The following is a 135,113-nucleotide window of genomic DNA, read 5'->3' as shown; positions in this document are numbered from 1 at the left end:
AAGTACAGCGCCTACCACACTGGGGCCCTGATCTCAGCCAGGGTCTTGCCCGTCATACAAATAACTAAGGTGTAAGCTTCATCAGAGCCAATGGGGGTAACACCGAATACACCAAGATTGAATTTAGCCCTCGGACTTTGGCAGCATGGATGGTCCCTGGGTTCCTGTGCAGACAGAATGACTGTGTGCAGTCTCTGAAAGGGTGAGGGATGAATGAATATGGTTATCCCCAACTTGTAGCTGGGGGCTCTGAAGTACAGAGAGATTAACTGACACCCCTGAGACCATAAAAGAGCCAGGGTCACACCCAAGTCACCTTGCTGCCAACACTATGCTTTGCCCATTGGACTAGGCTACCTTTGATTTTGCATGTGTTTCCTTTTCCCCAGTTGAGTGCCAGGTTCCTCCCTCTTCTGGCATGCACACGGCTCCTAAGGAAACTGCCAGCATCCACAGCCCCTTTGGAATTTCAGACATCTTGCTCTGCTATGGATCGGCCAATCAGAGATGCCAAAGCACAGGCCAAGTTCTTCAAAAGGGCCCAGGATGTTCCAGGCTCGCCACTGATAAAACCAAATCGGGTTTGAAATTTGCTGTTTTATTTGACTGTGGAAAAAATGGGCATATTTCAACCTTTTTCCAACACGGTACCTTGGCTCAGCCCCAAGGTGATTATCCAGATTATAGGGCAATCTGCAGCCCAAGGTGAGACAGCTAACCTGCCCTTCTTCTGACAGCATAGAGACATTGTCTTAGAACCATCACCCAAAGGCAAGGGTCTGCAGCCTGGAGCTCCAGGGCCACATGCAGCTCTTTAAGGATTTCTTTGTGGCTCCCAACACTATAATTGCAAAGTCAAAACAAAACAAAACATAGTAACCCTCCTGATTACTTTTGATAAATGGTGAATGCCTAAAAGCCCAACAATGAACAATTCATATCTAAACACCAAACAACATGTGATCTGGAAATGTTGGATAACTCCCTCATTAATATGTGCAGTGCACTGTGGAATGTGATACTGTAGCTGTGTTTGGAGCATGTTGCTAATGAAGTCTTGATTTTGAAAAGAAAAAGGCAGCTTGCGGCATGCTTGCTGCAAAGGGCAACATACATTATAAGAAAAAAACCTGAACTTAAACTTGAAGTAAAATTGGCAGAATTAAAGTGGGTTTGAGAGTGAAAGTCAGGAAGACAGTGGTACAAACACCCATGTAAATTGTGAGGAAATGGAATATGTAAAAATTTGTGAATTCCTTGCACCAAACATATATCACACTGTACATCATTCTGTGCCCTGTTCTTAAAATAAGGGTTACAAAAGTACAGTTTGACGTTGTTTATTAAGGACTTTCTCATATTCACATGCATTGTGGCTTTTGAAGTATTGAGTTTTTTAACCAAATTGGAAAAAATGGCTCTTCTTGCCATTTTGGTTGTGGATCCATGACCCAAAAGAATGGAGCTGCCATTAAAATGAAGCATCAGTGCCATCTATTGGTGAAATACACTTCTGGCAGCTAAGCTAAATGTTCTATAACCTTCACCCCAGGGGTGTTTTGTAAGATTCCCTGGCAAGCCACATAGCCACACAGAGAGAAAGAGAGAGAGTGAAAACACGTTAAAGGTACCGACCGGGCTCCTGGCACTTGTTGAGCTTTTCTCAGCTATAATTGTAGTCTCCGATGCCAAGTGATATTTTTTAATATCTCACCGTGCACACTCTGTGTGCAATTAGTACCTTATATAAATACTGCATAATGAACATGCAGTATGAGACACTGCAAACATCTTATCTAACACACCACACCTGGCTTCACAGGGGGAACAGGGTACAGCTCTCTCCTGGCCTTGCACTTTAATAGCTGGTACATTTATACAACACATGTGGCAGGAGGAAGGTTTCATCAGGAGCAGCCTGAACTAGGTGACTTGTCCTCCCCAATACAGCTCTGTTATGGCCCAGAGACTACAGAGTGTTATGCCCCTGCTTAACTTAAACATTTTGTGAATAAAACACCGCACTGATGACAGGTGGTCTAACTGGCAAAAGAGACCAGAACACTATTGTAGAATAAAATGTTCTATGGGAGCTATTGCAGAATGTGTCCACCTAATCCACAGTAGCTCCTGCACTTTAATTTCTCGTTCTACTTTAGTTCACAATAGTTTCCTTGTATAGCTAAGCCCTTACTTCAAGGCTGCCCAGAGCCTGTTAGAGCCAGGTATCAAATACTCCAGTACCACCCTCAATTCCCCATACAACCCTATGAAGAGGGGGATGCAGTGGAGTGTCAGGCAGGGATGTTCTCCATGGGACTCACTGCCTTTTTGGTCTCGTAAAGGGGCCTTAGAGTAAGAGAACTAGGCCCTAGAGTTTAATACCAATTGTAGTTTTCAGACTGCAAAGTCTTAAGAGAAGGGAGCCACATTTCAAGAAAGATGTGGAGAAATTGGAGAAGGTTCAGAGAAGAGCAATGAGAATGATTAAAGGGCTCGAGAACATGAGCCATGAGGGATGACTGAAAGAACTGGGCTTGTTTAATTTAGAAAACAGGAGACTGAGAAGGGACATGATAACAGTTTCCTAGTACCTAAAAGTGTTACAAGGAGGGAAAAGAGAAGTTACTTACCGTAGTAACGATGGTTCTTCGAGATGTGTCCCCGTGGGTGCTCCACGATAGGTGTCGGGCTCGCCCGGCGCCGCAGATTGGATCTTTCCAACAGTTTCTGCCAGACCGCGCATGCACTGGCGCGCGCCGCTCCCCTGCGCGCTCCCGGCCACGTGCGCGATCCGGTCCTAGCCAGTTCCTTGACCAACCGCCTCGGATGCTCCTGAAAAACACCAAATACAGATCCGAAGCGGGGAGGATGGGCGGGTGGTGGAGCACCCACGGGGACACATCTCGAAGAACCATCTTTACTACGGAGAGTAACTTCTCTTTCTTCCTCGAGTGTCCCCGTGGGTGCTCCACGATAGGTGACTACCCAGCAGTAACCCAAGAAAGGAGGTGGGTAATCGGGTTATGTGCAGCTTGCCCCCGAAAAGACCGCTGTCGAGAGGCGGGTATCCTCTTGGAATACCTGGTGTAGGGCATAATGCTTGGCGAAGGTGTCATAGGATGACCAGGTCGCCGCTCTGCAGATGTCTTTTAGCGCGATGCCCTTGAAAAAGGCTGTTGATGCCGCCACCGCCTGGGTGGAATGAGCCCTAGGCGGGGCCAGTAAAGGAGACTTTTGAAGTTCATAGCACATCTTTATGCAGGACACAATGTGCTTTGAGATTCTCTGTGAAGAGAGACCCTCTCATTTTGACCTGGGAGCGAGAGAGACTAAGAGTCTGTCCGTTTTCCGGAAGGACTTAGTTCTGTCTATGTAGAAGGCCAACGCCCTCCTCACGTCCAGGAGGTGCAGGCGTGCCTCCTTGCCAGAGCTGTGAGGCTTCGGGTAAAACGAGGGTAAGACTATAGGTTCATTAAGATGGAACTCTGAAGAAACTTTCGGAACAAAGGCTGGGTGCAGCTGTAAGGTTACCGCCTCCTTTGAGAATACTGTGCAGGGCGGCGTTGCCATAACTACTGCGAGCTCACTCACCCTGTGAGCTGATGTGATTGCAAGAAGGAAGGTTGTCTTTATCGTAAGGAGATGGAGGGAAACCGTGGCTAAGGGTTCAAAGGGTGGTCCCGTTAGCGCGCTGAGCACCAGGTCCAAGCTCCACGATGGTGGAAGCGGTTTCCGAGGGGGGTACAGGTTTACCAGCCCCTTGAGGAACCTGGTAACAATAGGATGGGCAAACACCATGGGCCCTTCCTCTTCATGCCGAAAAGCCGATATAGCGGTGAGATGGACCTTCAACGAGGAGAGGGAGAGCCCGCCTCTCTTGAGGTCCAGTAAGTATTCTAGTATGACAGGTATAGGCACTTCAAGGGGAGCTAACTGCTTGGTGGAACACCATGCAGTGAATCGAGTCCATTTCTGTTTGTAGGTCTTCCTGGTGGAGATCCTTCAGCTACTTTCCAGGACTTGTTGTACTCCCTCCGTACATGTACTTTCTAGGGAGCTGAGCCATGGATTAACCATGCTTGTAGGCGCAGGCCTCGGGGGTGTGGATGCACTATGGACCCCTGGGCCTGTGTGAGCAGGGCCTGCGTGAGCAGGTCCGGCGCTACCGGAAGGGGAAGCGGTGGACGATCTGACATGCGGAGAAGCAAGGGGAACCATTGCTGTCGATCCCATGTGGGGACCACTAGGATCATGTGGGCTCTCTCCCTCTTGGCATTCTGCAGCACCTTGTGGATGAGCACTGTGGGGGGGGAACGCATAAAGCAGTGGGCCCTTCCACGAAATCACGAACGCGTCCCCCAAGGACCCCCGCCCCAGTCCTGCCCTGGAGCAGTATTGGGGACACTTCTTGTTGTGCTGAGTGGCAAACAGGTCTATCTGGGGAAACCCCCATGCATGAAAAATCGGTCGTGGCAGATCGGAGCGGATCTGCCACTCGTGTGTGAGTGCGAAGTGCCTGCTCAGCTGGTCTGCCTTCACGTTTTGAGCGCCTGGTAAGTAACGAGGCTTTCAACGTTATATTGTTGGCGATGCACCAGTTCCACAGCCGGACTGCTTCTGCACATAAGGCACGGGATCGAGCTCCGCCTTGTCGATTTATATAAAACATGGTGGAGATATTGTCTGTATTGATCCCGACTACCTTGCCTTGTATGTGGTCTTGAAAGTGTTTGCAGGCGTTGAACACCGCTCTGAGCTCCAGTATATTTATATGCAGTGACTCTTCCGTAGGGGACCACAGTCCTTGTGTCACCTTTTCGCCAATATGTGCTCCCCACCCTATGTGGGAGGCGTCGGTGGTGAAAAAAATAGAGATTTGTGTTTGGTGAAAGGGTACCCCTGTTAGCATGTTCTTGGGGTTTACCCACCCTTGCAGGGATCTGCGCACCTCTGTCATGGGCGACACCACCCTGCGGATGGTATGGGATGCCGGCTTGTAAACGCTCGCCAGCCAATGTTGTAGGTTGCGCACATGCAATCTGGTGTTCTGTACCATGAACGTTGCCGCTGCCATGTGGCCGAGCAGCTGCAAGCACGTTAAAACCGGCACCGTGGGGCTGTATGTAATGACTTGTACCAGGGAACCGATGGTGCGAAAGCGAGCATCGGGTAGATAAACCCTTGCTGTGGTAGAATTTATGCGTGCCCCTATGAACTCTATGTCCTGTGTGGGGTCGATCTTTGACTTCGCAAGGTTGATGACCAGGCCCAGAGAAGAAAACGTGTTTGCTGTTACGCGTATCATGCGTAGTACCTCCGCCTTCGAGGCCCCTTTCAGTAGGCAGTCGTCCAGATATGGGAATATAAATACCCCCTGTCTGTGCAGGTAGGCTGACACCACTGCCAGGGTTTTGGTAAAGACTCTGGGGGCCGAGGAGAGGCTGAACGGCAGAACCTTGTATTGGAAATGTTCTTTGCCGACCATAAACCGGAGAAAACATCTGTGAGCCGGGTGGATCGTTATATGAAAATACGCATCTTGTAAGTCGAGGGCTGCAAACCAATCTCCATCGTCCAGTGCCGTGAGTATAGAGGCAACTGTGATCATCCAAAAGCCTTGTTTGCGCAAGTACCGGTTGAGGCCTCAAAGATCTAAGATGGGCCTCCAGCCTCCTGTTTTCTTCTCTGTGAGGAAGTATCGTGAATAAAACCCTTTCCCCTGGAGTCGCTCCAGCACTCTTTCCACCGCCCCTATAAGCATCAGGTGGTCCACCTTGTGCTTGAGTTTCGCCTCGTGGGAGGCATCCCTGAGATGAGGCCTGGGCGGAGGTCTTGGCGGTGGGAGCGACTGAAAGGGGATCACGTAACCCGTGGCTATGATCTCTAGTACCCACTTGTCTGTGGTGATCTTTTGCCATTGTGAGTGGAACGGTCGGAGGCGATGATGGAACATTAATTGTGGATGACATTGCGCGATGGTAGTAATAGTGCAGCCCTTGACCTGTCCGTCAAACTTGTTGCCTTTGGGCCTGCCCCGAGGATGCACGGCCTTGTTGGGAATGTCGCCTAGGAGTTCTATACTGTTGTTGCTGTTGATGCCGCCCTTGGTCGTAGCCCCGTTGGTACTGAGCACGCTGAGGTTGGTACGGGTATCGCCTTTGTTGAAGGTAATACTTTTTCCTTCTGTATGGAGGGGTATAAATACCCAGGGTTCTGAGTGTGGCTCTTGAGTCTTTACTGGAATGAAGGACCGAATCAGTTGACTCTGCAAACAACTTCTGCGTGTCGAAAGGGAGATCGACAATTTTTGCCTGCAGATCCCTCGGGATACCCGATGTCTGGAGCCAGGATTCCCTGGGCATGACCACTGCCGTAGCCGTTGAGCGTGCCGCCATGTCCGCTACATCTAGGGCGATCTGGACTCCCGTCCTTGAAGCTGCATAGCCCTCTTGCACGATGGCCTTCAGCACCGGCTTCTTATCTTCTGGAAGTGAATCCATGAGAGAAGTAAGCCTGGAGTAATTGTCGAAATTGTGGTTCGCTAGATGTGCTGCATAATTAGCCATTCTCAGCAGCGGGGTGGAGGAGGAGTATACCTTTCTGCCAAACAGCTCTAGTTTCTTGGCATCTCTATCCGTTCCCCCAGCTTTGTACTGGGAAGTCTTCGATCTCTGCTGAGACGATTCTACCACCAGAGAATTTGGTTGTGGGTGACTAAACAGGAACTCCATGCCCTTCACCGGGACAAAGTATTTCTTATCCGCCCTCTTGTTTATAGCTGGAGCGGAAGCCGGGGTCTGCCATATGGTAGTAGCAGACTCCATGATTGCTTCGTCAAGCGGGATAGCGATTTTGGACGAGGCCGGAGGCCTCAGGTTTTTGAGGAGCTTGTGGTGCTTCTCCTGCACCTCTGCTGTTTGGATGCCTTGCGTGAAAGCCACCCTTTTAAACAGCTCCTGAAACTGTTTGAGGTAGTTCGGGGGGGCAACATCCCCGGGGGCCGTAGCCTCGTCGAGGGAGGACAAGGAGGAACCACTAGGGTAGACCTCCCTTGAACTCTCAGGGTCTTGCTGCCGGTGGTACTCCCTCTCACTGGAGGCTTGCGAGGGAAAATCTCGGGGTTCCAAAATCAGTTCCCCTTGAGACAGCTGTGTTTCCGTCCCCGTCCGTGAGTGCCCACAGGGGTACTGGGCGGTTGAGGGGGACCTGCCCCTGGGTGTATGCCTGTGGTGTCTATGCCCAGCGTGATAAGGATGACCGTGGCAGCACGGGCATGGTTCCTGGGATGGAGACCTGGACCACTCGAGGTGCATACCCCCGATGTCTGGGGGAGCGAGATCATCTGGATGACTGAGACAATGGTGAAACTGGTTGGTGGTAGTACTCCAGAGGGTCAAATCCCAGAAAGGGCGAGGGTGGCCCGAGCCATGGTGATGCTGGTTGGAGGAATGGAGAAGGAGGCTCTGGGTAGGCTGGGGGAGACCCATGTCTCCTGGTTGGTGTATGCAGCATAAGGGGAGGACTTGTTGAGAGCAGCCCTGCAGCCCTGTCCAGAGAAGGGCTGCGGTGCCGGGTTTTCGCTGCTGCCTTTCCCCTCCCCTGCGGGGCTGGCTCTGCCCCTCCTCGTGCCAGGGATCTCGGCCCCGCTATTGGCGCTGCGCTCGGCACACTCATCTGCGGTGCCGCGCGGGTGGTCTCCTCCGGTGCCTGCAGGCTATGTGCCTGTTGGCCCTGCACCTAATACATTGACTATGCCCATCAGAGGCCGGCATAGTTTCGCGGCACGACTCACACTTCTTGAATCCTGAAGAGGACATTGCGGTGAGTCTTTGAGCTGTTAATAGGGTACTTAGCACCTTCTCTGTGCCTGTTCCCCTCTCACGGACTCCAGCCTGCTGTAGCAGGAGGCCTACTGGCCTTCACGTCCCCGGGTTGCCTCCGCTCCTCCTTCTCGTTACTAAGACTTTCTACTTTTATATATATATATATATATATATTATTTTTTTTTTTTTGCAATAAAGAAACAAACAATTTAACTAAGAACTCTGAAAAGAAACTCTAAAACTCTAAATATGCTGACTCTGGCCGCAGCCTGAGCAGATTCCGTCTGCAGCCGATGGCGGTTAAGAAGGAACTGGCGGGGACCGGATCGCGCACGTGTCCAGGAGCGTGCAGGGGAGTGGTGCGCACCGGTGCATGCGCGGTCCGGCAGAAACTGCTGGAAAGATCCGATCTGCGGTGCCGGGGTGAGCCTGACACCTATCGTGGAGCACCCACGGGGACACTCGAGGAAGAAAAATTGTTCTCCTTGGCCTCTGATGATAGGACAAGAAGCAATGGACTTAAACTGCAGCACAAGAGGTTTTGGATGGACATTAGGAAAAAGGTGCTTGGGCCTGCCGTGAGGGCCAGGGACTGGACTTGATGACCTCGCCAGGTCCCTTCCAATTCTAGTGTTCTACAATTCTATGATTCCATATTTTGTCATGTATTTATACAGCACCTAGCACAATGCGGTCTTGATTCATTGTGTCAGGTATCGGAGGGGTAGCCGTGTTAGTCTGGATCTGTAACAGCATGCTCAAAACTTTGCTGTTAGTCTATAAGGTGCCACAGGACCCTTCATTGTGGATTCATGGTGTGTCCATAGGCTCTACCACAATGCAAATAAATAGTTCTAACGTGAAGAAACACCCTTCTCACAAAATGAAGCAGGTACTCTCCACATTTGGCATAGTGGTTTGCTTGTTTTACAGTGAAAAGTTTATTTTAAATTTACTTGGCTCAGCAAAGGGGGAAGAAGGATGTGTTGCTAAAATGGGTTTCAGACAAACAAATGTGTAAAAGCCAGGCTCACTGAAGTTTTAGTTAAACCAAAGAACACAGCTTCAATTATCGGTTCCCTATAACATATACAACAAGATCTTTAACAGACACCACAAACAGTGGGAAGTAAGATCAAAAATATTCCTCTAAATTCTATTTTTGGTGGAAAAATAACACAACGTTATAGTATGGGGATAAAGGGTCTCATTGGCTCTCTCAATGCATTGCAAGCAGTTGCGGTTTACTCCACACACATCACTTTTAAACATTGTGGTTTAGTTAAATTTAGGTGTGGAGGGATTTGATGTTTTTATTGGCAAGTGTCAATTTCACCATACACACAAATGGATGAAAACATAGTTCCATGGAGCAAAAACAAAATATACTGAGGCAAAGTAAGGATAACGCTGCCTGGCAATTTGAGGTTTACTTTATAAAACTTTACGTTTGAACAACAGCGGCTGCCATGAAATAGTTTTGCCTCCCTACCCACTGTCTGGTCCTTCCATAGTGCTGTGCAACTGTGAACATTTCAACTGATACAAATCAAAATAAATGCTGGAAAATAAACAGCTGCTATGTGTCACTGTTGTTATAAAACCACTTGCTTAGTTATGGGCTTTTTTTTTTCAGATTAACATGAAATCCTCAACAGAAAAGACATTACATAGCGTTCTTGACTTCCGCCACAGCATTCACTTCTAACGTAGGACATGTGGCAGAAGTCTGGCCTGAAGACCAATAGTCAGTATATGCATCTTATGCTCAGCTGAGGCCCTGCTCGAGGTCAGTGGGATTCTTTGGGAATACTTTCTGTGCCGCCTAGAGGATTATGGCTTCAGTGTGTCTTTGCTTTATGCAACCATGAGGCTGGCCCCTGCCCCACTGATGCTGGATAATCCATCAACATCTACTCCTAGATCCCATAGTGCAGGAGGGGCTCTTCTGGGAGCTACACAGTGGGAAGCGCAGCAGGTTGTGCCATGGCTCTGTACCTCCATCTCCAGGCCAGCAGAGTCCCTTTGTCCCACAGTGCAACAGGGCTAAAGACAAAGGATGCAGAGCCCTCTGGCTGCCCTTCCCATCCATGGGACTGTGCAGCTCTCCCCCCGGCTTTAATTCCAGCTGTGGCTAAATTCTGCCCAAATCCACTCTTACGTGTGAACAAACGTCACTGTCATGGGGAATGTGTTGGTAGGCCAGGGCCCTTCATTTGCCTTGTCAGCACATTTCAAAGGCTGCTCACGCTCAGCACGCTGTCTGAATCTATTACTAATGGTGAGCAGTGTCAGGTTTCCTGGGCTGAGGCATTGGCATGTCAGTACTGACTTTATCTGGGAGCCAGTGCTGTATGTGTCCAACTTCCTCAGATCTCCAGCATCCCAATAGTGTCCATCAGTGTTCCCAGTAAGCTGAAGGCTTGGGCAGCCACCCAGGAGAGATTCAGGTGCTACTCAGCTGATTAGCAGAGCACCCACAGCTGGTAGCCTGTGTTTCTATTGGTGGTGCACATCCACACATGCCTTGGTGCACATACTATTTATTCCACCCATGGATGGAAAAAATTAGGGGGAACCCTAGTGCACAGTGGAGTTACTGGATCATAGGAAGTGCAGAATGCTGTCAACATTGCACTACCATTCATTGTTTGGCCTGGGAGCCCCTATTCCAGACCAGAGCCCCACAGTGGTAGGTGTCCCAACCCAGTATGTGCACTCAGATTCTCATTGTACAAGGAAGGAGCAAAATCATTCACTAGCTTTGCTTTCATTCAGAAAATCCTCTACAGAAAATGACAGATTCCCACCCTACATGTCAATGATGAGTGTGAACACAGCTAATTCCATTATTTCCATGCCCCTGGATTACTGGGGCAAGACTCATGCATTTGGTTGAAATCAGAATGATTTCTTCAGTGATTTGCAAACAAGAGGAAATATATTTAAAATTGATTGAAGGGCCAATGAGTAAACCCAGGCTTGAATCCAGCTGAAGCCACTGGGGGTTAGGTACCTCCTTAGGGCTAATGAGAAGCTCCAGCATTTTGCTGGATAAAGAGGCTTCACTGAATTGGGGCCTGACTATGTAAACACATGCAGAACCTTTTGCTCTTGCAAAACTTCACTGGCCATGATGATTTTGGGAATGGAAGTGAGTCTTGCACTTATTATTTATTGCCCCTATCTCCTAGAACTGGGAGGGACCTTCAGAGGTCATCGAGTCCAGACCCCTGCCCTCACAGCAGAACCTATCAGCATCCCTGCCAGATTGTTTTGTTTAAAATGTGTTTGCCTCAGATACCCTCCTGAAAGATTGAACTCACAACCCTGAGCTTCTTCTTCGAGTGGTCCCTGTGGGTGCTCCACAATAGGTGTCGGGCTCGCCCAGCGCCGCAGATGGGAAATCTTCCAGCAGTTTCTCCTGGATCGTGCATGCGCCGGCGTGCGCCACCCCCCTGCGCACCCCCGGCCGCGTGCACGAGCCGGTCCCCGCCAGTTCCTTCTCAATCGCCATCGGCTGCAGACGGAATCCACTCAGGCTAAGGCCAGAGCCAGATTACTTAGTGGTTTTGTTCGACGTGTGATTTGTTGTTTTGGGTTATTTAAAAAAAAAAAAAAAAAGGAGAGAGAAGGCAAAGACAAAGAGAATATCAGCAAAAAAAAGGGAAAAAGAGAGGAGCGGAGAAGAGAAGAGCGGACGTGAAGGCCATTTAGGCCGCCCGCTGCCCCGCAGGCCGGTGATCACTATTTGGGGTGGAAAGGCACGGATTAAGTGCTAAGTACCCTATTAACAATAAAGGACTCACCGCAATGGCCTCTTCAGGTTTTAAAAAGCGGGAGTCATGCCGTGAAGCTATGCCGGCCTCCGTGGGGCATAGCGAAGGCATCCGACGCCTGGGGGAATTACAGCTTACCCAGATGCGTTCTCACTGTGCTAAGCTCACAGCCAGGGCCAGGAAGGACAGAGCGATGAGGCATAAAATGCTCTCTGACCCCCTCAGTGCAGAAACGGAGGAAACTCTCCCTGGCTCGATCCTTGCCGTGCGTTTGCAGCGAGCAGGACGAGCGGAGCACACAGCCACCAGCCGCATACTCGGGCAAGCGGCAGTGCACATGGCAGAGGCTGAGCCTCCGGTAAAACAACAACCGGCACGCGCGGTGCCTACAGCGTGAGCCAGGCAAGCGGCAGAACCGGAGGCACAGACCCCCGCGGCACCAGCGGTGCAGGGCTGCCAGGCATGGAGCCTGCAGGCACCGGAGGGGGATACCCACGCGGCACCGCAGCTGACGGTGCCGAGCACGGCGCTGACAGCGGGGCCGAGATCCCCAGCATGGGAGGGTGCGGTGCCGGCCCCGCAACAGAGGGGCAAGGCAACATCAAAAACCCGGCACCGCAGTCCATCTCTGGACAGGGCTGCGCTGCTGTTAGCACCAAGCCCTCCCCCTGAGATTCACACGCCGCACCGAAGGCCTGTGTCTCCACCGGCCCATCCGAAAAAAAAAAAACTCCTTCTCCGTTTCTCCAACCAATGTCACCATGGCTTGGGCCACCTTCACCATTTCTGGGATTGGATCCCCTGGCGTACTATCACAAGCCAGTTTCACCTCTATCTGTGTCGTCGCGGAGGTCTCGCTCTCCCAGACATCGGGGGTACACACCCCGTGAGTGGTCCAGGTCTCCATCCCCGGACCTTTGCCCATGCTGCTATGGTCGTCCTTATCATGCTGCATGCAGACAAACCACAGGCCTGCACCCAGGGGCAGGTCCCCCCCCGGGGATGTCTCTCCCCTCGATGCCCTTAAACACTTTCAGGAGCCGTTTAGACGGGTGGCTTTCACGCAAGACATTCAAATGGCAGAGGGGCAGGAGAAACATCACAAACTCCCGAAAAATTTGAGACCCCTGGCTTCATCCAAAATTGCTATTCTGCTGGACAAGGCCATTCTGGAGTCAGCCACTACTATATGGCAGACTCCGGCCTCTGTTCCGTCTACGAACAAGAGAGCGGATAAGAAATACTTCGTCCCGGCAAAGGGCATGGAGTTCCTCTTCAGTCACCCACAACCAAATTCTTTGGTGGTCGGGTCGTCCCAGCAGAGGTCAAAGGCTTCTCAGTACAAATCGGGGGATCAGACACAGATGCTAAGAAGCTAGAGCTGTTTGGCAGGAAGGTATATTCCTCTCCTATGGGCCTCTCTATTGAGAATGGCAAATTATGGGCACACCTAGCAAACCATAATTTTGATAATTACTCCGGGCTTACTCCCCTCATGGATTCACTCCCGGAAGACAAAAAGCCGCTGTTAAAGGCGATTGTTCAAGAGGGCTACGCAGCATCGCAGACGGGAGTCCAGATTGCCCTGGACGTGGCAGACACGGTGGCACGTTCAACGGCTACAGCAGTGGTCATGCGTAGAGAATCCTGGCCCTAGACGTCGGGTATATCGAGGGACCTACAGACGAAGATCGTGGACCTTCCCTTTGATACACAAAAGCTGTTTTGCAGACTCAACCGACTCGGTCCCTCACTCCAGTAAGGACTCGAGAGCTACACTTAGAACCTCGGGCATTTATACTCCCCCATACAGGAGGGAAAAATTTTATCCTCAGCAAAGACGCTACGTTTACAACCACAGCGTGCTCAATATCAACGGGGCTATGGCCACGGGCGCTGTCAATAGCGGCAACAGTACAGAACCCTAGGTGACGTTCTCAACAAAGCCGTACGCCCTCGGGTCAGGCCTCAAAGGCAACAAGTTTGATGGGTATGTCGGGGGCTGCACTATCTCTACCCTCGCTCAATGCTACTCTCATCTCATGTTCCATCATCGCCTCAGACCGTTCCACTCCCAATGGCAAAAGATCACCACAGACACATGGGTGCTGGAGATCATAGCCACAGTTATGCGATCCCCTCCCAGTCACTTCCACTGACGAAGCCTCCCACCAGGCCTCACCTCAGGGGCGCTACCACGAGGCGAGGCTCAAGCAGAAGGTGACTCACCTTATGTTCACAAGGGCGGTGGAAAGAGTGCCGGAATAATTCCAGGGGAAGGTTTTTATTCCTGGTACCTCCTATTGGAGAAGAAAACAGGAGACTGGAGGCCCATCTTAGATCTTCGGGGCCTCAACCGTTACTTGTGCAAGCAACGTTTTCGGATGATCACAGTTGCCTTGATACTCCCGGCACTGGACGATGGAGACTGGGTTGCAGCACTCGACTTACGAGATGCTTACTTTCATATAACAATCCACCTGGCACACAGACGCTTCCTCCGCTTCACGGTCGGCCAGGAGCGCTTCCAGCACAGGGTTCTTCCGTTTGGCCTCTCCTCGGCCCCCAGAGTCTTTACCAAAACCCTGGCAGTGGTGTCAGCCTACCTGCACAGACAGGGGGTGTTTATTTCTCCCATATCTGGGCGACTGCCTGCTAAAAGGGACCTCGAAGGCAGAGGTCTCATGCATGATACGCGTCACAGCGGACACGTTTCTTCGCTGGGCCTAGTCATTAACCTCGCAAAGTCAAAGTCCGAACCCACACAACATATAGAGTTCTTAGGGGCACGCATAACCTCTATCACAGCAAGGGTGTACCTACCCGATGCCCGCTTCCACGGAATCAGTTTGCTGGTGCAAGTCATTACATACAGCCCCACGGTGCCGATCTTACCGTGCCTACAGCTGCTGGGCCATATGGCAGCAGTGACGTTTCTGGTACAGAATGCCAGGTTGCACATGTCAAGCCCGTAGCATTGGCTGGCGAGCGTTTACAAACCGCCATCCCGCACTGTCCACAGGGTGGTGTCGCCCACAACAGAGGTGCGCAGATCCCTGGCGTGGTGGGAAAACCCCGAGAATCTGCTCGTGGGGGTGCCTTTTCACCAACCACAAATTTCTATTTTTCTTACTACCGACGCCTCCCACATGGGATGGGGAGCGCACATCGGCGACAAGGTAGCGCAAGGGCTATGGTCCCCTACGGAACAGGCACTGCACATATCCATACTGGAGCTCAGAGCAGTGTTCAACGCCTGCAAACATTTTCGAGATTACCTACATGGCAAAGTAGTCAGGATTCAATACCGACAATACCTCCACTATGTTCTACATCAATCGATAAGGAGGAGCACGATCCCGTGCCCTATGTGCGGAAGCACTCCGATTGTGGAATCGGTGCATCGCCAACAACATAACGTTGAAAGCCTCGTACTTGCCGGGAGCTCACAATGTGAATGAAGATCAGCTGAGCAGGTGCTTCACAATCACGCACGAATGGCAGATCTGCTCCAATCTGCTACAGCGCATTTTTCGTACATGGGGGTTCCCCCAGATCGATCTGTTTGCCACCCAGTACAAAAAAAAAAAAGTGTCCCCAGCACTGCTCCAGGGCAGGAGTGGGGTGGGGGTCCCTGAGGGACGCATTCATGTTTTCATGGAAGGGCTCCCTACCTTACGCGTTTCCCCCGCAGCGCTTATCCGCAAGGTCTTGCACATAGCCAGAAGGGAGAGAGCTCGCATGATACTCATAGTCCCGCTTGGGATCGGCAGCAATGGTTTCCCTTGCTTCTGCGCATGTCGGACCGCCCACCTCTCCCTCTACCGGTGGCGCCGGCCTTACTCCCGCAGGCTCAAGGGTCCATAGTGCACCCGCACCCTTAAGGTCTACACCCACAAGCATGGCTAATCCATGGCTCAGCTCCTTAAAGAGCACATGTACGGAGGGAGCACAACAAGTCCTGGAATGTAGCCGAAGGACCTCCACCAGGAGGACTTACAAGCACAAATGGACTCGTTTCACAGCCTGGTGTTCCGCCAAGCAGTTAGCTCCCCTTGACGTCACTATACCTGTAATACTAGAATACTTACTGGACCTCAAGAGAGGTGGGCTTTCTCTATCCTCGCTAAAGGTCCACCTCGCCGCTATATCAGCCTTTTCGGCATACAGAGGAAGGGCCCATGGTATTCGTCCATCCTATTGTTACCAGGTTCTAGAAGGGGCTGGTAAACCTGTACCCCCCTCGGAAACCGCTTCCACCATCGTGGAATTTGGACTTGGTGCTCAGCACGCTATCGGGTCCACCTTTTCAACCATTAGCCACAGTTCCCATATGTCTCCTTACAATAAAAACAACCTTCCTCCTTGCAACTACATCAGCCCGCAGGGTGAGTGAGCTCATGGCAGTGATGACAACGCCGCACTGCACAGTATTCTCAAAGGAGACGGTAACCTTAAGGCTGCACCCAGCCTTTGTTCCAAAAGTCTCTCCGGAGTCCAATCTTAACGAGCCAATAGTTTTACCCTCGTTTTTACCCGAAGCCTCACAGCTCCGGCACGGAGGCACGCCTGCATCTCCTAGATGTGAGGAGGGCGTTGGCCTTCTACATAGACAGAACTAAGTCCTTTTGGAAAACAGACAGGCTTCTAGTCTCTCTCGCTCCTGGGTCAAAAGGAGAAGGTCTCTGTTCCCAGAGAATCTCAAAGCACATTGTGTCCTGTATAAAAATGTGCTTCGAACTTGGAAAGACTCCTTTGCTGGCCCCGCCCAGGGCTCACTCCACCAGGGCGGTGGCGGCGTCAACAGCCTTCTTCAAGGGCATCGCGTTAACAGACATCTGTAGAGTGGCGACCTGGTCATCCTATGACACCTTCGCCAAGCATTATGCCCTGCCTCGGGTATTCTGAGAGGATACCCGTCTGTCGACAGCAGTCCTCTCGGGGGCAAGCTGCACATAAACTGATTACCCACCTCCTTACTTGGGGTACTGCTGGGTAGTCACCTATTGTGGAGCACCCACAGGGACCACTCGAAGAAGAAAGAGAAGTTACTCACCTGTAGTAACGATGGTTCTTCGAGATGTGTCCCCGTGGGTGCTCCACCACCTGCCCATCCTCCCCGCTTCGGATCTCTGTCTAGTGTTTTTCAGGAGCATCCGAGGCGGTTGGTCAACAAACTGGCGGGGACCGGATCATGCACGCGGCCGGGGGCGCGCAGGGGGGTGGCACGCGCCGGCGCATGCGCGATCCAGGAGAAACTGCTGGAAGATTTCCAATCTGCAGCGCCGGGTGAGCCCGACACCTATTGTGGAGCACCCACGGGGACACATCTCGAAGAACCATCGTTACTACAGGTGAGTAACTTCTCTTTAGCAAGCCAAGGGGCAAACCCCTGGGTTTTCCACCCCCCCTCAGACTACAGGCTGTGGCTATGCCTCAACCCCATGATTTGGGAAACTCAATAGTTAAGGCCTCTCAACATCCGCTCTAGAAAGGTTAGCTGTTTACTGAGGCCTTCATTTAATACCCAGCTTTTCTACAGTGCTTTGGAAAGAAAGTGAATATCATTATCCCCTTTGGGCAGATTGGCAAACTGAGGCAGAGAGAGGCTCACGACTCCTCCGGCAGACTGGGATTGAACCCGCAGCAAACGAGTCACAACCCAGAGCTCCAGCCACTGGGCAGCACTATCTCATTCATCAGTGTACTTAATCGTGTGTTACAATGTCTGAGTGGCCTCGAAGTCACACAAGTGCTCTGCTGAATCTGGCCCTTAGCAAACAAGGACTGGTGGAAAAGAATGAAGATAGCAACTCAAAAAGCCACGTTATATAAGCCTTCTGGGTGGTGTGTAGGAAAGGAGAACAAGCAAAACCAGCAGGGCCAGAGTTACTTAAGTCCCATCTTGTTTACATATGTTTACTCACATTTATATAACATTTGTGTTGTTGCAGGAGGCTCTCCTCAGGAGTGATATGTGGGCCATGGGCCTGTCAGTGGGCCAAGCCTCTCACCAGCCACACCCTGCCTCAGCCAAGGAGTTTCTGTCTTTAGCTGAGGTTATCCCTCAAAGAGAAACCGTCTGAACTGCCTGCAGCCCAAGCCTTCGTGGCTGCCCCTCCACAGGCCCTCTGTCGCTCCTGCTGCTGACAGCTTCCCAGAGTCCCCAAGCCCCGGTTCTAGGGAGTCAACACAGGAGTGAGCACCATCCCAGCAAGGCTCTCCTGCCCCAGGACCCAGCCTGTCTCAGTCCCGCCTCCTCCAGCTGTCCAACAGTAGCCCTTTATAAGCCCAGCAGTAGCCCAGATTAGGCTGACCTGAGGCACTGTAGTCAGTCTACCCACAGGCAGCAGCTACAGTAAACCTTCAAGTTGCACTTAACTCACGTTAATGAGAGTTAAGCAAAACTCAAAGCCGTTCTGCGGCTGTCAGCCCACCAGGATCCCCCATCTGGGGGAAGCCAGGCAGGTAGACAGCTGCCACTGCTGGTGGAAACCAGGGAGATGTGGCACCTGGTTCCCAGAACGGCAGGGAGCCCAGGGGAGCTGGTAACCAGGCGGCAGCCTGGTTTTCATCTCCTCTGGGCATGCAGGAGCTGGGAAACTGATCACCCACCATGTGCTGGTCAGTTTCCCAAGTCCCTCAAGCAGTGGGGAAATGGCAACCTAGCAGCAGCCTGGTTCCTGGCTCCCCTGTGCTGTCAGAAACTGACCAGCCATGTGTTTTTCCCCATGAGGGCTGCAGCCACAAAGCACCCACAGGGTCCCTGACAAAGCTGGACCAGGGTTGTTGCCAGACCAGAGAATCCTGGATTACAGCAGTTCAGCCTGTATTTGCAGGCAGTTCCCCTCAGCAATCATACACCCACCCCTCTATTATTTCCTTTCACCTGTAATAAACACCCCAGAGTTTTACAAAGAAGTTGAGCTGTGTTCCTACTCATTTTTTCCATCCATGGGCAGAATAAATTTTGTTATGTGCACCAAGGCATGTATGGATGTGCACCACCAATAGAAACACAGGCTGCCTGCTATGGGTGCTCTGCTAATCAGCTGGGTGGCACCTGAACTCTGCTGGGCAGCCACCCAAGCGCTCAGCTTCCAGGGAATACTGGAGTAGAGCGAGATGGCCCCAAAGCTGACAGCTGGGTATAGAGAGACAGCTGGGTACCTCTGGACAGAATGCGGGTGATGGACTGTTCCCCCTTTATGGGACAAAACCAAGTTGGAGGAGATTGGCTGCTGCAGGTGGTTCAGGGAGTGGGGCGGTCAGGGAGTGGGGGAGGCAGACATCAGGGACAGGGATGATTTAGGACGAGCATCTAAACATTGGAATATTTATCTGAGCCACATTTCAACCTTATGTGGGTTTGACTTCTTGGTGTGTATGAGGAAATGGAGCTTATTTCTAGCATCCTCCTCCTCCTCACAGCCTTGCAATGCCAGCAGGGGGCAGATGCTTTGGAGGGGAAAAAGAGAGCAGCCTGGGATTCCCTGTCTCTGAAGGGTGGAATACGCCAAGTTAACAGGCCGCAAATCAAAAAACTTGTCAGCCAAAGCACCTTGCCTGGGTCCCTGCTCCAGATTTTAGGCAGCTGAACACCTGTGGAGTTTGGGTTTCCCTTTACATATACAAGCCATCCTTGCTTGGGTGGGAGAAAGCGAGGTCATTTTGCTTTACTCACACCCATCAATGGTGCCCCTGAAACCTGCTGTATTCTAGGGCGTATCTGCAGCTGCTGCTCCACCGCCTAGTTTAACTCTGTCACTCACTGACAGCATGTCTTCGGCTCTCCACTTGCAGTGACCAGCCAGCACAAGGTTCTGTTCAATGATGCTCGAGCCATATGCTGGAAACATTGATAGGGGAGATCTAAGTCTGCCCCTATGTTACAGGTATGAGGACCAGATAGAATCTTGCCTGGTCTCCCTCTCTGCTTGAGAGAACACAGTGCTAGGCCCCAGGTAAATGTCTTTTTGGGGTGCAAGGCAGGGTCTGCCTCATGGTAGGCAAACATGGGGTATTTGATGATTTAGTACTTTTGAAGGTCTCTCAGCTCAAGGTTCATACCTTCTAGCTTAGACACAGCCTGCAGACTGAGAAGGGGCCACAGACCCCAAGCTGCAAACCACCAACCTCTAAGAGCAGCAGAAAACGATCCAGGATGTCATCCATATTTTTTGCTCTGAGTTCCAACCTCTGTGTTATGACTCACTGTAAACTCTGTTTAATTAGATAGGCCATTTCCCCCTCTGGCTATGAAATCACCAAGTCTTTGTTATTGTCTGAGCTGAACAATAAGAGACACCAGAACTCTCTTCTGGTAGCTGAAGAGTGTCTCAGACTGTGACATTTCTACTGCTTTTTTAGCCCCCTGAATGTCAATCATACCTCCCCCCCCGCCCTCCACAAATATGTTGCTCTCCCCTCCCCCACCAATAGATCTTTTTAAGGTGTGGGGCAGGGAGAGGTAGAATTTAGGGAGGACTTTAACATGAATCCCTAAATTATACTTTTTTTTGTTAAATACCAACAATTAGACACCCTCCCCCCAGTTTTCCTCCACTTAATTGTGTCCAAGGCTCATTTTTGTCAACTTTGCTAGGAGTGTTTGATATAGGGTGCGGCCACACTAGCCCCTCCTTTTGGGAGGGCTATGGTAATATGGCACTTCAGAATATGCTAATGAGGCACTTCCAGGAATATGCAGCACCTCATTAGCATAATGGTGGCCGCGCAAGCTTCGAAACTGCCGGTTTGGTTTTGGGAAGAAGGGGCTTTTGAAATCTGGGGGGGGTCCTTTCGAAAGGCCCCATCTACACCAGTGGCGTTCATTTCGAAAGTGGCACTTTCGAAACATGCCCAGTTGCCATTATGGTAATGAGTTCCTGAATTTTCATGGCAGTGTCTCATTAGCATCTGCCAAAGTAGCTCATTAGCATACCCCTTTCACAAGGTCGGGGCTAGTGTAGCCACGGCCATACAGTTTAACAAACTGTCCGCTTCCTACAGTTCCTGGTTTGATTTCTGAATTTGGTCTTTTGGAAGCACGTAGATTTCGAAAACTTAACACTACATTTTGTAAATCCAGAGACATGAAGACAGATTTGTCCCCTTTCCTGAAAAACCCAGGAAAGCCCCATGTTCTGTTCCAGAGGTTTCGCTGGGAGAAGTTTCACAAGGACAAGATTCTGATGGAGCCACCGCTGGTGGGGAAAAAGGAAGAACAAGTGGGTTCTCCTTAAAAGGTGCTGCTCTGGTGCGTTATGAAAGCCAGCCTGCTGGGTCGAGACCTGGCTGAAGAAAGCCATGAGTCACATGTACAACCAGGGTTCACCTGAAGTCTAAAGTACAAGAAACATGCAAATGAAGTGGGCATAAAAGCAAAACTACAAATGAAAAGGAGCTGGAACCTATGGCTGCAGGATTTGCAGTGTGTTGCTCATGTATATGCAGTCTTCAGAAGTCTGGGGCTTCTGCACTGGCCACCTCCAACATTGCTAGCCACAGACTCCCAGGTGGGTACTTAGGGTTTTAGGAGGGACACACGAGCAGCCTGGCTTGTCCACACACGGCATTTGGGGCCTCCATTAATGTCTGGTGCCCTTCACCCATGTGCTGATGTGGCTGTTAAGACGAGAGTTGGGAGACAGCGACATGTTGGAGGTATTTTTTCATGCCACCTCAAGCAAATGACGTCTCCAATCTCCATCTGAAAATGTTGATTTTCCATGAAATTTCCATCCCATTAATACCTCCTCCCTGCTGAAGCATGCAAAGCATAAGAAGCCACCTGCACCTGGAATTCTGCACCAAGGCAGATGTGGGAGAAAAGCCACTATTGGGACGTCTCCTTTGTATGCAGATGGGAGGCGGAGGGAAGAATGGAGGAACAGAGGTCTCAGGGTCAGTCTGTGACACCCCCATGGTGAGCACTTCCTTATCAATGGGGCCTGGATGAAATCAGTGAGGCCTCTGGGGTGTGTCAAGGCCCACCAACGGGAGTGAACCTTGGAAATTCTAGCATCTCCTGGGCCAAATTCACCACAGCAACTCCATTGACTTGGATAGGCTACTCTAGATTTACAGCAGAGTGAATTAAGAGCCTCAAATGCACACACACTGTGGACCACATGCATGCATTATGTGATGGAGATGCTCCACCATATGCTGGGGACCAGGCTACTCCTGTCAGGCCCTGGCTCATGGGATCACAGAGTGACTTAAATATGCTTTGCTCCCCCATCCCAACCTGCCCAGTGCATAGCTCAACCAGACCAAAGCTCCTGGCCCTTTGTATTTAATGGCTTGTATCAAGGCTGATCCCCATTCTGACATTCAGAGTGCAGAAGGTGGGGCCCTGCAAAAGACTTTAAAAATATCTTGCTTCTATAGGCTTCTGCTTAAAAAGCTTCTCAAGGTCCCAGATTCCCTGACCCTGGGAGGGAGCTGCCACCACCCAAATGAAAACCAAAACCAAAACCACGTTTTAAAACCCAGGAAGACATACTTGGGATGTCTCTCTGTGGGGTAACCCCAAGCTCTTAACCCTCCCTTAGAAGAGAGTTTGAAAACAAAGAGGAAGAAATTAAGCTACAGTCTGATAGCTGACCTTCCAGTCCTAGGCTTACATATACACAGACCCTTCTCTAAGACACAGGAATCAAATCACTGCCTTAAAAAAGGGGGAGTTATTAACAAAGCAAAAGATAAAGTATACAAGTAAGGTGATAAAACAGACTTGGTTGCTGGGTGTTACACAGGAATTTTTAAAAAGGGTAAATACAAGCACGCAGAACTACTTCCTTGGGATTCAGTTTAGCAGTTACAGTGTACAGGGGTGGGGTACCTCAGCCAGCCTGAGAAGTCCTGCACCAAAACCAAAATAAAAAAATAACCTGATTGTGTCTGACTAAACATTTCCTTTCTACTTACATATCTGTATACCCAGATCTCCTTGGGGCCTGGATATTTACTGGATTCCTTAAACCCTGCTCAGGCTTAAAACATCCGTCTCTCTCTCCTCCAGCCACACAACAGAGTGCCCCCTCAGCAGGTACCCACGTGAGTTCAAAAGATCCCTCTCTCTTCCCATTGGCTCATGTGGCTGCTTGCCAATAGAGAACCCACTCTCTCTGGGTTTAACCATTCACAGTCATGACAGCTTGCCTGGTACATATGCTGTCCCTGAGCAGTTTGTTCAAAGGGAGACATCATGCCAGACAATGACGTGGACCTCTGCTCAGGGTCCCAGCACCATATTCCACCCACTTGTGGCCCAAAGGCAAAGGAGGATGCAAGGAGCTGCTAGCTGCTGACATGCACCTCATTGGAAGTCCTGAGGCCTTTGACAGGTGATTGGGAGCCCAATGGAAACAGAGGAACAAACCAGCCCGGTGGAGCATGCCACCTCCTTGGGGGTGGCAGGGAGCAGAGAGAAAGTGATGGCTAATTGAAATGAAGCTCTGTGTGCCAGATTTTCTGACTACAACCTGGGCTGCAGCACTCGCCGGCCTTTCCACCCGACAGAGGGGTTGTGCTGTGTTTCTAATATCGGATTCGCTGCCCACCTGTGACTAGTCACTGCACCTCATTTGTTCAATACCATGAGGCTGCACTGTAACAGCCCATCATGGTGATGATGGGGTGCAGTCATAGAAGACCCCTTGGGAGTGCTTCCCACTGTGCTGATCAAGCCACTGATGCCCACCTTCTTGCTCTCTGGGACTCCCCACCACCCTGTCTTGCTGGGATGGATCCTCTGGTCCTCCATTCAAAGCACAGAGTTGAGCTTACCACACCCCACAGAGCAACACAGACACTGACCCACTTTAGCTCAGGGTGGATGGAGTTCTGTGGCTCAGAACCCAGGAAACCAACCCCCAAAGAGGATCAAAACCCCAGATAAATCAGTCTTTTTTGGAGTAAAAGTTTTACACAGGGGAAGTTCACATGGTAAGCTCCCTTTATCAGTGAAAGAGACCTAAGTTCAGTAGTTGCTGCCACCAGGTACCAATCATTTACACTGGTCTTGATAATAAACAAAAAAGCATATTTTAAGAAGTATGAAAAGTAGGATTTAAGTGTCTGCAAGTAAAAACAGACAGATCACAGTAAGCTACTAAATTAAAATGAACAGAAATTGCACAGTTGGTTCTGATTCACTAGGAAACTTCATATGTGCAAGTCTTACCCTAAACAGCTGTTCTTATTTCAGGTAAAAGCTTCCAGTCAGAGACAAACTCTTTGACTTGGGTCTCCTACCTTTCAGAGTTCTTCCCATTGCTCAAATAGTCTTTCCCATAAGTTGGGAACCTTTTGTTTAGCAACCCCCACCCCTCTTCCAATGGAAAAAACCCAGGTTCAGAATAGATTCCAGTCCCAGATGGTATGGTCACATGTCTTGCCACGACCAATCACCATCTGGGCCTACAGGACAAACAAGTCTGGTTACAAGTTGTTGAGTTGATCACTAAGCAACTCAGGTTCCAGGGCACCAGAAATGGCTGCTCTTAGCACATTTAGAACTATAAACAGCTCCATATTTCATATATCTAATGTCACATACAAGAATGATACATGCATAAAGACAGGGTATACAGATTCAGCAGATTATAATATTAATATTGATAGATTACATGAAATACGTTGGTTAAAGTATCTTCTAGTTATGCATGTTCATATTCACAAGCCAATTTTCACAAAGCATGGGAGGGGACTGTCATAATAGCCATGCAAAGGGGCCCTCTCTTTTTACTTCATGTTTCAGCCTGGGAGGAGAGCAGGTGTTGCTCATCCAATACTTCCCACTGTGAACAAGTAGCAGGCAAACAGAAAGTGGGGTTTGAGAAGACCCTTGGCTCCATACCCTTCATCTCCAACCAGCGTAGCAGGCAGGGTGCAGAGAGGTTAGCAAGCGGTTCCATGGGAAATAACTTCCTCCTTTCCTGCAGTAAGAGGAGGGGGAGAAATTGTGATTTTCATCCACAACTTGGTCCCTGGGCTGCAACTGCCTAGGATAAACTCGAACATTCTAGTCCAGCCCTGAGTGGTTTACATCTCTGTACAAGGATGCGTTTTAGTATTTGCATCTGAATGTTGGCCCTAAGAAAACAGTAATAATAATAATAATAAAACAACCACAAACACCTCCATCTGCCTTGCATTGCAAGGAGCTGGGAGTAAGGTCACTGCAGTTTCCCTTTTATTGCTTCTTCAATGGCTTATAGCACAAGAGAAGCAGAAGGAGTTGATTATGGTTCACGATAAAGCACAGGAAGATGGAGGGGAGAGGAAACATACAGCTTTCTTGGCTCATTTTGGTGGCCTCCAGGGTCCAGCAATGATCACAATTACCTTGTTTTTATTGTTTTAACCAGTTCTTGACTCAACAGAGCACTAGTCTGTCCTGAAACAAGGCCTGTCCAATAGGCCACCTACTCAGTACCACTACTCTGTGTGGAAGTATAACATTGTATAAGTATAACATTGTATAAGTATAACATTGTATAAGGGGACATGCTGGATACATTGTATATGAGAGGGCATGCCAAAACATGTTACAAAGTATCTGAGGGAGCACACGTAGGGACAGTTAGCTTTTGAATGGAGAAGCAATTAAGATGGAGCCAGCACGTTTAAGAAGCAGGCATCAGAATGCAAGGTGTGAAGGGCAATTAGTTAAGTTAACTGGAAGCTGTTAAAGGAGATTGTTAAGGGTGGCAGGTAATTGAAGATACGTGACTGGTCTCAGGGATCTCGAAGGGTGGTGACTAAAATCTTTTCTTCTTTTGTCTGTAACTTCTCTGTAACTTGTTCTCCAAAAACAACTGTATAAATTAAGAGACACAAGCCCCACTGAGGGCTCACTTCTAAATGTATTAGCAGAGCGGCTTTGCTAATAAAACAGAGTGGTCTAATAAATTGTAAGTCTAAGTCAAACTTTGACATCTGGGAGTGCCTGCGACCTAGTGCTTCAGAGGGAGATGAAAAGTCCCACAACACACCTTGAAGAGAGTGGTGGGCCTGGGGAATAAAGCCCTGCAAATCCATGGATAGCTGCTTTATATTCAAGGGTATCTGCATCCACAGATGTGGATATCCGTGGCCTATTTTTGTGTATACAGGTGCAGCTGTGGATACAAATTTTGTATGTAGAACTCTGCAGATTTGCAGATATCTGCTTTATAGCCATGGGTATCTGCATCCATGGATGTGCATGCAATTATCCACGGAGCATTTTTGCAACTGCAGATACCAATTTTGTATCCATGCAGGACTTTCCTGGGGAAATCCTTGTCCTACTCCAAGAAACATGAAGATCAAAGCACTCTTGGCTTGGTTTGCATACCCACATGTGGTTATTGGTGGTCATGACCCTGCTACGCTTGCTGGGTTGACAACTCTCCTCTGGCAGCTCCCATGCTACACCAAGCTGCTGCAGAAGTCTTTTTTTCCATTGCCCTGTTTTTCGCCCAACTCAAGACAGCAGAGGAGAATCTCAATAACCAAAACCAATCTAATGGAAGATTGGCTTTCGCCTCTGTCCTGTAAATGTAGTAGGCATCCTTCAGGCTGCATAGACTATGGATCGCGCCCTTTAAAGTTTCAATTGAGGACTTCATTTATAGCATCTATTGTGACTATAAAGACCCACACGAGAGTGACAGTCCTTACTGCATCTCTTGCAGATGTAGTGGGTGTCTGGCAAGTCCTTATTGTGCTTTCTGTGCGCTCGCTTCTCCTCTGCTAGATATCTGATCTTCAACTCGCCCTTCTGAAGCCCCTTGTGTAACCCCTGCCTCCATCTGCTGCGGTCGTCTGCTAGATCTTCCCAGTTGTCCAGCTCGATGTCTACCTCTCTGAGGTCTCTCTTGCAGACATTTTTGTAACGCAACTGGGGGCGTCCGGGAGGTCTTTTGCCAGAGGCTAGCTCACCATACAGGATGTCTTTTGGAATCCTACCATCATTCATCCTGTGGACGTGACCAAGCCAGAGGAGTCGACGCTGCCTGAGGAGGGTGTGCATGGTTGGGATTCCAGCTTGCTCGAGGACGGCGGTGTTGGTCACTTTGTCCTTCCATGATATTCCAAGGATGCGCCTGAGGCAGCGCAAGTGGAAGATGTTCAGCCTCTTTTCCTGGCGGGCATACAGGGTCCAAGTCTCGCTGCCATAAAGGAGGGTGCTGAGGATGCAGGCTCTGCAGACTTGCATTTTGGTGTGAGTGTACAGTTTGTTGTTATTCCACACTCTCTTGCCGAGTCTGGACAGAGTTGTGGCCGCTTTTCCGATCCTCCTATTTAGCTCAGTGTCCAACGACAGGGTGTCAGTGATGGTGGACTGTAGGTAAACGAACTCGTGGACAACCTCTAATGTATAGTTGTCAATACTGATTGATGGGGATTCACCAACATCCTGACCGAGTACGTTCGTCTTCTTTAGGCTGATGGTAAGTCCAAAGTCCTTGCACGCTTTGGAGAACCGATCCAGCAATTTTTGAAGCTGGTCTTCTGTGTGAGACACTACAGCAGCATCGTCTGCGAACAGCATGTCTCTGATGAGGACTTCTTGCACTTTTTTTTTTCCCCCCCAGAGGTAAAAGCCTGTAAATGTGCTGCAAACAGTTCCAGGGAATTCCCAGATCAGCAGCAGGCCTGTCCCAGAAGACCATCTCCCCCACCCCGGCTACCCCCAACTTCTGATCTTTCAACTTGCTTCTTTCCTCTTTTCTTCACATGCTCCATGTCCTGGTGTGGTTTCCAGCAGGGCAGAGGGACAGCTTCTGTAGGATGGGGAGTGAGTTTGTTGACCATTGGCTGAGTCACGAACCACAGCTATTAAGAGTCACTGGATTCAATGCCTCAGGCAGACCTCCTTCTATCCAGTCTGCTGTGGTGAGGTCGTTATCCAACCAAACCGCTGCCTAGCATTTCAGTGCTGAACACAAGGCATTCCTGGGCATCTGTGTTCAGCACAGCCCTGGGCTTCCCAGGCAGATTAGAACTGCTAGAGCAATTAGCACTGTGTGTGTGTGTGGGGGGGGGGGGCGTCTATGCCTTTGCTAGGCCTGGGGGCATACATGTACAACCAGACTTGTCACATCCTGATCCTCAGGGCCTCCGCTGGGATGCTCTACAATTACTGAGTCCTTACGCCACCCCCTGACTGCAGCATCTCTGAATGGATATAGCTTCTCAACAGTCTTCTGTGTAGAACCCAGCACAGACACGAAAATGTGGATCCGCCTCCACCAGGCTGATCTACAGTTCACAGTCTGGATTCTACCTCCATCCCCACAACAAATCTGGAGGGGTGAGGGAGCCCAGAGCAGGGGGCAGTGTCATGCAGGGAAAAGGCATGCAGCAGGGACTTGGGGCTGGGTCTCTGCAGTTCTTTGCTCACCAGGTAGTGGGGAGAAAGGGGGCTGGCCAGCACTTGACCTCTCCTGCTGGGATTTTAAGCAACTTCCTGCATTGTTTCCCTACTGGCTGTGTGGGGGCCTGCCCTGGGGTTCCCACTCTCCAACAGGGAGAGGTAGAACCCTGTGAGGGTATCCACTCCTCTCTCCACACATATCTGCAGGGCCCTCTCTCCGAGGCAGTGACGTGCTATCAACCCGAAGTACAGATAGAAAACGGAGGCAGAGAGAGAGAGAGAGAGACTAAGTGTCTCACCTGATTCTTTTGTCTCACTGAAAATCCAAAAGGATCAAAAATATAAAAAGTGGAACATAGGTTAAAGTACAGAGAATGAACATAAACAAATAACACAAGTAAGCAGGGGCAAAATTAGGAAGGCCAAGGCACAAAATGAGCTCTGTCTAGCCATAAAGATATGTAACCCTTCTGTTAACGCCAGATGCCTGCCAGAAGGGCCGGGTTCAACTCTTGTGGGGTTTTCCTATTAAGGATACAACCAACCGGCTCGAGCCCACACCCAGTGGCCTGGGACAATTTCACCCCCGTGCTGGGTGCCTGTAAGGCGGTTCTCCCCCCCGTCGCAAGCACAGAGTCTGAGATAGAAATGGCTTGTTTAATGACCGTAACCTACCCCAAGGTTACAGCAACAGATGCAGCATATCTCAGCACAGAAGAGACAAAACCCCTTTTACCCAGATACCATCCCCATATGCAGTAGAACCCAGTCTCTTGCTGGGGCTCTTGGCCCTTTTCCACACACACACACACACACACACACACACAGTTACAGGGTGTACCCTCTGCGGTGCAAACTCAAAGCCCACAGATACATCACCAGGGCAATACTAGCTGTCCATTTGTCTGTAGCCTCCCCTTGCTGTCACCAGCTGTCTGCCAGTCGCTGTTGTCTGCCGCCTTTCCTACCGGCCACCCACCGTCGTCTACCGCCACCGCCGCCACCGCTCCTACCACCGTTGTCTACCACCGCTCCTACCGGCCACCTGCTGGTCCTGCTGTTGTCCACCGGTCCTAATCCCACTGCTTGGGACTGCCCTAAGGCAGAACCCAGTGATTTCAGCTCTGTGTGGCCTCAGCTGCCACTCTGTGATTTCAGCTCTTGGTATCTCTAGTGTGGGGTTTCACAAACACCCTAGTATCCAGCTCTATCTTTTAACAGGTGGGAAGGATTAGTCAAGCCAGGCTTATAGCTATCTGGCCAAGGCATAAGCAGGGCCAAGGCACTCAACAAGCTGGCTCAACCAGTACCCCTCCCCTTTTCTCTCACAATGCTTTAAACCAGGGAGCCCTGTGCAATCAATGTCTTACACAGCTAAGGCGACTGCCCTGTCCCCCACAACAACCCAGAGCATTGGTGAGATCTCACAACTCCCGCATTAAGTGTCAGCTTAAATTGTGATTTTACAACTACATGTTTACAATAGACCAAATCTCATGGCTTACTTGCTACCCATCAGGCTTTGCCTGAAAAGGTATCACATATGCACACCTTTTGCAGTCTCATGCAGATGACCTCTGGGAGACTCATTCCTCCCAGCCTTCAGCAGCACTGCGTTCCTTCTGCCCCATTCCCCACACTACCAAAGACAGGGGAACTGCTGCTGCCCCCCACTTGAACAACCCACCTCCTCATCCAGCAGCTGCTGCATCCTCACCCCCCAGGAAAGGTAAGGGGCTTCTGAAAGCGGCGGTTGGGCCCCCTCCACAGGCCTCTTCCTGTAGAGTGGCCTGGGAGGGGTGAGTTTGGGCAGAGCCCTTCTTTTCCACCGGGACTCCAGAGGGGTGGCTACATAGCCAGAGGTTGGGTGTTAGGGTGTGCCCCTGCCCCACCCCTGCAGCCACCCCCCCCCCTTACTGCCCCCACCACCCACACCCAGCCGCCGCTGGGGGCCCCTCCTCCACCTAGGCCCCCTTCTAACCAGCTGCCCCTTCCTTCTCCCCCTGGTTTCCTGAGGGCTCTGCAACAGCTGCTGTGGGCCGCTCCCCCTCAGGCGCACGTGGGCACCCCCCCCCCCCCATTTCCCCCAGGTTGGCTGTGCCCACGCCCCCTCCCACCCCCCTTTATTTTTCACTTCACCTAAGCGCCTGAGCCCCGCCCCCACCACACACGCACAAACTTTACTCCCTCACATCCCAGTGCAGAAAAGGAGCCATCTTACCATCTTGTGCTGGGAGCAGCGGCCATCTTAGGTCTCACCTTCCCCTGACCTCACTGCCCTGGCTCTGCCCTTCCCCCACCTGACTGGGTCCTCAGCCTGGCCGGTGGGGGAGGGGCAGCCACGCCTCCACCCTTCCTTCCACTCCACTCTCCTCCCCTCCCCCGCTCTCTCTTAAAGGCCCCACGCCCAACAAATTTCCCCCATCTTACAAACCCACCACCATGACCCCCACACCCGCCGGAGGGTCATCCGGTGACCCCCTCCTCCCCTCGTCTTCCACTGTCACCCCTCCCACCCCCAAAACGGCGGCCCACTCATCCAGGGCCGCCCAAGACTCTGACGCCATGTCGACTGAGGGCGCGGGCACAGGCTCCGGGGCTTCCACCACCTCCGCCGCGGCGTCCTCCAGCAACCCGGCCCGAAACCCACCCCCCCAAAAGGGCAGGAAGGGCCAGGGGAAAAGGAAGGGCAAGAGCCCCACCCAGAAGGCTAAACCCCCCGCGGCGGGGACTCTCCCCCCGGCTGCCCAAGCACTCGCCGCAGCCTCCCCTTCTCCCCCTCCCCCTGCTCCCTCCACCACCCCTGGGGGCCCCAACATCTCGGCCCCCAGGTCGTATGGCCAGGCGGCGGCCGCCGCCCCGCACCCTGCTCCTTCCGCCTCCGCCAGGACTACCATCCCCGACGGTCGCGGCCCTTTCCCCGCGCTCACCAGGAGGCACGGGGTCCGCTGCCTCCTTGTGGCTGCCTCGCCCCACGTGGAAACCTACGTGCGGGCGTTGGCACGGGTGGTGGGGTCCGCGGCCGTGGTGGCGGCCTCCCGGATGTTCGGGAAGATCGTCTTCTTCCTGGCTTTGGAAGCCACCGCCCAGGAGGCGGTGGAGAGGGGCCTGGCGGTTGGGGGCGTGCACGTGCCCCTGGAGCCGCTGGAAGACCTGGGCGTGCGGGTGGTGTTCTCGTCCGTCCCGCCCTTCCTTCCCAACGCCGCCCTTCTGCCTTTCCTCACCGCCCTGGGCCTGCCTTTGACGGTCCTGAGTCCCCTCCCCCTAGGCTGCAAAGACCCCGCCCTCCGGCACGTGCTCTCATTCCGCCGGCAGGCCCGAGTCCAACTGCCGCCGGCGGCAGCACAGGGCGGGGTGGGCCAGGAGGGGACTATACTGGTGCCCTATCAAGGGGCCCAGTACCAGGTCTTCTACACCCTGGGGGAGGCCCGATGCTTTGGGTGCCGGGCCATGTCCGGAGGGATTGCCCCCTGGCCCGGCACGAAGAAGAGGAGCCCAGGACCTCCTCCGACCCGGGGGGCGTCAGCCACGAGACCGGCGGCGCCCCGACCGCGACAGGCCCTGGGACCGCCCCTCCTCTTTTAGGCCCGGACGGATCCATCGCCGCTCGGGCGTCGGAGGGCGCCCGGCAGCATGGTGCCGGGAGAGAAGAAGTGGGCGCCGGCGCCCGAGCGGGCACAAAAGCCGGGCCTGTGGAGGAGAGGGAGGCAGGGCCGGTGGCAGGACTAAAAGAGGGCCCACCCCAGGGCGGGTTGCCCCTCTCCCTCGCCGCCCCACCGCCCTCCTCCCTCCCTCCCTCCCTCCTCGTCGGCCCTATCCCCTGGCCCTTCCTCCTCTACTGCCCAGCCCGCCTCCTCGGAGGGCTGGGTATTGGTGGGGGGGAAAAGGAAAAAAGGGGGTGCGCGCGTCCGGCACCCCACCCCGCCAGAGGACGGGGTGGAGGTGCCACGCAAGGCACCCAAGAGATCCGCCAGCCCCGCTCCACCCGCTGAACCCCCGGCTACCAACCACCTGCTGGGGGCGACGGAGGCTGCCGCCGCGGCGGCCGAGGAGATTAACACCCCCTCGGCCCCGGAGCCCGAGCCAAAAGAGGCCGAGACGGCCCTCCCTGTGCCCGTGCCCTCCTCCGACACCCCTCCGGCCGCTACCCAGGCGGCTGTAATGGAGCGCCCGGAGGAGGTGGCTCCCGGCCTCGCCCTCCTCTCGCAGGAGGTCGAGGCCCTGGGCCTCACCCCGGTGGCCCTGGACATGGAAGGCCTGCTATTAGAGGCCTGTGGGCCACCTATGGACTCTCCCTCACCCCTCCCACTTTCCCCCACCCCTCCCACCAGCGATCCCTCAATAGCCACCTCCTTCTGCCCTGAGCTGTCCCAAGGGGCGACCCCTCCCTCAACTAGAGACGACCCCCCGGCGGAGGTCGGCCAGCCCCCGGACGCCCCAGGGGAATTAGGGCTCCCCTTGCCCCCCCCCTTCATCCCCGCAACTGAAAACCCCAATACCCTCTCCCCCGACCTGCCGGCGCCTCCCGCTGAGAGTGCCGACACCTCAACCTCTACCCTGCCATTGCCTGAGGAAGCCCCCCTCCTGGAGACCTCCTTGGCCCGTGTTTCCACCCTTGCTCCCACCTTGGCCTCACTGCTTGCCACCCCCGCCATACCCCTTCCCGGCCAATGCCCCGCTCCAGAACCCGCAATCCCCCCCACTCTAAACCCTCCCCTTCCTCCTCCCCCCCCCCCACTCGCTCCTTTCCCTCCCCCGCATGACCCCTCTCTTCCCCCACTGATCTCTACCTCCCCTGCCCCCATCCCTCCCTCTCCTTTTTACCCCTGCCCACTCATACCTGCCCCTGAGGTCGTAACCCCTCAGGAGGCCCCTCTTGCACTGCCCTCTCCCAGCACTTCCGGGGCTGCTCTCCCTCCGCCGCCCTCATCCCTCCCAAACTCAGGCCCCAGTCCCTACCCCAACCTCTTCTCTGGCCGGGGGGCCCAAAAGAACGCGAGGCCGACGGGTTCTCAAGACCCCGAGACCTCGGCACCCCACGCGCTGGCGGGCGAGATGCGCCAGTTGTTGGAGGACGTTCGCGGCTCCAAGAACAAGGTTTCTCTTGCCCTCCATCGCTGGGGAGACTTTCACTCTGCCCTGGAGTCCGCGAGGGCCCTTCTGAGGGAGGGCAAGGGGACCGGGAAGAGGGACGCCGCGGTCTACCAACGGGCCCGTGGCTTCCGTGACGCCCTCGTCACCTTTGGCGTGGCTCACGGCTTGCTGCGTGGCCCCACGGGAACCGCTGGCGCTCCCTCTGGCGAGGATCCTCTCCAGCCCTCCAAATGGCGCTGTTCATCCTTGCCACACTAAATGTCAGGGGCTGCGGGTCGGGTCTCCGCAGGTGCCGAGTGCTCTCCTTCCTCCGAGAGGGCGGGTACTCGGTCACCTTTCTACAGGAGACCCACACTACTCCGGCTGCCGAAGCCAAGTGGCGGCTGGAGTGGGGAGATGGGGTCCACTTTAGTCATCTCTCGGCCCAGCGGGCTGGGGTAGCGACCCTGTTCTCCCCAGACCTGCAGCCCGAGGTGCTGCGGAGCGTCGAGGTCGTGCCGGGCCGCCTGCTGTATCTCCGGGTGCGGGTGGAGGGGCTGCCTCTTCACCTTGTCAACATCTATGCCCTGACACTCGGCCCGGAGAGAACCCCCTTCTTCCGGCAGGCGGCAGCCTTCCTCGACACCATCGATCCTCGCGAGTGCCTGGTCCTCGGTGGGGATTTCAACTGCACTCTAGAGGAGCGGGACCGCACGGGGACCGAGAAGTGCCAGGCCGCTGCGGACGTCCTCAGGGAGCTCATTAACCGTCGCTCCCTGGTGGACGTCTGGTGCAGCCACCACCTGGACGAGGACGCCGGTTTCACCTACGTCCGGGTGGTGGGCCATAAACCTGCACACTCCCGGTTGGACCGCATTTACATCTCGCGGCACCATCTCTCCCAGGCCCACGCCTCCAGCGTACGGCCGGCCCCCTTCTCGGACCACCACCTGGTGGCCGTGAAGGCTTCCCTCTCGCCGGGGAAGCGGGGGTCGGCCTACTGGCATTTTAACAACAGCCTGCTGGAGGACGTGGGCTTCGTGGCGTCCTTCCGGGAGTTCTGGCTGGCCTGGCGCGAGCAGCGGCACGCCTTTCCCTCGGCACGGCGGTGGTGGGACCTGGGAAAGGTGCGCGCGCGGCTCTTCTGCCGCGACTATACTCGGGGGGCCAGCGGGCGGCGGGATGCGTTGATAGGGCAGCTGGAACGGGAGGTCCTTGAGCTGGAGAGGCGTCTAGCCGCCAGCCCTGGAGATCCATCCCTCTGCGGCACGTACCAGGAGAAGCGGGACGAGCTTAGGACCCTCGACGCCCATCGGGCACAGGGGGCCTTGGTGAGGTCGCGAATCCAACTCCTCCGGGAGATGGACCGCGGCTCCCGCTTCTTCTACGCCCTGGAGAAAAATAGGGGCGCCCAAAAACATATCCTCTGCCTTCTGGCGGAGGATGGCACCCCTCTTACGGATCCGGTGGAGATGCGCGAGAGGGCTCGCGCCTTCTAAGCCGCCCTTTTCTCCCCGGATGCGACCGACGCCGACGCCCGCAAGGCACTCTGGGACCAACTCCCGTCGGTCAGCACGGGCGACCGGGACCGGCTGGAGCTTCCTCTCACTCTGGCCGAGCTCTCGGAAGCCCTCCGTCTCATGCCCACCAATAAATCCCCGGGCATGGACGGGCTGACCATGGAGTTTTACCGCGTGTTTTGGGACGTCCTCAGTCCAGACCTGCTCGGCGTCTGGGCCGAGGCCCTGCAAAGCGGGGTGCTCCCCGTCTCGTGCAGGCGTGCAGTCCTCAGCCTGCTACCCAAGAAGGGGGACCCCCGCGACCTCAAGAACTGGCGTCCCATCTCGCTCCTCAGCACGGACTACAAGATCATTGCCAAAGCCATCTCCCATCGCTTGGGGTCCGTGCTGCAGGACGTGGTCCACCCCGACCAGACCTACACCGTCCCGGGCCGCACCATCTTGCAGAATTTGTCCCTGGTCCGGGATCTCTTAGAGCTTGGGTGCAGGGACGGCCTGTCGTTCGCCCTCCTGTCCCTGGACCAGGAGAAGACGTTCGACAGGGTGGACCACGGGTATCTCCTGGGCACCCTGCAGGCCTTCGGCTTCGGACCCCGCTTCGTCGGGTTTCTCTGGGTGCTGTACGCTGCCTTGGAGTGCATGGTCAAGCTCAACTGGACCCTGACCGCTCCGGTCAGCTTTGGACGGGGAGTACGACAAGGCTGCCCGCTCTCAGGACAGCTGTACGCTCTGGCCATCGAGCCCTTCCTCTGCCTCCTTCGGCGAAGGTTGATGGGGTTGGTGCTTCCAGAGGTAGGGCTGTGGCTAGTCCTGTCGGCGTACGCCGACGACGTGCTCCAGGACCCGGGAGACCTGGCGCATCTGGAGGCTTGCCAAGCTATCTACTCGGCAGCCTCCTCCGCCCGGGTCAACTGGGTCAAGATCTCTGGCCTGGTGGTCGGGACCGGATGGCAGACGAGCCGCCTCCCACCCGCGCTTCAGGCCATCTGATGGAGCGCGGGTCCGCTGCTCTATCTAGGCGTCTTTCTCTCCGCCACGCATCCCTCTCCGCCGGAAAACTGGCAAGGCCTAGAGAGCAGGGTCGCTGAGCGGTTGCGGAGGTGGACAGGGCTACTCCAGTGTCTCTCCCTCCGAGGGAGAGCGCTGGTGTTGAACCAACTAGTCCTGTCCATGCTCTGGCACCGCCTCAGCACCCTGGTCCCACCCCCTGGGTTCCTGGACCAGCTCCAGAGGTTAATCCTGGAGGTCTTCTGGCCAGGACTGCACTGGGTCCCTGCAGGGGTACTCCATCTCCCCCCGGAGGAGGGGGGACAGGGCCTGACCTGCACGCGCACTCAGGTCCATGTCTTCCGCCTCCAGGCCCTGCAGAGGCTTCTCAACACCAACAGTGCAGATAGTCCGGCGTGGAGCACACTGGCGCACGCTTTCCTCCGCCGTTACCGAGGGCTCCGATGCGACCGGCAGCTCCTCTATTTATCCTGCAGAGACCGTCCGCGAGGCCTCTCGGAGCTGCCGGCCTTCTACCAGGACCTCCTCCGCACTTGGCAGCTGCTCGCAGCCTCCAGGTCCTTAGGGGCCACCATGGGAGAAGACCTCCTCGCGGAGCCCCTGCTACACAACCCCCACCTTCGTGTGCAGGCGGCGGAGTCTCGCACGGTGCGCCGGAGGCTGGTCCTAGGTGGAATCACCAGGGTCGGAGACCTCCTGGACTACGAGCGGGGGGACTGGATGGAGGCCCCGGAGCTCGCCCGGCGCATGGGGCTCTCCGACCTACGCTCCCCCCGTCTCGTACTCCGGGAGGTGAAGGCTGCCCTGCCCTCCACCGCTCACAGTTAGCTCGGCCGGGTCCTGTGAGAGGGTGCACCCCGCCCCCCTCCCACTCCTAGCCCTCCGGACCTGTTTGTGGGCCCCTGGCTTCGCGATCCTGCCCGCCCCCCTCCCCCCCATCACCTCAGCCGGCTGCACACTTTCCAGCCGGTCCCCTTCCGAACTGCGCCTCGACACCTTCTGTACGCGCTCGTGCTTCACACGCTCCACTTCCCCACCCTCGTGTCCCGCCCCGATCACAAATGGCAGGACCTCTTGCCATCATCGGAGGGTGGGGAGCCCCGGTGGGCCGGCCTCTACTCCACCTTGGTCCCGCGGCCCGCCGGGGACATCAGCTGGAGAATCCTCCACGGAGCGGTGAGCACGGGCGTGTACCTGGCGCGGTTCACCCCCATCCCGGACACCTGTGCCTTTTGCGGCACGAGGGAGAACCTGGCGCACATCTACATCGAGTGCGCCAGGCTGCAGCCCCTCTTCTGGCTCCTCCAGAACCTCCTCTTGAGGTTCTGGCTGCACTTCTCCCCACACCTTCTCATCCTCTCACACCCTATCCGTGGCCCCACAAAGTTGCGGGACCTCCTTGTCAGCCTCCTCCTGGCCACGGCCAAAATGGCCATTTACAAAACCAGGGAGAGGAGGCTGGCAGGGGGGGTGACCTGCGACTGTGGGGCCTACTTCCGTTCCTCCCTCCGCTCACGAATCCGAGCAGAGTTCCTCTGGGCAGCGTCCACCAACTCCCTGGACGCCTTTGAGGAACGGTGGGCGCTATCCGGGGTCCTCTGCTCGGTGTCCCCCTCTGGCTCCCTCATTTTAAACCTTTGACCCTCACTCCCGCTCCTGGTTTTTCTTTCGTTGTCCCCCGTATTTACTTGGAACCGGGCTGTTTTTAATGGGTCCCCTCTCATCGTGAGAGGGGCCTTGTAGCCATGGGCAGGCTATGCCTGCCCACTCCCCCGGCATCCAATAGGGTCCAGAGGCAGGGGTGTCCGCTTAGCGAGCCACCCTCATCATAGGCAGGACCAGTACAGGGAGAATAATACCAGTCCCCTTGCAGGCCCACGCCTGCTCCAGTAAGGTGATCCCTCAGGGGAAGCGTGGGTGGAGTCCAGACCCACCCTCTACCCTGGACTCTGGCCCAGGGTCCCTATGAGAACAACAGGCAACCGGCAGGACCTTTACCCCTGCCCCAAAGTAGCAGCCTCACCCTGGGCCACTTTGCCCACCACTTCCCCGTGGTACCTTTTCACTCTGCTCCTCTGGTGCATCTCCCAAAACCTTCCCCTGCTACCAGAGGGGGAGCCTTTTATAGGGAGCACAGGGCCTATCTGACCAATGAAGGTCTGGGCCTAGACAGGGAGCAGAAACGCTCTGTTCTTCAGGCTGCGGGGATCCCATGTGGGGAGCCCTGTGGTTGGGAGGTGAGGTGCTGGGCAGCTTTTGGCTGCTTCAGGCCCCCCTGGGGCTGTCTTTTGTCCCCCTTCTGGGCCAGCTTCTCCTCCCTGCCTTAGGCAGGCTGCTTTCTTCTCCCCCCACCCCACCCCACCCCTCCCAGCTAGTTTCTTCTGGACCTGCTGCGTGGGTAGTGTGAGGGGGGACTCCTGCTGCCCTGCCTGTTGGTGGGGAGGAGGGTATCCCCCCTCCTTCCATCTTCTGGGGGGGACTCTGCTGGCCCTCTACTTGGGCCCACCTTTCCATCCACTGGCTGCTGCATCCTCACTGCTCTGGAGGAGGTAAGGGGCTTTCTGGGGTGGTGGCTGGGCTTCCCTCCACAGCTTACTGTGGAGTGGCTTGGGGTGGTAGGTTTGGGTGGGGCCGCTCCCCAGCGGGGCTCCAGAGGGGTGGCTGCATAGTTGGGGGTGGGGTGTAAGGGTGTGGTCCCTGCCCCACCCCTGCAGCCACTGCCTCCTTCACTGCCCCACCCCGCCCCCTCCACACCCAGCTGCCGCTGGGGTCCTTTCTCTCTGGGCCCCACCTTAATCATCTGCTCCTTCCTGCTCCTGTGGGGCTCTGTAGTGGCTGCTGTGGGCCCACCCTCAGCACCCGTGGGCACACTCTTCCCCCAACCCCCCTGTCCTTTGGTTGGCTTTGTCACCCTTCCACCTTGTCCCCCCCTTCCTTGTGCCCACGCTCCCCCGCTTCTGTTAGGTGCCTGAGCCCCTCACCTCCCCACACTTACAAATATTGAATCCCTCCCCCCCCCCCCCACACATCCCAGTGCAGTTGCAGGAGCCGCTTACCATCCTGTGCTGGGAGTTGTGGCCCCCTTGCACCTCCCTTTCCTCCCTCTCTCCTTCTGCCCCACCCCCACCTGACCAGGTCCTTAGCTTGGCCGGTGGGGGAGGGGTAGCCACTTCCTCCCTCCCTTCTCCTCTCCTCCTTCCCTCCCCCACTCTTTCTTAAAGTGCCCCACCCCAATAAATTCCCTTGCCCTTGCACCCCTCACCGTGGCCTCTACAACCACCGGGGGGCCATCTGGCGATGCCTCCCTCCCTCTTCCCTCCACTGGTACCCCTTCCACCTCTGAAATGGCGGCCTCCTCGTCCAGGTCCGCCGGGGTCCTTGCCATCTCATCAGCTGAGGGCGTGGTCGTAGGCTCCGGGGCTCCTGCCACCCCTGCCACGGCGTCCTCCGGTGACCCCGCCCCAAACCCAACCCCCGAAAAGGGTAGGAAGGGCCAGGGGAAAAAGAAAGGCAAGAGCCCCGCCCAGAAGGCCAAACTTCCCGTGGCGGGGGCTCTTACCCCAGCTGCTGCAACATCTGGCACAGCTCCCCCTTCTCCCTGCCCCCCTGTTCCCACCACCGTGCCCGGGGGCTCCTATTCTTCGGCCCCCAGGTTGTACACCCAGGTGGTGGCTGCCGCCTCGCACCCTGCTCCCACTGCCTCCACCAGGACTACCACGCCCGATGGTCGCGGCCCCTTCCCCGCGCTCACCAGGAGGCACGGAGTCCGCTGCCTCCTGGTGGCTGCCTTGCCCCACGTAGAAACCTATGGGTGGTGGGGCCCGTGGCCGTGGTGGTGGCCTCTCGGATGTGTGGGAAGATTGTCTTCTTCCTGGCTTCGGAGGCTGCTGCCCAGGAGGCGGTGGAGAGGAGCTTGGTGGTAGGGGGCGTGCACGTGCCCCTGGAGCCGCTGGAAGACCTGGGCGTGTGGGTGGTGTTCTTCTCCGTCCCGCCCTTCCTCCCCAACTCCGCCCTTCTGCCTTTCCTTGCCACCCTGGGCTGGCCTCTGACAGTCCTGAGCCCCCTCCCCCTAGGCTGCAAGGACCCCGCCCTTCGGCATGTGCTTTCTTTCCGCGGGCAGGCTCGGGTACAACTGTCGCCGCCGGCAGCACAGGGCGGGGTAGCCCAGGAGGGGGCTATACTGGTGCTCTATCAAGGGGCCCAGTACTGGGTCTTTTACACCCAGGGGGAGGCCTGGTGTTTCGTGTGCTGGGTGGCGGGGCACGTCCGGAGGGATTGCCCCCTGGCCCGGGGCGAAGAGGAGCCCGGGACCTCCTCCAACCCGGGGGGTGCCAGCCACGAGACCGGCGGTGTCCCGACCGTGACAGGCACTGGGACCGCCCCTCCTCCTCTTGTCCCAGACGGATCCATCGCCGCTCGGGTGTCGGAGGGCACCCGGCCGCATGGTGCCGGGCAGGAAGAAGCAGGCGCCGACGCCCGAGCAGGCACAAGAGCAAGGCCTGCGGAGGAGAGGAAGGCAGGGCCGGTGGCAGGACCTGGGCAGGGCCCACCCCAGGGCGGGCTGTCCCCTCCCTCTCCTGTCCTGGCCCCTCCTTTCCTCCCTCCCTCCTTGTTGCCTCAGTCCCCTGGCCCTTCCTACTCTGCTGCCCAGCCCCCCTCCTCGGAGGACTGGGTGCTGGTAGGGGGAGAAAGGAAGCGCGTGTGCCCAGCACCCCACCCTGTCGGAGGACGGGGCGGGTATGCCCCGCAAAGCACCAAAAAAAGCCACCAGCCCCAGTCCACCCGCTGAACCCCCGGCCACCGACCGTCTGCCGGGGGTGGCCGGAGTCGCTGCGGTGGCCATAAAGGACACCACCCCTTCTGCCCTGCAGCCAGAGCCTCAAAAAACAGAGACTGCCTCCGTCATCCCCTCACCCTCCTCCGAAACCCCTCCAGCCGCTGCCCAGCTTGCCCCTGTGGAGCGTCCGGAGGAGGTAAGCCTTGGCCTTGCCCTCCTCTCGCAGGAGGTCGAGGCCCTGGGTCTCACCCCGGCAGCCCTTGACACGGACGGCCTTCTATGGGAGGCCTGCGGGCCATCCCCCTACTCCCACCCCCCTTGCTCCCCCTTTCCCTGTCCACTAGCACCCCTTTAACTGCTCCCTCTTCCCTGCTCCGGGACGTCGTGGGGTGCAGCCCCCCTCTCAGTTGGGGACGACCTCCCAGTGGGGGTTGGCCAGCCCCCGGACGCCCTGGGAGAACTGGTGTTCCCATTATGCCCTCCCTCCCCTCTTGGACCCGAAGACCCTACCACCATTCCCGCCACCCCGTCGGTGCCCGCCGCCGAGTGCATGGGCACCTTGCCCCTAACCCCAACTCCCCTTCCACCGCCCGTGGAAGTTCCCCCTCCCGAGATCCCCTCCGCTCCCATCCCAGGCCCTACTCCCACCCTGGCCCCCCACCCCTGCTCCCCTCTCCAATCAATGCCCCATCCAAAAACCTGTAAGCCTCCCCACTCCAGGCCCTCCCCTTCCTCCTCCTCCTGCTCCCCCTCCACCCCCTTCAGACCCTTCCCCTCCAAACCTCATCCTCCCCACCCTCCCCCGTCTATCCCTCCCCTCAACATTTGTCCACCCAAGTCTGCCCCCGAGGCTGTGATCGCCTGGGAGGCCTTTGCCGTACCACCCACTCCCAGCACCTCCGGGGCTGCTCTCCCTCTGCCGCCCCCATCCCTCCCAAACTTAGACCCCACTCCCCGCTTTGACCTTTTTTCCGGCCACGGGGCCCACGAGAAAACGGGGCTGACAGATCCCCGGCACCCCGAAACCCCAGCACCCCATGTGCTGGCGGGCGAGATACACCAGTTCTTGGATGACGGCCGCGGGTCCAAGAACAAGGTCGCTCTTGCCCTCCAGCGCTGGGGTGACTTGCGTGCCATCCTAGAGTCCATGAGGGCCCTTTTAAAAGAGTGCAAGGGGACCGGGAGGAGGGATGCCACGGCCTACCAATGGGCCTGCGGCGTCTGTGACGCCTTAATTACCTTCGGCGTTGGTCACGGCTTGCTGCGTGGCCCCACAGGGGCCGTCGGTGCTCCCTCTGGCGAGGATCCTCCCCAGCCCTCCAAATGGTGCTGATCATTCTTGCCTCATTAAATGCCAGGGGCTGCGGGTCGGGTCTCCGCAGGTGCCGAGTGCTCTCCTTCCTCTGGGAGGGGGGGTACTCAGTCACCTTCTTGCAGGAGACCCACACTACTCTGGCTGCTGAAGCCAGTTGGCGGCTGGAGTGGGGAGATGGGGTCCATCTTAGTCACCTCTCGGCCCATTGGGCCGGGGTATCGACCCTGTTTTCCCCAGACCTGCAGCCTGAGGTGCTGGGGAGCATTGAGGTCGTGCCAGGCCGCCTGCTGTATCTCCGGGTACGGATAGAGGGGCTGCCCCTCCACCTCTTCAACGTCTACGCCCTGACATCTGGCCCGGAGAGAACATCCTTCTTCTGGCAGGCGGCGGCCTTCCTCGACTCCATCGATCCTCGCAAGTGCCTGGTCCTCGGCAGGGATTTCAACTGCACCCTCGAGGAATGGGACCGTGCAGGGACTGAGCAGTGCCAGGCCACTGCGGACGTCCTCAGGGAGCTCATCAATCATCACTCCCTGGTGGATGTCTGGCGCAGCCACCACCCGGACGAGGATACCATCTTTACCTATGTTCGAGTGGTGGGCCATAAATCTGTAGACTTCCGGTTGGACCGCATCTATATCACTTGGCAACACCTTTTCTGGGGCCACTCCTCCAGTGTGCGGCTGGCTCCCTTCTCGGACCACCACCTGGTGGCCGTGAAGGCTTCTCTTTCACTGGGGAAGCAGCGGTCAGCCTACTGGCATTTTAATAATAGCCTGCTCGGGGATGTGGGCTTTGTGGCATCCTTCCAGGAATTCTGGCTGGCCTGGCACGGACAACAGTGCGCCTTTCCCTCGGCGCGGTGGTGGTGGGATCTGGGAAAGGTGTGCACGCGGCTCTTCTGCCGCAACTATACCCGGAGGGGCCAGCCGGCGGCAGGATGCGTTGATAGGACAGCTGGAGCGGGAGGTTCTTGAGCTGGAGAGGCTCCTGGCCACCAGCCCCAGGGATCCACCCCTCTGCGGCACGTACCGGGAGAAGCGAGACGAGCTTAGGGCCCTCGATGCCCTTCGGGTGCAGGAGGCCTTTGTGAGGTCGCGGATCCAGCTCCTTTGGGAGATGGACTGTGGCTCCCACTTCTACGCCCTGGAGAAAAAGAGGGGTGCCAAGAAATATATCCTCTGCCTTCTTGCGGAGGATGGCACCCCTCTTGCGGATCTGGCGGAGATGCGCAAGAGGGCTCGCGCCTTCTACGCCACCCTTTTCTCCCCGGATCCAACTGACGCCAATGCCTGCAGAGTGCTTTGGGACCAACTCCCTTCAATCAGCACGGGCGACTGGGACCGGCTGGAGCTTCCTCTCACTCTGGCCGAGCTCTCAGAAGCCCTCCGTCTCATGCCCACCAACAAATCCCCGGGCATAGACGGGCTGACCGTGGAGTTCTACCGCGTGTTTTGGGACATCCTCAGCCCAGACCTGCTCAGCGTCTGGGCTGAGTCCTTGCAGAGCGGGGTCCTCCCCCTGTCGTGCAGGCGGGCCATCCTCACCCTGCTGCCCAAAAAGGGGGATCCACAGGACCTTCGGAACTGGCGTCCCATCTTGCTCCTCAGCATGGACTATAAGATAATCGCCAAAGCCATCTCCTGTCGCTTGGGGTCCGTGCTGCAGGACGTGGTCCACCCCGACCAGACCTACACCGTCCTGGGCCGTACCATCTTCGATAACCTCTATCTGGTCCGGGATCTCTTGGAGCTCGGGTGTAGGAATGGTCTGTTGTTCGCCTCCTGTCCTTGGACCAGGAGAAGGCGTTCGACAGGGTGGACCATGGGTATCTCCTGGGCACTCTGCGGGCCTTCGGCTTCAGACCCCGTTTCATCGGGTTTCTCCAGGTGCTGTATGCCGCCTCAGAGTGTCTAGTCAAGCTCAACTGGACCCTGACCGCTCTGGTCAGCTTCAGGCCAGGGGTGCATCAGGGCTGCCCACTGTCAGGCCAGCTCTACGCTCTGGCCATTGAGCCCTTCCTCTGTCTCCTTCGGCGAAGGTTGACAGGGTTGGTGCTCTGTGAGCCAGAGCTGCGGCTGGTCCTGTCGGCGTACACCAATGACGTACTCCTCGTGGTCCAGGACCCGGGAGACCTGGTGCGGTTGGAGGCCTGCCAAGCCACCTACTCGGCAGCCTCCTCTGCCCGGGTCAACTGGGTCAAGAGCTCTGGCCTGGTGGTTGGGGCTGGGTGGCAGGCGGGCCGCCTCCTGCCCGCGCTTCAGGCCATTCGGTGGAGTGTGGGTCCGCTGTCCTATCTGGGCATCTTCCTATCTGCCACGCATCCCTCTCTGCCAGAAAACTGGCAGGGTTTAGAGGGCAGGGTGGCCGAGCGGTTGCGGAGGTGGGCGGGGCTGCTCCAGTGGCTCTCCCTACAGGGGAGGGCATGGGTGCTTAATCAATTAGTCCTGCCCATGCTCTGGCACTGTCTCAGCACCCTTGTCCCACCCCCGGGTTTCCTGGCCGCCCTCCAGAAGGTAATTCTGGAGTTCTTCTGGCCAGGACTGCACTGGGTCCCTGCAGGGGTTCTCCATCTCCCCCCTGGAGGAGGGAGGACAGGGCCTGACCTGCCTCTGCACTCAGGCCCATGTCTTCCGCCTCTGGGCCCTGCAGGGACTCCTCAACAGCAATAGTGCAGATAGTCCGGCGTGGAGCACACTGGCACACGCTTTCCTCCGTCGCTTCCGAGGGCTCCAATACGACCGGCAGCTCCTTTTATCTGCCTTTGAGAGGCCATCCGCGAGACCTCTCGGAACTGCTGGCCTTCCACCAGGACCTCCTCTGCACCTGGCGGCTGCTCGAGAAGACCTCCTCGCAGAGCCCCTGCTACACAACCCCCTACCTCCATGTACAGGCGGCGGAGTTCCCTGCGGTGTGCCGGAGGCTGGTCCTTGGTGGAATCACCAGGGTCGGAGACCTCCTGGACTACGACTGGGGAGACTGGATGGAGGCCCTGGCGCTTGCCCAGAGCATGGGGTTCTCCACCCTTCGCTCTCCCCGGCGCGTACTGGAGGAGGTGAACGCTGCCTTGCCACCCGCTGCTCACGTCTACCTACGCCAGGTCCTGCGAGAGGGTGCACCCCGTCCCTCTCTTACTCCTGGCCCTCTGGACCTCTCTGTGGGCCCCTGGCTCCGTGAGCCTTCCCACCCCACTCCCCCGCATTATCCCAGCTGGCTGCATGCCTTGCAGCTGGTCCCCTTCTGAACCGCGCCCCGACGTCATCTGTACACGCTCGTGCTTCACACTCTCCACTTCCCCACCCTCATGTCCCGCCCAGACCACAAGTGGCGGGACCTTCTACCACCTTCGGAGGGTGGGGAGCCCCGGTAGGCCAGCCTTTATTCTACCCTGGTCCTGTGGCCCACCGGGGACATCAGCTGGAGAATTCTTCATGGGGCAGTGAGCATGGGCATGTACCTGGTGCAGTTCACCCCCCTCCCGGACACTTGCTTCTTTTGCGGCATGAGGGAGACCCTGGCGCACATTTACATTGAGTGCGCCAGGTTGCAGCCCCTCTTTCGGCTCCTCCAGAACCTCTTGCTGAAGTTCTGGCTGCACTTCTCCCTGCACTTCTTATCCTTGCACACCCTATCCATGGCCCCACCAAGTCGCGGGACCTCCTCGTCAGCCTCCTCCTGGCTATGGCCAAGGTAGCCATTTATAACACTCGGGAGAGGAGGCTGGTGGGGGGGGAGGCCTGCGACTGTGGGGCCTATTTCCGCTCCTCTCTCTGCTCACAAATCCGGGCAGAGTTCCTTTGGGCAGCGTCCACTGGCTCTCTTGACACCTTCGAGGGACAGTGGGCGCTGTCCAGGGTTCTCTGCTCGGTGTCCCCTTCTGGTTCCCTCCTTCTAAACCTTTGACCTCCACTCCTGTCCCTGTTTTTTCTTTAGTTGTCCCCCGCATTTTGTTGGGGCCATGACCTTTTTTTTTAATGGGTCCCCTCTCCCTCTAAGTGGGGCCTTTTAGTTGTGGGTGGGCTGTGCCCGCCCACTCCATGGATCCCCCCATAGGACCCAGTATACTGTCCTTCTAGAAGGCTCCGGAAGCTTCCAGGTAAGGGTGTATCACCTGGTTTATCACAATGTCTTCAAGTCAGCAGGGTCTGATTAAATTCATCCTTAGAATACTCAAGGAGCTCACTGAGGAGGCATCTGAGACATTGAAAAGTCATGGAAGATAGGAGAGCTTCCAAAAGATTGGAAAATGCCAATGATAGTGCCCATCGATAAAAAGAGAAATAAGAACAACCCAGGAAACCTCAGACTAGCCCGCTGGACTTCTGTGTCAGGAAAGATAACGAAGCAAATAATTTAGGAATCCATCTGCCAACATCTGTAAGATAACAGCGTGATGATGTTTCGAGGTCCCTTCCAGCTCTCGTAATCTATGATTCTATGAAATCAGGAGCAGTTCCTCCAAAAATGAGTGCAGTGCCATCAAGGTGAAAGTAGGAGGGAGAACAAAAGGGGGCTTGTCTTAACCTGTCATTTGCAATTTGCTGCCTTGCTAATCAAGCTTAACCGGGACTTTTGTTCACAACATTGAGCCCTTGCTCTCTAGGATGTGCTGCAGCTGCTAGGACAAGGGGTTCAGGGTGGGACCATCAATAGGTCTCCCTGATCCTGCTGCCTTGGCACATGCTTGGAATGGTCTCAGCTAAAAACAACCTCCAAATATTGTAGGCATTCAGCTTTTGAGGTGCCTGAGAGCCTCTCTGACCTCCTGCGTTCTAATGTCCCATGGGGAGAAGGAAGCTCTGGGCTGGGCCCACTGAAAGTATCCTCAACTCAGGGACCATGGACTACATATCAAGCAAAACACTGGGCAGGAACACAGTGAAGCAACGGCAAAACATCCGGTCCACCTAGCTCTGCGCAGACAGGAACATACAACTGAGATTCATGGTCCAGAGCAGTGTTCCCTGTAAGCTAAGCACTTGGGCTGCTGTCCAGGAGAGATTCAGATGCTCCCCAACTGATTAGCAGAGCATCAACATCACCCACAGCTGGCAGCATGTGTTTCTACTGGTGGTGTGCATCCATGTGTGCCTTGGTGCACATAATAAAATTTATTCCACCCATGGATTGAACAAATTAGGGAGAACGCAGGTCCAGAGCCTCAGCCGCTGACTTCTATGGAGTGATAGTGATTTAGATCAGGACCATTTAGTGCAGCTGGAACAGGGGCTGAGGAGTTCTCTCTTTATATGTGGATAAGCCCCTGGCATCCTGGATCACAATCACAGCTGGGCCCTCTTGCCAATACCAGAATATAAATCATAATGATTATGGAATGACGAATGAACTGGGCATTGCTGCATGAAAGAGAAACTCCAGTGACGTACACAAGACTCTTTAATCACTGTATCCAATTACAAAGAAGAAAGAACCACTAGAAAGGCATTTGAAATGTTGATATGTGTCAGAGCAGGGCAAATACAGCAAATACACTTCATAACAATCTCCCTGACCTAAATGTGTCAGCTGGGCCTATGCCTGTAGCCGTGCTGTGTTCACTTTCCAGGAACTCTCAGGAGGTCACATTTTTATTCACATGAATACCCACATTCAGCGTGCACTAAGCTTGCAAGCTGGAATGTTCCCACCCAGGGAGGTATGTTTAATAATACCTGGGAAGCTGCTTCAAAGAGCAGGGGAGAAAGAATTCATTCCAGCCCCTCAGCAGAGGCAGCTAAAGGAGTCGATCTGACAGGTGTGTCTTGTAGCCAGGACCTTGGACAAATGCACAGTTCCTCTGTGTGGCTTGGAGGAGGTGAAATTTAATTTAAACTCAGGCTGGCAACCAATAAATGGGATGGTTTTTCTAGGAAAGATGTCACTTCAGGCAAAGTCCATAGAATTTAGCAAGGAAAAGGTAACATTTTTTTCAATTCCCTAATCCTTTGTATGCACTCCCTCTGTCAGCCAATGGAATGGCTAATCAGGATAGTGCTTAGTGCCAGAAGGAGTCCCTTTTACATCTGAGTTTTTAACTGCTAGGACAGACTGTCCCTTCGCAACGGGCAGCCAGGATGGCTGTTGGATACCCCAGGAGTTTGCCCCTTTGGCAGGCAGCCAAACTCAACCCCCAGTTTCCAGCACACTAGCACCACCCGACCCTAAGGGGTAAATTAGCTGAAAGCTGGCTAGGGTTCTTTGGTTGTGTATGGCTCGATGCAATTACTGGAGGAGTCAGGCTTAGTGTAGTGGTTACTCTGATTTATTACAGTGAAAAGTTTAGCATGTAAGGGATGTGAACTTGCAGGTAATTTAGATTATTAAACTTAACTTTAGTTACAACAACAACAACATTTAACCTATTAAATGAGCGCAAAAGAATACATAGCTGGTATAATTCTCACCCCTGCATCTTCCCACTCCGGTGCTGCCAGCGTCCGTCACTCAATCCCTTGGGAAGAAGAATGCAAGAAGGGCACCCCCTTACCTTGGGAGGCAAAGGCCCATCCTGACCAGCAGGTTAGGCAATTGCAGCTCAGCTTATGTCTGCTGCCAGGCCCTACTTTATACCCCACTGGTTATGTACACTCTTCCTTATCTAAAGATGCCGTTTGTACTGGTTCGCCTTTGTGATGCCAGTTCTTACAAGGGAGTTGCAAACGTAATTTACACTTGTAAGACAGAGATAACTAAATCATTAAGACAGGACATTCTTTTAGTATGGGTGCAAGATTCCTCTCCTGGGATGATATGTAGGCATATCAATTATTAGTACCAGCCAAGGACAGCCTAAGACCCTAGTTACCAGCTGGCCTGCTTGCCCTCGTTATTTTGCTTCTTCCGTTGTCCAGGGTCGGGATGAGGTAGCACATTTGTGCTCTGAGGCATCAAAGACTGTGCTCCAAGGTATCCACGGTGGAAGGGGGGGCGGTTTGTCTGGCTACACCCTCTCTCTGAGAAGATCAGAGCTGCAGGTGGTTCTGCTCTCAGTGATAAAACCTTCAGGGATTTGAAACAATGCCACTGAATATATAGGGCCAGAGGGCACAAACCTTTTACATCGGGCCCCACTTTTCATCCCTGTGATTAGCTGGCCCCCCCTTCCCCCACCTGTTTAATATAATCCAAATCGACCAAAATTTCGGTTATGGTCATATGAAAAAAAGAAAAAAAAACCCTTTTGGCACATGTAAGAAAATAAGTCTGCAGAATGTAAAGACTTTATTAACAGTCCCACACTTTGTGCACCCTGTGCAGGGCCAATCACAGCTAATCAACAGCTCTAATGTGGAATACCAAACACCTGCAGCAAACTGCCTGCAACCAGCCCAAGAGAGAACAACAGTCACATAAAAATTCAAGTGCTTTCCAATTGTTATGATACATGGACTGCCAGCCCTTTACAAAGAGGAGGTATTTTTTTTAAAGAAAACTACTGCAATTAAAGACACAAGCAAACAGGCTTCCACATGCTTGATTGCCGTAGTCGTCTCCTTTATTTACCTGGGCTTGTCTCAGTCTCAGAGAATTCTAGTGGTTGAATTGTGCACTGCAAGTGAAAAGAATGAATAAATTCCAAGGAAGTACCAACCACCTACAGAGACACTGGTAGTGGTGACAAGAGCCAAATGAATCATGGACATTATTTACTGCCAATTATTTACATGTATGGGGATTAAAATAACTGGTTCAGCCAATTGTTAAATTAGCCCTTAAAAACCAATGGTTACAGAAACAGAAGTTCTCTGATTTTCAGTGCCTTCAGCAGGGGGAAAGACAGCTCTTTCATTGCTGTGCCATATCTTCAATACAGCCTACTGCCAGAAAATGTAATAGACTGTTTAGATACCATGAGATACTCAGATATGAGGGTGATGAGGGTGGTCACACAAAAAGATAGATAGACGAGTTGAGCGGGGATAGATATTTAAGTGGCTAGATAGACTGTTGTGTGTCTATAGATAGATCCTATAATTTATTTGCTGAATAGAGATACTGAAGTAGGGATTTGCTGTCCTAAAAAGTGACTGACTCTTTTTTTTCCTATCGTATATATTTCAGCTTGGTAAATACCTATTTAGCACTCCAACATGCTCTAATCACTGAAGATGTGCTATGATATTTACCTTTATAGGCAGTGCCTTTGGCTTTTTGCTGTTAAATTTCACCTCTGCCCTCTTTCCTCTTAATTACAAGCTTGTTAAATATCTCCAGCAAGTTGTGATATAAGATTTCACATACACGCACACAGTTGGCTGTATTCATTCCTGGTGTTAGTCTGCTGATTCCAATGCTGCTCCAGTGAACAATCTGAACCATGTTATCCAGGCTGATGGCATGCGTGCTCACTGGTTGTGTAGAGAACATCTGGAGAGAAAGAACTATTAGGAGTTGTCTGACATCTTAGAGATTAACAGAATTATTAGGGCATAAGCTTTCCTGGGTAAAACCCACTTCATCAGATGAGTTGGAGTGGACATTTCAGAGCAGGGGTATATATAAGAACAACAAAAAAAGTACTTGTGAAGTGTAGGACCAATGCTAATGAGTTTAATCAAGTAAGCATGGATGTATCTTGTTTGCATCATTTGTTGTGGGGTTGTGAATAATGTGTTAAGAGAGGGAAAAATGCCTTTGTACAAATTAAACCTCTCTAGTTTGGCACTCTTTGGTCCAGCAACATCCATGGTCTGGCATGATTTTAGTTAGCTGGATGTCCATTTATCATGAGTGTGGCCAAGTTTCCCACAGTCCCATAAAGTTTGTTTCCAGCCACCAGTCCTGGCTGTCAGTGTTTTGTGCTCTTACTTAGCTCTAATTTACCCTAAATGTCTTCCAAAAGCCCAGGAAGCCGTGAAAGTGTTGGTAATGCTGCTAGATGACACTGACCTCCTGTGGATTGTCACATACTAGCTGTGTCTACACGTGCACGCTACTTCAAAGAAGCGGCACTAACTTCGAAATAGCGCCCGTCACGGCTACACATATCGAGCGCTATTTCGAAGTTAACTTCGACGTTAGGCAGCGAGACGTCGAAGTCGCTAACCCCATGAGGGGATAGGAATAGCGCCCTACTTCGACGTTCAACGTCGAAGTAGGGACTGTGTAGTCATTGCGCGTCCCGCAACTTCGAAATAGCGGGGTCCGCCATGGCGGCCATCAGCTGAGGGGTTGAGAGACGCTCTCTCTCGAGCCCCTGTGGGGCTCTATGGTCACCGTGGGCAGCAGCCCTTAGCCCAGGGCTTCTGGCTGCTGCTGCGGCAGCTGGGGATCCATGCTGCAGGCACAGGGTCTGCAACCAGTTGTCGGCTCTGTGGATCTTGTGTTGTTTAGTGCAACTGTGTCTGGGAGGGGCCCTTTAAGGGAGTGGCTTGCTGTTGAGTCCGCCCTGTGACCCTGTCTGCAGCTGTTCCTGGCACCCTTATTTCGATGTGTGCGACTTTGGCGTGTAGACGTTCCCTCGCAGCGCCTATTTCGATGTGGTGCCGCGCAACGTCGAAGTTGAACATCGACGTTGCCAGCCTTGGAGGACATGTAGACGTTACTCATTGAAATAGCCTATTTCGATGTAGGCTTCACGTGTAGACGTAGCCACTCTGGTTAAGCCATGGTCAGGTCCTGCGGGTACTGGACTAGAGAGGCTAAATGTGTATTGTGATAACCAGTTAAGATTCTTATTCAGACCTAAGCTAATTGTATTAAACTTGAAAATGAACTGTCATTCAGCTCTCTCCCTTTGTAATCAGGTTCTAAAGTTCTGTTGTAGAAGGATGACTACTTTTAAATCCTTTATTGACTCTCCAGAGAGGTAAAAGGGAGAAAGAAGTCAGGTAACATGGCAATGATTATGCAGGGTTCTCTTCTCCAGATTGACTCTGTATTGTGCCCCATATGAAAATGTTCTACAGTATCACTCAGTAAATGGGTGTAATTTGTATTGGGTAACCCACTGTGCAAAGCAGGAAGTCCTCACTTGGTTAATGACAGCATCGCCCCTGCTGGGTATTTAAAGTGGTTTTTAAACTTTCACTGAGTCGTGCCAGAAAAGTCAGTGAAAGGAACAAGGATTTGAAGAGGCTGCATTTGGCATTCTGCAGCACAGAATAAAAATCATCCAATGTGTGATGAGGGGAGACAGAAACAAAACTTCTCACAGCAGTGAATGATCTCAGTTCTTGCTGATGGACAATCGACGAGTGACTAGCAGGAAGAAATCAGCTATGAAGAGGACTGGGCCAAAGACACAACAATTTTTGAAGGGAAATATGGAGATGGCCTCCCTGAGAGCGGCTTTACCACTGACTGCACAGTGTGCAAGATAATCTAATCTGTGTTTTTGGTCACTTTTAGGCATATGATCCTATTTATTAGGTTGTAACCAACAGCAAAAATTAGCCCAAGCCAACCTGCAGGCCTGCTTCAAAGTCATGACTAGGCCCACACCTGTGGCTGAGCTCAGAGCTGAATGACAAACAAAGAAACAAAGAAACTCCTCCTTTTGCTTTCTCTAGTCCATCACTAATTATTTCAGTACTGGGCACAGTATTCCCAGACCCCATTGACCCTTCTCAATTCAACTCGAACTGGTAGTACGCATTGCGAACTGAAACACAGCGACTCTTACTAAATGAAGCAACAAGAAGAAGAGCAGGTTCTTTAGATACAGATCCGTCATTCAAGCCCTGGGCAGAGCCTTAGGTTTAGGGCTATTGAAGACAACCCCCAGCAACAGCAGTATCATGAGACGAGGGGCCATGCAGCCCTAGAGCTACAGAACAGGTGCTCAGGAGTGTATTTCCATATGCATTGAAAGGTGTGGATTGTTGACAGGGGCAAGCCAACATTAGAGAAGCCAGTTCCTTTACTCTGCATGAATGTCCCACTTGACATGTGGTTCCCAAATATGCCTAATGGGAGAAACAAATGCAGCTGAGAAAACGTCTTGGATTTAAGCTGAGTAGTGAGCCCTGCTAGTAGAGCTAGCTGATAAAAGGACCAGTACGAGTAGTAGAGACAGAATCATAGGTCTGGAAGGGACCTCAGGAGGTCATTTAGTCCAGCCCCCTGCTTCAAGCAGGATCAACCCCTACTAAGTCATCCCAGCCAGGAGCTTGTCTTGAAAGCCGGGACTTGAAAACCTCAAAGGATGGAGAATCCACCACCTCTCTAGGCAACGCATTCCAATGCTTGACTACCCGCCTCGTGAAGAAGTTTTTCCTAATATCTAACCTACACCTTTCCCTGTTCAACTTCTGACCATTACTCCTTGTTCTGCCATCTGACACCACTGAGAACAGTTTCTCACCCTCCTTTTTAGAGCTCCCCTTCAGGAAGTTGAAGGCTACTATTAAATCACCTCTAAGTCTTCTCTTCTGTAAACTAAACAAGCCCAAATCCCTCAGCCTATCCTCATAGGTCTTGTGCTCCAGACCCTTAATCATTTTTGTTGCCCTTCGCTGAACCTGCTCCAGCAAAGCCACATCCTTTTTATACTGGGGGGCCCAAAACTGGACACAATATTCCAGATGTGGCCTCACCAGTGCCAAACAAAGAGGAATAGCTACTTCTCTAGATCTGCTCAAAATGCTCCTCCTAATGCACCCCAGTATGCTGTTAGCTTTCTTGGCTACAAGGGCACACTGTTTACTCATATCTAGCCTTTCATCCACCATAACCCCTAGGTCCCTTTCCATTGTACTGCTGCTGAGCCAGTCGGTCCCCAGCCCGTAAGTATGTTTGGGATTCTTCCGCCCCAGTTGCAGGACTCTACACTTCTCCTTATTGAACCGCATCAGTTTTCTTTTGGCCCAGTCCTCCAATTTATTCAGGTCCCTCTGGATTCTCTCTCTACCCTCCAACGAATCTACCTCTCCCCCTAGATTTGTGTCATCTGCAAACTTGCTGAGGCTGCAGCCCAGTCCCTCATCCAGGTCATTAATAAAGATGTTGAATAACACCGGCCCCAGAACCGAGCCTTGTGGCACTCTGCTTGAAACAGACCGCCATCCAGATATTGAGCCATTGACCACTACCCATTGGGCCCGACCATCAAGCCAGCTTTCTATCCATCTTATAGTCCGAGGATCCAATCCATATTTCCTTAACTTATGGACAAGAATGTTGTGGGAGACCGTATCAAAAGCCTTGCTGAAGTAAAGGTATAGCACATCCACTGACTTCCTCATGTCCACAGAGCTTGTTACCTCTTCATAGAAGCTAATCAGATTGGTCAGGCAGGACTTGCCCCTGGTGAATCCATGTTGGCTACTTTTGATCACTTTCCCCTCTTCCAAGTGCTTCAAAATGGATTCCTTGAGGCTTCCCTCCATTATTTTCCCAGGGATTGAGGTAAGGCTGACGGGTCTATAGTTCGCTGGATTGTCCTTCTTTCCTTTTTTAAAGATGGGCACTACGTTTGCCTTCTTCCAATCATCCAGTATCTCCCCCTATCTCCAAGAGTCTTCAAGGATAATGGCCAAAGGTTCAGCAATGACCTCTGCCAATTCCCTCAGTACCCTGGGGTGCATTAAATCCAGACCCATGGACTTGTGCACATCTAGTTTTCCTAGATAGCTCAGAACTTGTTCCTTCTCCAGAGATGGCTGCCCTCCACCTTCCCATGCTGCATCATCTAGGACCATCATTGGGAAGTTGAGTGTGTCTGTGAAGACCGAGGCAAAAAAAGCATTGAGTACTTCAGCTTTTCCTGCATCATCTGTCACTAGGTTACCTCCAGTAATGGCCCCACACCTTTTCTGATAACCTGTTTATTGTTCACATGCCTGTAGAAACCCTTCTTGTTACTCATCACATCCCTTGCCAGCTGCAGTTCCAATTGTGCTTTCACTTTCCTGATTACTGCCTGGCATTCTCCAGCTGTATGTTTATACTCCTCCTTAGTCAACTTTCCACGTTTCCATTTCTTGTATGCATCCTTTTTGAATTTAAGCTGACTAAGGATTTCCCTGTTAAACCAAGCTGCTTGCCTACCATGTTTGCATTTCTTACTATGCAGCGGGATTGTTTGTTCCTGTGCTTTCAGTAAGACTTCTTTAAAATACTTCCAGTTCTCTTCAACTCTTTCCCCCTTCATCTTCATTTCCCAAGGGATCCTGCTCATCTGGTCTCTTAGGGAGTCAAAGTCTGCTCTCCTGAAATCAAGGGTCTGTATGTTACTGCTCACCTTTCTTACTTTCGTCCAGATCCTGAAATCTAAGATCTCATGGTCCCTGCAGCCCAGGTTCCCTCCCACTTCTATTTCTTCTACTAGTTCTTCCCTGTTTGTGCATGGCCCCTGGTCGGTTCCTTCAGCACTTGTACCAAGAAGTTATCCCCCATAGTCTCCAAACTTCCTGGACTGTTTGTGTGCTGATGTATTGGTCTCCCAACACATGTCTGGATGGTGAAAGTCTCCCATGAGAACCAGGGCCTGTGATTTGGAAGCTTCACTAAGCTGCCTGAAGAAAGCCTCATCTATCTCCTCTCCCTGATCTGGCGGCCTATAGCAGACACCAACTACAACATCACCTCTGTTACTTCCACCTCTAAGCTTAACCCAAAGACACTCAACTGGATTTTCTCCTTCCTTATACTGGAGCTCTGAGCAATCATACTGCTTCCTCACATAGAGTGCAACTCCTCCTCCTTTTCTCCCGTCTGTCCTTCCTAAACAGTTTATAACCTTCCATGACTCTACTCCAGTTATGCGAATCATCCCACCCAGTCTCCATTATTCCAACCACCTCATACTTGTGTGACTGTGCCAGGGCCTCTAATTCTTCCTGTTTGTTCCCCAGGCTTCTGGCATTAGTGTACAAGCATCTTAGAGGAGGGGCCCACTTTCTCCTCTTCACCCAGGAAACCCCCTGATTGTTCCCTCGTCCTTCCCCACTTACCTCCAGGCTTGTGTCACCTTCTCCCGACAAACCTAGTTTAAAGCCCTCCTCACTAGGTTTTGAACCTGGCCACAAAGATGCTTTCCTCTTTTAGTGAGGTGGATCCCGTCTCTTCCCAGGAATCCCTGTTCATGAAACAGAATCCCATGGTCAAAGAAACCAAATCCTTCCCTGCTACACCACCTACGCAACCACGCATTTACCTCTGACCTGTCTGAGAGACCTATCTAACTTTTGCACAAAAGGGTGTGATTTTTCTAGTGCCACTTGCTGTGTCACATTTAAAAGTTTCTGGCCCCATGTTTGTGTAAAGAACCAGTGTGTTGGTGTCTGTTGCTGTGGTGACTGAACAACATGCCCATTCTCCTGTTTGGGATTATAATCACATCTCATACCTCTTTTGTACTCTGCAGCTAAGTGTTACTTTTACTTTAAATGCCAAAGGGGAAACCTACGTAGTTATAAAACACTTGCATTACATACACCCAGAGATGAGATCTGGTGAGCAAATTCCACGCACTCACAATCTGTTGCACAGTAGCTGTGCTATCTCTGTAAAGTCGGTCTGACCTGCTAATTCATTCAATATACCCCTCCCCCCCCCGTGTTTGGAATACCTGGGAACAGGAAGTTTCTGCACAGGGGGTAGTTATTTCTATTTATTTGATGAGTCTCTTTTTGAATGTTTTATTCAGGGAGCCCACAATGAACAGGCAAACCTCTTCCTCCAAGCAGGCTGAATATGCAAAAATGCTTTACATAACGTACATTTTGCTCAGCTGCAGGGAATACAAGCAAGTTAATATGGTTCCCTCAGGAATCTATTATATAAAACTGCCTTTTCCACAAAATTATATTGTAGACTGAGAGGAGACGAGATTAATAGTTCTCTCGGCTTGGCAGAATACCATTGCACCGTCCTGCCCAACACAGAGGCGCACAAATACATATGAAAAACATGCAATTTGCTTCCTGTCTGTATTTCCAATTCTATTCCAGTGGAGAGGGGGAAGATCATTTTATGCCTAACGCACAGGACTGGTGTGGTCGGGATTCATTTCCCAGCTGCCATTTAGACACCTGTGGCCTTGGGGAAATCTCTTAAATCTGCCTGGGTGTCCTCTTCTCAGCTGGATAACAGAGATAATAATTCTCTTCCTCCTCTGCCTTGTCCCGTTAAACTGCGAGCTGTGGAAGGGGAAGGGTCTCGCCTATGTTAACAACTCCTCAGGAGAGCTCGCGTAATGGGACCAAGCTGACAGCCAGGGGTCTCCCAGCCCCGCTGCTGGGCAAACCAGGGCCCAGTACGCGGGCAAGGTGACCCATAAACGCGCAGGGGGCCTTCCGGAAGCGAACGCTCCGTTTACACGCGATCCTGGGGGCACTGCCCTGCCACAGCGGGGCGACCCGGGCACAGACACCGGCGCTGCACAGCGAAGCACTTGCATAAGCAGCCAGGCCCTCCCCCGGGGTAGGCGCCAGCCTGCCCCCGCGGGATGCGGCGGACAGGCGGGAGAAGAGGAACGCAGCGTCTCTCCCAAGCACGGCGGTTACGAAACAGAGCCTGCACCGTCTGTTTCACAACAGGGGCGGGGCGGATCCGGCCGCCAATGGGCGGGCGCCGGAGCCGCATCACATGGGGGCTGCTCTAGATTTTACATAAGGCCGCGTGGGGCAGGAAACAAAGGGGGTTGCCAGGCCGGGGGATGGGCAGCGGCCCGCCCCCCACGGGTCGTCCCTTGGACATACGGCTGAGCCGCTCCACCCGCGAAGGGGAGGGCGGTGGAAGGGATGCGAAAGGGGAGCCGCGCCGCGGTGCCACTCCCCCGGCGGCCGGGGCACGAACGGGGCCGGCTCGGCTCGGCTCGGCTCGTCGCCGGGGGTGCACGGCAGGCGCGGCGGGCGAGCATGGGGTGAAGCGCCACGGGGTGCTCGGCGCTGCTGCGTCCGCGTGGGTGCAGCCAGCTGCTGCCCGGCGCGGCTCTGAGCCCCAGCACGGGCTGGGGAGCCGGGGGAGGAGACGCCAGCGCCCGAGGGGCAGGACGGAGGCGGGCGCCTGCGACTGATACGCAGCCCCTTGTCCCGGGGCGGCCCCGGCCGGGATCGCGGGGCAGGGAGGACATCCAGCCGGTCCCCACCGCTGGGCCCGAGCCATGGAGGTTTTCCTCTGCCCCGCGTGCGGCTTGGCGCTATGGGAGCCGGTGACCGTGTCCTGCGGCCATTCCTTCTGCAAAAGGTGCCTGGGGGAAGTGCTGCCGGCGCGCTGCCCCGTGTGCCGCGGGAAGCTGCGGCTGCCGGGCTCCGGAGCCGCCAGTTGCAACGTCCTGCTCTGCAGCCTGCTGGAGAAGTGCTTGGACCGCGGGACGCAGCTGGCCCGGCTGCGCGGCCAGGCGCGGGAGCTGCTGCGGGGCAGAGACTACCGGGCCGCGCTGAAGAGCGCCCAGCGGGGGCTGGAGCTGGGTAAGCGCGTGGGGGGTGGGGCTCCTCGCTCTCTCCAGCCGGGCCCAGCAGAGCAAAGCAAAGGTCCTGCTTATGTAACTGCCGGTCATATAAGGCCCCGGGCTCGAGCGCCGCGTTACTGTGCTGCTCGGCGAGAGCCGCTTCCTTAGCTGAGCCGGAGAGCGCCCCATTTCCCCACCCCCCCGCTTTGTGAATGAAGCTGTGACTTCCCCTGGTGCCACTCAGCTGATGAAAGCAGGTGCAGGCACACCAGGCGTGAACAAAGTTTTACACCCCCCTCCCGTAAAGGAGCACTTTTATTCTACCCCGAACCAGTGATTCCTGACCTTTTCACCCCAGTGTGGCCCCCCCATTACCCCCTCAACCATTCGCTAACTTAATTAACCAAAAAAAGAGCAATTTAATAATATTATTGGAAGATACTTAATTTAAAAATAATACCTGATTGTAACTTTGCAATTTATTTAAAACTTATTCTCTGTGATCATTTTTATTTATTTTTTGCCCATGGACCCCTGCTGTTGCTGCTATTTTCTTTTGTCAGCCTCGCACCCGGGTCGCCTGCACATAAATTACTTCCCTGCATGCACATGAGGTGTCATTGCTTTTCCTTTTATGACTAGTTTCTTTTGGACAGGCTAGCAGGTTGAGTTTAAGTCACTGGGGCCAGTTCTGCTGGCAGCCACTGAGCCAAAGGGTTTATGTAAGCGCCAGCAAAATGAGAGGGGAGAGGCTGGGGGGGGGGGCAGAGGGGTCAGTTTGACAGGGTGGGAAGGGAATAAATAGCTGTTTTAGAAGTTGGAAATTAAGTAGCTTGGAGTTCCCACATCCAGTGATGCTTTGGTCCCAGAGAAAATTCTTTGCCTAGCTTTTCTGGACACTTGGGTGGTGCTATTCTTGTTGGATTGAAGTAGAAAAGGGCTATAGGCTGGAAAATGATCTGCTGAGTAACACGTTAGACCATCACAGTGTATCCATCCCACTGTTTGTGGATAAGGGATTTTCTTGGGTGACTGTAGCCCTGGCAAAGACTCTTAGCCAGGGTGTGTCTAATTTTCTTTTTTCCAAGACCCAGAGCTGGATCCTGCCGTCTTTTTGCAGGATTGATTTCCCCAGGAAATTTGCCTGCAGGATCAGGCCCTGGATTTCCTAAGCTTGAGAGAATGTGGATTGTTCCTAGGACAGCAACAATACTGAGCACCGCTTAATGCTTACCTTGAGCTTTGCATTCCCAGTGCTTGGCACAAACATTAATTAATTAATCACCATAGTACCAGAGCCTGGGAATGGAATGTATCTATGTGACTGATTGCTGATGATTAGTAAAACCCCATTGTGTAATGAATAGATTCTTTTATCCAACGTCCAGGATGTGCATCATTTTCCAACATGATGATTGCTTGATCAGCAGTCTTGAAGCAAATGGACACGTGTGTTTATTATAATTTTCATGACTGCTTTATTTTACACCATGTTAACGGGGAATCTTTGTGAACCACTGAAAAAAGCGTGCAAAGTTCCAAATCTTTTTTACACTCTGTGTATGCTCCACGGGTCCTTTTTTCTGTGCTCGCCATCTCCACAACTTGTCTGTGTTCTAATTATGATTTGTATTGCAGTCATGACTGTAGCAGATATTCATTTTCAAGGCAACACAGAAGCGCTTTGCAGTTTACCCAAGGCAGCGTTTTATCAATCCATCGGGTGTCTTATGGCAGTTTTGTCACTGAACTAGTGTATCAGTGATAACTCTAGGACCTACCCTGAACTGACAGGGGTAGTCAAGGTAAAGAAATATGCTTAGGCAACAACCAGAGACTTGAAAGGAAATGCAGAGCTGTATGAAAGAGAACATCCAACCAGATCTGGAACTTCAGGTGTTATAGTTGACTTTTCATCACAGTTCACCGGCAATGACTTGTGTGTCACTGTACAGCTGGCAAATAAACGTGCTCTGTAGGCATCATTAAACCTGTGAATGCTAATGGATGTGGCTGTCTGCCTTTACGCACACATTGGGGATGGGCGAAACAGTGCAATGTTGTTACACCCTATTTATTTCCCTCTGGCTGCTCTGCTCCTGACTCTGTCCCCACGTGAAAAATGGGCTGTGATTTCACCCTGGTTTCCATTTGTCCTCTTAGCAAAACTCACTGCACAGCTCAGTTTGGTTGGCCAACCTGGCTCAAGGATTAGCACTGGGAGAAGGGACTGCTGCTATTTTATGTATATTGTTATAGCACCTGAGAGACCCAGTCAGAGATCAGAGCCTCTTCATACTAGGTACTGGGCAGAGAAATAAAGACAGCAGCTGCTCCAGGGAGCTCATTCTCTGGAGTTCTGACAAGCCATAACAGGTGGATAAAGAGACATGGGAAGGTGGATAAGGTTACACTAACAGGTACAGTGGGGTGACTAAATAATCTCCTTGGCCATCAGAGTTACAGCTATCAGCCTGGACTGCAGCTCACTGGCAGAACTGCCTAGGTCTGGAGGATTCAGGGTCACTGGCAGTGTTGTGTGCATGGGAAACTTACATAGCAAAGGAAGCCCAAATCTGCTGCATGCCCTGAATGCCCTCAGGCTTACACAGAGCAGCAAACGAGAGCATATGTTTAGTGCACTTACAATGGTTTTTGGGAGAAGCGAGCGCTAATGGTTCAGCTGCCTGCCTTTTTCAGAGCCGCTTGGCTAGAGTCCCTTCTCTGTAATTAAATATATTTAAGTACTTGGAAGGCATTTCTCCTTTGTTGCTCATTGTAGTCTAGGTCCTCTTTTCCCTTTGGCTACAACGCAGTCCTTGTCTGAGTTTTGTAGATCCGTGTAGGTGTTTAACACGCCATTCAAGCTGCAGATTCCATTCTCTCTCTTCTCCCCGTTCCCCTGGCATAAAATCACAGAAGCCTTGAAATGTAGGACTGGAAGGGACCTCCAGATGTCATCAAGTCCAGCAGCCCCTTCTGCTAAGGCAGGACCAAATAAACCCAGACCATCCTGCTTCGGATGGTTGTTGTGATGGGGTTCGGCACCCTTCGTGGATGCCTGTTTCAGAGCTTAACTACCTCTATTGTTAGAAAATTTTCCTGATACCTCACCGGAATATGCAGGTTAACATTACTTCTTATCCTGCCTTCAGTGGACTTGGGGAAGAGGGTTGATCAACATTTTTATTGAAACAGCCTTTAACGTGTTTCCAGACTGGTTTCAGTATCTTCCTTTGCAAATGAATTTCCAGAGGTGGATGCCTGCCTTCTGGGTTTACATCCATTCAGAAGGATTGTGTTGCACTTGCTTCTGCTATAGCTTGGGTCTGGGTTGCGACCGTGAGTCACTTCCATCACTGCAGCCTAGTAAACCCCCTCTTGCAGGGAGATGGCTTCCCCAGCCCAGACACAGAGGTGAGGTTTGTTGTTTTAGCCATCCTCTGTTCCAGCGTTTGAATCTGGAGTTGCCAGGGAGATGAGCCTGGCTGGGAGTCCAGGAAAGTTGGCAGTATAATTAGTGCAGGAGTATTTTTTTTTCTCCCTAACCTGCTGCGTGTCATCAGCTGTGGATTGCAGAGATGGGCCAAAGGGTTCACAGCCAGGCTTTCTCCTCAATTAAGTTTCTCCTGGAACGTTCTCAGGAGAAGTGACTGAAAGAGGGACAATATTCATAGACATGCTGTCTTGGCCAGGAATTTTGTCAGCCTATTGGGCATAGGTGACTTCCTCAGCAAATTAATACAGGGGGGCTTTTTAGCAGAAGCAGATTAGGGGATTGTAGGTCCCTGGGCTGGAGCAAGTGGGGACCCTTCCACAGCCCATCTACCTGCAGTCCCTCTTGTCCCTCCCCCCGCAGGAATTGAGGTTGAGAGGGGGGCTTCCCACTCAGGGCTTCTGCCAGGGTGTAGGAATGGGGTTGAGGCATGGGGGCTTCCCCCGCTTCCCAGCAAGTGAGATGGGTGGGTGGAGTAGGACAAACCCCCGTGCCCTGACCTCGCATGCCCTCAAGAGAGCTGGATGGAGTGGGTCAGGGAAAAGGAGGATCTATTTTTCCAGGGCCCCCCACTTGACTGGGGCCCCAGCATAGGGCTCCTGTTGGCCCAGAAGCTCATCTGCCATTACCTTTAACAGCACCTCCTTGTGCTTGTTCAGCAACCTATATGATGTTAGAGCAAGGGCTGTTAGTAAGCAAATAGCCATAGGACCTCAGCACCCATGATGGCTGAGCTGGAGCAACGGCAAACTTTAGAAGCAATCCCACACAGTCAGTGGATGGGGTCAATGTAAGGGAACGCTCTGCAGGGCTGCCTCTGTCCAGGAGCTGGCAGAAGTCCATTGAACTGGCAGTATGGTCCCTTTCCTTGGTACTAACGCAGGGAACATCAGAGGTGCCCACCTGCTATTGAAATGTCTCTTAGAATTGACCCCCTAACTCCTGTAGGCAGCTTTGGGGAATCTGTCTCAATTTATACTTGAAAGCACAGAGCCACATCCTCAGCGGGTGGAAATTGGGGTAAATGCCTTGGAACTATGCTGATTTACACCAGCTGAGAAGCTGGCCGGTAAGGGACACGCATTCCCTTTCATTGTCCCACATTCCTCCTCCTTGACTCAGGTTGAGAACGCTTGGCCAGACAGTCTGAGTGGCTGTGTAGCACCACTGCAGCCGATGGGTCCTCAGCCTGAATGTTGTTTGATAATGTCTTACAGCAGTACCACTTGGTGACTCACCGCAGACGCCCCTGGGCCTCCTATGGCAACAGCACACCAGGGGGACTATTTTTATTCTTTCTCAAGCCACAGAAGCAGCATTGCAGAAGGCTGTGCTTCTGGATTGTCTGGAGAACAAACCTTCAGCCATCAAACCCATATGTCCTGTCCTTGGAAGGCTGACCTCAGAGTCCACTCAGCTGAGGTCTTGCATAAGAGGTTCAATTGATATCAGGGTGACTTGTAACAAAGGGAAAATTAAGGCTGGATATTTGGGGGAAAGGAGAAAGCAGGGAATCCCTAGGTTTTTCTGAGGTGTTTGAGCTGGCTGTTAGGAATTGGCTGTGATTCAGGCCTTATTACACCAAGCACCTGAGGTTAAAAAGTAAGGGGCAGTTCAGTTTTAGCAACGAAAATGACTGGATGAAATGGCTGCTCCAATTCCCTGTCACTAACCAGCCTGATTTGTAATTGATTGCTCTACTTGTTATTCTGTCTCTTTCCCATAGTTTGTGTCTGTCGCATGTATTTAGAATCCATGGTGTCCAACCAGTTCTGAAGCAGTCACCGTTATAACGGCTACTGGTAACAGCTACGTCTACACTACAGAGATCTTTCCAAAGAAGCTCTTTTGGAAGATCTGTTCCGAAAGAGCTTCTTTCAAAAGAGTGCGTCCACATACAAAAAAGCAGATCAAAAGAGAGCGTCCACACAGCCCCCGCGTTTTCAAAAGAACAGGACAGGGCTGGAATATGAAGACTGTTCTTTCGAAAGAAGGGCCCTGCAGAGTGTCTACGCACGTTTAGAAGCTTTCAAAAGGCAGCGCTCTTCCTGAAATGGGAAAGGAAGAGTGAGTTTGAAAGGAGCATCACATTCTTTCGATTTACTTTCGAAAGAACATTTCACGCGTGTAGGCACTCTGTGGGCTTTTTTGAAAGAGCTCCCTTCTTTTGAAAAATCTTTCAAAAGAACTTGCTAGTGTAGATGCAGCCATAGTGAACTAGCCACATTATTATGAAAATACATTTGTTGTTCAAGCCAAATTGCCACACTCAACTCTCCAGGTAGCCACATGTGGCTAGTGGCTAGTATGTTTGACACAGTGTATTTTGAGAGGATAGCTATTTTCAGGACAGAGACTGTCTCTTATTCTGTGTTTGCAAGAGGGACCTCAGGGAGGTAGACATCAAGCCGGACAGCTGGGAGGAGCTGGCAGATGATCACAGCAGATGGAGGCAGGAACTACACAAGGGCCTTCAGAAGGGTGAGATGAGGATCAGACAGCTAGCAGAGGAGAAGTGAACCCACAGTAAAGACCTGCCAGACACCCATTGCACATGCAACAGATGCAGCAAGGACTGTCACTCTCATGTGGGCCTTCACAGTCACAGTCGACGCTGCAAATGATGATCTCAAATGGAACTACGAAGGGCGCGATCCATAGTCCACATAGACTGAAGGATGCTTCTACTAAGACAGCACTGAGCACGAGACCCCAATTTTCGTTGGTCCTTGGGCACTACTGTAATAATATGATTCATTGTCATAAGGGTTAGCAGTTCACCTGAGATACCTCTTGCACCTGACTTCAAGTAGAAGTTGTCAAAGCTTTTCTCTTGAAAAAAGATTTTCTTCAGGTTTTGTGTACCAGTTTTGTTTTTCAATTATCTGTATACAGATTTTCTTTCTGTTTGTGTTGATGATTTTATGAGTTTGGATTGGATTAATTCATGTGCCAGGCTTTTATAAAATATCTGCAATACCCCAGATTTGGATCTGTTTGAAAAAAAGCATCTATTTCAAAGCTAGAAAAACAGACCCTTTTTTGAAGTATTCCAAAATGTTTTGTTAATACAGATTGAACTTCTCTTGTCTAGCACCCTGGGGACCTGACCAGTGCTGGATGAGTGAATTTATGAGACCATGGGAGGTCTGTGTTATCTAACACTTTCACTGCTTACTGGACTCTTAGGCTACAGATGCACAGCCAAGTTATTTTGTGATAACAGCTGTTGTTTTGAAATAACTTTGTTGTTGTAAACATTATGAACATGCTATTTAAAAATAAATTCAAAATAGTGGGTGCATTATTTTGAGATGGGTAAACTTCATTTTTAGGAGTAATAATGCCTATTTCAAAATAACTGGTTCAGAACAGGTGCAGTTAAGATGTGGTATAGCACTTACTTGAAATAACTTTTTGGAATAAGTGCTATTCCCTGTCTTATTTTGAAATAAGCACTGTGTGTGCAGACTATGTATTTCGAAATAGCCGAGTGCTATTTCAAAATACATTTTTGTGTGTAGCAGCCCTATTTCAAAATAGTTATTTCAGAATAGCTATTCTGGAATATTTTAGTTTGAAATAGGGTTGCTATGTCAATGTAGCCTTATAAAACATTGTGGAGTAAATTACAGCTAAATAACAGCAAGGAACAATGAAAGCCAGAATTGGTGGCTGCAAACAAACTTCGCGGGACCATGGGAAGCTTGGCCCCACTTATGTTAAGTGTCTGTCCAGCTAACTAAAATCATGCCGGGTTATGGATGTTGCCAGATGAGAGAATTCCAGATTAGAGAGGTTCAGCCTCTACAGTAATGGAGACAAAAGAATTCTTTGACATTTCTGGGGGTCAGAAATGAAAATGTAAACCAGGCACATTTTGAAAGCCAGCAGAATGAACTCATCCGTGCAAATTCCAGCCTTTTCATGAGTTTAGTTCTGAAATTAGAGAGCTGTTAATTTTATTGGGCAGTTCTAGTTTAGGCCTAGCCTGCTTCTGCATTACCAGTTCCTGTTGTAAAATATTGACCTCTGTGATGAATATGAGATTGCATCATGTAGCAGGCTGGGTGTATCTTAGTTGTGTGTCTGATGTGGCTCTTCCCCTGTGAATGTGCTAAGCTGCATGTTCATTTCCTTATGCACCCTTCTGTATCCTATCCTGAAATTAAATCATTAACAAAGAATAATTAGTACCAATATGTGAATGTAGCCATGACAAAATCATGCTGTAACTTGATCAAAATGCCAGTGTGAGTCTGTGTGAGAAAATGGCTCACTGATGTGGCCAGCAATGAGTGTGCAAAAGAATTGTCATAACTCTGTTTTATCCTATTCAGCTGGCTTTCTTTCCCCCACCTCTCCTCCGCACTCTTTATGCACGAGCAATGCTCGTTTTGCCTTGTCCGTCCGATGCCCGGTCAGTGCCAGTTATGTTATTTTGCCCCAACAACTGGTGTTTGATGTATTACTCGCACCCCAGCTGAGTGTGTCCAGGAGATTTCCATAAGACTTGTACCTGTTGATGCTAGGTTGCAATGTCATTTGATGCACAAAAAAGATATTGAGTGTAGATCTTGTATTAATGGCCCGGAGGGCTTCTGCTTGCAGCGCCAGACGATGTTTCGCTGAGGCTGTGCCGGTCGGAGGTGTATGTGGCCCTGCAGCAGTATCCAGAAGCACTGAAGGATTTGGAGGTGGTGTGCAAGAGTGAGCCGGAAGAGTGTGAGGTGAGTCAGTGCATGGCTGGTGGGTTTGATATGGTGCAGGAAGGTGGATGGGGCACCTGCTGTAGGCTGCAAGGGCTCCTTGAAGTGAAATGTGCTGCGAAATGTTGAGTGTGAGCTGTGAGTCTGCAGCCGTCTGCTCATAGGGATGGGGGATTTCACTCCTGGGGTCATTAGAGTTCTCACTGGGGGGTTACAAATGCGGTTGGGCTCTCCATGCCCACTTCTCCCAGAGGGCTTCATTTGGCTCTGGGATTCTCCCGCCCCTTGTTTTGCTACACTTCTATCCGTCCCCGTCTGCCCGCCGGAAAGAGAGAGAGCTGCCCAAAGGAGTTGGGTCTAGTGTGTCCCCACCAATATGTAAGAACAAACTTTGACTGTGTTTGCAAACCTAAAACATTCCCAGAGTGAACAGGATCCACCTAACAGCTCATCTGCTGGTGCAGGAGGTTGGGCTGTGGGACTCAGAACCACTCAGATTTCAGCAGTGACAGCTTTAGAGGAGCTTCTCCAGTAAGCCCCTTCTCTCCTCCAGCTTCAGGGGGCTTTGTCTTTGGGCTTGTCTACACTGTTTTATTGCCCTTTTTTTCCATAGCCAAGGAGGATAATTCAAGGTAGGAGGTCTTATCCCTGGAAATAGTTACTCCATTTCTGCCAACTACTTTTGCTGAACCTCCCCTCCCTTCAGGGTGGAAAAGGAATGCGTGTGAGCAAAGCACAGTTATTACCAGCTCATCTGAAGGCTCTTTTTGCAGTGCTGTGGCTGTGAACTGTGTCTGTAAATGAGAAGTGTCAGGGGTAGCTGTTAGTCTGTACTGTATCTGCAAAACAACAAGAAGTCCTGTGGCACCTTATGGACTAACAGCTATTTTGGAGCATAAGCTTTTCGTGGGCAAAGACCTGCTTCTTTGAAAGTGGATCTTTTCCCCACCAAAGTTTATGCTCCAAAATAGCCGTTAGTCTATAAGGTGCCACAGGACTTCTTGTAAGTGAGAACGCTCCCTTTTGCAATGCTGTAGCTTTGTGAATGCGATTCTCTGACATGACTTATTTAGACATTAGAACGTCAAAATAATGAATGTTGAAAAAAACCTGCAGTGTAGACGTAGCCTTTTTACCATTCTTCCAGAAATTTGGAGGCAGGTCAGTGTCCCATGAGTCTTAGGATCTGATCTGTAGGTAATGTCGTGTCTGACGATGATGTCTTGAGCTTGCACAGGCTCATCGGTTGTGGACTCGCATGTGGCTGAGGAGTCCAAGCTGTGAACGGCATGGGCGTTCACAGTGGGGGCAAGGGAATTGTCCTGGCTCTGTTGGTGTGGTTGCTGCTGTTGCTTTCTTCCTCTCACGAGCATCAATGAGGCATACATGTTGCTGCTCTTCAAAGTTGTCATACGTATGTTGTACAAGAGCACACCAGCCTGTTCAGCTTTTGCATGCTGCTCTAGCTGATCTGGTTTTAAACCAGCATGAGCAGTGTTGGCGTTCACGCAGTTTTTATACCTCTTGCGAGGCCTGCCTTGATCCCTTTTGCCCTGGGAGAGTTCACCATAAAGGAGTTGCTCAGGGATTCTTGACTCCTCCGTTCATATGACGTGCCCTGTCCAGCGAAGCTGGGCTTTCAGAATAATGGTTTCAGTGCTCATGGTTCCTGCTCTGTCCAGGACTTCCAGGTTCGTAACTCTGTCCTGCCATCGAATGTGCAGTATTGACCTCCAGCTGCGTGTGTGGAAGTGCTCCAGCAGTTTTATATGTTTTCTGTACAAGGTCCAGGTTTCACAGCCATACAGGAGACTGGTCAGGACTACAGCCCTGTACACTTTCAGTTTAGTGGACTGTCAGATATTGTGCTGATTCAACACTCGCGCTCTCAGACATCCTAGTGCCTGGCTGGCCTGCCAGATTCTGGCACTGATTTCTTTGTCAAGGGAGCCATCATTGGCTATCACACTGCCAAGGTACTTGAACTCCTCTACTGTTTTTAACTCTGTTCCTTCAATAAAGCGGGGAGAGCAGCAGATCCTGAATCAGCTTGAAACAGCACCTCGGCTTTCCGTAGGCTGATGGTCAAACCAAAGAGGCGAGCGGCATCAGCAAACTTGTTGACGATGAGCTGGAGATCAGATTCCTTGTGTGCCATAAGTGCACAGTCGTCAGCAAAAAGGGCTTCAAGGATGAGCCTCTCAAGCGTCTTGGTTTTAGCATTCATGCGATGAAGGTCGAAAAGTGACCCATCAAGTCTGTATCTTATGTAGACTCCCTGGTCTGGGTCCCTAACTGCGTGGCAGAGGATGCATGTGAAAAAGAGGTTGAATAAAACTGGGGCCAGCACACACCCTTGCTTCACACCAGTGGATATCTCAATCAGTCTGATCTAATGACCATTAAAATAACTGAGAACCTTCCCATTGACTCTAATGGGCTTTGGAGTAGGGTTTAACTTTCTAGACCAGCTCAACACTGGCGGAGGTGAGCTCGTTTCTCTTTGGACCTTGCTCAGCGTCTCTGAGCAAGGGCGTAGCACTGCAGTTTGCATAAGCTGACAATGACAAATGTTCATGCTGTTTGATCTTTTCTTTCTCAGCTGCTCACTTGCCCAGCTTTGGAGAGCTCTGGTTTCTCGGTGTGTGTCTGCACCTTGTGGGCTCAGCTCTCTGAGGCGTGGGGGCCCTTTTATGCTTCACCAACTACACAAAGGGGCTGTACAGCAGCTAGATCTCCCCATGATGGAGAACATCCAGTGTAACTGGGAAGGGTGGGTCAGGTGGATTGATTTAAATCAAAGCAATTTAAAAAAATTGATTTGAATCAACTTATCAAAGCCGCTACAACTGACTGTCAGAGTGCGCTTAATTTTGGAATAAGCCCCGTTGAACTCACTGCTATAGAAAGGGCTTCCCTCGGAGAAGCTGATCAGGACAGAAAACGTGAAGGTGGTAATTTGAACACATCACAAGGGGGCAACGGAGGCTGTCATCAGGGACTGACTGGAGGTGGGAGCTGACATTTCAATACTGAGCGAGAGATAAGGGGTAGGGTGGGGCTGGACCTTGAAAGAGAAGCAAAGCAGCTTATGTTGGGGCAACAGAGGAAGGGGCTCAGAAAAGAGGGTGGGACAGTCATTGGAGCAGGCAAGAATGATGCTCTTTGCAGCAACATTCAGGCTAGATCTGAGTGGGGCAGGTGGCATCTGTAAGGGGCAGGGCAAAGGACTGAGGTGCAAGAGGGGCAGAGCCTGCATGATCGTGTCAGCCTGTGGATGGACAGCAGAGGCTGGGTCTTAGAAATATGGCAGAGCAACCTGTGGCTTAGCAGAAGGAATGGGAAATTAGGAAGACTTACGCGGCTTTGTCAGGGACTTCTCAGTTTCTCAGCAAACAATTTATCTAGATTTGCTTTAACTGTGTTGCATTTTGGAATGAAAGGCCCTTCTGTGTCGAAAGCTGGAGGGAGCAAACTTTTTACATTGGACCCAAATTTTGTCCCTGCAATTAGCACAGGAAGATTAAGTGTGGGGAGCAGGTTGAACAGATGGAGATGCGGAAGCCCTCTTGGGTGATGAGAAAAACTGACTGAAAATCAGACTCATAGAAGACTAGAACTGGAAGGAACCTTGAGAGGTCATCAAGTCAGGGCAGGCTTGCAAACCTAGTGAGGAGAGCTTTAAACTAGGTTTTTCAGGGGAAGGTGACACAAGCCCGGAGGTAAGTGGGGAACAATCAAGGAGGGAACAATCAAGCGGGTTTCCTGGGTGAAGAGGAGAAAGTGGGGCAATTGTCCCCTTCTCTAAGATGCTTGTACACTAATTCCAGAAGCCTGGGAAACAAACAGGAAGAATTAGAGGCCCTGACACAGTCACACAAGTATGAGGTGGTTGGAATAATGGAGACTGGGTGGGACGATTCGCACAACTGGAGCACGGTCATGGAAGGTTATAAATTGTTTAGGAAGGACAGACGGGAGAAGAGGAGGAGTTGCGCTCTATGTGAGGGAGCAGTGTGATTGCTCAGAGCTCCAGAAAGAGGAAGGAGAAAATCCAGTTGAGTGTCTCTGGGTTAAGCTTAGAGGTGGAAGTAACAGAGGTGATGTTGTAGTTGGTGTCTGTTATAGGCCGCCAGATCAGGGAGAGGAGATAGATGAAGCTTTCTTCAGGCAGCTTAGTGAAGCTTCCAAATCACAGGCCCTGGTTCTCATGGGAGACTTTAATCATCTGGACATTTGTTGGAAGACCAATACATCAGCACACAGACAATCCAGGAAGCTTTTGGAGAATGTTGGGGATAACTTCTTGGTACAAGTGCTGAAGGAACTGACCAGGGGCCGTGCGCAACTTGACCTGCTGCTCACAAACAGGGAAGAACTAGTAGAAGAAATAGAAGTGGGAGGGAACCTGGGCTGCAGGGACCATGAGATCGTAGATTTCATGATGCGGAGGAGAGTAAGAAAGGTGAGCAGTAACATAAAGACCCTTGATTTCAGAAGAGCAGACTTTGACTCCCTGAGAGAACGGATGAGCAGGATCCCTTGGGAAACGAAGATGAAGGGGAAAAGAGTTGAAGAGAACTGGCGGTATTTTAGAGAAGTTTTACTGAAGGCAGAGGAACAAACAATCCCGCTGCATAGTAAGAAATGCAAACATGGTAGGCAAGCAGCTTGGCTTAACAGGGAAATCCTTAGTCAGCTTAAATTCAAAAAGGATGCATACAAGAAATGGAAACGTGGAAAGTTGACTAAGGAGGAGTATAAACATACAGCTGGAGAATGCCAGGCAGTAATCAGGAAAGTGAAAGCACAGTTGGAACTGCAGCTGGATGTGAAAAGTAACAAGAAGGGTTTCTACAGGCATGTGAACAATAAACAGGTTATCAGAGAAGGTTATTACTGGATGAGGGAGGTAACCTAGTGACAGATGATGCAGGAAAAGCTGAAGTACTCAATGCTTTTTTTGTCGCAGTCTTTACGGACAAAGTCAACTTCCACATGAGGGTCCTAGACAGTGCAGTATGGGAAGGTGGAGGGCAGCCATCTGTGGGGAAGGAACAAGTTATGAGCTATCTAGAAAAGCTAGATGTGCACAAGTCCATGGGTCTAGATTTAATGCACCCCAGGGTACTGAGGGATTTGGCAGAGGTCATTGCTGAACCTTTGGCCATTATCCTTGAAGACTCTTGGAAATCAGGGGAGATACCAGATGACTGGAAGAAGGCAAATGTAGTGCCCATCTTTAAAAAAGGAAAGAAGGACAATCCAGCGAACTATAGACCCGTCAGCCTTACCTCAGTCCCTGGGAAAATAGTGGAGGGAATCCTCAATGAATACGTTTTGGAACACTTGGAAGAAGGGAAAGTGATCAAAAGTAGCCAACATGGATTCACCAGGGGCAAGTCCTGCCTGACCAATCTGATTAGCTTCTATGATGAGGTAACAAGCTCTGTGGACATGGGGAAGTCAGTGGATGTAATATACCTTGACTTCAGCAAGGCTTTTGAAACGGTCTCCCACAACATTCTTGTCCATAAGTTAAGGAAATATGGATTGGATCCTCGGACTATAAGATGGATAGAAAGCTGGCTTGATGGTCAGGCCCAATGGGTAGTGGTCAATGGCTCAATATCTGGATGGCGGTCTGTTTCAAGCAGAGTGCCACAAGGCTCAGTTCTGGGGCCGGTGTTATTCAACATTTTTATTAATGCCCTGGATGAAGGACTGGATTGCACCCTCAGCAAGTTTGCAGATGACACAAAACTAGGGGGAGAGGTAGATTCGTTGGACGGTTGAAAGAGAGTCCAGAGGGACCTGGATAAACTGGAGGACTGGGCCAAAAGAAATCTGATGAGGTTCAGTAAGGAGACGTGTAGAGTCCTGCACCTGGGGCGGAAGAATCCCAAACATAGTTACAGGCTGGGGACCGACTGGCTCAGCAGCAGTACAATGGAAAGGGACCTAGGGGTTATGGTGGATGAAAGGCTGGATATGAGTAAACAGTGTGCCCTTGCAGCCAAGAAGGCTAATGGCATACTAGGGTGCATTAGGAGGAGCATTTCAAGCAGATCTGGAGAAGTAATTATTCCTCTTTATTCGGCACTGGTGAGGCCACATCTGGAATATTGTGTCCAGTTTTGGGCCCCCCCCCCAGTATAAAAAGGGTGTGGATTTGCTGGAGCAGGTTCAGCGAAGGGCAACAAAAATGATTAAGGGTCTGGAGCACAAGACCTATGAGGATAGGCTGAGGGATTTGGGCTTGTTTAGTTTACAGAAGAGAAGACTTAGAGGTGATTTAATAGCAGCCTTCAACTTCCTGAAGGGGAGCTCTAAAAAGGAGGGTGAGAAACTGTTCTCAGTGGTGTCAGATGGCAGAACAAGGAGTAATGGTCAGAAGTTGAACAGGGAAAGGTGTAGGTTAGATGTTAGGAAAAACTACTTCACCAGGAGGGTGGTGAAGCACTGAAGTGCGTTGCCTGGAGAGGTGGTGGATTCTCCATCCCTTGAGGTTTTTAAGTCCCAGCTGGACAAGGTCCTGGCTGGGATGACTTAGGAGGGGTTGATCCTGCTTGAAGCAGGGGGCTGGACTAAATGACCTCCTGAGGTCCCTTCCAGCCCTGTGATTCTGTGAGTCCAGTCCCCTGCCCTCACAGCAAGACGAAGCACCTTTTAGATCCTCCCTGATAGGTGTCTGTCTAACCTGCTCTTAAATATCTCCAGTGATGGGCTACGTCTACACGTGAAGCCTACATCGAAGTAGACTATTTCGATGAGTAACGTCTACACGTCCTCCAGGGCTGGCAACGTCGATGTTCAACATCAACGTTGCACAGCACCACATTGAAATAGGCGCTGCGAGGGAACGTCTACACGCCAAAGTAGCACACATCGAAATAAGGGTGCCAGGCACAGCTGCAGACAGGGTCACAGGGCGGACTCAACAGCAAGCCGCTCCCTTAAAGGGCCCCTCCCAGACACAGTTGCACTAAACAACACAAGATCCACAGAGCCGACAACTGGTTGCAGACCCTGTACATGCAGCATGGATCCCCAGCTGCAGCAGCAGCAGCCAGAAGCCCTGGGCTAAGGGCTGCTGCACACGATGACCATAGATCCCCGCAGGGGTTGGAGAGAGAGCGTCTCTCAACCCCTCAGCTGATGGCCGCCATGGAGGACCCCACAATTTCGAAGTTGCGGGACGCACAACGACTACACGGTCCCTACTTCGACGTTGAACGTCAAAGTAGGGCGCTATTCCCATCCCCCATGTGGTTAACGGCTTCGACGTGTCGCCGCCTAACGTCGATGTTAACATTGAAATAGCGCCCAACACGTGTAGCCGTGACGGGCGCTATTTCGAAGTTAGTGCCGCTACTTCTAAGTAGCGTGCACGTGTAGACACGGCTATGGAGATTCCACAACCTCCCTAGGTAATCCAGTGCTTAACCACCCTGACAGAGCGGAAGTTTTTCCTAATATCTAACCTAAACCTCCCTTTCTGCAGTTTAAGCCCATTGCTTTTTCTCCTGTCATCAGAGGCTAAGAAGAGCAATTTTTCTCCTTCTTCCTTGTAACCCTCTTTTAGTTACTTGAAAACTGCTATCATGTCCCCTCTCAGTCTCTCTTTTCTAAACTAGACAAGACCAGCTGTTTCAGTCTTCCCTCACAGCACATGTTCTCTTGTTCTCTAGGCAGTTAATCATTCTCGTTGCTCTTCTCTGGACCCTCAGGAATTTGTCCATGTCTTTCCTGAACTGTGGTGCCCAGAACTGAACACCCTACTCCAATTGTGGCCTAATCAGCCCTACGCAGAGTGGAAGCATGACCTCTCGTATCTTGCTCACAACACTCCTGTTAATGCATCCCAGAATCATGTTTGCTTCTTTTTGCAACAGTGTCATGTTGTTGATTCGTATTTAGCTTGAGGTTCACATTGACTCCTAGATCCTTTTCTGCAGTACTCCTTGCTAGACAGTTGCTTCCCAGTCTGTATGTGTGAAACTGCTTATTCCTTCCCAAGTGGAGTACTTTGCATTTGTCCTTATTAAACTTCATCCTATTTATCTCAGACCATTTCTCCAGTTTGTCCAGATTATTTTGAATTCTGACCCCATCCTCCAAAGAAGTTGCAGCCCCTCCCAGCTTGGTGTCATCTGCAAATTTACTAAGTGTACTGAAGGTGTAATGGTTACTCTGGAGGGTGCAAAACTGTGTCCTTCAGCCCTACAGAGAAACACTACCATATGCGCTTAAGCAGTAGATTTATGAGCCAGCAGCAGTAGTAGGTTGCTATCTTGTAAAAGACCAGCTGCCTGACGCAATGCCCATTTTGCCAGTATCAAACTGCCTCAAGACTAGGCACCTATTTTGCTCCATTTCTAATGTCTGTGATTCTCGGAGACAGCAGCATTATAGAGCCCCACATTTCACCACACGCAGCTCTCTGACATCCCTGGGAGTCGTAGCGCAATTTGCTGTGGAAAGCCAAGGCAGCCGTTTTGGGGTTTTATATAGGGGGCCCTGCAGGTCTGAGCCGATGACAAAATTTGGATTAGCGCTACCTGATGTGTTGGTACAATGAGACCTTGGGTTTCTGGGCCTGCCCAGCCAGTGCCTTGATGCCACCCAAGGTTCCCTATGAAGGAAAAGGAGCAGCTGCTGACTAATCCAACTTGGCCAGTGTTATGGCTCCGACCTGTTTGTTTTGCTGCTCTGCAGGCCTATTTCCGGAAAGGAAAGGTGCTGCTGGAGATGGGACAGAAGTCCGAAGCCCTGCTGCAGTTCCACCACTGCCTCACGCTGAATCCCGATTTCCACGCCGCTCAGCATGAGATGGAAAAGGTGAACGTGCTCTGCAGAGTTGCCCTTAGAATTTATGGGGCCCTGTTAACTCCCCCCACATGACTGCCCCCCCTTACTCTCCCTGTCTCCTCCCTGTAGCATCTTATCTGGGAGAGTCCAACAGGGAGGGAATTAAGTGCATGGACACTGCAGAGGGTGCCACTCAGCTCTGTGGCTTGCAGGGAATCACAGCTGCTGCAGCCTCCAGGCTTGGGCAGCCTCTGACCCGGAGGACACAGTGGCAGTAACCAGATAACCCTCCTCACCAGCATTTGCGTGCTTACATCACCATTATTTGGAGCACCCCTAGGACAACAGGCAAGACTGTGTGTGGGAGCTGACCCTCTCTTACATGCTGCCTGGAGGTGCCCCAAATTTTCAGGTGCCCTGTGCAGTTTGTGCATGACTGAGGTGGCCTTGGTGCATTGGGCCTTTCAACACAAGAGCCAGGCTCTACTTAAACCTGTCAGCATCCCCAGGAAGTAGAAGTCTGGGTGTTGGATTTCAGGGCTCTTGAGTTAGGCAGCAAAACAGAGCAGTGACCACCTGCTCCACCACATTGCTGACCCAGCCAGTGTGGGAGTGAGGAACACGTTCTTTTAATACCTGAGCCTTGTGTTTGTTCAAGGCAGCCAGTGGCAGTGATTAAGAAGGGGACAGTCTTGCTGGCTTAGCATCATTGTTACTGCCCCGGCGGGGGGGATCGCCGCAAAGATCCGCTTTGGCTGGCATTCCTCCCATGACGGAAATCCCTGTTACTTTCGCACCGGTTGGCAGCCTACAGGGGTGCAGAGCAAATGGACGTTTTCTTTCTGGAGACGTTTCCTCCGTCTGAGTCAGCGATGAGGAACGTAGCTGTGGTTGGGGCGGTTTTCACTGCTTCCGTCCCTGTTATGCCTGTTCTGTTGGCACAGTCCCAGGGCTGCCCATAACCATGGCCCTGGTTACTCTCTTCTGCCACCTTTCCATCCTATTGTATGGTGTTACCCCAGGCGTGCGTGTGGCAGTGGGTAGAACTGGTGAGTTGCTGTGACAGGAAAGCAGGATTCTGCCCAGAGGCTTTGAAGAAGAGAAGTTGGGCTTGGATTGCCATCTCTACCTTGCCCTGGCCTGTAGCCATCAGGCGTGGCCGGAGTTTGGCCCTGCCTAGATTCTAAACTCTGTCAGAGTTTGGGGCAGGAGGGGAGAGGGGCTTGAGGGCTTAGACCATGGGAAAGCCTTTTGGCTTGATGGTCACAGCAGGGTTCAGAAACTATGGAGAACTGGGCAGGGAAGCCTCGAGGAAGCTGTGCCCTCCCCAACAGCCAGGCGTGGCCTGGCCTCTTCCCCTTATCTGTCCCCTCACCACCCCTTGACCTTCTGCCTCCATCCAACCTCCTCAACACCTACCCAGTCTTCCTGCCTGCCACCCTGAACCTCGCACCCTTAACACCACCCCAGCCCTGCCCCTGCTCCCTGCCCCCACAGGACTACCCCTTCTCCTTGCTCCTAACCATGTTGCTGAAAGTACTGTGGCCAGTGGTGCTATAGCCATGCTGCTCGGCAGGACCTGCAGCCGCACTGCATGGACCAGCCAGTGGTAGGAGAGCTGAGGCTGTGGGGGAGGGAGGACAGAGGGAAGGAGCCAGGAGCTAGTCTAGGTGGGAGCTCATGGGATGGACAGGGGGCCTGGAGGGCCAGATATGGTCCACGTGCTGTAGTTTGTGCCCAGGTGGTTTAGGCTCTTCCACTCCTTATCTAGAAGCCCTGTTCTGCTGGGTGCTCTGCTTTCCCTGCCCCAGATGTGTGACACGTCTCCTTTGCCTGCAGATCCTCACACAGGATGACTCCCCACTGCCAGGCACTGTCATGGAGCTACCGAGTGCTGCCAGCCTGGACTTGACAAGCTGTAACTCAGGGAAGGATGGAGCAGGTCCTCTGCTAAGGCCGTCCTGTGGGGTAGAGTACGGGCAGGTGAGGGGACCTCTCGGACCTGTCATGGTTGGTGTGTGGAAGCAAAGCTCAGGGGAAGGCAGTCCCAGGTGTGTGTGTGTTTGGGTGTGTGAGTGAGACAGAGAGAGACAGGAGTGTGTCTTGTGTGCAGTGTGTTTCTCCAGGACTGGGAAGGACGGGAAGAAAGATGGCCAGTTGCTGCTAGCAGAGATTCAGCCCAGCAAAGGAGGGAACTGAGCAGGATGAACGTCGGGAAAGCAGTGCCCCCACATCTGTTGAAGGAATGGGCAGGGATGAGAATTCACCCATTTGCCATAGGGTTTTCCCTGCTGTGTTTTTGGTAAGGAAGATATTTGCCAAATGATTTCAGGCCACAAAAGGTGAGACAGCAAATTTGGATCATATCAGCCTCCGCCCCTCCAACTCCCATTTTGCTTTTTGGAACAAAGTGGGGTGGCTTTGGTACTGAGAAGCTTTACAGGAGGAAAAACTCAGGCCAGCTCTGTTAGTGAAAGCTCCTGTCCTCTTGGTACTTTGCCCTCTCCACCAGTACAGAAGGGATGAGGAGAAGGGGGATTAAATCGAACGCCCTCAAGGACTGGGTGGAGCTTTGAGAGAGGAGACCGTTGTTTTGACTGTTGCAGGGACCATCCTCCGCATGCTACACGCACAACAGCTGCTCTCATTGGGTGACAGGGACAGCATCTTTGTTGTCCTCTGCAGCATGTCAGTCTGTCCATCTGTCCCCAGCTGGAGTCTTTACCACTGTGTGGAATCTGTGTGACTCAGTAGCGCAGGTGAGTCTGGGTGGAATGCAAGGCAGGCCGGCTGCTGCGTTTGACTTTTTATTTTTCGCAACCTAGGATGCAGAGGGAGAGACAGAAGCTGGGAAGGGGGAAGCTTTGTCTGAACTTGGCCAGCTGGAGCCTCGAATTCTGCAGCAGCCTGCCTGGTGGCCAAAGAGAAGGAAAGACTCAGGAACTTCGCCAGAGAGGCAAGAAGGGAGATTGTTGGGTAGGTAGGCACCCGAAAACCCATTTAAATGCATCGAGTGTGTATGTCACCCTGTTCTCCATTGCGGGGCAACTTTGCAGGTCTGGCATTGGGACCCAGTGGGGATGGGGCTTCGTTCTTATGGTGCATGGAGCAGTCTCAGTGGTTCTGGAAACCCAACATTGCTTAAGGAGACCTCATCAGTCTCCTGAGGAGTGTTTCCCCTCCTTGCAAGCTGGGGAGTGGAGTCTACTCAATGGACTCTCTGTACCCCCTCAGACTCCACCCTGGAGTCCCAGGCTGCAGTCCCCTCCCGGATGTTTCTTTGGGTGAAGTACATTGGGGAAGGCCATGGTGTGCATCGGATAGTGTCTATTCCCAACCTGCTCTCGTAGGCTGGGAGGAATGGGTGGTATTTGGATTCAGGTTGGAGTTGGAAATACACCATCTTGTGGCTGTGAATTCCCTCCCCTCCCTCATCCTTGCTCCTGGGCATGGTCTGCCCTTCCAGTGGGATTGGAAATGGAGAGGTGCCCAGTGAGGTGCTTCACTCCCACAGCCCCATGCAGAGTCTCCACCATAGCCGACCATTGGGTCTGCCCTTCCCCTGGTGCTTGTACTGTGAAGCTCCCTCATGCCTCTTTCCAGCACGAGCTTGTGCTCCCCCACAGCCAGCCTCTGACAGGGTGATTTCTCTTCCTGAGGAAGCCAGCGCTTCATCCTCTACACAGGCAGGCTTACACTGGGTCTGTAGTAGGAAAATCAGTCGATTTCAGATATGCAGTTCTAGCTATGGCAATTGCATATCTGAAATTGACTTTCCTGACTGTCCTCACTGAAGAAGGTCGATGGGAATGTTTTTCCCATTGACCTTCCTTGCTTCTCGTGATAGGCAAGGAGCACGGGGGTCGACTGCCAATCCCTGGTAGGTCGATTTCGTGCATCCCTACCAGAAGCATGTAATCAAACCCCGGAAGAATGACCATGAGCACGTCGATCTTTTGGGTAATGTAGAAGTGGCCTTAAAAGACAAGTACAGCTACTTTGCTATCGGGGACCTGAACCAGAAGCCCAGAGGGTTCATGGAATTAATCCCCATCTCTCCCAGAGGTTTTGGCTCAGGGCCTTCAGTCCCAAGTGAGAGATGCTTCACGGCCCATGGGCACCAGGACTGTGAGCTTGGCCTCTGTATTCGGCACACTGGCTGCTGCGATACACATAGGCAAAGCTACCAACCACCTCAGCTTTTAGTTTCCCGAGCATTGCACAGGTAGTAGCTGCTAATGCCTCACACCACCCAGCGAGGCAGAGAATTGAGTTTCGTTCTCCAAATGGGCAGACAGCCCCTGAGGGATGAAGCGACTCACTTAGGCCAAGTAGTGACTCAGTGGCAGAACAGGAATTACTGCTCCTGGTCTTACGCTTGCTTCATTAGACTTGAGATCCAGGCCCTACTGCCTGCCAAAATGTTTCTTCTGAAATACCTCCAGCTGAAACCGCCTAGCTGTTTACTGCAGGAGGGCAGGTGAGATCATCACAGAAGGTCCTTCTAGCAATGAGAGGGGTCAGCAACCCCCAGCACAGGAACCAAGAGTAGCATGTGAGCAAATTTTCATCAGCACGCAAGGCAGGAGCTCAGTCCTCCTCCCCCATGCAGCTGGGCATTTGCTCAAAGGCAGGTTCCCTGTGAATTAACAAAGACCAGCTGATGCTTCCAGCTGCCACCTAAACGGTAAAGCTCTGCATCTGAATCGATTTCTTACTGAATCGGTTGTAAGTAGGACTATTAGTGACTTTAAAAAGTATCACCAGAACTTGTGCTGTACCTGGAGGTCAAAAGGTGAAATATTGGCACTCGGCCTCGGGAAGCTTGCTGTCCCTTTAACGGTGAAAACCCGAAAGCCTTTCTCAGAGGGCATCACTCATTCCCCTGCTTTCTATGCCTAGGTCCTGGGGAAGAAACCTCACCAGATGCCGCCGCAGCAGCAGCAGCAGCAATATTTAGCCATTGCCACCAGCCAGAACTTAGGGATCTCCTGAGCGTCTCCGACCTGGAATGTTCTCTTTGCATACGGTGAGTTCTCCTTTGTCACCAAAGGGCTTTTGCTATAACAGCTGAACACCAAGTGGGGGCCCAGTTTGCTGGTCCTGATCTTCGGCTCACATGTCGCTGCTAAGTTCTGCGTGCCAAAGTGTGGGCGAAGCTAAGTGGGGGCCGCATGAGAGAGCATGGAGGACACAGATAACAGTGTGTGGTTGCTTCCTTTGATGACGATAAGAATGTGCGTTCCCACCGTCTCAGGAGTCAGCATTCCTGGTGCACTCTGCGTCCTGAGAACATGAGGCCACTGTCGGCTGAGGCTCTGGTCCCCTTTTGTAACTGGGGACCATTGGGCATCTCTCTTTGAGAAGCGGCAGGACTGCGGTAGTGGGAGAGGGCGATGCAAGTCTGAAGAGAGGTGCTTTGGCAGAGCTGTGCATGTGCAGCTGGCACAGAACACAGTATGCACCCAAGCTGGCTGGTCAGAGGATGGAGAAGGAACGGGCCGGGGCCATGTAACTGAGCAAGCTGATAGGAAAACTCACCCCAGGGTGCGTTCAAATCCACTTCATTGTCTACTGAACTGGTCAAGTACCTGGAACCGTTACATGGCTGCCTCCCCCTGGCTCCAGAAGGGCGGTGCTGGGTTTTACTTGCTGACGTGCGGGCAGCAAGAAGAGAGAGACTGTTGCATGTTGCATCCTGGCTCTGAGGCTGCTCCTAACCCTTCCCCTGCTCCCAGTAGCTCCATGGCAGCGTGGGAAATGTACCATTCCCAGTGTAAGTGAACCAGGGAGGGGAGAGGTAAACAAAGGGTGAATTTGGCCCAATGCGCCTGAAAATCATCAGTCATTTAATCTCAGGGCTGTTTTTTGAGGAGGGGAGAAAGCGCCCAGAAGCCCAAACTGTAATGCGGAGAGAGAGAGAGTGGTGGCTTTCTGGGGTGTAAGCATGGCAGCACCGTCTCCTTTCAGTGCCAAACTCTGCCAGGACCCCAATAAAACATCCTGGCAGGGTCTGGTCATAGCAGGTGAGGCCTGTGCCTAGGGGCCAGAGGGCATGGCTGGGGTTGCTAAGAGCTTGATGGGTCCTTAGTGAGCTCTGGCTATAGAGAACCCTGAGTCAGTGTTTGCCATGATGCTTCTCTGGTGACTTGCATGGAACTCAGTCTGGCTGCACCACTGCCCCTCAACACCCTCATCACTTGGCAGCTGAGTGGGATAACTCCATCTGCTGCGGGCTGCCAGCAAAGCAGTGCCTGGGCTTGCAGTGGGTGCAGGCTGCAGCAGTTCCAGGCATGCATTCGCCAGCCTCCTTTGCTGACATACAGAACCTTAAATAGACCAGGACCCAGATACCTGGTGCCCACTCGCTGCTTCTCTCCTTCCTGGACTCTAGACTCCTCTTAGGCCAAACCATATTGGTACCATGGCCTGGCCTGTAAGCCCACGTTCCTCTCGTCTGCCCACCTTGCTCATGGTTGTGCCTGTTGTTTGCAGGATGTTCTTTGAGCCAGTGACCACGCCCTGTGGCCACACCTTCTGCAAGGAGTGCCTGGAGCGCTGTCTGGACCACCGGCCCAACTGTCCGCTCTGCAAACAGAGCCTGAGAGAGGTGAGGGGGCCCTCTGGCGACTCCTGGGCTTGGAGCAGAAGGGAGGTGAGAGCAGTGCTATTAGCGCCGCTTTCAAGGACGATGTCGGCCTAGTGAGGGAGGTGTAAGACTAGCACTGAGCCAGACGTTGGCCAGCACTGTTCTCTGCCAAAGGAGTACTGGAGCTGCTCACCTGTGTGTGAGATCAGATAAGGACTTTTCCACGCACTGTAGAGTTAGACTGGGGAACTCATTGCCACAGGATCTATTGAGGCCAAGAGGTTAGCTAGATTTGCAGAGGAACTGGGTATTTATATGGGTTATGTGCATCTGTGGTTATTATAGTAAAGGCTAACAAATGATCAAAGGGTTTTAAAGCAGCCATGGGCAACCATGAATGGTGAGCGGGCCACATGAGTAGCCCTCCTTCACCTCACTGGGCTGCAGCAGCTTTCTGCGTTCTACTTGTAGCTGTGCAGCCCCCCTCCTCCGCACAAGCCCCTTGCGCACAGGGGCGCTGGAGCCCTGCACTTTCCTGTTCCTTTCCCATCCTCCCAGCACTTTTGAAGCTGGGAGTCAGGTGCAAGTCACCTGATTCATGCTCCTTCCCCAAGCCTTCCATCCCTGGAATGCTGCAAACAGCTGACTGGCAGCATTCCAACTCTGGGGGGAAGTGGGAGGAGCAAGGAAGTACGGGACTTCAGGGGGGTGGCGGGCAGGGGGTGCATGGGATGCAGGTTGCCCACCAGTGGTTTAAAGCCCTCTGCTCTGGAGATTAAAGGCATCTGTAACTAACAGAGATTAAGAGGAGGCTGCCACAAAGCAGATTATTGCAGGGGTTTCTTATCCTTCCTTTGAAGTATCAGTTAGAGACAAGATACTAGATTAAATGAGCACAGGTCTGAGCCAGGCTGGCAGTTCCTTTCCTAGAACATCTGGTGGTGTTGCAACCCATGGGGAATTCTCATAGCTGGAATCAGAGGGGACTGTGTGCTCAGGGGAAGAAGATTGGGGATTGGGTTCTGTCCTGACCATTCTTTGATCTGAAATTGGGCTTTAACTCCCTGAGTGGTGGGGATAGTTCCCTGCTTCTCCCGAGCCACTGGACTTCCCAAATGTCTTTGTCAAAGAGCATACCCCAATCTCTTTTTCTTTTAGTACTTGAAGGTGGGGAAGTACAACGCCACCGTGCTGCTGGTGGAGATCATGGTGGCCACTTTTCCTGCGCAGCTGGCAGACAGGGAACGGGTGCACCGGGCGGAGATGGCCGAGCTCTCAAAGTAAACAAAGAACGTTTTCAGTACGTGGCGGGGTGGGGAGACGGGAGAAGGAGCAAACGCGTTCACATGCACGTACAGTAATGTGGATGGGGAGACCTTCAGTCTCCAAGTGGTCTTTGGAGAACAGCGAGGATCCCTCTGAGAAGCAGCAGCCGTGTGGGTCGCTGAGGTTTTCTGCACTGGGCCTCCATGTTAGAGCAGCTGGGCTGCTTCATTGGCAGAGTTCTGTCCGTGCAAAATCTGAGGGGATGAGTGATTGGTTGGCAAGGTTACAGCCTTGTCTCTTCCTGCATCCCTTGCTGCTTGGTGGGCTGATTGGTGAGAATGGCCAGGGCCTGCTGAATATAAACTAATCCCTTCAGACTGGTGAGGCTCAGCCATGTCCTCACAGAGAAGGGTGAAGTTTCAAAGCAGTGACCAGTCATCTCTTTCCTGTCCTCCTCTCTTCTGCAGCCTGACGAAGAACATCCCCATCTTTGTGTGCACAATGTCCTTCCCAGGCCTCTTGTGTCCGCTGCACGTCTTTGAGCCTCGCTACCGCCTCATGATGCGGAGGTGCCAGGAGACCGGCACGAAGATGTTCGGCATGTGTATGTATGAGAATGGGAAAAGGTGAGCAACAGGCCCAGGCACGCACTGCAGCTGTGTCCCCGTGAATTCTCCATCTGTGAGTCTCTCTTCCTCCTGCCCACCCTCTATCCCCTCAGATCTATTGACTGCTCTGGCTTTTGCTGTAGACATGTCATGTTCCATATTAGTGTCTCCCAAATTGTATCCGTCAGTCTAGGGGCTTGGGGACGTGCAGGAGTTAGTTCTGGAAGTGACAGAGCAGTGGTCAGGCCCAGGCTGGAGCAGTGCTGGGTCTAAAGCTCTGTGCTCCTTCTTCTGGAAGCTCCCCACCCTTAAGGGGAATGACCCACAGTGAAGGGAGTTTCTGGAGAGGCTCGGCGGATGCGGAAAGGAAGCGCCTCCGAGCAGGGTTACCAACCGCTGAAAATGATTTTTGTGGACAAGATGGGAAAAAATATTACAGACAACCAAACTTTTTTACAGACACATTCTTATGTAATACAAAGATGGCTCCGAAGGACAAAACAGAACATAAGAACAGCCAGGCTGGGTCAGCCCAAAGGTTCATCTAGCCCAGTGTCCTGTCTGCCAACAGTGGCCAATGCCAATGCCCCAGAGGGAGTGAACAGAACAAGCAATCACCGAAGTGACCCCTCTCCTGTCATCCGTGTCCAACCCCTGACAAATGGAGACTAGGGACACCGTTCCCACCCAGCCTGGCTAATAGCCATTGATGGACCCAACCTTCATGAATTCATAGAACACTAGAACTGGAAGGGACCTCGAGAGGCCATCGAGTCCAGCCCCCTGCCCCAATGGCAGGACCAAGTACTGTCTAAACCATCCCTGATAGACATCTATCTAACCTGTTCTTAAATATCTCCAGTGATGGAGATTCCACAACCTCCCTTGGCAATTTATTCCACTGTTTGACCGCTCTGACAGTTAGGAACTTTTTCCTAATGTCCAACCTAAACCTCCCTTGCTGCAGTTTAAGCCCGTTGCCTCTTGTTCTATGCTCAGAGGCCAAGAAGAACAAGTTTTCTCCTTCCTCCTTATGACACCCTTTTAGATACCTGAAAACCGCTATCATGTCTCCCCTCAATCTTCTCTTTTCCAAACTAAACAAGCCCAATTCTTTCAACCTTTTTTCATAGGTCACATTCTCTAGACCTTTAATCGTTTTTGTCGCTCTTTTCTGGACCCTCTCTAGTTTCTCCACATCGTTTTTGAACTGTGGGGCCCAGAACTGGACACAATACTCCAACTGAGGCCTAACCAGCGCACGGAAGAATGACTTCACGTGTCTTGTTCACAACATACCTGTTAATGCATCCCAGGATCATGTTTGCTTTTTTTGCAACATCATCACACTTTTGACTCATATTTAGCTTGTGGTTCACTATAACCCCTAGATCCCTTTCTGCTGTAGTCGTTCCTAGACAGTCTTTCCCCATTCTGTATGGGTGAAACTGATCGTTCCTTCCCAAGTGGAGCACTTTGCATTTGTCCGTATTAAACTTCACCCTGTTTACCTCAGACCATTTCTCCAATTTATCCAGATCATTTTGAATTATGACCCTATCCTCCAAAGCAGTTGCAACCCCTCCCAACTTGGCATCATCTGCAAATTTAACGAGCGTGCTTTCTATACCAATATGTAAATCATTGATGAAGACATTGAACAGAACCAGTCCTAAAACAGACCCCTGCGGAACCCCACTTGCTATACTTTTCCAGCAGGATTGAGAACCATTAAGAACTACTCTCTGGGTACGGTTATCCAGCCAGTTGTGCACCCACCTTATAGTAGCCTCATCTAAATTGTATTTGCCTAGTTTTTTGATAAGACTATCATGAGAGACCGTATCAAATGCTTTACTGAAGTCTAGGTATACCACATCTACCGCTTCTCCACTATCCACAAGGCTCATTATCCTATCAAAGAAAGCTATCAGATTAGTTTGACAAGATTTATTCTTTACAAACCCATGCTGGCTGTTTCCTATTACCTTACCACCTTCCCAGTGCTTGCAGATGATTTCTTGAATTACCTGCTCCATTATCTTTCCTGGCACTGAAGTTAAGCTGACTGGCCTGTAGTTTCCTGGGTTATTCTTATTCCCCTTTTTATAGATGGGCACTATATCTGCCCTTTTCGAGTCTTCTGGAATCTCTCCTGTCTCCCATGATTTTCCAAAGATGATAGATAAAGGCTCAGATACCTCCTCTGTCAGCTCCTTGAGTAGTCCAGGGTGCATTTCATCAGGCCCTGGTGACTTGCAGACATCTAATTTTCCTAAGTGATTTTTAACTTGTTCTTTTTTTATTTCAACTTCTAACCCTACCCCTTTCCCAGTAGCATTCACTGTGTTGGGCATTCCTTAATCAGACTTCACAGTGAAGATCAAAACAAAGAAGTCTTTAAGCATCTCTGCCATTTCCAAGTTCCCTGTTACCATTTCTCCCTCCTCACTGAGCAATGGCCCTACCCTGTCCCTGGTCTTCCTCTTGTTTCTAATATATTTATAAAAAGCCTTCTTGTTTTCCTTTATGCCTGTAGCTAGTTTGAGCTCATTTTGTGCCTTAGCCTTTCTAATCTTGCTCCTGTATTCTTGTGTTGTTTGCCTATATTCGTCCTTTGAAATTTTTCCTTGTTTCCATTTTTTATACAATTCCTTTTTTATTTTGAGATCATGCAAGATCTCCTGGTTAAGCCAAGGCGGTCTTTTTCCATATTTTCTATCTTTCCTACACAGCGGGGTAGCTTGCTTTTGGGCCCTTAATAATGTCCCTTTGCAAAACTGCCAACTCTCCTCAGCTGTTTTTCCCCTCAGTTTTGCTTCCCATGGGACCTTACCTACCAGCTCTCTGAGTTTACCAAAATCTGCCCTCCTGAAATCCATTATCTCTATTTTGCTGTTTTCTGTTCTGCCCTTCCTTAGGATTGTGAACTCTATGACTTCATGATCACTTTCACCCAAGCTGCCCTCCACCTTCAAGTTCTCTACCAATTCCTCCCTATTTGTTAAAATCAAATCTAAAACAGCTTCCCCCGCTAGCTTTTTCAACGTTTTGGAATAAAAAATTGTGTCCAATACAATCCAAGAACTTACTGGATAGTCTGCGCCCTGCTGTATTAGTTTCCCAACATATATCTGGATAGTTGAAGTCCCCCAACATCCCCAAATCTGGGGCCCTGCTTGACTTTGTTAGTTGTTTAAAAAAAGCCTCATCCACCTCTTCCACCTGGCTAGGAGGCCTGTAGTAGACGCCTAGCAGGACATCACCCTTGTTTTTTACCCCTCTTAGTCTAATCTAGAGACTCAACATGTCCATCTCCTACATCCATCTCTACCTCAGTCCAAGTGCATACATTTTTAATATATAAGGCAACACCTCCCCACTTTCTTCCCTGTCTGTCCTTCCTAAGCAGGCTGTACCCTTCAATACCAACATTCCAATTATGTGTATTATCCCACAAAGTTTCTGTGATGCCAACTATGTCATAGTTATATTTATTTATTAGCACTTCCAGTTCTTCCTGCTTATTACCCATACTTCTTGCATTTGTATATAGACATCTAAGATATTGATTTGATCTTGCCTCCCTGTTTTGCCCTGACCCTCTTTTTACTCTGATGTTGTTGCCCATGCTGCCTCCCATTTCTGATCCATCACTCAGGTTTCCATGTTCTCCACTTACCTGTGGGCTTTGCTCCCCTTCCCCTGTCGAACCTAGTTTAAAGCTCTCCTCACTAGGTTAGCCAGTCTGTGTCCAAATACTGTCTTTCCCCTCCTCGAAAGGTGAACACCATCTCTGCCCAGCAGTCCTTTCTGGAATAGCATCCCGTGGTCAAGGAAGCCAAAGCCTTCCTGGCAGCACCATCTTCGAAGTCAGGCGTTCACCTCTAGGATGCACCTGTTTCTGCCTGGGCCCCTACCACTGACAGGCAGGATTGAGGAGAATACCACCTGCACCCCAAACTCCTTCACCCGTGCCCCCAGAGCCCTGAAGTCACTCTTGACCTGCTCAGCATCATACCTCACAGTATCATGAGTGCCCACATGGATGAGAAGCATGGGATAGTAGTCAGAGGGCCTGATAATCCTCAACAACGCCTCCGTAACTTCTTGGATATGGGCCCCAGGCAGGCAGCATACCTCCCGAGATGAAATGTCAGGGCGACAGATGGGTGCTTCCGTCCCCCTCAGAAGAGAGTCCCTGACCACCACTACTCTACGTTTCCTCCTCGCAGTGCTGGCAGCAGACTTCCCAGCCTTGGGGGTACGAGGCTTCTCCTCTGCTGTACGGGGCGATTCTTTGTCTCCTGTATCAAGTACAGCGTAACAGTTTCCTAGTACCACAGTGGGAGGGTTCTGAGCAGGGGTGGAACACTGCCTACTGCCAGAAGTAATAAGCTGCCAGTGTCCACCCTGATCTATCTCCTCCTCCACCAGTGGTTTATCAGCTGTCCTGTGTACTGGGACAGTTACCTCAGCTGTCTCCACATGAATACTGTCCAGGAACTGCTCATGGAGTCGGATACTCCTCAACCTGGCCACCTCCTCCTGTAGCTCCTCCACCTGTCGCCTGAGAGATCCACCAGCAGGCACCTTTCGCACTGGATGGTCCCCCCAGCCTGGATATCAGTGTGTGGGAATTGCAAGCTACAGTCCCTGCAAAGCCACACCAGGATCTGGGTGGAGGCATCCATGGTCACGCAGTCTGTCTGGCTACAGGCACAGGTTGAGGAGACAGCAGTAGTGGTGGCACAGGTGTTGCGGGTCTTCCTAACCATTGTAGGCCTCCCTCTTAAACTCCCCTGTCTACAGCTTCCTGTCCACTTTGCTCCCCTGGTCGCCCTTGCTCTGGCTTTTAAAGCCTCCTGACCTGGGTCAGATCCTCCCCCTGTGAGTCACACAGGGGAAGGCCAATCAAGGGAACAAAAGTCAGGCAGGCAGTCCCAGCTGCCACAGAAACTGAAATTGACCCACCTGAAATCAAAATGGCAGTTCATATTCAAACAGTTGAGCACACTCACTCACCCCAAAAGCCAGTGCTCCCACCTGGTAGCTTCTGCAGCAGCAGGATCACTTGTTCTCCCTCTTAAACTCCCCTATCTGCAGCTCCCTGTCCGCTTCATGTGGTTCTTCTTTGAACCCTGTTAAAGTCTTGGTCTTCACAACCTCCCCGGCCAGGAGTTCCTCAGGACGACCCTGCGCTGTGTGAAGAAAAACTTCCTTTTGCTAGTTATAAACCTGCTCCTCGTTCATGTCATTTGGTGACCCCTAGTTTTTATGTTATGGGAACAAATAAATAACATGTATGCATTCACAATATTCAATGCTTTTTATTCAGCCATCACAACAGCAGCGTTCTTGTGCTAGTTTAATCTACTTACTAGTGACATCTACATCCTCCAAGTTCTCCAGGTTGTGATCGTATGTTGCAGCAGCCACAACCATTGCTTGAGTCATTTTTCTGGCTCTATTTTTAACCATCAATAATTCTGCCAGCGTAGGAGGGGACAGTTTGTTTGTTATATTTAAGTGACTGCCCTGCTGTGACTTACTGGAGAGGAGCATGTGCTCCGGCCGGCCATCCATGCCCCATCATCTGCCCTTCCCCACTGCAGGTAGCCTGATAGCACCCATCCATATGTTGCGCTAGTGATGCTACAGAAGAGTTCAGAGACGGAGAAGAGCTGCCCCCCTCCAGCCAGCTGCAGGTCGGAGGGAGCCCCCACTGGGAGAATTCCCCCCTCTGCACCTGCCCAGCCGCTGCCCTGTGGTGGAGTGCTCTCCCCAAGGCCCAGGGGACAAGACTCCTCAGCTCCACCGCAGAGCTTGGTGGTTTGTACTGATACCTAAACACTCTTATGGCTAGGCCCAATTTTAGCTCTTCATTTACAGACTGGCTGTGTGTTTACTGACAGTTGACAACCTACCCCAGCCCGTCCATGTGGCACCCGTCTGCCTCCTTTCACAGCAGCTCCGACAAGCTCCAAATACACACACTACCCACCCACCCCCACACAGGGAGGAAGATGGTGGACTGCCTCCTGCGTCGCAAGGGTTGGAAAGGCTCAGGCCTCTGGAAGTGATGCAGAAGAGCCCTGAGTAGAACATATCCATAGGCACGAGTAGTGCATCTTGTCCATAATTTGGTGTTGTGGGCACTGGAGCAATCTCTCCCTTGCGGATGTGGCTGGCTTAGTGGAGGGAATCAAAGACTGACAGGGATTTTCCCCGAGTTTAGGGCCTGCATCCCGCTGGTTACTGGGGCTTCTTCTTCCTTTGGTTGTGGAAAGCAGCTCTCCCGCCTAAGCTTGTCCCCGCCTCCCAATCCCCTCCAGTTTTGCAGACTATGGCTGCATGTTGGAGATCCAGCACATGGAGTTCTTGCCCGATGGGCGGTCTCTGGTGGACACGATTGGAAGGCGTCGGTTCCGAGTGCTGAGACGGGGACAAAGAGATGGCTACAACACTGCTGATATCGAGTACTTGGAGGACGAGAAGGTGAGAGCAGAGCTTGGAGGACAGCTGTATAAATGCCCAGCGGGGGGCAGTAGGGGTCATTTTGCAGGACGGACACTGGTTGCAGTGGGCCAATCCCAGAACCGTGAATTTGAGTGCGTGGGAATGCTTTTTCGAGGTGCGTTTCTGTGGCTGGAAAGGTCCATTCGCTCCAGCCATCTGCTGCCAGCTCATCCCTGCCTGCTTTGTTTGTTACGTCCCAGGGTTTCCATGAACAAGCATCAGGCCTTTCACCCAGATAGCCTCCTTTTACCAGCGCCTCACTGGTTGTCCCCACCTCTGTGCTGTAGGGTATCCCCTCCCTGCTGCGGGCTGCAAAGCTCACCAGTGGTGTGGGTGGGTGTGACTACCTGTACTGTGTTACTGAACCAGTTGAGCTAAACCCTCTCTCTTGCCGTGTTCCCTCCCATGGATCTTTCCCCCCACCCTGTGTGCTCTCCTGCACTCTTCCTTCCATGCTGCTTTCGTCTGCCCAGGTGGAAGGGGATGAGCTGGCTGAACTGCAGCGTCTGCACGAATGCACCTACCAGCAGGCGCAGAGGTTTTGTGAACAAGGGGACACTGCCTTGAGACAGATTCTGCTGCACCGTGGCCCCCTGCCTGAGAAGGAAGAGGATATCCAGGTAATGAGAGAGTCCCTGTCTAGGCTTCTAGGGCTGCCTTCTTAGAAACAGAAAATACAGATTCCACAGCTGCAAAGGCCAAAAGGGGATTTGGATCCTCTGGTCTAATCTGAGCTTCTGCATCACGCAGAGCCCCACGGCAGAAGCAGAGTCTGCGTTAGCAAAACATCCCGTCTCGGTCTCCCAGCGCAGGAGGAGCTGCCGTGTTCCTTCAGGAGCTAGTGCATTGCTAAAAACTGACATATGAATGCAGCAGACTTCATCTTGCAGCCATTCAGTCTCAAGATGCCTCTGCCTGCGCTGCTCCATTGCGGAGGTGCTTCCGTGCAGGCACGGAGGGGGCTGTCATGAAATCGCTCCTCGGTGATTTCTCTTTGATGAGCTACACAGGCGGAACTCCTTTGGCCTCTCGCTGTGAGGGATTCTCCCTAGCTTGAATCACTCTGAATCCCCTCTGCTTTTTCTGAATCTAATGGACATGAAGCTGATGTCTGTCCTTCCAGAGGAACAAGCACAGGTGTTGGTGGCAGGAGCGGCAAAGGGCGCTGCAGGTGGAGAGTGAGGTGCATTGGTTGGGTTGTGTGCAGGGAGCCCAGGACTGGAGCAGCAGGGAGGTCTGCTGGTCAGGCCAACGTACCTTAGTAGAGCTGGGTGGAGGGATGTTTGTATTCCACACAACTGAGCCAAACCACGGGGGAGGCTGTTTTCTGCTCAAATGTTTGTGTGTTGTAAGAGTGCCCGAAGGCCCCAGTGGGAACTCCCACACCCTGTTTCTGAACCCTGGCTTTCTACTCTCCCACCCAGGCCACCAAAGATGGACCAGCTTGGTGTTGGTGGCTGATCTCCATCTTGCCCCTTGAGCCATCTGACCAGCTCCGGCTGTTTGCCAGCACCTCGCTGCGAGCTCGCCTCACCCAGCTGAAGCACATCCTCACCGGCATTCTGCAGCACCATGAAAACAGCCACCCACTCGCAGACCTCAGCCCGAGAGGCAGGATCTAAAATTCAGGCTGTTGCGGGCACCTTGCTAACTCACCCAGCACTTTCTTTGGGAGGGCCAGGCGGGGTGGGATGGACACACCATTGCTTGTTGTATTTCTGTGTTTGGCTTCCATGGTTTTATTGTCCTGTCATCTTCACACCAGACTCTGGCACTGTCTGTGCACTAACCTCTCCAGCGAATGGAGCTGGCAAGCATATACAGTCGTTGCTAGAGTCCTTGGTCCATTAATGATACCACACCATCCATGCAGTCTCAGTAAGCTGCTTAGGGGATTTAGGAGCATCTCACTAGGTCTAATCAAAGTAGTAAGTCTAAAGATGGGACCAGGTTAAGGACACTGGTTGCCTCTGTGAACTGAAGCCACAGGCCAAGCTCTTGGTGTCCTGGAGAAATCTTTCTAAGGGGCAGGCAGAAGCGAATGGCAGAATCTTGGTGTTTTGGGCTCTTTAATGTGCTGGATGGCTATCACCAGCTAGCTTGCCCTGGACTCTGCACACTTGGTGGTGAAAAGGGTTTGAAATGATTGGGAGGGCTGTAAGAGGAAGAGAGAGATTGCAGTGGCTTCCTGGGCATTATAGTTGCTGTTTTTAATCATGTGTTTGATCTGATAGCATAAAAAAGAGAATTAAGTTAAATTCAGTTAAATAATCTGATCTTCACAGTTCTGCTTCTAATCTCCACTTGTGGCCAAAAACCCAACCCCCCCACCCCAAAATCTCAAGCCAACACAAACTTGCTATTTTAATGTACCCAGTTCATTAGGTTCCTGTCTCTCAGGTTTGCTGTTTTCTCTACTTTGGTTTGGGTACCTGAATGTAGGGCAGCAGCAGCCTGCAAATGAAGCCTGGGAGTTCTAAGAAAAGTTGCTGCATTGATTTGGTAAGGATTGGCCACCTTTTTCTCATGGACTAATAGACTTTCAGGTCAGAAGGGACCATCTGATTAGACCTGCACATTGCAGGCCATAGAACCTCACTCCCCCTGTCTTGAAATAGACCCCCTAACCACTAGCTGAGTTACCAATGTCCTTAACTCGTGGGTTAAAGACTTCAAGTTGCAGAGAATCCACCATTTATGCTAGTTTAAACCTTTAAGTGACTTGGGTCCCATGCTGCAGAGGAAAGTGACAACTCCCCAGGGTCTCTGCAAATCTGAGCCTTGGGGAAAATTCCTTCTGGGCCCCAGATATGGTGATCAGTTTATACCCTGTTCTTATGGGTGAGTCCAACCATACAGATTCATGGGAAAGAATTTGCTGTAGTAAAAACTCAGAGTCCTTCCTACCTAGGATCCCATCTGTTGTCAGAGGAATGCTATGTAATGAGGAAGGCATAGACAATCTGAGGCCATGTTTAGATCTGTATTGGGTTTAGGCTAGGGTTCTGTGTCTGGGTCAGATCATTAAGGTTTGGATTTAAAAGCATCAGAGTTTCAAATGATTTGACCCACAAATTGTTATATGAGATTTCTGACATCTTGGGTGCGTCTACACTAGCTGGCTACTTTGAAGTAGCTGGCACAACGTCGAAATAGCACCTGTCGCATCTACACGCGCTGTGTGCTATGTCGACGTTGAAATTGACGTTAGGTGGCTAGACATTGAAATTGCTATTCCCATCCAAAAATGGGAATAGTGCCCTACTTCGACGTTCAACATTGAAGTAGGGCGTGTATGGACGATCCGCGTCCCGCTGCTTTGAAATAGTGGGGTCCTCCATGGCGGTCATCAGCTGAGGGGTTGAGAGACGTTCTGTCCAGCCCCTGTGGGGCTCTATGGTCACGGAGCGCAGCAGCCCTTAGCCCGGGGCTTCTGGCTGCTGCTGCTGCAGCTGGGGGTCCGTGCTGTGTTCACAGGATCTGCAACCGGTTGTCGGTTCTGTGGATCTCATGTTGTGCAGGCCGAGTGTGTCTGGGAGGGGCCCTTTAAGGGAGTGGCTTGGGGCTTTGCTGGCCCCTTATTTCGACGGGGAGCACTTGTGTGTGTGGACGCTCCGCATTTACTTCCAGGGCGGCTCCTTTCAACATTCTGCGTCGCTACTTCGACGTTGAACGTTGACGGCACCAGCCCTGGAGGACATGTAGATGATACGCGTCCAAGTAGCCTATTTCAATGTTCTTATGTTGAAATAGGCTACTTCGACGTAGTGTGCTAGTGTAGACGTAGCCCTTAAGTGGTAGAAATCTTGAGATCTATGTTTCTTGTGGTACTTCCATTTTAAGCTGAAATCTTTTGTGCTGAGGTTTTCGTTGCAGTTTGAACATCAGTCAGAAGACAAGGTCCTTCCAGTTTTGGATGCAATGTGGGAATGAAACCAATAAGGATGGATTGGGTCTGGGGCTTTGTGTCTAAACCTCCAGAAATGCAGAGGAGTTCAGATGAGAGAGTCTAGGATTCTTCTAGTTGGTGATAAGTTGTGATACTGAGGTTGGTGTGGATCTAAACATCTCAGTAGTAGGAAAGAAAGTGTCTGAGTGCCTGTGACTAGTTTCTCTCTGTCACATTAGATAATGAAATCAGATGAAATATAGAGGAAATGAGGCTCATATAGGACTTTGTAGCCCTTTCTGTGGATTACCATAGAATTACATAAACACTGGAACTGGAAAGGACCTCAAGAGGTCATTGAGTACAGTCCCCTGCCCTCATGGCAGGACCAAGCACCGTCTAGACCATCTAACCTATCTAACCTGATGTCTATCTAACCTATTCTTAAATATCTCCAGCGATGGAGATTCCACAACCTCCCTAGGCAATTTATTCCAGTGCTAAACCACCCTGAGAGATGGGAAGTTTTTCCTAATGTCCAACCTAAAGCTTCCTTGCTGCAGTTGAAGCCCATTGCTTCTTGTCCTACTCCTTAGAGGCCAAGGAGAACAATTTTTCTCCCTCCGCCCTGGGACACTCTTTTAGGTACTTGAAAACTGCTGTCATGTCCCCTAGACATAGAATTTTCTCCCTCAACAATATCATATTTGTAAAGCTGGGTTTAATTTAATTTAGTTCTTTATTTAAAGGATGCTCAGTCACTGGGTTACAGATGGCCAAGATCTTATTCTTGCCTTTCCCATCTGCTCCAGCTACCAACTGGGGCTCCATGTGCTATTGGGAGAGATCCGTCTATGCCAGGCTACCCTGTCTATTGCCCCCAGAGCAAGATGGGACTTGAGAAACTCTATCTCTGTGTTCCATTTGGGTTCCATCCTTAGCTATGCCCATTTATACCCACAGATGGTCTCATGCGTTACCTCTGATCCAGAATGGTTCATATTATCATCTGTCAGTATTCCATGTGATTTTACCAAGCAGGAAAGGAAAGCATCTCCAGCCACTTATGCCTGTGTTGCCTTGGTCTCCTCCGTTCCCCTGCCTTTCCCCCCTTGTCTCCAGTGCTGGAGTTTGACTCTCTTCTTCCACACAAAGTGCCTTGCTTGGGGCAGGACAGTCCAGATTAGCTGTGGTTTGCCATTCCTAAGCAGTTGGAGACAGAACAGGAATGGGTCACAGCTGGAGTTTTGTCTTCACCCCAGTCTTGGCTATTCTCCTCCTGCTTTGCTCCTGATACCACAGGCCTGGGCCCATCGGGATCCCTGAAGGTGACTGTAGTGCTGGGATGGCTGGGAGTGAGGGGCTGGGGCTGACTTGTTAGGGGACCCCAGAGTTTTAGGCAGGCTGAGGGGTTGGGAAATATTACAGAAGGGATTTGCTGCTGCTGGGAATGGAAACACCAAAAGAGTCTGAAGGCCAATGACGAACACAGTACGTTCTTTCCACTGAACTGCGGGAAGTGCCGTTCTTTTACTTTATTTGTGGTAGGCGTGACCATGTCAGGCTGCTTGGAAGCCCACAAGCACTTTGGCTTCTATTCACCACCTCTTCCAGTGGCCCCAAGTTGTGGATTTGACTGACCAGCATGTTCTCCCTGCACCTTGTTCATTTCCTGGGACCTACCTTGTTTGTGTCATTCCTGTTCTGGGCAGCAGAGGGCAAGGTGTGGTGAGACAGTCTCTGGAGGTTACTGCTCAGTCTTTGCCGTGTAGCAGACCTGAGCAAGCCCCATGGATGGTCACCGCTGGAACTGCTTCTCCTTCCACGTCTGCGAGGGGTGGGGCCTCGTCAGAGTCACGCCCATTGGCATGAAGTCAGTTTGGATTTTTGTGAATTGGTTTTTCCTTTTTGGACAAAATGTTGCATATTGGCACAGAAAATAAAGGAGGGGTTTTGTGCTGTGCCTGTTCGACTGCTGACTGGGATGGGTCTGGTTCCTCCCTGTGAGACCCTCTCTGTAAGCTTGAGCAGAAGACTTGCGTATTTGCCAAGGCTTTGACAGCGATGTGGGATGGTCACAGTCCTGCCTTAAAGTGGCCACAGCTTGGTGTGGACCCAGCCCTGGCAGTAGAGAAGGACATGGTGAGAGGGTGAGTTCTAAGGAAGAATGGGGAGGGAGGGAGGTTGAAGGAATGAGGAAGTATGAAGGCTGGTACGAAGCAGGGGTGATGCAGCAGGGATGGGAGGGGCAGTGCTCCCTCTGTTTTTCCCATCCATGCACAGAATAAATTCTATGTGCACCAAGGCCTGTGTGGATGTGCACCAGCAATAGAAACGCTGCTGGCTGTAGGCGCTCTGCTAATGAGCTGGGCAGTGCCTGAACCTCTCCTGGGTGGCTGCCCAGGCACTCAGCTTACAGGGCACATGGGTGAATGGGCACATTGGCTCTCCCGCTGCTGTGGGCAGAAGAGACAAGGGCCTCTAGGTGGCCTGGGGGATTAGTGGGGTCCTGGTGTCCATAGCAAGGGTTGCACCCTAACCCTCCCCCCAGCACTCAGTGGCAGGGGCAGTGGAACAATGCAGCCAGCATCTGGGGGAACACATCAGGCTGCAGCTGTCACTGCTTCCCTAGTCCCCACCACTGCTGGTGAGTGGGAGCTAGCTCCTGCTGCCAGACCCATGCCCACCACAACCCTTGGGCCATGCTGCAGGGGCAAGCCCAGGGGAAGAGTTGGAGCAAGGGTGGAACAGGGTGAGGGCGAGGCTGAAGGGGGTTGTCCCAGCCTTCCCCGCAGGTTGGGGTTAGTGTGGGAGGAGTCACAAGCGGAGGGTGAAGGAGCCAGAAGGTCAGTGCTCTTTTCTGTCGTTATTGGCCCCTGGCACAAGGAGAGAGCTTTCAAGGCTGATGGTGTCCTGGGCTGAGTTCAGCTGCTGGAAAACAGGGCCTCTGGCTGGTTCCACCCAAGGGGCTCCGAGATGTGCAGGTGCTGGGCAGCCCCCCCCCCACCGCCCACAGCATCCCCACAGCTGCCTAAGCCAGTGCTGTAGAACCAAACAGCTGCCCGAGCTCTTGTGCCATGAATACGGGCGGGCGTGTGCCAGGAGCTTCCCTGTGCCTTCAGCACCCTGCATGGCAGCCGGCGGGAACGGCAGTCTGTGTGCAGGGGCGTGCATTGCCCAGCGAGGGCAGGGAGCAGTGGGAGGGACAGACTGACCCACCAGCTCATGGAACTTGGCCCACCTTCACCTGCCCTCTGTGCCCGTGACTGTGGCAGGCTTGAGCTCCAGCTGGGTTCTTCGGCATCATGGCACCAGCTGTGGGACCAAGTCCATCGTCATAAGGTTTGAAAACTGGTAAATTACATTTTTTCCAGGCGGCTCCTGACCCAGAAGCAGATGAGGGAGTGGGAATGGAGGTTGCAAACCTGTTGTGGGGAGGGGTGGCATGGGATTGCCACCCTCACTTCTGTGCTGCCTCGGGGGCTGGATGCTGAGGCCAACCACCGCAGAGCATGCTGCAGCCTCAGGAGGTGCCAAGAGGTGGAAGTGGGTCTGATCTCCCGGTGCTGTTGGGGAACCACAGCCAAGGTCTCCTCACCACTTGTTCTGGCCGGCTTGGGAGGGACAATACTTGCTCTCAGCCCCTCCCCCCACAGCCTGCATTCAGAGGCAGGAACCTTGGATAGCTGCCCAGTCCCAGAGAACGTCCTGCAGCAGGGAGAGGCACCCAAAGGTGGGTCTGCTCTGTCCCCCGTCCATCAGAACAGTTGGCAGGGGAGGGACAAGTCCTTCCTTCCACTGCCCCGTTGGAGCTAGGAAGCCCCCTGTGATGAGGTGCTCCTAGGAACAAGGAGGCTTCACGGGGAAGGACTTACTTTGCGGGCTGTGATTGATTTTTCACGGCCATGAAAGTGGTAGGACCCTAATCATGAGAAGCAGCTTATAGCTGGCTGACAAAGAGCCCTCCAGCAAGCACTCCCTTGGGAAAGGGCCAGGAGAAGTGCACCTGTTGGCAGGTGCTCACACCTTCCCCAAGGAGGGGGGGATGTTCTTGGAATCCTCCACCCACAAAGTCCAACAACCAAATAGGGGAAGGAATTTATTCCCATCCTGCCTGCTGCAGAGAGCAGCACTGGCCCAGGACTCATTTCCTGCCCAGCCACTGGGGACAGCAGGAACCTGGTGTGCAATCGTCAAAGGCTTAGAAGGAAACTCCACGAAGGTGGGCGAATCCTTCATGCCACAGCATGTTTCTAAGGCAGCGTCCCTGGGGCACTTGCTCCTGGTCGGTGTGGTGCATTGCTGCAGGAGGCTTTCTGCTTGCTGGCGGGCTGGGCTGGAGCAGAAGGGGCAAAAGCCTCCACTCACGTGCTCCCTCAGGCGTCGGCTCAGCAAGCCCTAGTGTGAGTCACCCCCACGTTGCCTCTGAACCTCTGTCCCTTGCTGAGTTGGGGCTTTTGGGGGTTAGTTCAATGGTCAACCCTCTAAGTGCCCACTGCCATGGGCAGTGGGTAATGTGGGCAAGGGAAGGTGTTGCCATCCCAAAAACTGCCTAGCTTCTCCAGGCGCCTGTGGAGGGCTGAGGCATGGCAGCCTCACCACCCTGGACGTTGTGGCTGAGGCTGCACTGGCCATCCGGGGAGCTTGGGGTCATGCCACTGCAGGGAGGGGGGACATGAAGGAGTCTGGGGATGAGTCAGGGGCTGGGGCAGTAACCTGGGGTGGGGACTGGGCTTGAGTCCACAGGTGGAGAGGTTTGAAGAAGGGACAGGACAGACCTGCCTTCCCTCCCCTCACCCGCTGCTCATGCCCACAGCCCTGTAGTGACCGTCCTGCCCAGAAGGAGGAGGGATGGGTCTGTTCCAGGAGCCAACCTCCCACTAAATGCTCCAGCTGGGCCCAGTACTGTCCAGTGGGAAAAGAGGACAAACAAGGCTGATGCTTTGGGAGCAGAATGGCCAGTGAGCTACACGTGGGAACACTGCTTGGGCTGCAGGCTCACGGGGGAGGGCGGCTAAAGGGGGTTTGCAAGGAACTGCCATAGAAATGGGCAACCCCCAGTATAATACAATGGCAACAGGTGGGGCAGGTCTCATGCTTGTGTGAGGATGCTGCACACACACACACACACACCCTCCCTCTCTCTCTCCCTCATAGAGCTGAAGGGACCTCAGGAGGCCATCAAGTCCAGGCCCCTGCCTTCTTTGGCAGGACCAAGCACCATCCCTTATTTTTAGTTATTCAATCTAATTGCTCCAGAGCCCTCAATGGGCTCGCTCAATGATTGAGCTCGCACCCCCTGGGTTTAGCAGGCCAATGCTCAAACCACTGAGCTGGGTTCTCGCCTGCTGTCGAAACCTGAGCCTGGTCGGCCCTGCGGCTGAGAGGGCACAAGCCTCTCAGCCTCGCAAGGAGAACAGCGGCTCAGCAATGGCTGGTTAGTACATTATCATTAAAGATTTTACAAGCTCACGTCGCTGTACGGTGGGGAGTTCCTTTGCTCCTTGATGGGTGGGGAGGGTCTTATTACTCAGGCCCTGAGACACTGTCACCGTCTAGTGGCTGCAGCCTAGACTCTGTGGCCTAGTGCGTGACGATGGAGACATTAGCACAAGTGTGTGAGATGCGGGGGTGGGAGGCAAGTCTCACCCCTGTATGTGTGTGGGAGGAATAGAAGAGATGCTTGTAGTTTCACCTGCTACCTCCCAGCTGTAGCCAGGCCTTGCTGGCATGAAAGACTGTACATGTCTCCACAGTCCTCTCGCAACCAGGGCTGAAAACATGAGCCTCAGCAAACCTGATGCAAGCAAGTTTCACTGTTGTGTTTCCTTACACTGCTGCCTGGGTTCCACTAGATGGCAAAAGGGGGCTGAAGACCAGCCAAGGAGAAATGTGGAAGAGAAAAAAGGCACAGTGGGAAGCTTATTGATACCCTAAGTCACTATACTGTGTGCCAGCTCCCTTATCCTTAGGGTGACCAGGTAGCCAGGGTGAATAATCAGGATGAAGTTTGTGCAAGTGAGCAGGGGTGTAATACCCACCTCTAGAATATAAAGCCCCAGATATCAGGACTGTCCTTGTAAAACCACAACAGCCGGTCCCCCTCTGCATTCTGCACGTCATCCCCCTAAAGCCATCAGCACCCTCTGCCCCATAAAGCAACACTACAGTTAGAGTAAGACTGAAGGAGTTCCCAGGAAGGCTGTGCAGGTGCATATTTTATCTGTACAGGTCACTATATATGGGTGCATAGATGCGCATGTTTACATATTTACACATCACTCACACACATCAGCTGTCTGCCTCTCATTAGCAGTACATGCTGGCTCCATTCCCCATGCGATCTGAATGTCAATCTTGCTGTTCCTGCCCAGGGGTGTCCTACTGACCAATTGTTTCTGGCAGCAAAGAAAGGTGGAATGGCTGGGAAGGCAAAAAGAAAGCGAAAGCAAAGGAGCCATGTCCCCGCACTCTGTCCCGACTAGAGCACACATCTGTCATGTTGTGGTCTCCACACCGATCAGCCCATCTGGCTCATGGGGCTTAGCTGTGGGGCTCAGCTGTGGTGAGCTCACAATGGGCAGGGGTCCCTCTAATATTATTTATTCTGCCTGGGTGGAATAGATGTTGTTATGTGCATTGGGGCATGTACAAATGTGCCCAACCAGTACAAACACAGGCTGCCAGCTGTGGGCACTCAGCTACTCTGTTGGGCAGCCCTGAATCTCTCCTGGGTGGCTGCCCAAGCCCTCGGATTACAGGAAACACTGGGGGTGGGTCAGAGGCCTAGTTAGAGACTGCAGGACAGTAGAAGCATGGCACTGAGGAAAGGGGCAATTCGTGTGTCAGCTGCCCCATACTGTCTATGCTCCACTTACTACTATGCCCACACCCCTACCCCTCCTATACCACGGGCTGTGGACAGCCGTAGCACGCACACTGTACGGCACCAAGGGGGGTGGTCCCCGGGGAGGTGAGTAGACAGAGGGCACAGCCATGCAAGCCATCTCAGTTCGATGTGCTTCCCACACCCAGCTGTGTGTGTTTTGTGGATGGTCTGCAGGAGGCCATGGGCAGCAACCCGGGCTTTACCCCACATCTCTGGTGGCTCCTATTTGTGTACCAGGCTCTCTTCAGGCAAGAAAACAAGCTTGCCACCCCAGATTGCTGTTTTGGACACCCTGCACTTTGTGCGTTAGTCGAGTGGCTGTGACTCAGCTCATCCATGTTAATACTATTAACATTTTGCAGAATCCAGCCCCATTGTGCTTGGTGCTGTACAAACAGAGAGAGGGTCCCCACCCCAGAGAGTTTATAGTCCATGTCAGATCAATTGGCATGGTAAGGATTTGCACACTTGGCCTCTTCTGCCTCACTCCTAACTTCTCGCTGCTCCAGCTGCCTTCCCTTCTCTATGTGGCCCTCTACGTCTTTTCCTCACATTGATTTTAGGCTCCCATTTAACTTTAATTGCAATTTTCTCTCTGTAACCAACTTATTGGCCCAACACTGATCGCTCAATTGGTGTCTCGGACCTCATTTATCCAGGAAACATCCAGCTGGCGTCTTCCATCATTTAGTTGTACTGGCATCAGATTTCATGTGTATTGTTGTTTCATGATCAGTACATCACATCAGCACCTATCTTACCCAGGTGTGGGACTGTCTTGGAACCCCCAGAGGCCTCATGGCAGAGAAAATTACCAACACACATATATACTATCAATCAGACCGTGGAATGTCTGAACACTGGGTGACTGGAAAACTAGAGCTGCTTCGGAAGGAGATGGAAAGATATTGATATGATATACTTGGACTGGTGGAGATGCGTTGGATGGTATTGAGAGAGATGTGTGGTTGAAAGGCTAGGTGAAGAAGAAATAGGGAATGTGTACAGAGCAGCACTCAAAGAGGGGATTTGGAATGTGGACACAGAGAAAGACCCAGATAACAGAGTTGCAGGGATAGAAGAGGCAGTTGAGCAGACTGCAGAAGAAGAGAAGATCAAAAAGAAGGGGATTATGCAGGAGATACTGAAGTTGGTCCAAGAGAAGAGAGTGTTGAAGATCAGAAGGGATGTTTCTGAGGGGGTGGAACAGCAATAAAGGTTGATATACAATGTGGTAAGGCAAGTGACCAGAAAGGATAAGGCAAAATAATTAGAGGAGCAGTGTGAAGGTATAGAGAGGTATTGTGGCAAATGTCAGAGCAGGGAGGTGCATACGATGCTTAGGAATATTAATAGGAAGTAGCAGCCAAAGCAGATGGCGATCAAAGACGAGAACGAAGAGGTGCTCATGAACAAGAAGATTGTGCAGTGATGGATGAGATATTGCACAGATCTATACAAAGTGCAGTTGGATCTGAGTGTCTCAGAGAGACAAATTGAAGAATTGAAAGAGAGATCTCCACTGAGCATCAAGAGCAAGACTGATATTTCAAAGGTGGAAGTAGAAGAAGCAGTGAAATGACTAAAGAACAACAGGAGCCCTGGAAATGATAAGATCATGGGAGAGATGTTCAAATATGGCAGAGAAAGTATGATTCAGGAAATAAACCACCTACGTAACAAATATAGCATGGAAAGAAGGAAAAGTACCTAAGGGATGGACAAGATCTGTGCTAGTGACAATTTTCAAGAAAGGAAGCACATTGGAGTGCACATACTACAGAATGATTGCCCTAATGAGTCATCTAAGCAAAGTGCTGATAGTAATTCTGACGGAGAGACTGAGATCACAGATGGAACATCTAGCAGATGAGCAAGTGGGGCTCAGCAAAGATAGAAGTACCATACAGCAGATATTGGGACTTAGATTGATAGCAGAGAAAGCTTGACAAAAGATCAAGAACGTCTACATTAACTTTGTCCATTTTCAGATGACATTTTAATATTTTAGATCAGACTGCCTTGGGCTGCGTTGGAGTCGTACGGAGGGATAACAGGCTAATATGGTTGTTAAAGTATATCAATGACAATGTGGAGCAGTGGTGAGAATGTGCAGAGAGTTGGGAAGTTGGTTTAGAATGAGTAGAGGTATGAGACAAGGAGATCTGATATCACTGAATATCCTCATCATGCACCTAGAGAAAACGATGAACAAGATCAAGGAAGAAGTAGAAGAGATATCTGTGCACAGGATAAGAATTAACAGCTTGAGGTTTGTGGATGATATAGTTATCATTGAGGAAGATGAGGAGAAGCTAGTGCGAATGGTGCAGGTATTAAACAAGGAAGGGAAGTGGTATATACTGATGATGAACACTGATAAAACAAAAACAATGGTATTTGAAGATAAGGAAATAGGAAGAAAGATCAGTGAAGATGGGATTGAACTAGAGAATATAGAGAAGTTCACATATCTGGGGAGCAACATGACGTGATCTAGTCTGTAAGCAGGAAATAGCAACTAGAATGGTGAAAGCAAAAGTGAGTTTGAAGGCAATGGATAAGATCTGGAAAAGCAAAGCAACTAGCTTAGGAACGTGTGTATTCAGCAGCATGTTGTACGGATGTGAGACATGGATGATAATGAAAAGTTTGAAGAAAAGAATATTGGCATTCAAGAGATGTTAGAGGAAGATCCTGAGAATAGGTTGGATGCAGGTGGTCACCAATGGGGAATTAGATAGGAAGATACAGTCAAAACAGAACCTACTGCAAAAGGTTATATAACAGAAGTTACAGCTATTCGGGAGTATTTGCAGAATGAATGACGAATGAAAAATCAAGACCCTGGTATTCAGCATAATGGACAGGTCGACTAGGAGAGGCAGACCCCACAGAGAATGGGTAAATGATATAGTAGATTGGTGTTGAGCTAGTCTATAGTAACTAAGCCATTCCACACTGGACAGGGAAAGATGAAAGGAAATAGTGAGAGAGGCATCAGACACCAACGGGCACTGAGCCCATGGTTGTTTATGATGATGATTTAACCTTAAAAACAAATAGTCCTAACAATCCCCAGCTTCTAGGTAGCACTTTTTTTTCAGCTGATCTCAAAGAGCTTCACAATATCAGGTGGTGTCATTCTCTCCACAGGCACAGAGGTGTCCGGCATCGCTCAGCAGCTCTGATACTGGAAGCCAGATCTCCTGAGTCCATTCACATACCTCAGGCACCACACCCAGTTCTTCTCCTCATCTAATCTTGGTTACAGCTGTTCCATCTGCAGCCTGGGTTTTTCCTGTGGAAAAAAGTCATCTATTGTGTTGTCTGAATACCAAACCCCAGAGGAATTGCAACACCCTGGGACTTTTATTTGCCTTATTTGCCTTCTCCCAGTTGCTCTCTTGAAGAAACCTCAATTGCAGCTTCCCCAATCTAAGAGCCTGGGCAAGAAATTAGCTAACCAGGTGAGTAATTAACACAGCAGGTACCTGGCTGTGTCCTGTGTTTCATTAGCATTTGGTGCAGCTCCTGGCTAATTCCACTGGCCAGTTCTTGGGGCCTGGGTGGAAGGGAATAAACAGATGTTTGTTGGAGTCAAGATCCACAGCTTTGTTCAAGGTGTCTGTTTGCTGACAGCGAACGTGGTTATATTTTAAGGTGAAGAGAGGCAGCCAGGGCACGAAAGTAAATGCAAACCACCTCCCAGTTTCCTACATACTGCAAGGAAAAATGTTAATATAGTTCAGGTGTGACTCTTGCCCATCTGTACTGAGACTTAACAGTGTCCCCTGTGCTGTGAAATGGTTTGTGTAAGTCACAAGGAAGCCTGAAGAACTGAAATTGGCTGGCTTCACTTCTAAGCAAGCCCACCTCTGGAACAAAGTCAAACGCAGGCACCCACCAGCAAGCAAAAGGTAAGGTAAGCCCCAGCCGGAAGGGTCTGAATGAAGCAGTGGGCAAGACAGCCTCTGGAGAAATGACCCCTCTTGTTTATTCTGTCCCTGGACGGAACAGAGGCAGCACTGGACTGGACTCCCAGGAGCCCTGCCCCGTGACATCCCTCCTCAGGCTCCTGTTGGGTTTTATGAAGGCTTTCTTTATTTCTGCCTCTGCCTTTGCATTTCAGGGGCCCCAGGAGAAATCCTGGAGAAGCTTGGAGGAGGCATCTGGAGGAGGAGACTAAGGGGGGATATGCTAGAGGTGTATAAAATTATGAGTGGTGTGGAGACAGTGAACAAGAAAAAAAGTATTTATTTGTTCCCACAACATAAGAACCAGAGGACACCAAATGACATTAATGGGCAGCAGGTTTAAAACTAAAAGGAAATTCTTCTGCACACAGCACAGTCAAAATGTGTAACTTCTTCTCGGAGGAGGCTGTGAAGGGTAGGACTATAACAGGGTTTAAAAAAGAGCTCGATAAGTTCATGGAGGTTATGTCCATTAATGGCTATTAGCCAGGATGGGAAGGAATGATGTCCCTAGGCTCTGTTTGTCAGATGCTGGACATGGATGGCAGAAGAGAGATCGTTACCTGTTCGGTTCACTCCCTCTGGGGCACCTGGCATTGGCCACTGTTGGCAGACAGGATACTGGGCTGGATGGACCTTTGGTCTGACCCAGTATGGCCGTTTTTAGAACAGCAGTGGCTGCCATGAGGCAGTCTGTGGTAGTGTGAAGCGCTGAGGTGTGGTGGTTTGAAATCTGGGCCATGGAGATGTACGTAGCAGGAGCTCTGAAGTCAGCAGGGTCCAGCTACATCCCAAAACTTGCACACATCCATCGAGGAGGTGAGGCTGGAAGGTGCTGGGGGCCTTCTGCTGCTCAGTCTGACCTTGCCCTCTCTTACCGACATAAGCAGGCATCACTAAATGGGACGGTTGCCTGGGCGCTCCTGGCCCTCACCAGGACTGGCCATCTGAGCAGTTGCTGTCTTGGGTCCCTGCCCAGTGTTATGAGGGTTCCACACTGACAGGAGCTGCCCCCTCCTTAGGGCACTTCCAGCAAGGCCGGAGGGAGGGGAGCCAGGATGGGTCTGGGTGGATAGAAAGAGGAGTGATTCTTGGCCACGCACAGCGCCCTGATGGCACAGGTCAGCCACTCACATTTGCTCTGTGGCATCCTAGTGATACAGCCACACAGAGTTGCAATGCAATGGCTTTATCCTTGAGGGCAAGATTCACCACTCCCTCCTTCCCAGGCCTGCTGCCTGCCAGGGCCAGAGAGAATAAATGGTCCCCTTCTGTCAGTGAACATTCAAACGCCCACGCTACCTGGGGGCAGCAGAGCTCACTCCTTGATCCCGATTCACTTCGCTTCTTCTCAGTGTAAATCAGGAGTCTCTTCACTGACCCTCATGCCAGCCATCACCGGCCATGACAGCTCTGGCTTTATTCTGACCCTAATGTCAATAAAAAGGCATGTGAGAGAGGGCAAGGCATGGGTGTGTGCTCGGGGCACGTCAGCCCAGCTCCCCACCCGCCACCAACAAATGAAACCTCCCTCTTCCCAAATGGCACCATCTTCCAAGCCTGTGTGCCTATTACCCTCAGCCATGCAGAGCTCCGCCTCGGGGACCAGGCTCCAACACCTTATGACAGACCCCAGCTTGTCCATAGGCAGCTGCAGTGGCAGGTGTTTCACAAGCGTTCACCTTGGCCAAGCCATCAGGAGCCAGTCTAAGGTCCTTTAAACCAATGTTTCTTAAACTTCTTGAGACCCCGGCATGCCAAACAATACGATTTTTATGCAGAACAGCTATGAAAATTATCTTCCAAAAATTGTTGTCAGACCATAAATTAAAATAAAATAAAAAACCCCAGCAAAATCTACAGCAAAAACTAAATGAAGTAATTGAATCAGGTGTCATAGCAATGAAGAGGTAACACTGAATCTGGTTTTAATAATAGAAAATAGATCCCACCAGTGTATTTTTCCAAATGATCACGGCACACCTGCGAGTCGATGGAACACCAGTGTTCAGCAGAGCATAGTTTCTTAAAACATTGTTTTAAACCACAAAGCACAAAACTGGGCACGCCTCACCCACTGCCTACGTCATGTCGCCCTCACCCCCTACCTATGTCACAGAACCAAACCCACTATGGCTTCCGCGAGGCAGCTGAGAGAGCAGAATTTGACTCATCCCACATACTGTCTATAGCACTTGCTGTTCGGTATTTAAAGTGCACACGTGAGGCTCAAGGTCTGAGGGCAACTCCACATGGCAGGCTCCTTGCTGCAGACTCTGTCTCGGGCCAGTTCCTGCCTTGGCCGGGGGTGCCATCTGCAGCTGCCCCACAGAAGCCATAGTGGTATAACCTTAGGAAATTGTTTGCTTTCTGCCTGTCTCCTTTTTTCATCATCCCCCTTTGCCTCAACCTCTCCAGCCTCTCATTCCCTCTCCATATTAGAGCCAGGCAGCCATTAATACCCTGGCACACTTGGCTGCCTATCTGTAATTACAGAGCCGCCTCTGTCCCCTCCTGCACTCACAAACCAGTGAATTGCCTCAGTTGGGCATTTCAGAGGGAAAGAGACCAGCAGGGGCTTCTGAGATGAGACCAAGACCACTGGGAAGAGGAGAAGTAGGGAGACATTCCTCTCAGGTGGTTTTTCTCAGGGGGTGTAGTGATCATCCCATTTCCCCCCTGGGTTCAGGCGTCCGGGGCAGGGGAGCTGTTCTACAAGATTCCATGGAGGGAGCTCTCAGCCGCAAGGGTGACAGGCACAGTATCGGAGCCTCAATAGCACTGGATGGGAAGAACTCCCAGAGTGACCTGCAGGAACAAGCAGGTCAGGCCCACCAACAGTGTGGGGGTAAGGAGGGCACTTACCTTAGGCCCCTTTGACATGCCACATCAGTGCTGCTCTGGCTGTGAGGGAGAGAGGGGGTGGCAGTGCCACAGTCTGAGCGGTGCTGAGACCTGACAGCTCTTGGCACTGCCCTTTCTGAGGCACAGAGCTGGGTCCTCCTCCCACCTTGCCGCGGAGCCAACAGCGTCTGTCGGTGCCGCTGGGGAAGATATGCGAGCTCCTCGGTGCAGGCGTACGTACAGTACCTAACACAAAGGGACCCAGAGGACTGCGTCCTTCGGGTGCTATGGCAATGCAAATAATAAACAGCAATAATGACTTGTTTGATGCTTACTGATCCGGGGGCTACCAGCAGTGGCACTGAACATGATGGAAACCACTTTGAGGTTTGGGGGGCTGGGGAGATGTGCCACACCCCTGGCTGCCAGTGACTGGTATAAAGAACTAGGCTGTATAAGAGAGGAATTTGGGGTGCTTTCTCGACTAGTCCACACTCTTCTCTTGCACCATGGTGCCTCCTGAGAACAGAGGCTGCTGGACGGAGCCCCCACGCAATAGCAAGCCAGCCTGGTGGATCAAAGAAATGCATTGGCACTTGCCAGTTCAGCCTAATCCGCTGAACCATCAGTCATCCCTTCGCAGATTAATGGGGCTTTTGAGGGGCCAGAGCTGGTGTGAAGGAGAGGTGGGGGCCTTCTGAGGGCTTTACAAATTAGTCTCATTCATTGTTCTCTTTGATGCCTCTGCACCTGCATGTATCAGTCAGAGCAAACCAGGACAGTCAGGATAGCACTGGAAGAGCCAGCTGGCTGTGTGATTCAGAGTGGCCTGGCCACTGGGCTTTTGAAACAGGGGTTAGCCCCATCCATGGTCCAGGATGCTACTGACTTTCCAGGTACCCACCCACGCACCCTGGCCTCTTAATCGCACCTTGATGTTGCAGGGGGGTCAGGGACATTCGAGGCACAGGCTGCTTACATCAGGTTTTGCCCAAGATAAGTGGGTGCAGAGTGCAAGACAGAGAGTAGAATGACATCATCTTATGGCCCAGGATGACACAGTTCCCTGGCATTCATTTCTACCCTTGCTGATAACTGAGAACTCATGGGCCAGCTCCATAATTGGGGTAACTCTGCACAGATCCATGCATGTACATCATTTGGGGATCTAGCCCCATAACTGCTCCCTGGGATCAAGCAAAACTGCAGGGCTACGTCTACACGTGAAGCCTACATCGAAGTAGCCTATTTCGATGTTGCGACATCGAAATAGGCTATTTCGATGAATAGCGTCTACACGTTCTCCAGGGCCGGCAACGTCGATGTTCAACTTCGACGTTGCTCAGCCCAACATCGAAATAGGCGCAGCGAGGAAACGTCTACACGCCCAAGTAGCACACATCGAAATAGGGATGCCAGGCACAGCTGCAGACAGGGTCACCGGGCGGACTAGCGCTTCCGGGGCAACAGCTAGCCGCTCCCTTAAAGGGCCCCTCCCAGACACACTCAGCCTGCACAGCACGCGGTCTGAGGAGCCATATAGGCACACAGACCCCGGGCGCCGCAGTCACGGACCCCCAGCAGCAGCAGCAGCAGCAGCAGCAGCAGCAGCTAGAGGTCCACCCAGCCCTCCCGGCAGGAGCAGGGCTTGCCCTGACCCATGCCATGTGGGAGGCAGCTGAGCACCTCCTTGCCCCAGGGGAGGAGATGCCCCCAGGGCAGCAGGGCTCAACCCCTACCCCTGCAGCACCCCACTCCACCCCCCGCCTCACACGCCGGCGGCTGTGGAGCTACCCCACCAGCACCGACTGGTGGGAGCGGCTGGTGCTTGGGGAGTGGGACGACGACCACTGGCTCAGGAACTTCAGGATGAGCCGGCAGACATTCCTGGAGCTGTGCCAGTGGCTCACCCCCGCACTCAGGCACCAGGACACTGCCATGCGGCGTGCCCTCACAGTGCAGAAACGGGTCGGCATCGCTGTCTGGCAGCTGGCCACTCCGGACAGCTACCGATCCGTGGGACAGCAGTTTGGTGTCAGAAAGGCCACCGTCGGGGCTGTGTTCATGGAGGTAAGCGAACCCACGGGGGGAGGCCAGGGCAGGGGGGCCAGAGCAGGGCAGGGGGGCCAGGGCAGGGCAGGGGGGCCAGAGCAGGGCAGGGCAGGGCAGGGGGGCCAGAGCAGGGCAGGGGGGCCAGGGCAGGGGGGCCAGAGCAGGCCACGGCAGGGGGGCCAGGGCAGGGCAGGGCAGGGGGGCCAGAGCAGGGCAGGGGGGCCATGGCAGGGGGGCCAGAGCAGGGCAGGGCCATGCACACCCTGCTCACCCCTCATTGGTGCCGTCCCATGTGCTTTCTCTGCAGGTTGTGCGTGCCATCAACGCCATGCTCCTGCACAGGCTCGTGAGGCTGGGGGAGCCACATGCCACCATCGCCGCCTTTGCCACCCTGGGCTTCCCCAACTGCTTCGGGGCTCTGGATGGGACTCACATCCCCATCCGCGCCCCGCATCACAGTGGCGGACGATACCTCAATCGCAAGGGCTACCATTCTGTTGTCCTCCAGGCCTTGGTGGACAGCCGGGGACTATTCCAGGACATTTACGTGGGCTGGCCTGGCAGCACCCACGACGCCCGGGTTTTCTGGAACTTGGGCCTGTGCCGCCGGCTGGAGGCGGGGACCTACATCCCCCAGCGGGAGATCCCTCTGGGGGACACCACCATGCCCTTCTGCGTCATCGCAGATGCGGCCTACCCCCTCCGGCCGTGGCTCATGCACCCCTACATGGGCCATCTCTCTGCTAGCCAGGAGCACTTCAACGAGCGCCTGAACCGTGCGTGCCAGGTGGTGGAGCGCTCATTTGGCCGCCTGAAGGGACGCTGGAGATGTCTCCTGACCCGCCTGGATGCGGGCCCCAACAACATCCCCCAGATTGTGGGTGCCTGCTGCGCCCTGCACAATTTGGTCGAGAGCAAGGGGGAGACCTTTCTGCAGGGCTGGGCTGCGGAGTCCGGGAGGGTACACGTCCAGCCACCTGCTGCCCCCAGTCGGCAGGTGGACCCCGAGGGGACCTGGGTCCGGGAGGCCGTGCGGGCCCACTTCGACCAACAGGCTGCGGGGTGAACTCTGCCCAGGCCCCCTACTGCCCGCCCCTTCCTCCCCCACACTCCTGCCCCAACGCCCACACCATGGAGCACCCCACCGCCCCCCCCCCCACTTGTCCTGGACAAATGACAGCACGCACTTGTGGCTGAACGTAAACTTTTTTTTGGTCTTTCTGAAACTTTTTTGGGGATGTAAAAAGAAATATGTCAACCACAAACAGAAAACTAGGGACAAACGTCCAACCAAAGCTATATGTAGAACAATAAAACAATGCAAATAAACAACAGTGTGCAATAAATAATAAAAAGGAAACCAGGGAGGATAAAGGGGAGAACTATTTACATGCGGGGGACGGGGCAAACGAGGGGGCCAAACAAACAGGGTGCAACTATATACAAAGGGGGCGGCCACGTCCCGGGCCCCTCGCCCCTATAGCCCGGCACTGGGCGTCGCTGGCCGGGAGCCCCGCTGCGCCTGCAGCCTGGTCCGCGGCTGGGTGGGAGCGGGCTGGACCGGAAGGTATCGGGGCCGGCGAGTCTCAGGTGGCTCCAGGGGTCCCTCGGCGCTCTGGCCCTCGCGGGTGGGTGGCGGGGCGACGGCGGACGGGCCGGCGACGGGCGGAGCAGCTGGTGGTGGGGCTGCAGGAGCGGGCAGGGCGGGCGATCTTTCGGCCGGCGCGGCATGGGGGGCCAGGTAGTCCACAAGCCGGTTAAATGTCTGCATGTAGGCCCCCCATGCCTCCTGGCGCCAGGCCAGCGCCCGCTCCTGCAGGTGGAGGTGCTGCTCCGCGACCTCCAGCTGCCGACGGAGGATGGCCAGCAGCTGGAGGTCCGTCGCCGGTGGCGGTAGTAGGCGCGGGGTCCGCCGTCTAGCCCTCCGCGGGGCCGGTTGGTCCTCAGCCGAGGGGCTGCCCTGGAGCGAGGGTCCCGGAGGGCTGTCCGGGACGACTGACGCCTCGCCGGCGCTCTCTTCCGGTCCTTGTGATGGTGCAGGTGCAGGACACAGGAGAGGAGAGGGGGGAAGAAGAATGGAGACAGACGTTAGTGTGGGCCCCGAGCCGTGGCCTTTGTCCCCCCAGCCCTGTGCTGCAGGTTCCCCATCCCCGTCCCCGGGAGATGCTGCTGTGATGGATGGGGTTCAGGGGGTCCCCCTGCCCTGCACCCCGTCCCCTGGTGGGAGCGACTCTCACTTCACCCCGCAGGGTCTGAGAGCAGGAGAGGTTTCTTAAGCCACAGATGCCCAGTTTCTCCCAGGAGTGACCGCACCAGCTGTCGGAAGAGACAGTCCTTCCAACCCGTCGTGGGGAGAAGACCCCGAGGGGGGCCCCTCTGGGATGCAGCTTTCCCCCTCCTCAGGCTGGCTGCCTACCAGCTCTCCCTTCCCCTAGCCTCTACCTGTGGCCCCCGCCCTCGCCCCCCAATTCCAAGCCAGCTCGGCTCTCCCTCCTGTTGGTTCAGGGCAGAGGTGTCACCTGCCAGCTGTAGCGCCAGGATCCTCCTTTGGCCCTGGGAGGTATTCGGCTCTTGTGGCTCATATGTAGCCTGAGTCTCGCATTTGCACTCCCCCCACTCCATCATATGCTGCTGCTGCGGGGTGTCCCACCCCCTACTCCCGGGGGCCCCTCGAGGTTCTGCTCCCCCCTGGCCCAGGGATGGGGCATGGCACTGTCATGCGGGGGGGGGAGGGGGGGAAGGGGCTGATGGCTGCAGTGCTGTGAGGGCCATGGCCCTGGTGTCCTTGGGGCCATGGCCATGTGAGCATGTGGGGGGCCCAGGACACATATCTCTTACCCCCGCCCCTCAAGCCCAGGGGTGTCCACCAGAGAGGGGTACCTACCTGTCGGTCCGCTCCCACGGTCCGGAGATGCCCGGGGGTCGGAGGCCCTGCTGCTGCTCCGGGATGGCAGGAGGAGGATCTGCAGGCTGGATTCTGCAGAGGAGGAGCCCCCCTCCTCCTCCTCCTCCTCCTGCCGCGATGTCCCGGGGGTGGGCTCCGGGGGGGGCCCTCGGGGTGCGGGGCTTGCCTCCGGGGCGGACTCCGTCTGCAGGGCCTGCTGGGGCTCGTCAGCCGAGGTGTCAAGGGTGGCCGGAGGGGAGGAGGTGTGCCGGGAGCCCAGGATGTCCCTGAGCTCCCTGTAAAAGGGGCAAGTGATGGGGGCGGCCCCAGATCGGCTGGCCGCATCCCGGGCCCGGGAGTAACCCTGCCACAGCTCCTTCACCTTACTCGTGACGTGGTCAGGAGTGCGGGCAGGGTGACCCCGGGCAGGCAGGCCGTCGGCCAGCCGAGCGAACGCATCCGCGTTCCGCCTCTTGCTCCCCATTACCTGGAGCACCTCCTCCTCGCTCCAGAGCCCCAGCAGGTCCCGCAGCTCGGCCTCTGTCCAGGAGGGGCCCCGCTGCCGCTTCCCAGCCTGGCTGGCCCTCTGGCTGGGCTGGCTGCCCTGGCTCCCCTTAGGGGTGGTCCCCTGGGGGCGCTGGGGGGGCTGCCGGCTAGCCATCGCCACTCTCAGGACCTGAAGGTGCTGCAGGCTGCCCACGTGTGCAGGCTGCAGCCTGCACGTTGCCTCAGCTTCCTGCAGAGGCAGGGAGTGGGAGGGGACCTTTAAGGGGCCGCTCCACGCGGCCACCAGTGAGCTGAGAGGCTGGAGAGAGCGTCTCTCAACCCCCCAGCTGATGGCCGCCGTGGAGGACCCAGCAATTTCGGCGTTGCGGGACGCGGATCGTCTGCACTGTCCCTACTTCGACGTTGAACGTCGAAGTGGGGCGCTATTCCTATCCCCTCATGGGGTTAGCGACTTCGACGTCTCGCCGCCTAACGTCGAAGTTAACTTCGAAATAGCGCCCGACGCGTGTAGCCGCGACGGGCGCTATTTCGAAGTTAGTGTCGCTACTTCGAAGTAGCGTGCACGTGTAGACACAGCTCAGGTGATTTATCTGAGAAGGGAGTAGGGCGAATATTGTTGTAGGAGGATGCAGCGAGACAGACCAGAAGTCCATGATATGCTAATTCCACTGAACAGTGCAGTAGTTAGCACAAGCAAGTCATGCTTAAATATATGGAGATACATGTCCCAAGGAGCTGGAAGGGACCTTGAGTACAGTCCCCTGCCCCCTTGGCAGGGCCAAGCACCATGCCCCTTGTTTTTTTCCTTCTATTTGCCCCAGAGCCAGTGGTTGTTGGCACAGCGCCTGGCTCTCTGCTGTACTGTTCTTCTGGCCTCTCTAAGTGCTCTCAGGCACTGTGCCAACAACCACTGGCTCCAGTTATGTAGCAGCATCCAGACCTGTGCCGACTTTGGTAATCTTAGAGGAATGTACGAGGGTATGAAGAAGGCATTAGGACCCACCCAGAACAAGATGGCACCTCTGAAATCCAAATCTGGTGAAGTCATTGCTGACAAAGCCAAACAGATGGAGCGCTGGGTCGAGCACTGCTCCGAGCTGTACTCACGCGAGAATGTTGTGGTTGACACAGCCCTCGATGCCGTCGAGCTCCTACCAGTAATGGACGAACTGGATCAAGAACCGACTGTGGAAGAACTGAAGAGAGCCATCGACAGCATTGCAGCAGGAAAGCCCCCTGGCCAGGATGGTACCACCAGAGGTAATCAAATGTGCCACGGACACACTCCTGGAACCCCTGCATGAGCTGCTGTGCCTGTGCTGGAAAGAGGGTGAGGTTCCACAGGATATGCGTGACGCTAACATTGTGACGTTGTATAAGAACAAAGGAGACAGAAGCGACTGCAACAACTACCGTGGAATCTCCCTCCTAAGTGTCACTGGTAAACTGTTCGCTCGCGTCATCCTTGGCAGACTCCAGAAGATTGCTGAGAGGGTGTACCCCGAATCGCAGTGCAGATTCCGTGCAGAGAGGTCTACTGTTGACATGGTCTTCTCTCTGAGGCAGCTGCAGGAGAAGTGCAGGGAGCAGAGAAAGCCACTCTACATAGCCTTCATCGACTTGACCAAGACTTTTGACTTGGTCAGCAGGGATGGTCTGTTCAAACTGCTCCACAAGGTAGGCTGTCCTCCACGGTTACTCAAGATGATCCAGTAGTTCCACGAAAACATGAGAGGAACCATCCAATATGACGGCGCATTATCGGATGCTTTCAGAATGAGGAGCGGCGTCAAACAAGGATGCGTGCTTGCTCCGACATTGTTCGGGATCTTCTCCGCACTCCTCCTGAAGCATGCCTTTGGATCTTCAACAGAGGGCATCTTGCTGCACACAAGATCTGATGGGAAACTGTTTAACCTTGCAAGGCTGAGAGCTAAGACTAAGGTGCGAGAAGTCCTCATCAGAGACATGCTGTTCGCAGACAATGCTGCTGTAGTGTCTCACACAGAAGACCAGCTTCAAAACTGCTGGATCGGTTCTCCAAAGCGTGCAAGGACTTTGGGCTTACCATCAGCCTAAAGAAGACAAATGTACTTCGTCAAGATGTTGCTGAATCCCCATCAATCAGCATTGACAACTATACGTTAGAGGTTGTCCACGAGTTCGTTTACCTCGGGTCCACCATCACTGACACCCTGTCGTTGGACACTGAGCTAAATAGGAGGATCAGAAAAGCGGCCACAACTCTGTCCAGACTCAGCAAGAGAGTGTGGAATAACAACAAGCTGTACACTCACACCAAAATGCAAGTCTACAGAGCCTGCATCCTCAGCACCCTCCTTTATGGCAGCGAGACTTGGACCCTGTATGCCCGCCAGGAAAAGAGGCTGAACGTCTTCCACTTGCGCTGCCTCAGGCGCGTCCTTGGAATATCATGGAAGGACAGAGTTACCAACACAGCCGTCCTCGAGCAATCTGGAATCCCATCCATGCACACCCTCCTCAGGCAGCGTCGGCTCCGCTGGCTTGGCCACGTCCACAGGATGAATGATGGTAGGATTCCAAAAGACATCCTGTATGGTGAGCTAGCCTCTGGCAAAAGACCTCCCGGACGCCCCCAGTTGCGTTACAAAGATGTCTGCAAGAGAGACCTCAGAGAGGTAGACATCGAGCTGGACAACTGGGAAGAACTAGCAGACGACCGCGGCAGATGGAGGCAGGGGTTACACAAGGGCCTTCAGAAGGGTGAGTTGAAGATCAGACAGCTAGCAGAGGAGAAGCGAGCGCACAGAAAGCACAATAAGGACTTGCCAGACACCCACCACATCTGCAAGAGATGCAGCAAGGACTGTCACTCTCATGTGGGTCTTTATAGTCACAATAGACGCTGTAAATGAAGTCTTAAATTGAAACTTTAAAGGGTGCGATCCATAGTCTGTGCAGACTGAAGGATGCCTACTACTACTACTACTTGCCCCCGATCACTAAATGGCCCCCTCAAAGATTGACCTCATGGCCCTGGGTTTAGCAGGCCAACACAAAAATCACTGAGCTCTCCCTCCCCCGCAGGGACTCATCAGAAGGGGATACAAGAGGAAGAGCTGAGACTGCCAGAGTTGAGCTGTAGTGGTGGCAGCTTAAAGAAAGCCCACTGAACTCCGAATGAACATTTACATACTTTAGTCCAGACCCAGCAGGGCAATCGCGGACAGTACAGTAAATTCTCCATTTTACAGACCCTACTATAACGGAGTTCGGAATAACGGATGCTGTCTGCCAGCCCCACCCCCTGGCTGCACCCTCCAAATAAATCTGGAGTCATCAGAGCCACCACCGGCGATGGAGAATCAGTCGGAATGGCTGGGGCAGGAGGGGCCGCTGCAGTGGCTGGGGTCAGAGGAGCTGGTGGGGCTGCGGTAGCGCTCAGGAGCTCTCCTCCCACAGCACTGTGTGCGTGAAGCACGTCGGGGCCTGGCTGCCACTGTTTGCAATGGTGCTGAGCAGCAGCCATGGTGTTGGAGGCTGCTGCCTGCTGGCAGGCTGGGGGTGACCACACTCTAACTTTGCACCGGTGGCTCAGAGGTGGGGTCTGGTGGAACTGCAGCATTGAGAGCTGCAGGAGGTGGAAGGAACCAGGCCAGCATTCAGCAAATCTCCTGGTAATTGGGAGATGGAGGTGTGAGAGGAAGAATGGGGCAGGAAGTGGGGAGGCAGAGGATAGGAGCAAGTGATGGGCTGGGAAGATCATTGCATCATCACACAGTATAACCATTCAGATATAACGGACCTTTGGCATTAATGGACACCCCTTCCACCCGTTGGTCCATTAAACCACGGATTTACTGTATTGCCATACTGAGGGTCGAGTGAAACCTTGCTGAAGTGGGTAGTGTAAAAACCACGCTTTGGTCACAGCAAGCATAAGATGTAGTTCAGCTCCTTTAAAGAGAGGGAAAGCTGAAACAGAGAGAACCACTGTCCAAAACACACAGAAGGTCAGCCCGGGACTGAGCTTCGCGGGCAGAAGGGTTTCTCTGGGGACTGATTGCAAAGGCAGAAGGCTGTGGATTGTTTTGAAGGAGCTGCATGCATGAGGAGAGGCAGCCGAATGCACCAGAGATGAAGACAGAGAAGGCAAGCAGAAAGCCAAGGACTGACAAAGAAGCACTTGTAGTGTGACCCTGTGAGAGAGTTTGTTGGGTGGTGCTGCCTGGAAAGAGGTCTGGAGCATTGACCGAGGAAATAGTTTCCTGTTTGAGTCATACTGTATTCAGGGAAAAAATCTTGGAGATGCTTTGTAGAGAATTTCATCAGGGAGATACCTGTTTCCATGATCCATTCCCTGCAAGTCTCCAGATCCTACCCAGCTGCTTGGGTCAGAAGAGTGTGCCAATACAATGAAAGCTTGAATTCAGTTTGTGCTGCCGGGGCCTTTAACAGTGCTGAGCAATGAGGTTTGCTGCTTTGCCCTGAAGATTCCCCAGGCATCCAGCTGGGTTTCCTTATTAATGTCAGACAAGAGATTCGAAGAGCAAGACATCCAAGCAGCAGCGTGACCAGCGGAGAATCAGTTGTCTTCATAGGAGCAGTAGCTCTTCAGCGGCATCTCTGCCTAGCTCTGCTTTCAGACACAGTAATGACAGAGGCAGGCCAGAACACTGCTTGCAATTAAGGATCATCTTTCATTTCACAGCCTCTTCTAGCCACAAGTAACTCAGCAGTTTACACGGGGCAGCTTGCATGCACAGGGAGCCCATTAACCCTTTAGCCACATGTCTAATGCTGACAAGCATCAGAGAGGTAGCCAAGTTAGTCTGTATCCGCAAAACCAACGAGAAGTCCTGGGGCACCTTATAGACTAACAGATATTTTGGAGCATAAGCTTTCATGCGCAAAGACCCATCGTCTGATGAAGTGGGTCTTTTCCCACAAAAGCTTATCCTCCAAAATATCTGTTAGCCTACAAGGTGCCACAGGACCTCTTGTTGTTTATGGCTCATGCTATTTCAGCTCTTGTTCTTTTGTTCCATCAGTGAACAACAAGACCGGTTGCCTACAAATTGTCACATGCCGTGCAGCAGCTATCACAGGTCATGTTCCAGCTAAAGCGAGAGAGAGGCTACAAGTGAATGCAATTAAGTGTTCTTTCAGGCTAATTTTGTAGTAAAGAGGAGCCCAGAGGGGTTAGTGGCTTGTCCCATCAAGCAGAGTAGAATCCAAGCGTGTCAACTGCTCAGACTCAACACTAACCATTGTCTAACACTGCCTGTTTCTCAATCCCCAACCCACAGTCCCATTAGCTATTCGTCTCTTCTCCCCCAGAGCTCCCTCACCGCTGCTTAACGATTTGACTAGACTGCTCAGCTGAAGGAAAATATTTACAAGATGATTAAATCCTGAGAAAATGGGAAACTCGTTAAAATGGGCAGACTTATATAAATATAACATTATTAAAATCAAATGTGGCTTGTAACGAGGACAACTCTCTAAGCTGCGCTCTGTTTACCTTAATTGTTTTCCCCCATTCATTATCATTCGAGAGGGAGACTTGTACAAATTGAAAGAAATTAATCAAATTTATTTAGGCTATTTTGCACTGGCTTATGTGGATCTCAATTACCCTGGCGTGTTTGGGGTAGCTAATTATGTTTTCTAGTTTTACCAGCTCCCTTTGCACAGTGGAGCCCTGGAAATGGGAAAATACGAGGCGGTGCCAGTTAGATTGCACAAGAGTTCTGTGAACAATTGTCATGTTTGGTCCCTTTGCCAAAGGAGTAACACACCATGTCAGAGCACTAGGTGAGGTGCTTCCTTCCAATGCTGCACAATGAGAAATAAAAAAAAAGAGTGGATGAACTTGAGAAAGTCATTAGGTAGAGGCACTCTGCATTACATCGCAGGGGTCCATTCCCCTCTGTCATGCATTAAGCGTCCTTCACTTCCCATTGCACCAAGGTCAACAAAGGAAAAAGACACTGAGTTGTTGTGTCTCCTCCCTACCTTGCCTGTGAAACACAAGGCACCCTGAAGCTAGTAGGATGTGGAAGTGCGGAGACAAAAAAGCAGTTAAAAATGTATAAACTCCAGTGGGCATTAGGGTAACTCATTTAAAAAGGGATAACCTGGCCTGTGTACTCTGGGAGACTCCTGAATGTCTAGCACTCACAGGGATGGTGAAGATGATGATGGTAATGGATGCTCTGGGGTTCCCCTGCAGGAGATGGGAGGGATTGTGTATTATCTCTGCTGTTGTATTTCAGTGTTTGTAGCACTGGTCAGCTGAGTAATGGATTTGTTAATAAAAGACCTTGTAAAATTGCAATTGTGTTCATGCACCCCTTGGGTTTCTCTTTCTAATAACACAGGCTGAACCTCGTCTGGCAACATTGGGACCTGACTGGTGCCGAACCTGAGAATCTGCCAAACCTTCAATATTACCTAGCAGCATTACCAGCACTTCCACTGCTTACTGGCCTCTTAGAAGACATTTAGGGGTAAATTATTCCTAAATGCCTGCACAGAACACAAAGCCAGGAGAGCTGCAAACAAACTGTATGGAACCATGAGAAACCTGGCCACACCCATGATAAGTGCTTGTCTGGCTAACTAAAATCATGCCAGATGACGGCTGGTGCCAGATGAGAGAATGCTAGACTAGAGAGATTCAACCTGTATTGGTAATAATCTTCCTGGTGCTCTAGCTACTCTGGAGACCTGACCCTGGCTGACCACTGCAACCAAAGAGATTAATCAACAATTAATCCGCCAATCCACTGGCTAGGCTACTGGCTGTCCCCTGCCTTTCTACCAGCTACTCTCCTTCCAAGAGCCAGGCCTCCCAGAACTGCCATCCCATTCTGAACCCTTCTGGTTCTAAACAAGCATTTGTGTGGCTGTAGTGCCCCGAGCCCACCCCCAGTTTGGCCCTCCACGTGCATGGTACTGCACCCTTCCAAAGAAACCGACAGTCGCTACCTCAAAGAACTTGCAGGCTAAAATGCAGGCAGCAACATAAATCAGCTGGTCATGATTCCACTGTCTAATGACTCTGAAGATACATATTTCTTCCACCAATTCCAGTACCTTGGGCCCAGTCCTATCCTCACCAAAGCCCATGGCAAGTATCCCACTGGCATCAGTAGGGACAGTTGGTGCAGTCCCTTTGCATCTAGCTGTGTTAAGTGCATCCCATTCCATTTGTTGCTTGGGCTCAGGCCTCGGATGGTGTATTTTTACCAGCAAAAAGCTGACATGTTTGCTCAGGGGTCACCTCACGGCCATCCAGCGTGACTTGGGCCTGTGCCCCCACAGTCTATGTATGCAGTCCCAGGGCCCTGAGGTCTGGCCTTCTGGAAACAGGACACCAAGGACAGCCTGCAGGCTTCCACAGGGAAAGCAGTTTTCAGAAGCCAAACGATTTACTGTCTTCACAGAGTCTGCTTTGCAAATGTGTGCACAAATGGGCAGTGTGGGAAAGACTGTGTGAATTCTTTGCAGAAAGTGCAGGCAGCCAGGCACCTTGGGGACACAGGATTCAAACTGTGATCGCCAGCTGTTGTGTGGCACCCTGACTTCCTCCTGCAGGTACTGAGCTGGGCTTAACCCTGGAGTGCAATGAGTAGAAAAATCTCACACATCTTTGGTGGAATTCAAACACCCCACCAGATTCCATGCCTCTTTTGTGTAACAGCTCTCTGGTGTTCCCCACCCCACCTCACAACTCACAATAAACCTCCATTCAGCTATGTGCCACCCCCACCATAGCCCTGCTGCAGGGGGTGCTCTAGGGCGGGCTTGGGGCAAAGAGGAAACCAGAGAGGGAGAGACGCACAGAGATTAGGAGCAGCGATCCCTGTCTGAGCACTCAGGACAGCCGACCAGGAGAGGTTCAGGGGCTGCCCAGCTGATTAGCAGAGCGTCCTCTGCTAGCAGCCTATGTTTCTATTAGTGGAGCATATCCACACATACCTCGGTGCACATAACAAAATTTATTCCACCCACAAATGGAAAAGAAAAATAGAGGGAACCGTAGTTTGGAGGCCTGATCCAGGCAGTTTTGCATTCTAGCTATTGCCCATGGTCACAAGCCCTGTTAGGGACTACGGCAGTAGAAAGCACAAGTTAGTTCTGTCCAAGCCTGTATCTTCACCCCCAGCAGCCGAAAAGGGGGAAGGGAACCCACATGTCACAGGTCTGATTCCCTGCCTTCTCTCACTGTCGTAATATTGGAGTAACTCCACTGAAGGCAATGGGATCACAAACTCATGCTCTGTCCCTCAGCTTTGTGATGCACAGAGCCAAATCTTCAGCTGGTGTTAACCATCGCAGCACTTCCCCGGAGCCATGGCCATTTGTTCCATTCTGGCTCTGCTCTGCAGCTGAAGTTAGTCACTCCAAGCACCTCCTCTCAGGGCTGCAACCTCAGCTCTTGGGCCAGCTCATTTTGTGAGAGTTTCTTTGCAACGGAGTCCTGGGAATGCAAATGACCAGGCAGATGTTCTGGACAATGGGGGAATCACCTGGTTTTATGTTTTTTAAATTCGGAATCTGGCTGTAGTTTTTTTATTTTGGGGGGGGAACATCTGTACATAAAAGCAAAAGACAACCCCCTTTCCCTGGACAATTTTTTTTAAAGCTTCCAAAAATAGCCCAAAATTGCAGCCAAAGGGACTGCAGCCAAAGTTTCCCTGGCAAACATACGGTCAGACATGGTAGGGTTCCAATCACCAGTGGGGTAGAAACGGGGCCAAATTCACTGTTGCCCCACATTGGCTACGTCTACACGTGAAGCCTACATCGAAGTAGCTTATTTCGATGTTGCGACATCGAAATAGGCTATTTCGATGAATAGCGTCTACACGTCCTCCAGGGCCAGCAACGTCGATGTTCAACTTCGACGTTGCTCAGCCCAACATCGAAATAGGCGCAGTGAGGGAACGTCTACACGCCCAAGTAGCACACATCGAAATAGGGATGCCAGGCACAGCTGCAGACAGGGTCACCGGGCGGACTAGCGCTTCCGGGGCAACAGCTAGCCGCTCCCTTAAAGGGCCCCTCCCACATACACTCAGCCTGCACAGCACGCGGTCTGAGGAGCCATAGGCACACAGACCCCGGGCGCCGCAGTCATGGACCCCCAGCAGCAGCAGCAGCAGCAGCAGCAGCAGCAGCAGCAGCAGCTAGAGGTCCACCCAGCCCTCCCGGCAGGAGCAGGGCTTGCCCTGACCCATGCCGTGTGGGAGGCAGCTGAGCACCTCCTTGTCCCAGGGGAGGAGATGCCCCCAGGGCAGCAGGGCTCAACCCCTACCCCTGCAGCACCCCGCTCCACCCTTGCCAGTTCTCCAGGTCAGCTCCCATCAGTACATCTGCCGGCAAATGGCTGTGCACGCCCACTTCCTTGGGGCCTTCCTTCTTCCCCCATTTCAGGTGCACCCTCGCCATGGGCACCTTGAAAGGGGTCCCATCAATTCCTGTTATCGTCAGGTGGGAATCGGGTATCATGCAGCCCAGTGCCCCAGGCTCCCAGACAGGTTGAGCAGGCCAGGGGGTCATGGAGTCAACTGGGTGGGGTGCCAGAAGTCAGAGGCGCTGGCGGCCAAGGCGGGTGGTGCTGACAATGGGCACTCGGATTGGGCCGAATCCGCCCCACAGACCAGCTCCTCAGGGGGACCAAATGCTCAGAGGCCAGTTTACAGAGTGGGGGCAGCGCTACCTCTGTGGAGCAAGTGTCTCAAACACCTCGAGGTAGACGGGAAAAAGGTCACGGGGTTCTGGGACACAGGCGCTGACGTGACGCTGGCCCGACCCGGGGTGGTGGCACCGGGCTGCATGATACCCGATTCCCACCTGACGATAACAGGAATTGATGGGACCCCTTTCAAGGTGCCCATGGCGAGGGTGCACCTGAAACGGGGGAAGAAGGAAGGCCCCAAGGAAGTGGGCGTGCACAGCCATTTGCCGGCAGATGTACTGATGGGAGCTGACCTGGAGAACTGGCAAGGTGAACGCCCTCGTGCCCTGGTCCTGACCCGTAGCCAAAGAAAACGAGGGGTGCGCTCCCCAGATTCAGGGGTACAGGCCCAGCCAAAGCCACAGGGGCCAACCCTGAGAGAAAGGGGGCCCCCAAAAACCAGATCTCACAGGCCAGGGATGCTGGAGCCAGGCAGGGATGGGGAAGTAGCATCCGCTCCTGCCCGAGCAGAAGAATTCCAGGCAGAGCAGCAGAGAGACCCCTCCTTGCAGAAGCTGAGGGAACTGGCCAGTCTCAGCCCAGCTCCACAGCTGGGGGAAGGCTGCAGGGAGAGATTCCTGTGGGAAAAGGGATTCCTGTACCGGGAATGGGCTCCCAGACGCAAAGCGGAGCCATGGAAGGTCCAGAGGCAACTGGTGGTTCCCCAAAAGTACCGGCGCAGGCTGCTGTACCTAGCCCATGATGTCCCGCTCGCAGGACACCAGGGGATCCACCGCACCAGGAGAAGGTTGTTACAGAACTTTTTCTGGCCAGGGATCTTTGCAGCTGTCCGTCTGTATTGCCTGTCCTGCGATCCCTGCCAGAGGGTGGGGAAGAGCCGGGACAAGGGGAAAGCTGCCTTGAGGCCACTGCCCATCATAGAGGAGCCTTTCCAGAAAGTGGCTATAGACATAGTGGGCCCCTTCAGCAAGGCAACGCGTTCGGGGAAGAAATATATTTTGGTAGTGGTAGATTTTGCCATGCGATACCCAGAAGCAGTGGCCTTGACCTCTATCGACGCTGACACCGTGGCAGATGCACTGCTGTCCATTTTCAGCAGAGTGGGGTTCCCCAAGGAGGTCCTCACAGATCAGGGGTCCAACTTCATGTCGGCCCTACTGCAAAGCTTGTGGGACAAGTGTGGGGTCCGGCACACCTGGGCCACAGCCTACCACCCGCAGACCAATGGGCTGGTGGAGAGGTTCAATGGGACTCTGAAGCAGATGCTGAGAACCTTCATGAATCAATACCCCCATGACTGGGACAAGTACTTACCCCACCTGCTGTTTGCATACAGGGAGGTGCCCCAGGAATCCACGGGGTTCTCCCCGTTTGAGCTGCTGTATGGAAGGAGGGTACGGGGACCCTTGGACTTGCTCAGAGAAGAGTGGGAGGGGATGGCCTCTCCTGAAGGGGAGTCAGTGGTACAGTATGTACTGACCTTCCGGGAAAAACTCACCGAGCTCATGGGCCTGGCCAGGGAGAACCTCTCCATGGCCCAAAGGCAGCAAAAGGTCTGGTATGACCGTAACGCCAGGGCCCGAGCCTATGCCACCGGGGATCAAGTGATGGTCCTTATACCTGTGCGGCGGAACAAGCTGCAAGCGGCCTGGGATGGGCCCTTCAAGGTTGTCAAACAGCTAAATGACGTGAATTATGTGGTGGAACTGTCGAACCGGGCCCACAGCCACCGGGTCTATCATGTGAACATGATGAAACCTTACTGGGACAGGCAGAACTTGGTGCTGGCTGTGTGCAGACACTGGGAGGGGCAGGGGGATGATCCCTTGGTGGATTTACTCACAAGGACTGGAGCCGGCTCCTTGCTGGAGTCTATTCCCCTCTCAGACCAGCTGACCTCTGCCCAGCAGACGGAGATCAAGGAGGTGCTGCATTCGCATCAACAGCTGTTCTCGGACAGACCCGGACGCACTGACCTGGCTGTCCACCAAATAGAGACAGGCACCCACGCCCCTATCAAGTGTGTGCCATTCAGAGCCACAGGGAGGACGGCTCAGGACATAGAGCGGGAGGTTGAAGACATGCTGGCTCTGGGGGTGATCCAACCCTCGTCCAGCCCCTGGGCCTCTCCCGTGGTGTTAGTCCCTAAAAAAGATGGGTCTGTTCGGTTTTGTGTGGACTATCGCAAGCTTAACGCCATCACTGTCTCGGACGCCTACCCCATGCCCAGGCCTGATGACCTTTTAGACAAGCTGGGGGGAGCCCGTTACCTCACCACCATAGACCTCACCAAGGGGTACTGGCAAGTGCCATTAGACCAAGATGCCCGGCTGAAGTCGGCTTTCATCACTCCTGTGGGGCTCTACGAGTTCTTGGTCCTGCCCTTCGGCCTCAAGGGGGCACCCGCTACCTTCCAGCGTCTGGTGGACCAGCTACTGAAAGGGATGGAGAGCTTTGCCCTGGCTTACATGGACGACATTTGCATCTTCAGCCAGACGTGGGAGGACCATGTGTCCCAGGTCAAGCAGGTGCTGGACCGACTCCAGAAGGCCGGTCTGACTATCAAGGCAGGGAAGTGCAAGGTGGGAATGGCTGAGGTGACCTACCTGGGCCACAAGGTGGGCAGCGGCTGCTTAAAGCCAGAGCCAGCTAAAGTGGAGGCTGTCAGAGATTGGCCAACACCCCAGACTAAGAAGCAGGTCCAGGCCTTCATTGGGATGGCGGGGTACTACCGGAGGTTTGTGCCCCACTTTAGCTCCATCACAGCCCCCCTCACGGAGCTGTGTAAAAAGGGAAAGCCTGACAAGGTGGTTTGGACTGAGCAGTGCCAAGAGGCCCTCTGCGCGCTGAAGGAGGCTCTGGTCAGGGCCCCAGTGCTGGCAAATCCAGACTTCAACAAGCCCTTCCTGGTGTTCACCGATGCCTCGGACGTGGGGCTGGGGGCGGTGCTAATGCAGGTGACTGACAAAGGGGAGAAACACCCCATCGTGTACCTGAGTAAGAAGCTGCTGCCCTGGGAGCAGAGCTACGCGGCCATAGAGAAGGAATGTCTGGCCATGGTGTGGGCGCTGGGGAAGCTGCAGCCGTACCTGTTTGGACGGCGTTTCACCGTGTACACCGATCACTCACCCCTGACCTGGCTGCATCACATGAAAGGGGCCAACGCCAAGCTCCTGCGGTGGAGTCTGCTCCTGCAGGACTACGACATGGAGGTGGTCCACGTCAAGGGGAACAACAACACCATAGCCGATGCCCTGTCACGCAGGGAGGGCCCCGAACTTCCCCAGGTCACTGGCTAAGTGACCCCGCTCAGTGCGGTCTGGAAGGGGGGAGAGATGTGATGGAGTGGGGGGGGGGTGCATGTGTGAGTCAGGCTGGATGTCCGAGGCAAGCAGCAGCTCCCAGTGGCTAAGGATGACCCTGGGGCTACAACTGGCAGATAACACCTCTGCCTGAACAAAGAGCAGGGAGGAGCTGAGCTGGGTTTTGAATCGGGGGCGGCAGTTAGAGGCGAGGAAAAGGGAGAGCTGGAAGGCAGCCAGCCTGAGGAGGGGGAAAGCTACACCCCAGAGGGGCACCCCTCGGGGTCTTCCCCCCAGGACAGGTTGGAAGGACTGTCTCTGGCTGCTATGCTGTTGCTTCCGTGAGAAACTGGACATCTGTTGCCTAATAAACCTGCTGTTGTACCTGCTGAGTGAGAGTCACTCCTGCCAGCGGACGGGGTGCAGTGCAGGGGGACCCCTGAACCCCATCACAGAGGAGATGCCCCCAGGGCAGCAGGGCTCAACCCCTAACCCTGCAGCACCCCGCTCCACCCCCCGCCTCACACGCCGGCGGCTGTGGAGCTACCCCACCAGCACCGACTGGTGGGAGCGGCTGGTGCTTGGGGAGTGGGACGACGACCACTGGCTCAGGAACTTCAGGATGAGCCGGCAGACATTCCTGGAGCTGTGCCAGTGGCTCACCCCCGCACTCAGGCACCAGGACACTGCCATGCGGCGTGCCCTCACGGTGCAGAAACGGGTCGGCATCGCTGTCTGGCAGCTGGCCACTCCGGACAGCTACCGATCCGTGGGACAGCAGTTTGGTGTCAGAAAGGCCACCGTCGGGGCTGTGTTCATGGAGGTAAGCGAACCCACGGGGGGAGGCCAGGGCAGGGGGGCCAGGGCAGGGCAGGGGGGACAGAGTAGGGCAGGCCAGGGCAGGGGGGACAGAGCAGGGCAGGGGGGCCAGGGCAGGGGGGCCAGGGCAGGGCAGGGCAGGCCAGGGCCACGCACACCCTGCTCACCCCTCATTGGGGCTGTCCCATGTGCTTTCTCTGCAGGTTGTGCGTGCCATCAATGCCATGCTCCTGCACAGTCTCGTGAGGCTGGGGGACCCAGATGCCACCGTCGCCGCCTTTGCCACCCTGGGCTTCCCCAACTGCTTCGGGGCTCTGGATGGGACTCACATCCCCATCCGTGCCCCACATCACAGTGGCGGATGATACCTCAATCGCAAGGGCTACCATTCTGTCGTCCTCCAGGCCTTGGTGGACAGCCAGGGACGTTTCCAGGGCATTTACGTGGGCTGGCCTGGCAGCACCCACGACGCCCGGGTTTTCCGGAACTCGGGCCTGTGCCGCCGGCTGGAGGCGGGGACCTACATCCCCCAGCGGGAGATCCCTCTGGGGGACACCACCATGCCCTTCTGCGTCATCGCAGATGCGGCATACCCCCTCCGGCCGTGGCTCATGCACCCCTACATGGGCCATCTCTCCGCTAGCCAGGAGCGCTTCAACGAGCGCCTGAACCGTGCGTGCCAGGTGGTGGAGCGCTCATTTGGCCGCCTGAAGGGACGCTGGAGATGTCTCCTGACCCGCCTGGATGCGGGCCCCAACAACATCCCCCAGATTGTGGGTGCCTGCTGCGCCCTGCACAACCTCGTGGAGAGCAAGGGGCAGACCTTTTTTCAGGGCTGGGCTGCAGAGGCTGGCAGGGCAGACGTCCAGCCACCTGCTGCCCCCAGTCGGCAGGTGGACCCCGAGGGGACCTGGGTCCGGGAGGCCCTGCGGGCCCACTTCGACCAACAGGCCGCGGGGTGAACTCTGCCCAGGCCCTCTACTGCCCGCCCCTTCCTCCCCCACACTCCTGCCCCAACGCCCACACCATGGAGCACCCCACCGCCCCCCCCCCCACTTGTCCTGGACAAATGACAGCACGAACTTGGGGCCGAACGTAAATTTTTTTTTTTCTGGCCGAACCTTTTTTTTTGGGTGTAAATAAATATGTGAACCACAAACAGAAAACTAGGTACAAACGTTCAACCAAAGCAATATGTACAAAAATAAAACAATCCAAAGAAACAACTGTCTGCCATACATAATAAAAAGAAAACCAGGGAGGAGAAAGGGGAGAACTATTTACATGGGGGGGGGCGGGGCAAACGGGGGGACCAAAAAAACAGGGTCCAACTATATACAAGGGGGGGGCCACGTCCCGGGCCCCTTGCCCCTATAGCCCGGCACTGGGCGTGCCCGGCCGGGAGCCCCGCCGCGCTCTCAGCCTGGTCCGCGGCTGGGTGGGAGCGGGCTGGACTGGAAGGTATCGGGGCCGGCGAGTCTCAGGTGGTTCCAGGGATCCCTCGGCGCTCTGGCCCTCGCGGGTGGGTGGCGGGGCGACGGCGGACGGGCCGGCGACGGGCGGAGCAGCTGGTGGTGGGGCTGCAGGAGTGGGCAGGGCGGGCGATGGGTCGGCTGGCGCGGCATGGGCGGCCAGGTAGTCCACAAGCCGGTTAAATGTCTGCATATAGGCCCCCCATGCCTCCTGGCGCCAGGCCAGCGCCTGCTCCTGCAGCTGGAGGTGCTGCTCCGAGACCTCCAGCTGCTGGCGGAGGATGGCCAGCAGCTGGGGGGTCCGTCGCCATCGGCGGTAGTAGGCGCGGGGTCCGCCGTCTAGCCCTCCGCGGGGCCGGTTGTTCCTTGGCCGAGGGGCTGCCCTGGAGTGATGGTCCCGGAGGGCTCTCCGGGACAACTGAGGCCTCGCCGGCGCTCTCTTCCGGTCCTTCTGATGGTGCAGGTGCAGGTGCAGGACACAGGAGAGGAGGGGGGAAAGAAGAATGGAGACAGGCGTTAGTGTGGGCCCCCAGCCGTGGCCTTTGTCCCCCCAGCCCTGTGCTGCAGGTTCCCCATCCCCGTCCCTGGGAGATGCTGCTGTGATGGATGGGGTTCAGGGGTCCCCCTGCCCTGCACCCCGTCCCCTGGTGGGAGCAACTCTCACTTCACCCCGCAGGGTCTGAAAGCAGGAGAGGTTTCTTAGGCCACAGATGGCCACTTTCTGCCAGGAGTGACAGCACCAGCTGTCGGAAGAGACAGTCCTTCCAACCCGTCGTGGGGAGAAGACCCCAAGGGGGACCCCTCTGGGATGCAGCTTTCCCCCTCCTCAGGCTGGCTGCCTACCAGCTCTCCCTTCCCCTAGCCTCTACCTGTGGGCCCCGCCCTCGCCCCCCAAGTCCAAGCCAGCTCGGCTCCTCCCTCCTGTTTGTTCAGGGCAGAGGTGTCACCTGCCAGCTGTAGCCCCAGGATCCTCCTTTGGCCCTGGGAGGTATTCGGCTCTTGTGGCTCATATGTAGCCTGAGTCTCCCTTTGGCACTCCCCCCACTCCGTCACATGCTGCTGCTGTGGGGTGTCCCACCCACTCCGCCCGGGGACCCCTCGAGGTTCCGCTCCCCCCTGGCCCGGGGATGGGGCATGGCACTGTCATGCGGGGTGGCGGGGGCAGGGGCTGATGGCTGCAGTGCTGTGAGGGCCATGGCCCTGGTGTCCTTGGGGCCATGGCCATGTGAGCATGTGGGGGGCACTGGACACATCTCTGTTACCCCTGCCCCTCAAGCCCAGGGGTGTCCACCAGAGAGGGGTACCTACCTGTGGGTCCGCTCCCACGGTCCGGAGATCCCCGGGGGTCGGAGGCCCTGCTGCTGCTCCGGGATGGCAGGAGGAGGATCTGCAGGCTGGATTCTGCAGAGGAGGAGCCCCCCTCCTCCTCCTCCTCCTCCTCCTGCCGCGATGTCCCAGGGATGGGCTCCAGGGGGGGCCCCTGGGGTGCGGGGCTTGCCTCCGGGGCGGACTCCGTCTGCAGGGCCTGCTGGGGCTCGTCAGCCGAGGTGTCAAGGGTGGCCGGAGGGGAGGAGGTGTGCCGGGGGCCCAGGATGTCCCTGAGCTCCCTGTAAAAGGGGCAAGTGACGGGGGCGGCCCCAGATCGGCTGGCCGCATCCCGGGCCCGGGCATAACCCTGCCCAGCTCCTTCACCTTACTCCTCACATGATCAGGAGTGCGGGCAGGGTCACCCCGGGCAGCCAGGCCATCGGCCAGCCGAGCGAACGCATCCGCGTTCCGCCTCTTGCTCCCCATTACCTGGAGCACCTCCTCCTCGCTCCAGAGCCCCAGCAGGTCCCGCAGCTCGGCCTCCGTCCAGGAGGGGCCCCGCTGCCGCTTCCCAGCCTGGCTGGCCCTCTGGCTGGGCTGGCTGCCCTGGCTCCCCTTGGGGGGGGTCTCCTGGGGGCGCTGGAGGGGCTGCCAGGCAGCCATCGCCACTGGGTGGGTGGCTGAGGGTGCTGCAAGCTGCCCGCGTGTGCAGGCTGCAGCCTGCACGTTGCCTCAGCTTCCTGCAGAGGCGGGGAGGGGGAGGGGACCTTTAAGGGGCCGCTCCACGCGGCCACCAGTGAGCTGAGGGGCTGGAGAGAGCGTCTCTCAACCCCCAAGCTGATGGCCGCCATGGAGGACCCGGCAAGTTCGACGTTGCGGGACGCGGATCGTCTACACTGTCCCTACTTCGACGTTGAACGTCGAAGTAGGGCGCTATTCCTATCCCCTCATGGGGTTAGCAACTTCGACGTCTCACCACCTAACGTCGAAGTTGACTTCGAAATAGCGCCCGACGCGTGTAGCCGCGACGGGCGCTATTTCGAAGTTAGTGCCGCTACTTCCAAGTAGCGTGCACGTGTAGACACAGCTATTGTGGGCTACCAAACTAAGCACCAAACCAGCAGTCGGCTTGTCAGCAGAGATAGCCTGGTGAGTGCTCCTCTTCTGAGCGGCCCTGGTGCTGAGCATTGCAAACCTGGCCCTTACTGAGCCGCCTAAATGGGCTCTGAGCTCTTTGGGAAACCTGGCCTCCAACGTTGGGTGCTGGGCACCTGGAAACATGGGACCACGAGCTGTCAGATTTATTCTAGTACAAAGGGTGGCAATGAGGACAGCTGATATCCATTATCTCAGACACAGGAGCAGGCAAAAGGCAGCCAGTGGAGGACAAAAGGGAGAACAGACAGCAGAGGAAGCAGGCAAGGATTGCATTGGCAAATATGCTTCCTGAGGACAATTTTCACAGCCATGGAGTATCATAAATGACTGGGATGGGAGCCCTTTCACACCATTCCAAAGCCAGCAGGGACTCTTTAAATACAGAGTCACAGCTGGAACCAGAGGGTATTGAAGAAAACAGCGGCAAGCCCTACTGAGAGCAGCAGACTGGCCTCGCTCCCCTGAATGCTGTACTGTGAAGATAACTAAGCAGGGACAAGCTTTTCAGCTTCCAAACAAATCCATAGGCACCCACAAAACCCTCCCTCAGACATGCAACAAATCCAAAGGCCAAATATAGTGAGTAATTTTTTTTAATAGAGCAGTTTGATTGAAGCCAGAATATTTACCCTGCTTGAGCTTTGGATTTGCAAGTTTAAATCTTTCACAGTGCCAGGTGCACCCGAAAAGATAAGGGAGTTAGCGTGCATATTTTCATGGGTTTTTAAAAACTATTTGGTGGTCGCTTTGAAGCAGCATTTTAATAGTTCAATATTGATACTCTATCTCCTGTTATTATTCCTCCCCTATCAGATGATCATCTGCAAATGGAAAACAACTTTCCTTAAAACAAGAAGAACCTCCCTCCCAGTTCCCTGTTTCTCCTACTTTTTACTCTCTATGCTTCGAAAGAGCTTCAAGAAGAGAGAAACCTTGTCTTTGGAAGGTGCTTGTTAATGAACACAGTATTATAGCATGGATAGAATGGGTAGGAGGCAAGAGGCACAGCTGAGATAAGCATCCCAGCTGCTTGAGAACACTGACTACTTAGAAAGCGTATGATAGGGGAATGCATGGTTGAAAACTGGGAAGCAATGCACCCTGGAAATGTCCAGGAGTGGTTTGTTTTGGAGGCGAGGGACAAAGGAGCTGCTTTCTGTTCTCCCTGGTAATAACAAATTCACAGACAGTCTAATATTTGCTTACAGACAGGAGCTTGGCAGGTGCAAAAGTGCTGACTTCCCCTGCTCAGTTGAGTTCTCTCTGTTGCTAGGTGACCAGGAGTGTGACTTTCTATGGATAGGTCTTTAGGACAGATAACTCAGGGGATCAGCTCCATGTCTTGGTACTTGATTAGCCTAGCCCAAGTGTGTGGCCCTCCACTGCAAAACAGTCTCTGATTTGCTGCATCTTCACGGGTGCTGTGCTCCACCATTTGTGTTGATGGACTTCTAGGGGCATACCCATGGTACTTCTCCCTGCAGTTAGCAGAGCAGGTCTATGATGCTAGCCCAGTGACATGTTGGAGGACTTGGGAATAGTGAGAGGGCCCTGAGGGGCTCTCCACGCTTGAGTGACTTGACTGGCATTCTCACTCTAAAATGGATGAGTGACCAGCTCAAACAGAAATCACACCCGGGCTTTAACTTACAGCCCCATCCAGAGAACTTACACACTCAGATTGTAAGCTCTTTGGGGCAGGGACCTTTTCACCAAGGACAACGAGGCCCTGCCTCATGGCACGGAACCACATACTAGGTCTGTATGGGTGAGGTGAAGGTGACTGACTAACCTGTGACCTGTAATGGATATTCAGCCCAGCAATTGTTTTACACCAATGTTACCTCTCCTGGGCTGTCCGCCAAAGGAGAAAGACTAGACACTCTCTTCTTTACCAACAAAACCTGAGAAGAGCCCCGGCATCACTTTCCTGCCAGTGTCAGCTTGACAGAGCTGTAGGCTTAGGAGAGCTCTGGCCTTAGGAGCATTCCCAGTTAGTGTGGAGAGTGGAAAGGGCCAAAGAAGTTAACAAATTAGTCTCTAGAGAGGGAGGTTCAAATATACAGCTGAAGCCGAAAGAGAATCTGTTGGTCTTTCCCTTGCTTTGATTTACAGATATTGCCAAAGCTTCCACTCAGTCAAGTTGGTCTTTACAGAAGCCCTGGGTAGGAATAGAAAGAAATGCTGCAGGAGGGTCCTGGGTGTCACAGGACAGAGGAGGTACATGGCACCAGGCTGCAGTCTGTTCTGGGGACACCTAGTTGGGCCTAGTGGTTGGGGCGTTGGGCTGGCAGTCTATCATCTGCCTTCCAGTCTTAATTCTACCACAATCTTGAGTAAATCTTAAGCTCCCATGGGTCTCTTTGAGGTTGGACCTGTCTCTGGCTATACGGATGCCCCAAACCTTGCACAAATGGGCACTGATCTCCCATGTGGCTTTTAGATGCTCACGTAATAAAGAACAATAGTCGCTCATTTCCAGCTGCATTATTGCAAGATACTTCCCACCGATACCCAGCCCTGAGCAGGGAGGGGATGAAACATTTGATTAATTACTTCCAAGGGCTTTTTCTCAAAGCAGCCTCATCTCCTGCAGTGCTGACTTCCCCAGTAGTCCCTGAGCAAACGCTGACTGCAGCGCCTCGAGTGACACAGCAAAGGGCCGAAGAGATGTTGAGGGCTGCTCCTCCCTTCAGAGCAGTAGGAACTAATTAAAATAGCTTTTGAAAACATTAGATTCACAAGCGAGATCCCCAAAGGATTTTGCCAGGGCCCAGGAAATGAAGGCCTTAAAAACAGAGACAAGACTATGAACAATGCTGGGAGTCAGGGGAATTGGACTAGACATGACTCAGCAGAACAAAGAGACAATCTTGTGGAAAGAGCATTGGGAGAATAAGCACTTCTTAACCTGTGGGATAACCTGCCCGGCCACTGCTGCATTTTGAGGAATGTGTGTGTGGGATATAAGCCTTTTATTAAATTTTATATTGCTATTACAGGTGTCTCCAAGTGAGGGTCTGCACCTTTAAACAGGTTCTAAAATGGATACCACTTTGCTCCCCTGTTCTGCTCCTGGTAGTAGAGGTAGGGCCCATGGAATTGTGTAGCCATGCAAGGACAGATATAACTCAGAGTCTGAAGAGAAGAGGAAGTCCCCATGCATGGCAGGGTTGAAAGGTTCTTTGCAAGTGCAGCTGACCAAGTGGGTGTGCAAGAACCAGGCAGGGGAAATCTTGGATTTCAATCCCTGTCACATGGCAGTAGTCATGGCTGTAGAAGGTTATAGGATGGTGTGGGCAATAATTTTTGATTGGGAGCCACTTGGACTCATAGAACACTAGAACTAGAAAGAACCTCAAGAGGCCACCAAGTCCAGCCCCCTGCTCTCACGGCAGGACCAAGCACCACCAAGGTCATCCCTGTTAGATAGCTATCCAAACTGCTCTTAAATATCTCCAATGATGGAGATTCTACAACCACCCCAGGCAACTCATTCCAATACTTTACCACCTGGGCAGTTAGGAAAATTTTCCTAATATCCAACCTAAACTTCCCTTCCTGCAATTTAAGCCCATTTCTTCTTGTCCTGTCATCAGAGATTAAGGAGAATAATTTTTCTCCTTCTTCCTTGTAACACTCTTTCAGGTACTTGAAATCTGCTATCATGTCCCCTCTCAGCCTTCTCTTTTCCAAACTACACAAACTCAGTTATTTTAATTTTTCTATATAGGTCATATTGTCTAGGCCTTTAATCATTCTAGTTGCTCTTTGCTTGACCCTCTCCAATTTCTCTTCATCTTTCCCACCAGTGCACCCCCTGGTAATGGCCCCATCTAGGTTACATTTCCCTAGTTTACTGATAAGAAGATCATGCAATATTGTATGAAATGGCCAGAAGAGAGGGTTTGCCTGGGGTTTCCCCTAACCCTCTCCATGTCACTGCAAAGGGGACTACAGTGTGGTTTCCACCGCAACCTGTGGGGTGGACTCTGATGGGGATGGCTCAGTAGGCTGTGGGCCCTACCTCTAGCAAAGGGAAAGAGGTTGCATGGATACAAGAAGCCTCTGAGAGAGCAAACACTATCGGCCAGAAGTGCAGCACCCTCGGGGCACAACCAGCACTCGGCCACAGGTGAACATCCCCTCGCCCTGCTCCAGCTAGCTCCTACCCCAGCAGCATTTCTCTGGTGGCTTCACTAGAGCTGCTACCCAGGGGTACACATTCTGTGGCAGGCCCACTATGACTTTTAGGTGCTGGCTCAAGCCATGCGAGTTCTCTCTTCAGGAGCTGGGAATTTCAGCTGCCAGCTC

At 52.9% G+C, this 135,113-nt stretch overlaps 1 protein-coding gene and 1 long non-coding RNA gene across 5 annotated transcripts; one reads left to right on the top strand and one right to left on the bottom strand.

Annotated features, from left to right (window-relative positions):
* Positions 1-49,805: 49,805 nt before the first annotated feature.
* Positions 49,806-57,110, bottom strand: LOC142021413 (uncharacterized). Its single transcript, XR_012647681.1, has 3 exons — positions 57,015-57,110; positions 55,569-55,693; positions 49,806-50,040 (listed from the first exon to the last, which is right to left on the bottom strand). It is a non-coding gene; the product is annotated as an uncharacterized LOC142021413 (long non-coding RNA).
* Positions 57,111-57,272: 162 nt separating this feature from the next.
* LOC142021107 (LON peptidase N-terminal domain and RING finger protein 1-like) lies at positions 57,273-110,203 on the top strand. 4 transcript variants are annotated; one of them, XR_012647596.1, is made up of 15 exons: positions 57,273-58,028; positions 66,117-66,235; positions 74,933-75,055; positions 76,865-77,008; positions 77,851-78,001; positions 79,928-80,054; positions 81,521-81,635; positions 82,773-82,894; positions 83,348-83,506; positions 89,824-89,986; positions 90,481-90,627; positions 91,432-91,618; positions 92,450-92,509; positions 103,942-104,255; positions 109,966-110,203. XR_012647596.1 is itself a non-coding variant. In XM_075009570.1 (14 exons), exons 1-13 carry the CDS (start codon positions 57,722-57,724, stop codon positions 92,485-92,487), a joined length of 1,902 nt encoding a protein of 633 aa, XP_074865671.1. In that variant the 5' UTR covers positions 57,273-57,721; the 3' UTR covers positions 92,488-92,509; positions 103,942-104,347. The 4 variants fall into 4 exon arrangements, 3 of the variants coding, with proteins under 3 accessions (XP_074865671.1, XP_074865672.1, XP_074865670.1); XM_075009570.1 differs by lacking the exon at positions 109,966-110,203 and having other exon boundaries at positions 103,942-104,347; XM_075009571.1 differs by lacking the exons at positions 92,450-92,509; positions 109,966-110,203 and having other exon boundaries at positions 103,942-104,346.
* Positions 110,204-135,113: the final 24,910 nt, after the last annotated feature.

Source organism: Carettochelys insculpta, chromosome 15 (assembly GCF_033958435.1).
Source record: "Carettochelys insculpta isolate YL-2023 chromosome 15, ASM3395843v1, whole genome shotgun sequence".
NCBI lineage: Eukaryota > Metazoa > Chordata > Testudines > Carettochelyidae > Carettochelys > Carettochelys insculpta.
This window is presented reverse-complemented; position numbering and strand designations above follow the sequence as displayed.

Coding starts and splice junctions, on each gene's coding strand:
- LOC142021107 (XM_075009570.1), top strand. CDS start 57,722: ATGGAGGTTTTCCTCTGCCCCGCGTGCGGCTTGGCGCTATGGGAGCCG. Junction 66,236..74,932: donor GTGAGCCGGAAGAGTGTGAG/GTGAGTCAGTGC, acceptor GCTGCTCTGCAG/GCCTATTTCCGGAAAGGAAA. Junction 90,628..91,431: donor AGAAGGAAGAGGATATCCAG/GTAATGAGAGAG, acceptor TCTCCCACCCAG/GCCACCAAAGATGGACCAGC.